Source organism: Myotis myotis, unplaced genomic scaffold (genome assembly GCF_014108235.1).
Source record: "Myotis myotis isolate mMyoMyo1 unplaced genomic scaffold, mMyoMyo1.p scaffold_m19_p_1, whole genome shotgun sequence".
Taxonomy (NCBI): Eukaryota; Metazoa; Chordata; class Mammalia; order Chiroptera; family Vespertilionidae; genus Myotis; species Myotis myotis.
This window is the reverse complement of record NW_023416313.1, coordinates 190,086,004-190,230,182: the sequence shown is the minus strand read 5'-3', so window position 1 is coordinate 190,230,182 and position 144,179 is coordinate 190,086,004. Positions and strand designations below refer to the sequence as shown.

General features: G+C 39.8%; 3 protein-coding genes and 1 pseudogene across 14 annotated transcripts; 3 read left to right on the top strand and 1 right to left on the bottom strand.

Annotated features, from left to right (window-relative positions):
• The first annotated feature begins 8,394 nt into the window (after positions 1-8,394).
• Positions 8,395-8,809, top strand: LOC118678726 (annotated as a pseudogene).
• Positions 8,810-12,799: 3,990 nt separating this feature from the next.
• Positions 12,800-13,695, top strand: LOC118664706 (peptidyl-prolyl cis-trans isomerase E-like). The gene is given in 2 exon segments (XM_036325122.1): positions 12,800-13,202; positions 13,205-13,695. Coding segments are annotated over 2 exon segments (894 nt in total).
• A 31,947-nt stretch (positions 13,696-45,642) lies between these two features.
• Positions 45,643-71,218, bottom strand: AP5M1 (adaptor related protein complex 5 subunit mu 1). 9 transcript variants are annotated; one of them, XM_036308405.1, is made up of 10 exons: positions 71,079-71,218; positions 67,300-67,945; positions 60,305-60,532; positions 58,845-58,984; positions 57,842-57,927; positions 57,630-57,748; positions 54,647-54,743; positions 52,383-52,461; positions 50,469-50,519; positions 45,644-50,354 (listed from the first exon to the last, which is right to left on the bottom strand). In XM_036308405.1, exons 1-9 carry the CDS (start codon positions 71,150-71,152, stop codon positions 50,492-50,494), a joined length of 1,497 nt encoding a protein of 498 aa, XP_036164298.1. In that variant the 5' UTR covers positions 71,153-71,218; the 3' UTR covers positions 45,644-50,354; positions 50,469-50,491. The 9 variants fall into 9 exon arrangements, 8 of the variants coding, with proteins under 8 accessions (XP_036164288.1, XP_036164298.1, XP_036164281.1 ...); XM_036308395.1 differs by having other exon boundaries at positions 45,643-50,519; XM_036308388.1 differs by lacking the exon at positions 45,644-50,354 and having other exon boundaries at positions 50,488-50,553.
• Positions 71,219-71,703: 485 nt separating this feature from the next.
• EXOC5 (exocyst complex component 5) lies at positions 71,704-113,145 on the top strand. 4 transcript variants are annotated; one of them, XM_036308350.1, is made up of 18 exons: positions 71,704-71,842; positions 80,252-80,346; positions 80,950-81,097; positions 82,834-83,028; positions 83,824-83,888; positions 86,767-86,795; positions 88,618-88,727; positions 90,372-90,416; positions 90,525-90,665; positions 91,939-92,021; positions 93,502-93,711; positions 95,238-95,385; positions 100,821-100,929; positions 102,928-103,048; positions 104,711-104,797; positions 109,866-109,974; positions 110,172-110,387; positions 111,017-113,145. In XM_036308350.1, exons 1-18 carry the CDS (start codon positions 71,816-71,818, stop codon positions 111,203-111,205), a joined length of 2,127 nt encoding a protein of 708 aa, XP_036164243.1. In that variant the 5' UTR covers positions 71,704-71,815; the 3' UTR covers positions 111,206-113,145. The 4 variants fall into 4 exon arrangements, with proteins under 4 accessions (XP_036164243.1, XP_036164252.1, XP_036164261.1 ...); XM_036308359.1 differs by lacking the exon at positions 110,172-110,387; XM_036308368.1 differs by lacking the exon at positions 111,017-113,145 and having other exon boundaries at positions 110,159-110,314.
• The last annotated feature ends 31,034 nt before the right edge of the window (positions 113,146-144,179 follow it).

Below are 144,179 nucleotides of genomic sequence, written 5' to 3'. Positions count from 1 at the left end.
TGAGTTTCTCGTGATCCTACACAGACCCCCAGTCAGACCAAATATGTGACCCTTGTGATCCAGACTGGATAGGGAAGGAAGCAAAGTTGGGAGGAGGCTGGTACAATGCAGAAATGAGCAAGGGACTGCAGACTGGAGTCCTGGATGAAGGTGAAGATTAGATAAGTGTGTGTATGGGATTGAGAGTGGTGGAGATAAACGTGGGGTGAGAGAAGGCTGTGATGGGAGAATGGAGTTTCTGAGGTGGAGGAATTCCAGAAGGATACGTTTTCAGGATGTGTTCATGAGGATGAGTTCTTGTTCAGAAGATAATGGATGAAGGGGTGCTAAGGACATTTGTGGCTTTGCATAGCACTGTTACGTACTTTGGGACCTAATCCTTCCATGTAAATTATCCCAGTAGGGGCTGCCAATCAATGCAGACCACCCTCTTGGCCACAGAGTTGGGCATATCATCCAAGCCAATAAGAATTCTTCCACAGGATTTTTCAATACTTCGTTAGGCAAATGGGTGGCAGAGGGAAGAAGGGAGTTCCTCTCTTGGGCACAGAACAGTGAGTATGTGATCCTGGGACATTGCTTCTGTTCACTCCCAAATCTGTGTCTCTGCCTCTAATCTCTCTTTTAGCTTCTAGAATCCCTTTAGACAGCTCCATCTGAATGTCTCATTAACCCACAGCCCAGACAGAATTCTTTTTTCCCAACCCAAATTGATCTCCATCCTTTGGTGTTGTCTTTGGCATCAGCCATCTACACTAGAAGTCATACTTAACATCTCCCTCTTCCTCACCCTCAAACACAATCAATCACTAAAACCTGTTGATTCAACTTTATGAATATTTACAAATTTCTTCCCTTCTCTCTATTTCTACTGCTGTGGCCGTGGTACAGATCTTTACCACAAGCTCTTAACTGGTCTTACCACCAATCTTAAAAATCTTCAATCTGTTTCTTCCTGTTCCCACCCGCCCTCACCCTGAATAGAATGAGCTTACTCCTTCAGCACTTCAGGGCTTGCTCCTGCTCTCTCTGCAGTCTTTTCTCTGGACATGGCCCTGCTTTCCAGCCACGCTGAACAGCTTACGGTTGCCTGAACCGTCCATATGTTTTTCCCTGCTCTAGGCTTTAGCTCAAAAGCTGCTTACTTTGCCTCAAATACACATTTTTCTTCGAGAGCTAACTCCTGTTCATGCTTTCAGATGGGACTTGAGTGTTGCCCCTTCGGGCATCCTTTGGTGACATTTTCACCATTGCCCGCCTGGTTGAGATCATCCGAACATGCTCTCACAGATGTTAGATGAGGACTCGCTGCCCTGTGTTGCGAAAACCAATCTGTGTGTCTCTTCCCCACTACGCTGCAACTCTTTGAGGGGAAAGCTTGAGTTGTATTCAAGTCTGTATTCCATTTCTTGGCTGGGAGTCTGACACAAAGTAGACCTTTAATAAATACCTATGGACAAATAAATGAGTGAGTGCATCCAGGGAAAATACATTGCTAGCTTTAGTTCTCTGATTCAGTGAACCCATTCTCTTTTTGAGCCGTGATAGTTCTATGAAGCACTGCTAAATCACGTCTTGTCTGAACACTATATCTTCATTAAAATTTATTTATGTTGCCATCAAACTGGAAAAATAGTCCAATGTCTTCATTTGTACAGATGAAGAAAGTAAGGCCCAGAAAGGTGCAATGCACTCAAGGGCACACAGCTGGGCCCAGCGGAGAGGCGCCTGGCCCCTCTGTCCTGGACCCAGCACTTTCTTCTCAACAACTAACCTGCCTGCCTAGAGCAGCTGAAATGTCAAATACTTTTAATCTTGTTTTTTTGAGGAACGTGTTCAGTGCTTGTAGCCTCAGGAAAGGAACACTCGCACCTGCAGACGGTTCTCAGTAGATACTTTGCTCCTGTCTAAAAGAATTTTATTCCCTATTTCAGGCCAGAGAGTTACACCCAATACCTTACACTGTGGCTGCTCCCGGCCTCCTCCACACACGTTAGAGGAAGGAAACTCAGCTTCTCCTCTCCTCTGTCTGGGCGCCGAACGTGGGCTCTGAGAGAGGACTGACTTGGTTGGGTAATGCACCTCCCTGCTAGGTTTTTAGAGAAACCATTCACAAAGTAAGTCAGGAAACAAAAGCATTTGATGCTAGAGGTGGTAGGATGGGTGTTCAGAAAGTGAAGTGCAAAGCTGAGAGATGTTTCCATGATCATATTTCATGATAACTTAGGCTTCTTTTTCAAACCAAATCTGGTTTTAGTGCTTGCTTCAGTTCCCTTCTTTCTTCCATTCTCTGTCTCTGCCCTGTCTGCTAAAATGATCTCTCCTGATTTTTCTTCAGTTTAGTTCTCTGATCACTGTACTTATTGCTCGTGGAATTTTCACACATTTAGCAAGTCAGCTTGACTGAGGTTTTCTTCAGTTATATGACATAACAGTTAAGTATTTGAGTCATTTGAATTGCTGGATTCAAAATACCGTTGGGCTTTTTACATTCATTTTTAAATGAAGATGTTTTATAGATGGTTAGTCTGTCAAATTATTGCCTTTTATAATTTCTAGGATGTTTCTTCTTGCAAGTGATTGTTTTGGATGTTTGCCCTCCCCCAAAAAAGAAAATCGACAGAAAAAGCCATAAGCCTGAACACTAAGTGGCAAACTGATGATGAACTTTCCAATTAGCAAGGCTTTTAGAGGTTCTACTTAGAACCATAGATTGCATGCTGTGTGTGTGTGTGTGTGTGTGTGTGTGTGTGTATGCATACATATGTACTCATCCATATGTATTTGTATACAAATGTATAAGTATCGCCACCATGCATGCTTGTTGGGGTGTCATATCAAAGCACCCTCAGAAACATCCTCGACTAATGACAGGAACAACTTCAAGCTTGGAGGAAATTCCTAGGAAGCTTTTTTGTGTCAAGTATTTATCACAGAATTTTAGCTTTTTTGTAAAAGAGGGCACTCTAAATATTTCCTAATGAAACCTTTGAAACAATGTCCTGTCCACTTATAGTTGAGAAGTAATAAAAATTCTAGGTCATGAACCTGAGCTTTATGATTACACAATAGAGAAGAAATAATTCTGGAACCTGAATTCCATGGCGGCGTTGCCTGCCAGGGGGAGTCTGAGCATCCTCACAGATTCCTGTCCCCCTGCCCATCCTTCCCTGCAGCCTCCAAAAAAGCCTGCCAAGCAGCCACCAGCTTCCGGTAGGGGTTGCTGTTGTGTAATACAAGGCCCATTGTTCTCACTAGAATTTGGTTATCTTTTCAGATCATTTCCAACCTTTGTCCTTTCCCAGGATTTAATCTGTTTAAATTGATATTGGTTATTTGCTCTTGAGTTTACTGTGAATTTAATCTTATGTTACTGTTTAATACATTTAAGTACTATTTTGGTTGCTGCTGCTGCACTGATTAGCATTAATTTTCCCCAGAATGTGTTCAGAATATCAGTGAGTTTGTTTTGGAGAATGAAGGATAATTTCATTGTTTTAAAAACACAAAAGCATTTAATTACTTTATTAAAATGCATGAAGTGAATTTTGATGAGATCAGTTCTGAAATCAAACTAAGATTTTCAGAGAAACTACAACACTGGCTTTAATATACAAATTTTGCCTTTAAAATTTTATTTTTCTGCTGGTAGAGAGGCATTGTATTTGCATTTTTGAGCCTGAATAATTCTAATTCCATTTTTATTGTACAAACCCAAGAGGAACATTTACTTTGTTTTCACTGATTAGTTATACAATCATTCTTTTCAGATACTGCATGGACCATGAACCATAATATTATATTCCTTGCTAATACATTTTGGCAAAAGTATTTACATGAAAACACAATACATAAATGTAATGACTTTCTCAAATGAGTACATTGTTGCCATGAAGCAATCACCTTTATTTTAATACAAGTAAAATTCATTAAAATTTTCTCAATTAGCAAAGCGACTTTTCCAAATGAACTAGTGAAGGAAAAACATTGTCTGTTTTATCCTAACCCAGCTGATTTGCCTTTATTACCAGATGCCTATTTGTGGAAGAGAAAAAGAAAAGAAAAGTGTTTAATTTTAATAAACTTGATGCAATGCTGACTCCTAGGGGATTAGGTATGGTTCTGACATACTTAGTTTCTTTTTGGTTGGTTTCAAAGTAAAAGTTAGATTTGAAAGCAAAATCCTTTGAAACAAAGATACTACCTTCAAGACTCTCTCATGTTGAAAGGAGGAACTTGGAGACCCAAATGAATAAATCCTTTGAATTGCAAAACTTACTTTTAACAAAAAATATTTTATTTTTCCCTTTCACTAAAATGCTTAAATCCCATCATAAGTCTAATAACCAGATTCTGGCATTTGACACAGACAGTTGAGTTGAGCCGTGTATTTGTAAGTACAAATGTAGCTTTTAGGGGAAAAATACAATCACCTTTGAATTCACGTTTATGTAGTATAGATTTCAGATTAATTTATCTTAACTGTCCCTTTCTGAAGCAATTTTTAAAAATTTCTAATGTTGGTTATTCATTTTACGTGTAGAGTGAAAACATATTCTCCCCAGTCCCTTTTATATAGGTTTTAAAAATGACACTAACTATGCACACACTGGATGACTCAGAGTATGGGATTTAAAATCTGTTAGTTATTCCTAATAAAAATGCAAAGACTAAGTAAGAGTGCTAACTATCCTATATATTTGTGGAATTCCTGTTCTTAAAATACTTACTAGCACTGAATCTCCTTCTTGGAAGGAATACCCATTTAGCATTCTTCAGATGGATTATAAAATGTTAAATAACATTGATAAGGGGGAAAGGTTAAGACAGAAAATTCTAATTTCTAGTCCTGTTTTTCTAGGACAAGGGACAACTAATATAGTCTCTGGCTAGTAGTAAGGTGTTAAAATAGTTTACATTAACCCTGAGATAATATCTTTCTCTTTCCCTGGTATTAAATAACTTGTAAGTTAGGGGAGGAGGGTAAAGTCTTAAAATAATCACAACGATAAATTAGGGGTATGTGACATTGTCTAATACAAGGACAAATACTGGTTACAGGGCTGAGGCAGGGACGAATTAAGGCTCCTTGGAAAAATGGCTGGTTATAGGGCTGAGGAGGCAGGGACGAATTAAGATGAGCCTGGAACATCTGATCATGCCTGAGAGTAAGGAAGTGCTCAAAAAACAAAAACACAAAATGTTAGGCATGTTAAAGAGAAATAGGAGTCAACCTAAAAGAACTACCAATTGACAAACCTGGGACAATTTGGGTAACAAAATAAATAAAATAGTTATAGATTATAATCCAAAGTATAAAATAAATAGCCAGGAATCCACAATTGAACAAACAAGTAATAAATAGGGCAGAAGAGGTAAATCTTTTCTAAGGAAAAATTCACAATAATTTATGTAGCTATTCAGCATTTGAAGGTTTAAAATCTGTTAGTTATCCTATCTAATAATAGACAAGATTGAAATTAACCATACCTCCGCTACGCTTCTCATTGGCTAATCAGCGAGATATGCAAATTAACCACCAACAAAGATGATGGCCAGCAGCCACGCAGCTGAAGCGAGCAGGAGGCTTGCTTGCCCCAGTGATGGAGGAAGCCAAGCTTCCTCCCTGCTGCGGCCAGGCTCTGACCTCCACTCTAAGCAACAAAGTTGCAATTATAGAAGCTAAACAAACCCCAGATACCTGCTTTCAGCAGGCCGTGGCCTCGGAGCTGGAGCGGCAACAAAGTTTCAATTATAGTGTTGGGGTCCAGCCCCAGCAGGTCAAGGGGTTCCCAAAGGTGTGGATGGAGTTGGCGAAGAATGAAGGAATGATATGGAGACAGTGTTCAGTTCTTCAGCAGCCTAGCCAGGATCTCTAGCCCGGATCTCCAGCCAAGTTCTGTCTAGGAACTCCAGCCAGGTTCTCCAGATTCACCAGCCAGATTCGGTCGTCAGGTTCTGTCCTCTATTGTCTTGTTACATCTGTATTTATACCAGTGTGTGCCCGTGGTATCAACGTTGAACAGGTGTCTGTTGTCATCAACTTTGACCTTCCTGTGGACAAGGATGGGAACCCAGACAACGAGACTTACCTGCACCGGATTGGGCGCACTGGCCGCTTTGGCAAGAGGGGCCTGGCAGTGACCATGGTCGACAGCAAGCACAGCATGAACAGCCTCAACAGAATCCAGGAGCATTTTAATAAGAAAATAGAAAGACTGGACACGGATGATTTGGATGAGATTGAGAAAATAGCCCACTGAGAAGCTCCTGCAGGCCCTGCGCAGGAAGCCTGCGCTTTCACAGCACAGGCCTGGACGTCACCGAAGGACAAAGGCACAAGTGGACAGGAACCACCTGCCTTATTTTAAACTGCGTTTGGAGCTGAAGCCAGTATGGCTCAGTGGACAGAGCGTCGGCCTGCGGACTGAAAGGTCCCCTGGGTTCGATTCCGTTCAAGGGCGTGTACCTTGGTTGCGGGCGCATCCCGGGTGGGAGACGTGCAGGAGGCAGCTGATGGATGTTTCTCTCTCATCGATGGTTCTAACTATCTCTCTCCCTTCCTCTCTGTAAAAAGTCAATAAAATGTATTTAAAATAAATAAATAAATAAATAAATAAATAAATAAATAAATAAATAAAATAAACTACGTTTGGCCTTGACAAAAATTATGCAAATGATTGAGAAAGGTAGAGGAAAATTTTGCACTTGAGAAATGTAGTCCTTTGCCCCCATTTTCTTAAGCCAAGGTTTCCCCCATCTTTATTATAGTCATCTGGTTGCTATTGGTATTCACTGGCTCCAGGATTTCATTCCTGTTATCTGGCTAGGGATGTTGGGACCTGCATCCAGCCCCTGCAGAAGTGGGAGAGGTAGAGTGTGGGAGAGGCCCACCACGTGGATGGAGTGACGGGTGAGGCAGCAGAGGCCTGTGAGCTGTCCTTGACTGAGACCAGTCACAAATGTCTCCTGTCTTTGGAGCCATCTTCTCCTAAAATCCAGAGACGTTCCGGTTAATCTATTTAACCTCTTCTCTCTGTGCCAGAGGATATCCCTGTTTCTCCCTGGGTGAGCATCTTGGATACTTTGTGAACCTGATTGGGAAGAAACATGGATGTCAGTGAATTTTCAGAAGGATTTGTCTGGCAGGGGCTATGACTCCTTTGAGAAACCAGGCCTGACTTCTCTTGCATTTTCTCTGTCTGCTTGTGCACCCAGTAATCATTCATGGCAGCCAGGAGACACCGGGCAATTGTCTGACACATGCCCTGCCAGGTGAGATGGCTCTGATCCGTGGGGGGTCCACACTATGCCTGGAGGTGAGCAGCACAGTTTGGAAAGGAAGTTATGACCAAGTGAAAACTTGGGATTATTCTGTTCATCTGTAATAGTGGATCTATTGGTCACTTTACTTCATACACAGTGTGAATGTGGACGGATAAACTAGAGCTGTGCCCATCATTCATTATGTTAAGAAATTTTAAAATAATTATGAAACATTTTACTTATCTTGATTTGTCTTTATTTGTATTTTTCTGGTTATTAGACTGATATGTGCACATTAAAAAATATATTTGGGTGTGTAACTATGAAGTGCAAGTACTCTCTAGCCTCACCTCTCTGGGGTCACCATGGCTAGCAGCTTGGTGAACACTCAATATATTGCCTTCTGTTTGCATATATTCACCGACTTTGCTTTTAAAAAAATGTGAACATTCTACTCCCACTCTTGGGCAATTCGCCATTTCATGTACCAGCATATTTTGTTGATTTTATTTTTTTTTTGTCTTTGTGACTCTCTTACAGGCATATTGTGGACCTGTGACATGTCTAGCACACGTAGATCAGTCTCGCTGGTGAAAGTGGCATCATTCCAGCATGTATTTGCCTAGCATTTATTTCATGGCTCCTCTAGTGAAAGCATACGGGGGTTCCTCCGCAGGATAGCGGGCCCCCAGGGCAGAAATCTCCTATGTCCGTCTGTCCCAGACACTGTGAGTCCCCTTTTCCCCTTGTCCTTCTGGCATGGACAAGGATTTCAGGGATCACGATGCCCTAACTTATGCCCTGAGAGAAACATCTGGTTGGCGGACCATACCTGCAGGTTTCAGAATGAGTCAACACAAACAGTGGCCAATATTGGAAATTGGTGGAGGCGGGTAGGGGGTGTGTTTTTGTACAACTATACTTTTCTAAGGTTGAGAATTCAAGTCTCCATCAATTTCCTGAGCGCTGTCACAAGTTATTCAAGGACGGGGATTAGCAAGGAGGCGGTTATGGTTCAGAGTAGTCAATTGGTGCCACTTCTTGGGATCCATGTCACGGTGGCATCAATAGGACACATGTGTTTCCCACTCAGCATCTGCCCAGCTGGCCCACTCACTGGGCAGGGGCATGGGCTCTGGCATGGGCTCTGAGTTGGTCAGGGAGCAGAACGGGACCGTCTGCCTACAGCACGCCTACAAGGAGCGCGAAAAGACCTACAAGCTGGCCGAGAACATCGACGCACAGCGGAAGCGCATGGCCCAGGACCTCAAGGACATCATCGAGCGCCCGGGGGCCCCGCCCACACCAGCGACCCGCTACAGCAGATCTGCAAGATCCTCAACGCACACATGGACTCCCTGCAGTGAACTGACCAGAACTCAGCCAGCTGCAGAGGAAGGCGGAGGAGGTGACCAAGGTGTGCGAGGGGCGGCACAAGGAGCAGGAGCGCAGCTTCCGGATCACATTCCTCTGGGCCCGTGGCCGGCCTCAGGGCCGCGGGATCCCAGTGTGTTCAGTGGGGGAGTGTGCCGTTACTGTCTAGCTTTTGAGCTGTGTTAGGCTCAGTGTAAGGGGGGCTGGCTGAGCTGACAGTGCCGGAATAGGACCTAAACTTCCGTGCTGGAAAGTCACCTGGAGACGTATGGGGATATCTGGGCTGTAAAAACATAGACGTGGTCCATGAAATCGCTACCGAGACCCAAGTTACTTTGACGTGCTACATACTAGCCACCCAAGTGAAGCAGCAATTCTCAATAGCCAGCTGCTGCTTTAAGTCATCTATGCACATGCGACTCATAGAACTGAGGTAGACTTGGTCTTATCAGTCATTGTCTGTGTTATTTGCTCAGTTCTGGATTAGCCCAGTGCTGTCTGGTGACCCAGTCCTTGTTCATAGCTCCCAGGCCAAGTGGGGAGCCCTAGGGGCCTAGTGCTGGAGACTGACCGCCCAGGAAGCGGTTTTATCATTCGAGGGAAGTTGGGTCACTTGGAGGGGTGGGGAGGTAAAGGCTGGGGACCTATAATGGAAGAGCTGGGGTGAGCACAGGCCCAGCTGGGTTTGAAGCGGCCCATCGCCATGCATGAAGCCACTTGTCTGTACCCTCAGTCTGAGCAGACATCAGGGTCCGACAGGCTTCTTTCCCGGGCTCAGAAGAGGCTTGGGGTGGGGCGGGGAAGCCGGGACCCCACACCGCCGGTGTGTGTGGCCCTGAGGGGAGCCGAGCTGCTCACTGCCCTGGCCCCTGTCTCCTGGTGCCCTTGGCTGGCCTCCTCTTGCTGGGGCCAGCAAGAGGGAAAACTCAGATGTGCTAAGATGCCTGAGGGCACAGGAGGGAAGCAGAGAGCGACCTGCCATGTGGCCCAGTGTGCAGAGCCTCCAGAGGTTGACCCCACTGAGACTTGGTGACCTCTGAGCATGGAATTTACCCAGAGAAACCCGCCCAACAACGCAGTGCTGGCTGCCTCCCAGAGCCTTCTCAGTGAGCCTGAGCCTGAGGGCAGATCGGAGCTTGAGGCTCCACCCTGGAGCATCAGCTTCCCTGGCCCCTCTTCGTAGGCGATTTAGTTCAACAAGGCTGCTCCTCTGTAGTATCTCCTTCACCAGCCAGGACAGGGGCGCCCCAGCTACGATGGAGGTACGTGAAGTGCGCCCCTTACATCATGAGCAGCCACAGTCTGCCTCCTCGTGCTGCCCCTGTGGGGCCACACTGCCTCCTTCTCACAACTCAACTTCAGTTCCCTGCGAATGGGGGGAGGTCTGCGCACCTTTCCTGGAAGGATCCGTTCAGCTGTGGAGATTAAGGTCTTATGGTCAGGTTGCCAAGATCTCCAGGGTGGGGTCAGGACCCAAATGTTCAACTTCCACAGTCTGCTGCTGTGATGCCCCATGGCCACCAGGTGGTGCCAGAGGGCACCCCAAATACACATATTCTGCACCAACTGAGGGACAGAGAGGGTGGTGCTGCAGGGCTCAACCACAGTGTTGAACACTTTGGGTGAAGACAACTGTTGGGAGCCATCGGAGAAACTGGCCTAGACAAAGCCATCTTAAGAACAATAAGTTTCTGGTAGTAACCACGTCAAGGCCATTAAGTTCTGGAAACTCCTAGTTACCAGAAACCACGTATGTCCTGAGGTTTGGTCAGCAGCTAAAGATAATTATCTCATACCCTGAAGCAACAACCGCCACATTCCAGAACCTGCTACCACCCTGCTGATAGGCTAATATCCATAGGCTTCTCCCCCCCACCCCCCCCCCCCCCCCCCCGTCCCCAAAACAGTATATATCCTGCCGCTGTAAAAATAAAATTTGAGGCTTGATCAGAATCCTGTCTTGCCTCCATTTCTTCGAGTCTCCTATCCTCTCATTCCCTTACAGGAATCATCACGGTACGCACGTTGCATGCCCCGTGGGCCCGGGCAGACAACCACATTGTGGGTGGTCCTGATGCGGTCGGGAGACTCTTCATAGATCATGCTGATGAGCAAGGTGCCCATCCCAGAGCCCATGCCCCTGCCCAGTGAGTGGGCCAGCTGGGAAGATGCTGAGTGGGAAACACATGTGTCCTATTGATGCCACTGTGACATGGATCCCAAGAAGTGGCACCAATTGACTACTCTGAACCATAACCACCTCCTTGCTAATAGCCGTCCTTGAATAACTTGTGACAACACTCAGGAAATTGATGGAGACTTGAATTCTCAACCTTAGAAAAGTATAGTTAGTTGTACAAAAACACTCCCCTCTGCTCCCCCCCTGCCCAGTTTCCAATATTGGCCACTGTTTGTGTTGACTCATTCTGAAACCTGCAGGTATGGTCCGCCAACCAGATGTTTCTCTCAGGGCATAAGTTAGGGCATCGTGATCCCTGAAATTCTAGTCCACGCCCGAAAGACAAGGGGAAAGGGGACTCACAGTGTTTGGAACAGCCGGACATGGGAGATTTCTGCCCTGGGGGCCAGCTAGCCTTCGGAGGTGAATCGGATGTCACCCTCATCTTCTTGATGAGTTTCACCTGCTCACGCAGGACGTGGCTCTCCAGGAAGTCACAGAGACAGGGCTACTGCCAGTGTAATCAGTTAAAAAGAGGTCGTGCTGGAGTATGGTGGGCTTATTCCAACATGGCTGGTGTTGTTTTATAAAAGGGGGGCGGGGAGTTTGGTTCACAGATCCACTCAGGGAGAACATCATGTGAACATGGACCGAGATCAGGGTGATGCCCCAGGAGCTCAGGACACGGAGCCCACTCTTCCTCGCAGCCTGCAGAAGGCGCCAACATGGCTGAGGCCTTGACCCGATGGCCAGCAACAGGCCAGAGCCCTCCTAGGCCAAAACACCTCGCCTTGCATCTTCTGCTCTTGCGGCAATGGCCCTCGTTCACCTTTTTTAAAGTCATTTCTTTTTTTCCTTTTCTTTTTTGATGCGTCACCTTAATCTTTATTCACAACTGCAGAAATGTGAGACTCTAAAGATAGATATTGCTTAAATGATTCACAGACAGAAGTAGTTTAATTTTCATTATTTTTCATTCTTAACACTTCCTTTCCATGACTGATATTAGCTGGATAGGTCTTTTCAGTGAAACAAAGCGAAGAAATACAGTACCTGCAGTGTACAATCAAGAGGATACCTTTGTGAAAAACATCTGACAGTTTCCTTCTCTACTTAATATAAGCATGCAAAATGCATACAAAATGGAGCTGTTGTGTTTAAACTTTATCCTTTATCCCTGCCGACACTGACTTTATAATTCTTATTTCAGCAGACAAAAAAAAAATGACAGCTTTAAGTTACTGACTGAAAAGAAAAGATCTTCTGCCGGAAGCCGGACCACCCTTGCTGCTTGACACAGTCGCTGCGGGGAAAAAACATCTGCACAGCTTAGGATTCAAGGGACCTCGAGTCTATGGCATACTGTTCTTAGTATGTTTGCTCCCCTTCTTGGTGCTATGTGTGTTAACCAAGATTACCTCTCCAAGAGAAAGGTTGTTTCCCAGGGTGGGGATTTTTATCAGTAAAACCCCTTAAGTGCCAGGTGGGTAGTTAATCACTTTAACTATGAACAATCACGTTTAAGCTACATAATCTTTACTCCCTGGAATGGAAATAGCGAACGCCCTAACATTTGGAAAAGAATGGATAGGATTAAGATCAACTGGTATAAATACAGATGTAGCAGGAGAAACAAACACAGAACGTGGCTGGAGATCCTGGCTAGACTGCTGATCAACTGAACACTGTCTCTGTGTCATTCCTTCTTCGCCGACTCCGTCCACACCTTTGGGAACCCCGGGACCTGCTGGAGTTGAACCCCAGTAATTGGTGCCCAACGTGGGGCAAAAACCCAAGACCCTGAGATTAAGAGTCTCATGCTCTACGGTTGAATGCTGTTTACTACTTGGAATCAGGGAAGTGCCGTGGGGCTGTGTGGGCTTTGCTGTATTTAAGAAAAATTTTTTAAAAAAAATAAGCTTAGGCCTGGAAAGGGGGCGGGCCGGGTGCTGGCTTCCAGAGGGAGAGCGGGGAAGCAAGATGGCCGCTACCCAGCATGTGCTGTACGTGGGTGGACTTGCAGAGGAGGTGGATGACAAAGTTCTTCATGCAGCTTTTATTCCTTTTGGAGATATCACAGATATTCAGGTTCCTCTGGATTATGAAACAGGAAAGCACCGAGGATTTGCTTTTGTTGAATTTGAGTTGGCAGAGGATGCTGCAGCAGCCATCGACAACATGAATGAATCTGAACTCTTTGGACAGACGATTCGCGTCAATTTGGCCAAACCAATGAGGATTAAGGAAGGCTCTTCCAGACCAGTTTGGTCAGATGATGACTGGTTGAAGAAGTTCTCTGGGAAGACTCTGGAAGAGAATAAAGAGGAAGAGGGGTCGGAGCCCCCCAAAGCAGAAGCACAGGAGGGAGAGCCCACTGCCAAAAAGGCCCTCAGGTGTACATGGACAGCAAGATTGGGAACAAGCCAGCCGGCCGCATCCAGATACTCCTGCGCTCAGACGTCGTTCCCATGACGGCAGAGAATTTCCGTTGCCTGTGCACCCACGAGAAGGGCTTTGGCTTCAAGGGGAGCAGCTTCCACCGCATCATCCCCCAGTTCATGTGCCAGGGCGGCGATTTCACCAACCACAATGGCACCGGGGGCAAGTCCACCTACGGGAGGAAGTTCGATGATGAGAACTTCATCCTCAAGCACACGGGACCAGGCCTGCTCTCCATGGCCAACTCCGGCCCGAACACCAACGGCTCCCAGTTCTTCCTGACGTGTGACAAGACGGACTGGCTGGACAGCAAGCATGTGGTGTTTGGGGAGGTCACGGAAGGCCTGGATGTCTTGCGGCAGATCGAGGCGCAGGGCAGCAAGGACGGGAAGCCGAAGGAGAAGGTGATCATCTCCGACTGTGGGGAGTACATGTGAAAGGCGCCTCCTCTGCACCGCCCCGTGCATCCAGGTCTGGCAGCCCCGGGGACCAGCACCTGTTAACGCCAGAAGACCTACAAGCTGGCCAAGAACATCGACGCACAGCGGAAGCGCATGGCCCAGGACCTCAAGGACATCATCGAGCACCTGAACAGGTCCAGGGGCCCCGCCGACACCAGCGACCTGCTACAGCAGATCTGCAAATCCTCAACGCACACATGGACTCCCCGCAGTGAATCGACCAGAGCTCGCCCTGCTGCAGAGGAAGGCAGAGGAGGTGACCAAGGTGTGCGAGGGGCGGCACAAGGAGCAGGAGCGCAGCTTCTGGATCACATTCCACGGAGCCCGTGGCCGGCCGCAGGGCCGCGGGTTCCCAGTGTGTTCAGTGGGGGAGTGTGCCGTTACTGTCTAGCTTTGGTTTGCAATGAAATACTGTTTGATTCTCTGTTTCTTTCAAACAGTTTTTTTGTACAATAAAGTTTAATCACAATTATAAAAATGTGGCATTGCGTCTTTGCTATTAACATATGTACAATCCAGCCCAACAGGACCGGCCCGCTCCCCCCGCCATCCTGGCCTGACCCAGCCAGAGCTTACAGACACCAGGGTAGAAGGGTGACCCACAGGGTCTGGCAGGAACAGAAGATGAGGCAGGGTTCCAGGCACGGAGTCCCCAGGACTGGGAGGCACAGGGTCCCCGTCCCCAGGGGGAGAACATGGCCACTGCCCCTAGAGACTCCTAAACTGGGGAGGGGTGCACCAGGGCACAAAAGGGAAGTCCCCATAACACAAAGTAAGAGGGCTGTGCAGCCCCAGGAACAGGATCTATACAGGCTGGCACCCCAGGTTTCCACTTGAAACAGCTGCTGGCAGCTACAAAACATTTACAGCTTCTTCTCCACAAAGAAAAAAATTAGGGGGTGGGCAGCAGGGGTGACAGGGAAGGCAGACGCTGCCTTAAATGTGTCGGGAATATTTCATTTTTCTTACTCAGAATAGCAACACTTAAGGTGACTCGATCTCACACATTTACCTTAATATAATCCCTTTTTATCAGGACATACACTTTGCTAGATTCCCCATGAGTTTCAGGTACAAGAGAGGCTTGAAGGAGCTGCTTGCACTGCTATCCTGCCCAGGCCTACCATCCGATTGATGTCACTGTGAGTGATTGTGGCTGAAGTGATTTCTCCTCAACCACCTGGCTCACCTGAACGGTGTGAACCAGGTCACAAACCCTGCGTGCTCTCTTGTGCTTAAATAAATTCTGAATATTCTGAACTCTTGGCAGGATCTTCTTCCTTTCTCTCTGACTATGGCATGGGACTGGCCCAGGGTTTGTCCAGAACACCCATCCTCAGGAAGGAAGTGGTACCTGTTTCAGGCAGTGTGTGGTTTCCACATTATGCTGTGATGATTGGCTTAGGTTCTATTTCACCAATCAGAACACTGCTGGCTCTGGATTATGGCATTTTGGTAAAAATGCTTTTTTCCTATTGTACCATTGATTGTGTTGGTTCTATTCACTGCCTGCCATGATTTGAAAGCACTGTTATGATCTGTCAGCATGTAAGTGCCAGATCAAGGTGGAAACCCATTGCTTCTGTCTCCTGGCTGGCTTGCAAAATGCGCATATTTGTAGACCCGGGGGAAGGTCCCAGGGCTGAAATCCTACCTCTGTAGGTGGAGGGCAGAGAAAGACCCGAGGGAGCGGCAGGCCCTCCAGTCCGGTCATGGGCAGTTCATGACAGGAAACGTGCAAGGTGCTTCCTGTGACTGCAAGATGAGAGGGACCCCCCCGCACACTTCCAGACACCAAAGAATGCCACAGGGTGGAGGGGGGAGACTCCCGGGACGAGTCCCTGAAGGCCACCCTAGGGGGAATCACACGTGCTGTGCTGAGCAGATGGGGAACCGGTGCTTACTGGGAGGCTGGGAGGCGGTACTGACTGGTCAGGATGAAAGTTGCTGAGGATCGGTCCCTCCGAGGGCTCACGGGAAGTGATCTCTGCTCTGGCCCGGACCCAGCTGCCGTCACATTATGGAGCAGTCTCTCAGCACCCTGTGTCTTGCGTTGTCCCCATGCGATGCAAACATCAGCATTTAGAATGCACAGGTGGCTCCCTAACCCTCTCCACCTGGGCAGAAAGAACTGCCTTGAACCCTAGTTAAAGCTGAAGAGGACTTGGAGTCCCCAGGTGACTTCCCTAAAGCTCTGCCTGCGACGGGGTTCAACCAGATCCCTCTGTGACTAGCTGGTTAACTCCTGAATGAGCTGTGTTAGGCTTAGTGTAAGGGGGGCTGGCTGAGCTGACAGTGCCGGGATAGGACCTAAACTTCCGTGCTGGAAAGTCACCTGGAGACGTATGGGGATATCTGGGCTGTAAAAACATAGATGTAGTCCATGAAATCGCTACCGAGACCCAAGTTACTTTGACGTGCTACATACTAGCCACCCAAGTGAAGCAGCAATTCTCCATAGACAGCTGCTGCTTTAAATCATCCCTGCACATGCGACTCATGGACCTGAGGTCGGCTTGGTCTGATCAGTTGTTGTCTGTGTTTATTTGCTCAGTTCCTGATTAGCCCAGCGCTGTCCGGTGACCCAGTCCTTGTTCATACCTCCCAGGCCAAGTGGGGAGCCCTAGGGGCCTAGTGCTTGAGACTGACCGCCCAGGAAGCGGTTTTATCATTCGAGGGAAGTTGGGTCACTTGGAGGGGTGGGGAGGTAAAGGCCGGGGACCTATAATGGAAGAGCTGGGGTGAGCACAGGCCCAGCTGGGTTTGAAGCGGCCCATCGCCATGCATGAAGCCACTTGTCTATACCCTCAGTCTGAGCAGACATCAGGATCCGGCAGGCTTCTTTCCCGGGCTCAGAAGAGGCTCGGGGTGGGGCGGGGAAGCCGGGACCCCACACCGGGGGTGTGTGTGGCCCAGAGGGGAGCCCAGCTGCTCACTGCCCTGGGCCCCGTCTCCTGGTGCCCTTGGCTGGCCTCCTCTTGCTGGGGCCATGCTCAGTGGGAAAACTCAGATGTGCTAAGATGCCTGAGGGCACAGGAGGGGAGCAGAGAGGGACCTGCCATGTGGCCCAGTGTGCAGAGCCTCCAGAGGTTGACCCCACTGAGACTTGGTGACCTCTGAGCATGGAATTTACCCAGAGAAACCCGCCCAACAACGCAGTGCTGGCTGCCTCCCAGAGCCTTCTCAGTGGGCCAGAGCCCGAGGGCAAATCGGAGCTTGAGGCTCCACCCTGGAGCATCAGCTTCCCCGGCCCCTCATCGTAGGTGATTTAGTTCAACAAGGCTGCTCCTCTGTAGTATCTCCTTCACCAACCAGGACAGAGGCGCCCCAGCTACGATGGGGGTACGTGAAGTGCGCCCCTTACATCTTGAGCAGCCGAGCCTGCCTCCTTGTGCTGCCCCTGTGTGGCCACACTGCCTCCTTCTCACAACTCAACTTCAGTTCCCTGCGAATGGGGGGAGGTCTGCGCGCCTTTCCTGGAAGAATCTGTTCAGCTGTGGAGATTAAGGTCTGATGGTCAGGGTGCCAGGATCTCCAGGGTGGGGTCAGGACCCCAATGTTCAACTTCCACAGTCTGCTGCTGTGATGCCCCATGGCCACCAGGTGGTACCAGAGGGCACCCCAAATACACATATTCTGCACCAACTGATGGACAGAGAGGGTGGTGCTGTAGGGCTCAACCACAGTGTTGAACACTTTGGGTGAAGACAACCACATTGTGGGTAGTCCTGATGCGGTCGGGAGACTCTTCATAGATCATGCTGATGAGCAAGGTGCCCATGCCTGAGCCCATGCCCCTGCCCACTGAGTGGGCCAGCTCGGCAGATGCTGAGTGGGAAACATGTGTGTCCTATTGATGCCATTGTGACATGGATCCCAAGTAGTGGCACCAATTGACTACTCTGAACCATAACCACCTCCTTGCTAATAGCCGTCCTTGAATAACTTGTGACAACACTCAGGAAATTGATGGAGACTTGAATTCTCAACCTTAGAAAAGTATAATTAGTTGTACAAAAACACTCCCCTCCGCTCCCCCCAGTTTCCAATATTGGCCACTGTTTGTGTTGACTCATTCTGAAACCTGCAGGTATGGTCCGCCAACCAGATGTTTCTCTCAGGGCATAAGTTAGGGCATCGTGATCCCTGAAATCCTAGTCCACGCCCGAAGGACAAGGGGAAAAGGGGACCCACAGTGTTTGGGACAGCCGGACATGGGAGATTTCTGCCCTGGGGGCCAGCTAGCCTGCGGAGGTGAATCGGATGTCACCCTCATCTTCTTGATGAGTTTCACCTGCTCATGCAGGAAGTGGCTCTCCAGGAAGTCACAGAGACAGGGCTACTGCCAGTGTAATCAGTTAAAAAGAGGTCGTGCTGGAGTATGGTGGGCTTATTCCAACATGGCTGGTGTTGTTTTATAAAAGGGCGGGAGGGGTTTGGTTCACAGATCCACTCAGGGAGAACATCATGTGAACATGGACCGAGATCGGGGTGATGCCCCAGGAGCTGGGGACACGGAGCCCACTCTTCCTCGCAGCCTGCAGAAGGCGCCAACATGGCTGAGGCCTTGACCCGATGGCCAGCAACAGGCCAGAGCCCTCCTAAGCCAAAACACCTTGCCTCGCATCTTCTGCTCTTGCGGCAATGGCCCTCGTTCACCTTTTTTAAAGTCATTTCTTTTTTTCCTTTTCTTTTTTGATGCGTCACCTTAATCTTTATTCACAACTGCAGAAATGTGAGACTCTAAAGATAGATATTGCTTAAATGATTCACAGACAGAAGTAGTTTAATTTTCATTATTTTTCATTCTTAACACTTCCTTTCCATGACTGATATTAGCTGGATAGGTCTTTTCAGTGAATCAAAGCAAAGAAATACAGTACCTGCAGTGTACAATCAAGAGGATACCTTTGTGAAAAATATCTGACAGTTTCCTTCTCTACTTAGTATGAGCATGCAAAATGCATACAAAATGGAGCTGTTGTGTTTAAACTTTATCCTTTATCCCTGCAGACACTGACTTTATAATTCTTATTTCAGCAGACAAAAAAATGACAGCTTTAAGTTACTGACTGAAAAGAAAAGATCTTCTGCTGGAAGCCGGACCACCCTTCCTGCTTGGCACAGTCGCTGCGGGGAAGAAACATCTGATTTGTCAAACTCTGAAACTGAAAACAGCTCAAGTGCCATTTGAGGATGAAAGTGTTTTTTCTTTCCTGAAATAGATATTTCTTCTGGAAGCAAACAACAATTCACAAGAATTAGGCAGGAAATAACCGGCTCTTCCCGATTAGGAGAAGTTGGAAAGGAAGTTCTCCTCGCCTTTCGAGCAGAATACATCTGAGGACATGTAAAGAAACATGCGACGTGGCCTCCTATAACCTCACCCAGCAGGTGCAGTGAATCTGTTAAGCAAGCCCGGTTAGCAGGCGAATGGCCTAAGAAAGGTTACTGGAAATACGCCGAATTCTCTGAAGTCTGACTTGAATTTGCAGGAAAGGGGCTCCAATTTGAGCCAGACTTAAGTGATATTGTCACAGATAAAGCCATAATTGAGAACCGCAACAAATGGACCTTTGAGTACAATGCAGAAGCGTATTTTAATAAATATTACCAAAGACTTCATCATAAAGACAGGTCCTGATTGATTCTTGCTCTCTTAAGTGGAGAATAAGATGATATCAAGAAAAGAGTAGAGCCTTTCTTAATAAGGACATTGTGTGCACATGACCTCATTACTGTACTGGTGCCAAAGGAGAAAGAGTTAAAGGTTAAAGGAAGATATTTCTCGAAACAGTCCTGCAGTATTAGATTTCTTTAAGTTCAATTCTGCAAGAGCTTTGGGGGCACCGGAAGCACCAGCGCGTGGCCTTGAGGGGCTGGGGAAGTCTTTCTGTGTCTGTGTCGCTGGCACTCCTAAGCCATTAGCTTTGGGCCCTGTGGGCACCCTGTGTTTGCAGAAGCTGCGAGATGCCCGCTGGGGGTTTTGCAAACATAGTCCTTTCTTTCTTTCTCTTTTCTTTTCTTTCTTTTTTTCTTTTAATGCAAATTTTAAAAATCAGGGAAATATTATAAAGAAAACAAAAATAAGAACAAATTTACATAGTTTGATATTTCATAAGACATAATTAGATTTCCTACAAGTTTAGCTAAACAACTATACAATAATATTTACAGAAATCCTTTGTTGTATATAAAAGAAATACCTTAACACAGTAGAGTCTCATAATGCCTTGGCGAACGCCAATTTGATGCGTTAGTATTTTACTATGTTCACAAATTTTCAAACTCAAGCAAGTTTAGAAATGTCTTCATATTGAATTCCTTCAACTCTGCGTCCTTTTAAAGGGCCAGTTTCAATGACTATAGTAACTGAAAATGTCTTCTCATTGGTGGATTCTAACTTGCCAAGTTGTGGGCTTGATCCCCAGTACAGGATGTGCAGGAGGCAGCTGATCAATGAATCCCTCTTATCATTGATGTTTGTATCTCTTTCTTCCTCTCCCTTCCTTCTGAAATCAATAAAAATATCTATATTAATAATAGCCTAGGTCAGTGTTCGGCAAGCTCATTAGTCAACAGAGCCAAATATCAACTGTACAACGATTGAAATTTCTTTTGAGAGCCAAATTTTTTAAACTTAAACTATATAGGTAGGTGCATTGTTATTAACCTACCTATATAGTTTTACTGTTGATATTTGGCACCTCCCCCGCACTGCATATCCTGCGGCCCACCTGTGCCGCATCTCCGCTTGCCCGACTGACACCCCCCACTTCTTCTAATGCCACTTCTTCAAAATAGACTCGCCCAGGCCGAAAACCAACTTCTGTGCATGGGCCATGAAGTTTCAATCGCACTGTATGTGCGCTCCCGCACGTGGTATTTTGTGGAAGAGCCACACTCAAGGGGCCAAAGAGCTGCATGTGGCTCACGAGCCACAGTTTGCCAACCACTGGCCTAGGTGGTCATCTCGCCCTCACACATCACACCCTAATGTCATCACAAGATGGCCGTCACAACAGAGGCGGGGCCTAGTGGAGGAAGTGGGTCATGGCAGGGGAGGGCAGTGGTGGGCGATCAGGCCAGTAGGGGAGGGCAGTTGTGGGTGATCAGGCCGGCAGAGCAGCAGTTAGGCATCAATCAGGCCAGCAGGGGAGTGGTTAGGGGCCTATCAGGCTGGCAGGCAGGCAAGCAGTTAGGAGCCAGTGCTCCCGGATTGTGAGAGGGATGTTCCAGATTGGAGAGGATGCAGGCCAGGCTGAGGGACTCCCCCAACGCCACCCCCCTGCACAAATTTTGTGCACCGAGCCTCTAGTATAAAATAAAATGAAAAAGCTTACGTGATTTGTGAAAAATGCTCCCATCCCACACCCATATCCACACCCATTTCATCCATCTGTATCTTAGTGATTGTCAATTGGGATTGAAGAAGTTTATGTTTTATATTAAGCTAACTAGAGGCCCGGTACACAAAAATTTGTGCACTCAGGGGGGAGGGGGGTCCCTCAGCCTGGCCTGTGCTCTCTTGCAGTCTGGGCCCCCTCGGGAGATAACGCCCTGCTGGCTTAGGCCTGCTCCCTGGTGGCAGAGGGCAGGCCCAATCCCTAGGTGCAGCCCCTGGTAGGGCTCAGAGCAGGGCCAATTGGGGAGTTGGGGCACCGCCCCCTGTCATGCACAGAGCAGGGCGGATTGGGAGGTTGTGATGCCACCCTCAGTCACGCTCAGGGTAGGGCCGATTGGAGGGTTGGGGCACGGCCCCCTGTCACACTCAAGGCAGGATCGATGGGGAGGTTGTGGTGCCACCCCCTGTCACTCACAGAGCAGGGCCCATCAGGGGGGTTGGGGCTCTGTACCCTGTCACGCACAAAGCAGGGCCTGTGGCGGGGGGGCGGTTGGAGCACCGCCCTCTATCACCCACAGAGCAGGGCCGATCAGGTGGTTGGGGCGCCGCCACTGTCACACTCAGGGCAAGGCTGATGGGGACGTTATGGCTCTACGCCATCACACACAGAGCAGGGCCCGTGGGGGAGGGGAGGTTGGGGCGCCGCACCCTGTCACACACAGAGCAGGGCCAATCAGGGGGTTGGGGTGCAGCATCCTGTCACACACAGAGCCGCAGGGCGATCAGGGGGTTGGGGATCTCCCCCCATCAGGCACAGAGCAGGGCTGATCAGGGGGTTGGGGTGCCTTCCCCTCTCACAAACAGAGCAGGGCGGATAGGGAGGTTGTGGCCCTGCCCCCTGTCACACACAGAGCCGCAGGGCGATCAGGGGGTTTGGGCGCTGCCCCCTGTCATGCTGATCCCGGTGCCGGGAGGCCTTGTGGCTCCGCTGATCCCGGTGCTGGGAGGCATATTACCCTTTTACTATATAGGATAGAGGCCTGGTGCATGGGTGGGGGCCGGCTGGTTTGCCCTGAAGGGTATCCTGGATCAGGGTGGGGGTTCCCAATGGGGTGCCTGGCCAGTCTGGGTGAGGGGCTGAGGGCTGTTTTCAGGCTGGCGGGTGATTGAATCTCCCAACCGCTCCTTTTTTTCTTTTTCTTTTTTTTATTCTAGGCCAGCTTTAGCTCTGAGGCTTGGCTCCGGCTCTTAGGCCTCGGCTGCTGAAAGCAGATATCTGGTTTGTTTGGGTTCTATAATCGAAACACTGTTTCAACTCCAGCTCTGAGATCCCGGCTGGCTGAAAGTAGGTTTCTGGGGTTTTGTTTAGCTTCTATATTTGTAACAATGTTTCAAACTGCAAGCTCAGAGGCCGGCAAGGCAGGCGGGGAACGTTGGCATCCTCCATCACTGAAGCAAGCAAGCCTCATGTTCGCTTCAAGCTGCCTGGCTGCCGGCCGCCATCTTGGCTGGCACTTAATTTTCATATCTCCCTGATTAGCCAATGGGAAGGGTAGCGGAGGTAAGGCTAATTACAATGTTTCTCTTTTATTAGATAGGACTAGAGGCCCGGTGCACAAAATTTGTGCACTCGGGGGTGGGAGGGAAGGGTGCGTCCCTCAGCCCGGCCTGCGCCCATTTGCAGTCCAGGACCCCTTGGGGGATATCCATCTGTTGACTAAGACCCACTCCCCGGGGGATCAGGCTGAAGCTTGCAGTCAGACATCCTTCTGGCAGCCAGGGAGCCCTCAGGGGATGTCTGACTAAAGGCTTAGGCCCCCAAGGGTTGGGCCTAAACTGTTAGTTGGACATTCTTAGTGCTGCCACGGAGGTGGGAGAAGCTCCTGCCACCATCACTGCACTGGCTAGCCATGAGCCAGCTTCTGGCTGAGTGGCACTACTCCTCGGTCTGACCTAAACCCTAGAGATTAGTACTTCATTTTACAACTTTTTCTCAGAGTGTAGGCAGCAGCAAACTCAGACCACACAGTCGGTTGTGCAAGAAATGTTGCTTTCTTTATTGTTTAGTAACCAAACCTAACTTCAATTTCAGCCCCCATTCTGCCAAGTGAAAAAACAAAAACAAAATATTATTTAACTTAGGTTCCCCACCCCCTTCTCTGGAGTTGTACTTCCATGTCAGACAGTTTATATCTCAGGCAGAGGTGCCAAAGAACCGAGCAGGGTCAAGAACATCTGGACCTCAGTCTTCTGTCTGGGCTGGCCCCCACCCAGCTGCCCTTGACGCTCACCTCAGAGCTCAAGTCCATGCTGATCCCTGGTATATTCTCCTCATCTGGGCCTTGAGGCCTCTTGAGTCCAATTTGCTCTCTCCCTCCCTCCCTGCCACCTCCTCTCTCTCACACAAAGAGCTATTGGGCTTTCTGGGGTGAGGTCCTCTGACACCTCCTCAGCCCCGTTGCATGGACACCATCTTGGTGCCTTGGTCACGGCCACAAAGCTGTGTGGCTGCTCTCAGACCCTCCGTCTCCTGCTGCCTTAGGGAGTGACGCAGTGGGAGGGGAGGGTCACAGTCCTTTTTACATGGCCGCCAACAAACACTCAGAGTTCCTTCCCTCTAGTTCTCCTTCTCCTCCTCACCCCAGTCCAGGCACGTCTGTGTGCAGGGCAGGGGAGGGTGGGAGGCAGGCGTGTCTCTGACCCAGCACACAGGCTTCCGGATCCACTGCTCCCCCAGGAGGTCTTCCACGCTCTGGACCTCGACACCCAGAACCTGCCCCCTCTCAGCTGCAGGTCTTTGCCCGCAGTGGTCAAGTCTGTTTAGAACAGTGGTTCTCAACCTTGGCTGCACATTAGAATCACCTGGGAATCTTTTCAAAATCCTGATTTCTGGGCCTCATCCTCCGGAAATTCTGTTTCTTTGTTACTATTGTGGCTCTACCCCATAACAAAGAAACAGAATTTCCGGAGGATGAGGCCCAGAAATCAGGATTTTGAAAAGATTCCCAGGTGATTCTAATGTGCAGCCAAGGTTGAGAACCACTGGTTTAGAGGCTTGAAGTCAAGAAGTGCCTCTTTGTTCTCTGCTTTCTGGAGGCGGTCAGCGTGGAACATTCCTGCCTGGACTGGGGAGGGGTCTCTGGGTGTTAAGACTACCAGGAGGGGGAGCACAGACTCCTCCTAGAGCTCCGAGATGGGAAAGGCAGCACCCCCTCACCTCTAACCCCAGGACGTTTCTTTAGAAGCAGAAGTCTCATCCTGTGCAGGGGCCTGTGCTGGCTGCCTCAGTTTCTCAGAGACAAAGAATTTGATGAATGTCTTTTCCCCACTGCAGTAGCTGCTTCATTTGTTCGCTCTCACATTTTTCATTAGCTGCTAAATCACCCCTGTGGCTGCAAACCTGTTGTGCCTGACTCAGCCAGTGGGGAGCTATGGGAGCTGTGCAGGGACAGGGGAAGGCGGAGGGGGGCCCAGCCTGCAGAGAGGGTCAGTGGTGCCTGCCCGGCTGTCTCCGAGGATGTGTCTTAGGTTAGGTCCTGTCCTTTGGCGACTTTAGGAGGGGAGGCCGTGTCCTCCGCTCCCCACGTTGACTCAGGGGTGGAAGTTCTCCTTGCTCTCTGGCCTCATAACTCAGTGGATCATAGTGGGATGCTGCAGGCAGGCGGCTTCTGCGGCTGCACACAGGCACGGGCTGGTGGCTTCTGCAGCCACACATGGGTGCGGGCCTGCAACCCGGGACCGGATCTGGGAGAGTTTCTCAATTTCTCTTCTAATTCATATATTGAATTTCTAGTATTATACTTTTAATTTCCAATGATTCTTTTTTAAACTTTTCTGAATGTTCCTTTTTAATAGAACCTCCAGTTTCAGGGATACAATATTGTCTCATTTCTCTGAATATTTTAATGATAACTTTAAAAAAGTTTCCATCTCCTTCTATCGTCTTTGTTTCCTCTAAGGTGCAACTCATCATTTTTTTCCCTTTTGTTCATCTTGTCTTTTACGTTGGAGATTTTCCTCAGATATCTAAGGATTCTTATCTGCTTAGTAATAATTAAGTGGATCACTTGCCCAGCTAGTGTTGCTCAATGGTTGAGCATTGACCCATGAACCAGGAGACCGTGGTTCCATTCCCAGTCAGGGCATATGCCCAAGTTGCAGGCTCTATCCTCAGTGTGGGACATGCAGGAGGTAGCTGATCAATGATCCTCTCTCATCATTGTTGTTTCTATCCCTCTCTCTGAGATAAAATAAATAAATAAAAAGAAATAATGGATCCCTTAAAAGCTCAGTGCAGCTTCTTTGTTAGCCTGGGAGGCTTGATCATTATGGGTCTCACTGTGGAGTGGTTGGGTGTCTGTCGATGAGAATTTCCACCTCACATCAGTATTTCTAGGTCATTTATCTTGGTGGGGTCACATTTCAAAAGAAGAAACTTTTCCACTCTTGTGTGGGTGGTATGAACCTCACTATCTGCTTCCTTGGAGCCAAGTTGGGGAAGAGCACTGGCAGTGGTTTCAACATTTAGTATGTATACATATTTTACTTAATCCTCTTCTTTTCAATATAGTGCCCACACTATTAACTGTTCCTAGAGCCCCCAGGCCAGAGCCCCCTCCCCCTTTTTTTTTCAGCTTTCTAAGGGAATCAGGCCCCAGTTGTCTGCCAGGTAGAAGAAGTGAATGCTGGTTTTTTGCTTTCCCCACCAGAGTCTCTGGTTTATTAGGTAAGATACCTGTTGTCCTGCTTTCCAGCTTCCAACATTTTATTGCTCTCATTTCCTTTGAAACTTGCGCATCTTTAAAATAAAAAAGTACCTTTTTGTTTTTTGTGTTTTCTAAGGGTGTCAGAGGAAATGTGTAGGTTTAATCTGTCATCTTTAGGTGGAAGTTCAACATGCCTTTATTGAGCACCTGCCTGGACTAGATTGTGCTGGAACAGTGGGGAATACACAGATATTCTGTTGTGTAATGTAATTGAATCATTGTCAGGTCTCAGTTATGACCTGAAAATCTAGACCTAACCTTAGGAAGCACTGAGTAATTCAAGATGCTGATTTCCTCATGATTGAGGACCAAATTAAATGTGGGAAGTATGCTGATGGATGCAATAATTATGACAGAATGAGCAAGAAAACTTTTATATAAATACTTTATGTATTCAGATTTCTACATGCTGTTGTATTTTTTCGTTCTTCTTTTTTTTATTGTTAGACCAGAGGAAATTAATGAAGAAGATGGAAAAAAGAATGACTTCACCACCTCCACCCCTGAGCAATGTCCAAGACAGTTTTGGATAAATAATTCCCCAGAATTCAAATATATTAAAATGGAAGCCACACAATCAAATGTTCATAGGAGCCACACTGGTACTATGTTCAGTCACATTACAGAGAAATAATAGTACATAATAAGAATATATGGCAAGAAGCCTTTGGCCTCAGAGTGAGGTGACTGTAGAATGCGTAGGAACTGTAAAGAGAGTGCCCTATGGAAGTGAGTCCTTGTTGTAGAACTTCAGCCTGACGTTGCCTTGTGGAAATGAGTAACGCAAGTTTTCCATGGAAACCAGAAACCTATATATATTTTTTAAAATATATTTTATTGATTTTTTACAGAGAGGAAGGGAGAGAGACAGAGAGTTAGAAACATAGATCAGCTGCCTCCTGCACACCCCCTGCTGGGGATGTGCCTGCAACCAAGGTATATGCCCTTGACCGGAATCGAACCTGGGACCCTTCAGTCCGCAGGCTGACGCTCTATCCACCGAGCCAAACCAGCTAGGGCCAGAAACCTATATTTTAATATAACATATGAAAATGAGAAAGTAGAAGATGGAAATTAAAAAATATTAATATGAAATAATCCAATTTAAAGTTTTATTTATTATTATTATTTAGTCCTCATCCGAGGATATTTTTTCCATTGATTTTCAGAAAGAGTGGGAGAGGGAAAGACAAAAAGAAATATTGATATGAGAGAAGCACATTTATTGGTTGCATCCTGCCCGGGCCGGGGAAGATCCTACAACCAAGGTACAGGCTCTTGACCAGAATTGAACCCGGGACCCTTCCGTCCACAAGCTGATGCTCTACCCATGGAGAAAACCCAGGTAGGACCGCAATTTAAAGTTTTAAAACATTATCTAATAGTTTTAAAAATGTTTAAAAACTGTACAAAGAAAACATATTTGTAACCAAATTGAATTGCAGGTCTTTAATTTACAACCAATGCCATAGTCTTCATTTACCCTAGGTTCATTTTTCAAGATCATATAGGGTTATTCATAATTTTCATGGCAAATGTAATTCCGAAGTGTGACGTTAATCTCTGGGGAATTGTTAAAATGTAAAACAAACAAACAAACAAAAAAAAACAAAAGAGAGAGAGAGAGAGAGAGAGAGAGAGAGAGAGAGAGAGAGAGATTTACTAAAAAAAAATAATGGGTCTAGAAATTATATATGCTCTTTGCTGTGGAATGAAACTCTTTCCTCATGGAGTTAACCCAATTCCTCAAAACCAACCTGCATTTCCAAGGTCCTTCGGATTAAAATGGATCCTATTATACTATCTAGCTGCTTAAAGGAGTGAAGAAGCTTTCTACCCATTGATAGGAGAAGGTTGACAAAGTACAGTTAGATGGAAAAAGCAAGGTGGAAAACAATAGGTCTAATGTGATACACTTTGTGTTAAAATAGAGGAACGTAGAGATACCATTTTATAGTAGCTTGTATATGCATGAAGAAAATCTTTAAGGTTACATAAAAAAAAGAATGTTAATCTACAGGGTGGAAACTGGGCAGATGGGGACAATCTGGAGAGGAAGCTTTCACGATATCTCTTTTATTTCAGGCATGCTATCACTTTTGTGAAAAATAAAATTTAAAAATATTTTTATTTCAATCACAAATTCATATCCAATTAACTTACTCTAAAAGGATGGTTTGTTGGCTATGTACTGGGAGAGTCCAGTGGCAAGGTAGCTGGAAAAGCATGGCTGGATAAATCAGAACTTGTTTTTGTTCTCTGTCCCTAACTCTCAGCTCCTTGGCGTTGGCTGCAGTCTCTCTTGCAGCAGATGGCTGCCCTGCAAGGTTCAGGAAAAATGGCCATAAGATGCATGAGTCATAGGCTTATATTATTCTGATAGCTTGCCAGAGAGGAAGAGAAAGCATCTTTCCTTCTCTGGCAGTGAAGTCCCAAGAAGAACTCTGGACCAACTTGGGTCACATATCCTCCTTGATCCCTGAACCTCATTGTGGCCAGGAGGTAGAATACTCTTATTGGCCAGACCTAGGTCACATAGGGATGGTGAGGTTGCCCTCACTGAACTACACAGAAAGAGGAGGAATATTCCCCAAGCCGGAGGTGATAGGCAATGAACACATATCTACACTAATAAAAGAGAAACATGCAAATTGTGTCACTCCGCTACACCCACCAGCCAAACAGAGTGACTATGCAAATTAACCCAACAAAGATGGTGGTTAATTTGCATATGCAGGCACGGAACAAAGACTGAAGACTGAAGACTGAAGGGGCTTGGCTTCTCCACTGCGGCTGGACCAAAGGCCTGGGTCCCGGGTGCTGGAGGAAAACTGGTGGCGGCAGCCAGGGATGAAGGCCTATTGCATGAATCTCTTCGTGCAGCGTGCCTCTAGTCTACTAGAAAGTCAAATGTGTTTAAAACCAGAAGAAATCTAAATTGCTCTGGCTCAAACCATTATGTCTAGACTTGCTGAAGAACTCGCTGAACCACAAGATGCTAGAGACATTGAAAATGACTGTTAACTTTACAACAGTATATTCTCCATTTAAATGAATTGCAAAGTTGAAACTGGAATATGACCTCTTTCTCGAAGACCCTGCCTAACTAAAGTTTTTGTTACAAACTGGCAAACACATCAAGCTCCTTTCCTTCACAGACTTTTTATTCCCTTCTGGTATTAGTAGTTTTTGAGTCTAAACTTAAACGATGAGACAAAGGAAAATTTTGGCCAAAGAAGGAGTAATACAAGAAGCTCAGATATCAGAAATGCTGAATTAATCTCCACAAAGCTGCCACATTTTTAGAAAATTAAAACCTCAGCTAAGCTTATCAAAAACTCATCTAATCTGATGACTGAAGGCAAAAGGGTGTCCAGTTAGCCAGTTACCTAACTCATGCATCTTGCAGCTTTTTCAGAACCTTGGGAGAACACACCTGCTTCAAGAGAGAACGAATGTACACTCAAAAATAGCTATACACTATGCATTGCAAGAGGAACCAGGTGAGCTAAGCCACTTGATACCCTCGAAATATCAGTTTCCTCATCTATACATGGAGATGATAAATTTGTTTTGCAAAATTATTGGGAGGTGTATTAGTGCCCTCTTGCTGCTATAACAAATTACCATAAACTAATAGCTTAAAACAACACAAACTTATTTTCTACAGTTCTGGTGGTCAGAAGTTGAAAATGGGTTGGCAGAGCTGCATTCTTTTTGGTTTCCCTAGAGGGAGAAGCTATTTTCTTGCCTTTTCCAGCTTTTAGAGGTTGCCCAGATTCCTTGGCTTATGGCCTCATCACTCTGACTTCTGCTTCCTTTGTCTTATCTTCTTTTCTGACTCTAACCTTCCTACCTCCCTCTTATAATGACCCTTGTGATTACATTGGCCCACCTAGATCATTAATAATAACCAAAACCCACACCTGCAAGTTCCCCTTTGCTCTATAAATTAACATGCAGGTTTCAGGGACTAGGACATGGACATCTTTGGGAGGCCATTATTCTGCCTATTACTGTGGTATAAAAAGAAGTAATGTCTGTGAAGTTCTTAGCATTGTGCTTGCCACATAAAAGATATTTGACCAATGCCAATGTTCAGTTTGTAAGTTTTAACAATCCAGATACAGAACTATGCATTAAATTCTTAATGTTAAATATCCTAATGGGGGTGGAATACATAATGTAACATTTGCAATTTTTTTTTACATTTATGAGCTCCGTGTACTGAACTTAGAAGATGATTTCTGTCCAAAAATAAAGGACAGTCCTCAAATGGAACAATAACATTTTGAACAGTAAAATAGTCAACAGGCAAGTTCTCTCTAGTTACTCTTGAGTGAAGACCAAGTACAACACACAGGCTGTGGAGAGTGTTCAGAGCACACGCGAAGTCCTAAAGAGTGTTACATCTTGTAAAAGATGGGAAAGGGGTTATTTTACTGTTATGTGGTAGGAGGTCAATATCTGGCAATACAGGTGTTTGTGCTTCAACAGATCTCCTCATTGGTATTTCCCAGGTTCCCAGGACGACCCAGTATTCCTCTTTTGGGAAGGGTCCTACTGGCTCCAAACTGTCCTCAGCACAGCCTCCTGGCCCTGAATCAGAAAGGTGGGTGCTGAATTTCTATGTTTTTCTCCTGAACTCATTATACCCTGTGTGGTGGCCTTTGAGAGCATTTCCAAAAGATTCATGAAGCTCAGTTCATGTCTCAAGAAAGGTAAAGATTAACGCTCTGCTAATCTTAGTGAAAAAAATTAACACCGGTGATAGCCAGAGGGGTCAATCTTTGCAGGAATGAAGTTTATATTTGGTATGATGGGCCATCCCTGGTACATGTTCTTTGTGGTTAATAACAGTCTTTGTTTAGTTGTCACTCTCCTAGGAGGGAATGCTAATGTAATACTCACTGGGTTTTCTGCTGCTGACTGGGAATTATCAATAAGTCATAAATAAACTACCACCGCATAGGAAAGACAATAAGATTACAAATGCTCCTACTACCTCCAATTACAGTAAGAGCAACAATTATAAGTTTGTACTCCTAGAGCCACCCTGGGGGGAAAATGAGAGGAAAATGTTCCATTAGCTTAATGAAGAGAGCACAGCAGAGCTACAGTTGCATTTTCTCTCTATTAGTACCTATGGTGTGCCCCACACCCGAGATGCAGGGGAACAATTAAACTTTCTGACAATTAGCCCCTACAATATACGTTCCCTGAACCTGAAGGACATATTTCAAAGAATTACATTTATTTATTTTTTTTCCACCTCTTCCCTATGAAGTTTGAGTGAGTCCTCTGCTTGTGGGAACGGAGGGAGTCGGGACCAAAGGTTTATTTTACAGATGACGCTGAAGGATGGTTGGCAGGCTTGCTGGAGAGCAGCACACATGAACTGAACAGCACCATGTGGAAAAGGGGGGGTTAAGAAGATGCAAACAGAGGAAAGTTCACACCAGCCTGGGTAGGGAAAAGATGACTTGGATTAATGTGAGTAATCTAGCTTCAGTGTGCCCATGCTAGGAAGGAGATCACAAGAGGAAAAAAAAGAAATACTTGTGAGGGCTCTCCAGCTGCTGAAGAATGAGGTTTGCTTCCTGGAAGGCCTTGTGTTAGCAGTGGCTCTCAACCTTCCTAATGCCGTGACCCTTTAAATACAGTTCCTCATGTTGTGGTGACCCCCAACCATAAAATTATTTTCGTTGCTACTTCATCACTGTAATGTTGCTACTGTTATGAATCATAATGTAAATATCTGATATGCAGGATGTATTTTCATTGTTAAAAATTGAACATAATTAAAGCATAGTGATTAGTCACAAAAACAATGTGTAATTATATATGTGTTTTCCCATTGTCTTAGGTGACCCCTGTGAAAGGGTCGTTCGACCACCGAAGGGGTCGCGACCCACAGGTTGAAAACCGCTGTGTTAGAAGGGGATGTCCTGAGATTGGGGGCCTGGTGCTCACAGATTTTGACTCCACACTTAATCTTGTCACATGCCAATCCCTGTTCTACACAATGGAGGCTCCGAGCCTCCCTGGGTTACTGGGAGGATGGAAGAGAAAATGGCTAGGGATTAATTGATGAATGGAAAGTGCTTAACAGATGTTAGTTGTTATTATCTTAAGCTCAGAATTTTATGAAGTTGTATGGTGTAAGGAAATATGTGATCATTTTATATTCTCAAGATTTCCTTGTGAGGACTAGGATTTAAACACTATTTGGGTGGTAGACAGTGAAAAGTCACTTGGTTTCATTTCCATTTAACCAGTAGAGATATTTGTTCAATTTGAAGGTGCCTGAATTGTTCTTCAAATTACTGATAAATGTTTGGATAAATGTGGACAAATCAAGGGTCTCTCCTCCCTCTTCCCCCCCTTAATCAGAGCACAGGGGGTTTTGATCAACTCTCCACACACGCAGCCAGATACTACTGACCTTAATCAGGCCAGTTCCCTCTTGTGCGCCAGTCAGCCCAGTACCTCCGGACCGGGACTGGTTCAGCCAGGAACCCTCTCTCTCCATCCTTTGCTGGAGTTCACACCTCCAAGAATTGGGCAACTTCTCAGTATAAACCAGGGGTGGGCAAACTTTTTGACTCGAGGGCCACAATGGGTTCTTAAACTGGACCGGAGGGCCGGAACAAAAGCATGGATGGAGAGTTTGTGTGAACTAATATAAATTCAAAGTAAACATCATTACATAAAAGGGTACGGTCTTTTTTTTTTTTTAGTTTTATTCATTTCAAATGGGCAGGATCCGGCCCGCGGGCCGTAGTTTGCCCACAGCTGGTATAAATCCTCAAAGCACCCTCAGAGGGGTTTCCTGTATTGCAAACTTCCAACCTCTGACTTTCAATACATTACTGATAGAAAGCCAAAAAAGAAAAATGGCAAGTTCAATAGCAGACTGCATCTTACTGAGAAACAGTATTCTCTAGGATAGAGTGTTTCAAGTATTATTTATGCTTAGTGTCTTGATTTTGCTTGTGTGTCAAGAGGTTAGTTGGCAACTGCAATTAGGTTTTAGATGTTTTGTGAAATTACTGCAGCTGTTTTAAAATCACTTACGTTGAGCCTGGCAGCCGTGGCTCAGTTGGGTGGGTGTCATCCCATGCACCAAGAGGTCGCAGGTTCAATTCCCAGACAGGGCACATTCATGCCTGGGTTGTGGGCTCAATACCCAGTGTGGGGTGTGCAGGAGGCAGCCAATCAATATTCCTCTCTCAAAATTCAATAATAAGAACAATAACATAAAATCATTTCGTTTGTATCAAGATAAGGAGTTTGAGAAGTACAAGCATTTCTCAATTACACCTTCACCTGTTCCTGTGATACCTGCTATCCTTATGACAGAAAAGACCAGGTCACAGCACTTGTTGCTATTTTCCTGATTACCAGAAGGTTCACTCTTGCCTCTGCCACCCCCCTTTCTGTGACAGCTATGCATTATGTTATAAAAATTGTATTCACTTCCACCCTCCCAAACTCTTCATCCTCATTCTTCCATTTCTTCTTTTTTCAAACTCCAAAGACTGTATCCCTGCCTGAAAGACTTTAACTGTTATGACTTAGCTAAATTAGCATTTGTAAGTAGAGGCCCAGGATGTCAGATGGTAAGCTGAAGGTTCAACAAAAGACCAAAAGGGAAAGTGAAATAGAGAAATTTATTACTCACAGGTCTTGGAGGAGGTACACGAAATGCCTTGAGGGGCCACCGGGATGGTGGAGGAGGAGAGGAAGGCAGGGTGCAGGTAGAGCAAGCAGCAGAACCTGGAGCTCATCTTTATTAGGGTCCACAGGTGGAGCGTTTTGGGGCTTGTTCCCAGGCAAAGACATGATCAGCCCATTGAAACCAAAAAGAGTGGGGTTTGGGTAAGTGCCATGGGGTCACTGAGAAAGTCATATCAAGAATTTAGATTTACTTTGTGACTCTGGGCTGTTATCTAGGGCAAGCACTTAAGGGAGGGGCTAGTGTCAGTTCAAGTCCCCTGCAGGGTGGTTGGCCAGACAAGTAGATGCCGTGGCAGCAATACTATGGAGTAGCTTAACTAAACACTCAACACCTACTTATTATGTCTTTATTTGTTTTTATCCCCCTATACTTAGGATGATCTCCATGGGAACAGTTTTATTTTATTCATTGTTGAATTCCCAGTCCCTAATAATGCCAAACACAGCAGCTGCTTAATTGATAGGTTAAATTAAAGAAGAATCTATGGATAGAATTTATCAAAAACTTTGTGTGTGTGTGTGACCCAACCAAGAAAATCCTATAAGGGAAAGATTTTTATACTTCCACAACTTTCCTTCCTAACCATGAGCTTTGAAATCATTGTCACACCATAACTTTTTTCTATTATTAATAATTTGTATCCTCTCTTTCCCAAAATCACATGGCTACACATGATAAAATTTCATTTATGTAACATTTGGTATGCCTATCTATCATCTATCTATCTATCTATCTATCTATCTATCTATCTATCTATCTATCTATCATCTATCATCTATCTATCTATCAGAAGCAAAGAAGGTGAAAGTGACCTTAGAGATCATCCAAGCATCTTGCCTTGTTCCCACATGCTTCAGCTGAGGAAATTGACAATAAACAATGTAGTTGTGCCCAGCTACTGTGGCTCAGTGGCTGAGCATCGACCTATGAACCAGGAGGTCAAGGTTTGATGCCTGGGTTGCGGGCTTGATCCCCAGTGTGGGACATGCAGGAGGCAGCCAATAAATGATACCCTCTCATCATTGATGTTTCTCTCTCTCTCCCTCTCCCTTTTTCTCTGAAGTCAATAAAAATATATACTAAAAAAATAATATAGTTGTGATTGCCTAGCTACCAATGCTGCCTGAATCTTCGGGTTTTTGCTTTATTTTATGGTATAAAGGTCTTCTGACTTTATAAAAAAGATCTGAAAAGGTGTCCTCATCAGGATAGAAACTCCTATAAGCTCAGGAGCCCTAACTCCCCGTTTGTAACCATAAGGTAGTCGTTTGGGCTAAGTCACTTTATCAGGGTGGACCACACGAGTAAGGAGTCCTTGATGTAGTATAATGAGAGGTAGTATGGTGGCCCTAATATCCAAAATACAGAATACTCCCAAAGTCAGAAATTGCACCACTGGTCTTTGTGCTAAGCTTTACTCACTGCAATCTTACTTGAAAAGCAAATCCTCTGAGTAGTGAGACACACAGATTCCTACCACTTTAGTGGGGACACAAACTTCAAAGTGATCTCAGAAATCTAGGACTACAGGAGCACTGAGATTCTAGGTTGGGGAGGAACAGGGTGAAAACCTAGGCATATGCTCAAAGGTGAAACAAAAAGGCTGAGGGTCAACTGCCCATTTACAGCCAGCTCTGAATTTCCTTTCCAATCAAATGTTCTGTTTTTTCAAAAGGTCTTTATAGTGTAAATAGTGGGGGTATGGGGCAGAACTAATCATGGTGTGTAATAGCACTGGGATGCAGGGACAGGGTTATTTAACAATTGCTAATTTTATTAATGGATAGCACCCTCGGAGCTCCTCGCTAAGTGGACCTTGATGGACAGGTAAAGTGAGCTTTGTGATCGGTGAGGGACCACTCTGGATACCTGGCACAAAACAAAGCAGGTTTTGTGGGTAGAGATGAAATTAGAGTAGGAAGCCCTGTGTTGAAGGCAGGGTGGTCCTTCCTGACGTAGGCAATAAAGAGATGCACTGTCTGGAGAGAGGCTAAGCAAAAAATGAAACGGACCAAAAAATGAAACGGTCTGCTTTTCATTCTTGCCATGTGCCAAGAATTCTAAACAATGTTAGTTATGAAACAATCCTCTTCCAAATGATCTCTTATTAGTCTAAATTCTAATCGATTGCTGTGGCTATTGTTGAGTTGAAGTAAAATACATGAAAGTTTCATATTAGCACATTTTGATAACTTATCCTTTCATAAACTTTGCATCGTGCATGTACGTTAATTTGGAGAATTCCCAGTTACACCATTAGCCCCTGCATTGAACTTGGCTGCCCCCATTTCTTTTCATTGTAATAACGATGGCCGATTGTTGACGCTTGCTTGCTTTGAAGCCATTTCTATCTCCAAACTTTGTGGTACTACATAATTCTATGTTTAAAGGGTATATTTGAAATTAACAATTTAGCACAGTGATGTGAAAGATGAAGAAATAAAATTGAGTTACTTTGGTCATTCGGGCAGATTTTATTACAGTAGTGAAATAGCATGCTAACTTTGAGGTGTGATGTTTTCGTTTGAGAAGTGTAAATTTTATTTCAAAACTCAGATCTAAATTTGATGTTTTATTGTTAATTATTTGTTTTAAACTGACAAGTAATATTTTGTTTTAAACTACAGAGGATCTTCAGTCAGGGATATGATTTAATTGTCTAAATCAGTGATGGTGAATCTTTTGAGCTCGGCGTGTCAGCATTTTGAAAAACCCTAACTTAACTCTGGTGCCGTGTCACATATAGAAATTTTTTGATATTTGCAACCATAGTAAAACAAAGACTTATATTTTTGATATTTATTTTATATATTTAAATGCCATTTAACAAAGAAAAATCAACCAAAAAAATGAGTTCGCGTGTCACCTCTGACACACATGTCATAGGTTCGCCATCACTGGTCTAAATTGTAGCTTTTGCAGATGTTTTAGTTTTATTAAAGTTTACTTATCATTTACTGTAATGTTATTATGCATTACTGTGACAGACCAATATATAGGTATAAATTCATCCCCTTTTCAAAATATATTCATGTAATTTAAAAGTATTAGTATATTACTTATTTGAGTTATTTTGAAATTATTTTATTTTGCATTTTTTACTGGCATAATTATGATATATATGTATACATCATATGTATATATATTATACACACATATACACATATACATTTAATAAAACACAATTTTCACTATCTGCACGCCTTTCCTGGTTACCATTCTTATTCATTTCATGATTATTACTGAAAATATTATCATATGGAGGTGATGGGTGTTAAAAAATAATCCACTCTGGGTGTCAAATACTCTAGGTATGCTACAAATGTCCACTACACCGAGATCTTCTCCTAGGATCTATAGTAACTTGTTGCAGCATTGCAAACATATCTGCACTTTGGTTGATTTTTCTAGTGATTACTAAGCCAGCGATGGGCTATATAAAAACAATTTTAGTTCCATTTTTAACTACATCAGCAGATAAGAGTTCTTATTATTGTAATTATTTTGCCTTTATTGGTTAAATTAACATTCAGCTTTTGGGGTTGCTGTGCAATATACGATATTATTTTACCTACTGTGTGTTCAAAGCAGTCTTGTCACAGTAACAGCATGCTAGCATGAAAAGCCTTATACCAAATAGGTAAATACATGTCTCTTGTGGATTAAAAGGGGGTAATTATGTCAGCCTTACTGCATTTGTGAGTGAATGGCTAAAAATAATAAAAGTAAAAATGTCAGGAAATATTTAACATTGAATACAAATAATCACAAGACTGTCATAAGCATGAGAATGTCCTATTAAACACAATTTTTAGTTTCTTTTGATAGAGTATTCAAATTAGAATATAGAAACACATACACAAATAATCTTTTATTTTCCTTTCATTTTAAGCAGTCCCAACCCTGTATACTACAGGTACAATTGCTATAATTTTCTTGTCAAAGTAGATCTTTGCTACAAAGGACCCCCAAATTATTATTTTTATTTTAAAATTTATCTTTATGCTTTATATAAACAGAACCCAAATAAATCCTGATATTGAAAATATTTGGCTTCCTAGAAACATGTAGGATTATGCTGTATGAGGTGTGCTTATTATTGAGAATAATTTGAAAACAAACACACCAGACCTTGCAACTGAGCTTCAAAGTATTCCCTTTGTTAACCACACACTTATCCATGACTCGGTCATCGTGTTAAATCTCTTTGTGAATGACCTGCAAGCCACATGGCATATTCTTCCAAATATTTGATTTCTTAAAATTGAGCTCCATGAACATAAGATGGTTGATTAAGCTAGGTAAAGTAGTTTTTATTTAAAAAGAAGAGGCAATCATAAGGTTAATTTTCTTCTGTAGCTTCTAAGTTAGCTTGGAAGGCTTAGGCAAAGGAAAGTCCCCTAAATATTTTCTAGCTATGATGGCTTCACAAGTCATCTCTTGAAATTTGAAAGACAATCTATTTGACTACATGAACTGGTAGAATTGTTAATGATGTTAGTGTCATTTACAAAAAATAGTCAAATGGATTTGAATGGCTTTTGATATAAAGCAATGATTGGTAGAATAACGAAATTAGTTGTGTTTGAGGAAGAATAAAATGCTTAAAGTTAGAAGTCATCAGGAAACTGACAATCAGTTTCAGGATCATAGTAAATTTTCTCCAATCTTTGTCTCTTAAATTTTGCCTATCACATTTATCAGTGGTGGACTAATAACACTACTTTGCATATGGAATGATTTTTAACCTTATTCCAAAAATAATTTGAGAAAGCTAACAATAAAAGATATAATAGTATATAACATTAACAAAGATCAATACAACAGGATAGTATAGGATAATAGAATACAATAGGACAAGAAATTGAAGCAAAGGGAAAATAAAGAGAATAGTAAAATGAATACAATACAAAGATAATAACAAAACATGTATATAAAAATGTTCTGGAAAAGGTCAGATTTTCAGCTCTCAGCTTTTAGTTACCAAAAGAGAAGAAAATGACCCATTATAAGAATATACATGTGTGAGTGCATTTTCTCCGTGTGTGTGTGTGTGAGGGGGGGGGGGGGGGAAGCAGGGGGCTGATTAGTAAAACTAGATAAAAATCTAAATCCGACTTTGCCATTAACACAAACTTTTAGTTTCTCTGTGTTGTAGTAAATGTGGGGATTTAATACTTCTCTTTTCCTCATTTTGCTAGCACATTACAGAAAAATGGAGTGTAAATAATTGGGACCTACTTCCAGTTCCTAATCTTTTAAGGAAATAGAAACAGCTGATATTATATTCGAGGGAGAGTCGAAGGGAATGAAGAAGGATTACCTATGTCCCATTCACTTTATATGTGCGGTGTCAGTTAATTCATACATGTCTTATGGAGTCAGATTCCTATTTTACAAATGAGTACGCTGGGTCCAAGGCTTACTTAAACAGAAATAGCATTTGAACTGTATCTAACCCCAAGTCCAGGGTATATTTCCCACTAATGGCACTGCTTATTAACCCCTCCCAGGGCTTTACTGAAAAACTGTCTTAAGTAGCATAATAAAGTTATCTCTATTTCAGATGCTCTAGTCTAAGCATCAATCTTTGACTTTCAAAAAGCCCAGGATAACTTTTGTGCACTTATTTGAGTTTCAACCTTTCTGATAGCCATATAGCACCTGAACTATTTACTATTTTATTTTACATGTATTCATTTTTAAATGAGGAAACTTTATGTCACTATTAAAAATTTTAATCCAGTGTGTTTGCTAGAAATAAAATGAAGTATAAAGAGAAGTAACTATTAATAGATATGACTCCATGCAGCCCTTAGGAATCTCTCCGGCACCACCAACTGGGCATATACAGAACTGGGAAGTTAGTAAGCTCCTCCCCTCCTTGGGCATAGGGGCGTGGTCTTCAGCATGAGTGCGTAGGTTCAGAGGGGCTCTGGCTCTCTGGTAGGTGAATGAATATGCCCACTGCTGTTAGAAAACTGCAGTTACAACCTAGAGTACTTTATTCAATAAAGTTAATTTTGGCAAAAGGGCTGGTAGAATGAAAAACAAAATGTCCCTATCCTATGAGAAGAGAACAAATTATTTTCAGATCTTTTTAGCATTGCTAAGATTTAAGTGCCCTTGTTCTGAAACTTCAGATTTCTAGGAAGGTAAATTTGACAATTCAAATAACGTTTCATTAAATCAATAAATCAAGTAATCTGACATTTAAAAATACGTTGTCAACTAAATCAATATTTTCTATTATTCTTAGAAAAAGTATTTTAAGAAAACCCAAGGGATAAATGGCTGGGACTTAAGGCATTTCTACTATCTTTCAGATTATAAATTCTGGAAAAGCAAGCACCCAATCTTTACATTTTTTCCCCTAGAGCGTAATACAGTATATTACATAGTATATTACATAACAAATGTGTGTGTCAGAATATTCTGTATTCATTTCCTTACCAGACATCAAATTCAGGCTTAATCTGGTTTATTTTATGAAGAAATGACTTCCACTCATAGTAATTAGTTATGAATGGCACAGACCATATCTTGGACAATATAAAGAAAAGCTTTCCAGAAGTTAATTGAGCTCTATTAGTAGTTGGTGGGTTATTACTGCATTTGTTCTATGTTCCTGTGGATGAATTTCAGTTTTGTTCAATCCCATTTTTGACAGAATATGACTATTTTTTTTTCAAACTTTATTTGAATTTTGAGTAAATATCTTTCCATGGATAATGATGAATTGTTAAACTTGAGCAAACCTTTATAGAACACTCACACCCACTTAATTCTATGGATATTTTAACTTCAAGCAATAGAGTAGGCATTTTTGCAATATAATGCATAGCTGAACATTGAAAACAAAGGTCAGATGAACAAGTCATATAATTTTGATAATTTGAGGGCATAACTGCCGGGGTCCAACCCCAGCAGGTCCAGGGGTCCCCAAAGGCGTGGATGGAGTCGGCGAAGAAGGAATGACACGGAGACGGAGTTCAGTTGATCAGCAGCCTAGCCAGGATCTCCAGCCAGGATCTCCAGCCAAGTTCTGGTCTGGATCTCCAGCGAAGTTCTGCTTAGGATCTCCAGCTAGGTTCTGTGTCCATGTTCTCTTGCTAGGTTCTCCAAGTTCTCCAGCCAGGTTCTGTAGCCAAGTTCCCTCGCTAGGTTCTCCAGCCAGGTTCTGTCCAGGTTCTCTTGCCCATTTCTGTAGTCAGGTTCAGTCCAGGATCTTTTGCCATGTTCTCTCCAGCGAAGTTCTTCTGTCTCTAGTTCTGTGTAGGTTCTGTCTTCTTAGTTCTGTGTTCTAAGCTCTGTATTCTAAGTTCTGTGTTCTAAGTTCTGTGTTCTAAGTTCTGTATTCTAAGTTCTGTGTCTTGCTGTCTTATTACATCTGTATTTATACCAGTTGATTCAATCCTATCAATCTCTATTCCAAAGGTTAGGGCGTTTCTTATCTCCATTCCAGGGAGTAAATTATGTAGCTTAAGCATGATTGTTCATAGTTAAAGTGATTAATTACCCTCCTGGCACTTAGTTAAGAGGTTTTATTCCCTCCCTAACTTCAGGGGAATATCTCTACCTGGGGAAACAACCTTTCTCAGAGACCTTGGTTAAAACACATAGTGCCAAGAAGGTGAGCAAACATATTAAGAACAGTATGCCATATATGCCAGGTCCCTTGAAACAGCAAGCATGGACCGGCTCCTGGCAAATTCCCCCTTTTTTATTTTTTAAAAGCAGGCATTAAAAAGAAAAACCCGAAATGCTCTATTGTATCCACTTTAAGAGTAGGATTGGCGCTTTCCGCTATTACCTGAGTCCTGATCTATCACCCCAGGGAGAGCTATCCAATCCTGCACTTTCCCGGGGTGGGAAGGCTGCAGTGGGGTTAAGGATAAGGCTCCTTGGGCCTACCTCCTCCCATGCCTTTACATTTACCTTTCCTTCCTCAGAAAAGCATGGACATACTTCTTGTATAAAACGTTCTGTCTGACTGGGAGTAACCTTAATTCCTCTGCTAGCAAGCATATGTGTTAAAAGATCAATACAGTGTCTTATTTCTTTAGACTCAGCATGGCACATCTTCTTAATCTAAAGATCAATACAGAGTCTTCTTTCTTTGGACTCAGTATGGCACATCTTCTCAATCTAAGTTCTGTACTATCCACCTTCTTACCCTACTTATCCTCTATAGGGGGGTCTGCAGTACCCTGGTGGAGTCCTATCCGTCCCGAGTGTGGGGTTCTCAATGGGGGGAGGAGGGCTTACCTAGGGGAATCCTGTTCCAGGGCTTCCCAAAGGTGTGGACGGAGTCGGCAAAGACTATCCACCCTCTTCCTACGGTGGAGTCCTATCCATCCCGAGAGTGGGGCTTACCTAGGGGTCCCTGTTCGGGCGCCAGATGCCGGGGTCCAACCCCAGCAGGTCCAGGGGTCCCCAAAGGCGTGGATGGAGTCGGCGAAGAAGGAATGACACGGAGACGGAGTTCAGTTGATCAGCAGCCTAGCCAGGATCTCCAGCCAGGATCTCCAGCCAAGTTCTGGTCTGGATCTCCAGCGAAGTTCTGCTTAGGATCTCCAGCTAGGTTCTGTGTCCATGTTCTCTTGCTAGGTTCTCCAGGTTCTCCAGCCAGGTTCTGTAGCCAAGTTCCCTCGCTAGGTTCTCCAGCCAGGTTCTGTCCAGGTTCTCTTGCCCATTTCTGTAGTCAGGTTCAGTCCAGGATCTTTTGCCATGTTCTCTCCAGCGAAGTTCTTCTGTCTCTAGTTCTGTGTAGGTTCTGTCTTCTTAGTTCTGTGTTCTAAGCTCTGTATTCTAAGTTCTGTGTTCTAAGTTCTGTGTTCTAAGTTCTGTATTCTAAGTTCTGTGTCTTGCTGTCTTATTACATCTGTATTTATACCAGTTGATTCAATCCTATCAATCTCTATTCCAAAGGTTAGGGCGTTTCTTATCTCCATTCCAGGGAGTAAATTATGTAGCTTAAGCATGATTGTTCATAGTTAAAGTGATTAATTACCCTCCTGGCACTTAGTTAAGAGGTTTTATTCCCTCCCTAACTTCAGGGGAATATCTCTACCTGGGGAAACAACCTTTCTCAGAGACCTTGGTTAAAACACATAGTGCCAAGAAGGTGAGCAAACATATTAAGAACAGTATGCCATATATGCCAGGTCCCTTGAAACAGCAAGCATGGACCGGCTCCTGGCACATAACCATAATTATAGACAGAACAATTGCATGTAAAGGCCATCCTTAAAACTCTGATATAGAAGGGAATGAGTCTTGACTACCTATGCAGTTAGAACTTGCTACCATTTAATGCTCACAATAATCCTATGAAGCTAGGAGGAAAGTGAAGACCAAAGAGGGTAATTGACCAGGAACCACCCAGCTTGTAAATGGCAGAGCTGGGATTTGAAATCAGGCCTGTATGAGTTGGAAGATTGCATATTTCCTCTATACCATTCTGCCTTTATGGTTAATGAAAATGTACAAAATAATCACAATTCTTGGATACTGGCAATTCTATTCCATAGGTACACAGAAATCACTGAGAAGCAGTGGTGTTATGGGGTGAGGGGAGTCGTATCAGGTCATATTATGTTGAACAAAATCAGGATCCACTTGGGTGAACAGTGGAGAGCTCACAAAGCCATTGGAGAGTGAGTTCCAGGAGGGAATTTCTAAGATGGGAGGACCAAATGCTTCAAAGTTCACTGACGCAGAATTGCAAAGATGTGACTTATGATGGGCAGCCACTGCAGGTCTCAGTTGCTGCTGGTCTAACAGGTTGAGCCGAAGCTCTGCGGTGTCTGCAGAGCAGTGTCATAGCGCCACATTCTCTGAATAGTGCCAGAGATGGCAATCACTGGGCAGAAATCACCTGTGCTTCCTGTGGACTGAACTACTGTTTGCACAATGGACATTTTATACACGTGCAAAACAATCACTCAAACATCACTGATTTGCTTTAGGTGGAAAACAACCTACTTTGTTTCATATTTAATATTTTGCTACTTTACTGAATTAAGACTAAGCTTCTTTTGTGTTCTCAGGGCACTGAGAATACAGCCATGCAAAGATGAATGTCACCCTCAAGTCAAAATATTGGCATGTGAAGTGTTGGAAAGTTTAATATAGTGTTCTAGAGATTGCATTTGTCTTGTTATACACACACGTACGTGTGTGTGTGTGTATCTATCTATCTATCTATCTATCTATCTATCTATCTATCTACCTATCTATATTCAACTGATTCAAGGGTAAGAATGTGTTCCAAGGTAGAAATTCTACCATAGGTAAACTATCCTAAACAAAAATTTAGCTTATCAATTGATTAAGTATAATATATATTAAACAGATTATGTAACAGTTCATTTCTATAGTTTCCTCATAATCCTATTTATACATCATATTTTCTTCACTGGTAATACAGAGGTAAATCTCATACTAGCACATGTGAACATGCATCCATAATTAGGGACCAAGGGAGGTAGAAGGGGGAGACCAAGTGGGGAAGTACATTTTGTATGTAGGAGTGCCTTCATATTTCTGTGTATACTAAGCTGGAAATTAAATATGGTAACTGCTTTCCTTAGAAATTTATTTTTGTAAGTTCCCAAATCTCAAACTTTTGGAAGAAAAAATATTCTCCTGAATGCTTACTCTTACCATATAATATGTTCAGGTTCCTGGGATTCTGCTTGTCAGATAGATCTACAGAGATATGTTGCCCCTAGGATGCCCTTCTTTCCGTTGTCTGCCTGGAGAACCTCAACCACCACTTATTTGGACAATTTCTGTATTAGCAATATCTAGAAGTCTCTTGTATTACAGTGTTAATACATTCCAGGAGTTACACCATTCAAAATCAGGTAGAATTGTTTTATCTAGTTCTGGAGTAGCATATAATAGACGCACAATAAAAGTTTAACATTAATTACCTTTTATTGACCAAACTAGAGGCCCGATGCACAAAATTCATGCAAGAGTAGGCTTTAGCAGCAGCGGCAGTTACCTCAATCCCTCCCTCACAGCTGCAGCCGCTGCCTTGATCCCACGGCTGCAGCCCTGGCTTCGTCTGGAAAAACATCCAGAAGGTCCTTCGACTGATCTAATTAGCATATTACCCTTTTATTATTATAGAAGATTAGGGTTTCCCTTTCTTTTTTTAAAAAAAATGTATTTTGTTGATTTCAGAGAGGAAGGGAGATAGAAACATCAATGATGAGACTCATTGATTGGCTGCCTCCTATACAACCCCCTACTGGGGATTGAGCCTACAACCCAGGAATGTGCTCTTGACTAGAATTGAACCAGGGGCCCTGAGTCTGCAGGCTGACTCTCTATCCACTGAGCCAAGGAAGCCAGGGCAGGGTTTCCATTTCAACTAGATTACTCAGCAGTTTTTAATTCCAAGTCATGCCTTGTTTGTGTTTAGGCCTTTAAAATTAAATAAGATGGCATGTGCTATTTTAATATGTATAAGGGAAATACATATTATGGGCACGAAGCCACTGATATTCATATTAGTTAAAAAGTCCTCTTGCTACGATTAGTTAACAAGTGATAAGCATCACTAACCACTTCTGGTTACTTCCTTAGCAAAGCAGAATTAGTGGCTTGCCATTTGCTTTAGATTAAAAAATTTTTTTTTTACATTATGGACAAAGATTGAAGTTCCTTAGGAAAATATTACATAAGATATTTAAATATAAACTGATACACAGGTAATTCATAACTTTAAAAACAATTTTTATAAATTCTTCCAAATTTAATATGATCCTCTGTAAATATATTATTGTAATGGTTAATAATAAAGTATCTGGCTAAAAGGTTCTCAGGAGCCTATTGCATGGGCTAATCATCTTTGCTGTGATAAGATTTTTAGGCTGAAATATGTAAGATTGTGATTTTACTGTTGGTGAATCTCAAATTAGTTCTTCAAAAATTAGTCAGTCCAAAAGAGATTACAGAATACTGAATTGTTGTATTCAATAACACCTGCTAGGAGACCAGGTTAAAAAAAAAAAAAAAAAGGGACCAAGTAAAAAATGGTACTTTAATTCCTGTTAAATTCTATACTTCTATAACATGAGTTAATTTAAATTGTTCATTTTAGATATGTGAAAGCTTAAATTCTTTCTGAATTTTTAATTAACTTTCCCATTTTATAATACTTATTAAAGTGTTAGAAGTCCGATTGGCATGCATGGTTTCAACCGTTGTCTATTCGCAAGTTAGTTTTTATGAAGTAGCTTAAAATAATTGCTCACAAGCTGTTTCTCCAATGAACATATTATACATTCAATTACACACTCACTTCAGCAATTTCACAATTGTTTTCATATTTGCTTAATTTTCAGTTTATTATTTCTTATGCACTGTAGTTTCTAGGGGAAAAGTTACATAAAGCATTTGGAAATCCTTGGATTGCTTCTCGACCTTTTGGCTAAGAGCAGGTGTGGAGATAAACAGAAGGTATATTTAATGAGTTTTTTTTTTTTTAATGAGATACATTTGCTGGAGACAGAAATCTTTAAATAAGAAAGTATTAAGTTTGATATTTATGCATTTTGAAGACAATCGACAAACACTTAAGTTAAATGTTACTTATTCTTTTAAAATGTACAAATTATTTTTATCATCACTCATGCAATATTATAGCAGGGAGAACAGTAGGCTGAAGTTGCAACAAATATTCTTTCAACACTTCAATAAATACAATGTAAACATTCACTTTAATAATGTTTCCTTTGTTAACACCAAACTGCACTTTTCTTTGCCTCTGGCTGAGCCATGACTAGCTGAGTAGCAACAGCAGAGTGCTGAAAGAATTTTTCAATAGCAATTTGCTTGTTCTAATTTACTTTTCAAGGTTGATGATCAGGATCGCTATGTTCTTGCAAAAAGATCTATTTCTATTAATGTGACCCAATCATTCTTCTTGTTCTCATCATATTTAGTTCCCCTGGCAGCTTTAAGTGAATCAGATGTAAAGCTTTTTTAGTTTGAACACAATCATCACTCATTAACAAGATTAAGAAATAGAACTCATGTAATTTAAAAATTTTACACAATGCATATTGAAAAAGTAAAGCTTATTTCAAATGTATAAATAGTCTAATTATGTAATGGGAATTAAATCAAGTTATTCTCTACATCTTCAATAAATTTCAAAATAGCTAAATTTTCCCAATCTCCTTTCTGTGAGGGACTTTGTATTAGTTCCAATGTGTATAGTTCCAATATTCAAAGAGCCCTAGCTAGGTGATTTGTAAAATTCAATGATATTACTTCACACTAAATAAAACAGGCCAGGAAAAGAAACTCTTCCTTCAATCACTGGAAAATCAACAAAGTTAACAATATAAATAAAATGGGTCACATTTATGCAGGCTGTGCTTCTAAAAGGGAAAAAATCACTGGTTTAAAAATAAATATTGCCATTAATTATCTCTTTATAACCTGCAGAGGGCACTCAAGTCCCTTGAGAGAAAAAGTAAAAATTTTAAGAGGGAAAACAATATTCTTTTACAAAAGCTATCATTTAAAAAGACATTTAAAGGAAACATACACTTTGACTTTACATGTTGACGGATTATTAAAATATACAAATTTTCACATATCCTACTGGAGAAACAATTCATCAGGTGGTTTCCATCCCAGGGCATCTGTCAATCTGTAAATGCTAAATGCTGTGCATCATATATTAGCACTACACTGCCAACAATTGTGCAGATTAGCCAGGGTCTTAGAGAAATCAACCTTGACCTCAGAGCAGCCTGCTTACAAGACAATAAACTAGTCATAGAGATATGGCCTTGCACTGCTGCAGGCTGTATGTGGACAATATTATCATACCTCTAAAACAGTTGATGAAAAAAATTAGAAGCTAGCTGAAGCTCATAAGTTTTAATCATTTTGTAACAGTGATCTCATGAGTTCTTTGGAAATTTTTATGTTAATGAACCTCTTCATTACTATTAACTAACACTGTGTTTGGAGGAAAGATATTTGAATTATTTCCTCTGACATGACACTTAACATATGTACTATATATATTACATATACATACATGTACATATGATTTATACAGATTCTGATACATATTTCAAAATATATTGCAACATTTCATTAAAAATATTTACTGCATAGTGAATTATTAAAAATACTAGTTTTCTTAGCAACATAGCCAGGGGGTCCTGCCTTTCATCTTATATTTTTTCTGATCCTCAATTTCTGTGATTAAGTAACCGGCTATCAAAAGATATTTCGAAAGTTTGGTTACTAAATTGAAACAGAAGAGGCTGATACCCAGGGAAGTTAGAGGTACTTCTTTGAGTCATTGTTTCAATTTAGAAATTGGGTCACAGAGACTTTGAAACAAAATAATGTATAATTATGTAAATACATAACTTGTATTGCAAACTGCTACTAGGATAATGAACAATTATAAAGCACTTAGAATGCTCTGTCTATAATAACATTAATCACTAATAATAACTTACTATTTAAAAACAAATTTTTGTTAAAGATTGTTTCTTTTTTAAGGGTCTTAAACTATATGCAGAATAGATCCGCACATTTGATATCTTGCAAGATAAATTTTGACAATGGTAAGTTTTTAAAGATGAATTTTTTTGAGAAACCGTAGCAAAAATGTATCTTAAAATGTTATTCTTAAAATATTGTGCAAGATTCCAAAGAATATTTCAAAGTCTTAAAGTTATGGAAGAAGAGGTACACAGCTAAATGGAAAGGAAGGCAGAAAAATAGTAAACAATGCTGTGGAAAATGGTTAGTTTGATAATTTAAAATAATTACTTAGGAGTATTCTTGTAATGGCATCATTTACCTTTCTTTATGAACAAAAATCTTCATTCTGAAAGTGAACGCAATTATTCTTATGATGGGAACTAAGTTGTTTTCCTCAAGAAAGGACAAAGTTAACAAATAAAGCCTTGAAATCAGAAGTCTTAAGATGAATACTTGTGTATTACATGTTTCCGCAATTGGATTTACCACATAGCATGACCTTTTTAAATGGGAGGAGGGTGGGAAGAAACCATGCAATTTAATAAAACTGAAGCATTTTTTCAACCTAAATTGTAGTGACTGCTTTGATTTTTGGGCTATCTCAGGGTCAATGAGTATATTCTCTAGTACATGAAACAAAACTAGAAGATATACTTAGAATGTAGTCTTTCTTCTTTTTTCAAAGCCTATGTTTCCTAAAAATCATTGTTAGACAAAGCAAAAAAGAAATGTTTGTTCTATTACGTAAGAAATAAACTTCATTTGGTATTCAATTGACTTTCTAACTTAGCAGACAGGACTTTACATCTTCAAATACTGAAAATAAATTGCATTCTTGGCCCTTGCTTTAAAAGGTTAGAGAGAATAAACGCACACCCTGGTAGTGTTCTAGTGATCTCCCTAATCTCAGTTGCACTTTGTCAGAACGAGGTAACTGGTAGTTAAGTGAAATACCCTAGATCAAAGGGGGATTAATCACCAACTGAATCCTTGCTGAATAAACCTGTCATTCAAGAAAATTATTTCCACTGAACTTAGCAGAGGATTGAAGGTATTTGCATAACAGGGACCAACGTACTTCAGCCAGGTTAAAAGGTTCAGAATTTATCCTATGTTTAGCTTTTTGCCTCCTTTTCCTTTCAGCATCGTGGTACAATGGTTTCTAATCTGATAATACAGCCAACTATCTAAATGATGTCAGAACAGGAAAGTATTGCAAAGTTTGGATGAGGGATGGATCAATTTCACTTTCAGTAACTCCTAAATCTGATTTGTTGGAATTTAAGATGTAATCCTAAAAAAGTCCCTTAAACCTGAGGACTGTTTATTAACATCCCTTTCCTGACCTTTGTCTTAGAAACAACCGTTCTGCTGTGGCAGCAGTCCCTGCAGAGGCTCTGGATGCAAACTCGACCTCCCTCCCTCCCAGGGGTGGTGTAGGAGTCTATGAATGGCTATGAAGTGGTTTGAAATACTATAATAAAAAAAAGGAGAATATTAGCTGTTGTTATGTACAAAATTGTGTTCCGAGAGACCTTAAATTATACAATACATAAAATCACAATTTCAACTCAAATACTTGGTTGGTGTAAAACAGAATTTTATAAGGCAGACTAATGTTTAATCAAGAAAACATTTTTAAACAAATAATTCTCTTAAGAATTTCTGACAGGGCTATTTACTTCAAACCTGATATTTAAATCAATTATTTTAAGAAAGTTAAAAAATGCCCACCTCTGTAAGGGCTTAAAAAAGTTTAAAAAATATTGTTTAGAAAAGAAGGATTTCACCAAAATCATGAACCATTTTTTCTGGAGCACATTTTCAGAAATTTAACACTTTTTGTACCATTTGGATCTACTGAAGAATAATCACCTATATGATAGATAACAGAGTTCATAATCATATTTTGCACTAAAAAGGAATTTAGCAATTTTGCATCTAGAGTAGGTCTGATACCATCCAAATCTTTGGAAATAGGTGCTCATATTCACTGCAAACGCAAAGCATCTTTCAAGTTAAAAAATGCAAAGAATAGTTATCAAAGAAAATGAATAAAATCCATAGTGAGATAATTTTTTAGAAAATGATTGAAGTTTTAACCCAAGAAAGGACTCTTAAGAGTGTCTTATAGCTTAGAATAAGAACATGTCAATCACGATTAAGCTTCTGGATCGGAATCCCTTTGAAATGCAGCTGTTTCTTCTTTAATTGTGGCAGCGGAGTCTGAAGAAAAGAAAGGTCCAGCCTTAAAGATGAGTAAGGAATACAAAATAGCTCAGGATTAGTTGTGGAGTTCAAAGGTCGCTAATTACACTAAGGAGTTCCCAGACACAGAGAAAACATTAAACAGGTCACCTACCAAACGGGAAGCAGACTTTGTCTTCAGAAATTATCCCGAAGTGACAGGTTTCTAGACAAAATCAAAAGCATCACAATGTGTCCAGCTGATCTCCACGGGAAGAAAACAAGAGCTGGTTTTAGTTTTGTAGCATTACGTTAGAATGGAATGGCAACAGATGGCCTTGGGCTGCCCATGGCCCCACACTTTCCAGTCCGCCCTAGATTTTCCTCAAGTTTCTAGAAATGTCAAGCCAGATTCACTGGTTTTCTGATTGCTTACAGTTTTCCCGAGGGGATTATTATACTGAATCTCTGCCTATTCACTGGATAAACGCCTCATGCCTATTTTAGTATACTTTGCTGAACATTTATACAATCAAGATGTTCAAATGGCTCCATTAATAGTAACATAAATTAAATATAAGCTTTCCTTGAGTTAAAGAGGGATCAAATGACTAAAGGGGAGTCTTTTTTTTATTCTTTCAAAAGGAAGGTTTTTACTACTATGATTAAGCTAGACTAATAAGTTAAAGTTCTGATCAGGCAGTTATTCTATTTCCTGTGTTACTAGGATAATTTTGAACAGAGAACATTATGCCACAATAATGCCTTGCAAAAAATAAGAGTTTATAATGAGTAGGATTGACCTTAATTAAAAAAATCACATTTCAAATCCTAAATTTATATGCAATATCCCTTCAAACTATCACAATTCCCTTTTAAGGAGTTAGCAGCTTTTTCTAAGCTTTTCCTTAAGAGACTCATTAAAAAATAGAAACTAAGATATAATTTAATTGAATACTAATCTGTAATGTGTATTTTTTCATAACACTTCTAATTCTGTTCCATGAAAAGAAACTTGACATGGATTAAGATTTGAGGATCTTGAGATTTTATCTTTTCTTGAATGGTCACTTAAAATCCAACTTGACAATGAACGGCTTTGAAAACAGAATGAGACATAAAATTGTCAAGACAGGTAAAGAATAAAGAGTATGACTAGATGATTCCTGAGGAAACTAAGATAATGCTAATAAGAGAGTGATAATGACAAATTTAAAGAAAATATGCTATATGAATTTTTACCTGAATTTATTCATTAATGAATTTAATAATAATAAAATATGAAAAAGGCAATATAATACCTAAATTTATCTTTAAAAATTTGGCTGCACACATTAAGTGATCACAAAACACCATGCTCATCTTCTGAAGATATACCACCCCTCTTACTATTCTTATTGACACCCTAAAGCAAATTGTTATTGTGGCAGATAATAAGCTTACCTGAAAAGTAACTCCAGAACAGAGATAAACACCGTAACTAGAATTATGCACATTCTTTACAAGTCAATTGGGTAGTTCTGATGAAGAACAGTTTACCAGTTAAAGAATTTTGCTTTGTTTTCATTGGCTGTTTTTTTTTCCTCTCAAGAGATTTACAGTTGTTTCTAATGTGTTCTCTGGCATTCTGTAACAACACAATGTACTAGCTAGAAGCTTGGTACTCAGGTTCGGAACACCAATCCATCAAGAGTGGCTGCCTGCAGGTCTGAACTGAAGAGGAACCTGAGCCTGTATCCAGGAAGCTCAGTGGAGTAAAAGGGCTACAATCGATTAGCCATGTCTGCCGTAGGTACAGGAAGGAACACGTGGCAGGGTAACTCAGGACTAGAATTACTACTGGTTTATGCTCTGAATCATAGTTGAGAAAAATCAAAGAATAACAAAATTGGAGACATTAGTCTTGAAAGTGTGTTTTTTGCCAAACTATGTCAGACTAAAAACATCAAACAAGAGCATTTTTATAATTAAATCATTTAATGTTTTCTCATTCATGGGTTATATGCATACACATTAAAAATAAAAGACTATGATTTAATTTAGGCTATGTTACTATTGTATAAGCCTTATTTAAACATGAGATAATTACAGTAATAATGATCCATATGTTACTGGAGCAGGAGCTTTAGAATTCCAGATGTAATAGTCAGAAGAAATTAGTTTCCGGTCTGAAAAATAAAAGAAATAAATGATCAATGTTAATAAATTGTATTAACAAAAATTCAGTAAGAGACAGATATTTTAAAGTTGTGGAATACAATTATTTAAAGGAAGGCAATACTTTGAAATATCCATTTTAATTTGACTTTTTCAAGGCATTATTATAACTCTTACCATTTCAAAAATTTGGTTTCACTAAAACATTTAAATAATCCATGCTTAAGTTTATTTTTGTCAAATTTATGCCAAAATCCCTCATTTATGTCAAATCGGCCATTTCCCCTCCTCACATTTTCCCTAAATTTTGTTTCTATGGATCATTACTTCAACCACAAAAACAGTAAAAAAAATTTACATTGGTTTCCCTTTTGTAACCTCTTTACCAAGGTCCTGATTTTGACCTTGCAATTATTCTCTACCCATTGAAAGTTTCAGAGATAGAACTTTCTAAAAATGTTTTTAAAAGATTGCTTCAGTGGTTTCTTTTTTTTTTTTTTTAATTTTATTATTATTTTTTTTATTGCTTAAAGTATTACAAAGAGTATTACATATGTCTCCTCCCCCCCACCCCCCTGACATTCCCCCGGTCTCCCCTACCCCCCAGTGGCTTGTGTTCATTGGTTGTGCTTATATGCATGCATACAAGTCCTTCGGTTGATCTCTTACCCCACCTCTCGGCTTCAGTGGTTTCTCATAGTTCTGATCAAATCTAAGCTTTTTGCTTTAATAGCTTTATAACTTTGGACAAATGACAGCTCTTTTTGAAGTAACTTTTTTTGCTATGTAAAATTAAGATAATGTTCATTTGGAGCTAGACACCTGTAAATTCTTATCACACACATCACTAAATATCTAATTCTGCCTTTTCTACCTTTCTTCTTCATGCCCGTCTTCACAGTGAAAAGGATATAGTTAGCATATATTACCTTATCTTTCTATTTATTTATTTTTTCCCAGTTCGGGAACTTAGTGACACTGAGAGGCAACATAGCATATTGGGTAAGCGGCCAGGCTTCAGAGCTAGACTATGTGGGCTTGATTCCTAGATCTGCCATTTACTAGTTACGTGACTCTAATCTCTCTGTTCCGTCAACATCCCCCTCTGTAAAATGGAAATAACACATAATAGGATTATATAAAAATCAATGAGTTAACACATAAAATACTTAGAATTGTTCCTGGCATACGATAAGTAATACATGTTAGCCCTTATTATTATTATTATTTTTATATTTTATTGATTTTTTACAGAGAGGAAGGGAGAGGGACAGAGAGCTAGAAACATTGATGAGAGAGAAACATCAATCAGCTGCCTCCTGCACACTCCCCACTGGGGAATGTGCCCGCAACCAAGGTACATGCCCTTGACCGGAATCGAACCTGGGACCCTTGAGTCCGCAGGCCAACACTCTATCCATTGAGCCAAACCGGCCAGAGAAGCCCTTATTATTTAAGTTAACATTTTGCATTCTGTATTCCATAGATACATTCTAAAATATTGGTCTGTTTGAATTTAGACGAAACCACTGGTTTGTCCAAACTGACATAACTATATTATGCCTTCACACACACACACACACACACACACACACACACACACACACCATTATGAAGACCATTCTACATATAATCATCTCTTTGAAAAACCGCCCCCAAAAAATGGTGCAGGAGAAAATAGGAAAAACCTTAAGAAGGTAAAGAATATGACATTCTAATTACATTACACAGAACTTATTATTGTCCTTAACAAGTAATTGCTTAGAATCCTGAAGTAAATAATACTATTATTTCCATTTTACAGATGCGGAAACTAAAACTTTGAAAAGTTAACTTGCCTAAAATTACACAGATAACAAACTGTCTGAGCTAGACTTAAACCCTTGTCTGTCCAACATCAAAGCCCCTATGAATAACCCCTGAATAAAAGTGTATATTATAAACAGAGCAAAATAGATCCAATTTTAAAGTCCATCTCTACACCAATTCTTGCCCATCCAGATAATTTCATAAACAGAAGAAGGCAGAGGACAATATAAAGTACACAAATTCTTACACAGAATAGGATCAGGCCAGAATTTTATAAATTGGGATTATTCCCTGATCTTTTTCAGTTACATTTTACTTTTACCTTAGGTAATAACTGTATAACATCATTTTAATTCCCTCAAGTTAGTATGAATCTATACAACTTACGTGTGCTTATTTTTGGTTTTCCTGATGCAAAAACTTGAACTGAATGCTGATCCGCGTAACACCCAGTAAGTGTGTAATCTAAGATCCTAAAATGAAGCTAGACAAAGAAGAAAAATGTACCAAATTGAGGTGATTCTTTGGTAAAAATAAAAGATCACATTATTTTCCTTGACGCAATTTTGGGAATTCACAAAGTTCACAAATTTTAAATCACAAATATTGAAGCTGAATATTGTGTGTGTGTGTGTGTGTGTGTGTGTGCATATGTATACATATACACACACCATTTCCCCTTTGCATTAGGGTCATTTCCTTGTAAGGCTGGCATCATGAAGTCCTTCACATATACCGGGCACTTCACTAATATGAACTCTGATCCTTACTGCAAGGTATCCTTATTGTATAAATGAGAGAACTGAAGTTCAGAGATGAAAGCAATTAGAATCCCAGTATGTAAGTAGCGGAGCTGGCACTTGAACTCAGACCTGACTGATTACCAAGCTAATGCTCCTTCCCCTATGGTGTCTGGTGTTCTGGATATTCTCTTCTACCTCTAAGGCTATGTGGTTGTGATATATTTAGATCATAATTCTTCTACAGGCAGAAACATAGATGTTCTACCAAACCACAAAAATACAATTATGAAAAGAAAAACACCAGCTTATTCTGGGGTTCAGAAGAAATGAGATGCTCTACTTAATTTTCCAGAAAAATGAACTTTATCTGTTATATAACTAAGAAATCACCCCTTCTCTCACCTATAAAACCTTTCTAAAATGTAATCCATAGGTCTCGGATTTAATTGATAATATTGTGTCATCAGTATAAATGCCAATTATTATGTGGGATTCTAATAGCAAGGGCCATTAGTACCTTCTCTGAAAGCATAGCCCTGGGTGCCTGAGTCACAATGATATTCACATTAACCATGAAGGTTCTATATCTTACATAGCTCCAGTCCCCTCGGTTCTCTTCATCTTTGATGCTAAAGGTTCATGATTTTGCAATACCCTGATAACATTTTTTATACTTTTTCTTTCTTCTATCTCTCCCTTCTTTGCAAATTTCTCCCACTTCCTAACTTTCTCATTTTGATTACAAAACTAACTGATCACTTGCATAGAATGTAATTTCCAGATCTTTGCAATGTCTTTCCTGTTGCAACTCAAATTATCTCAACAATAAAGGGCTTTTAATTGCTTGTTTAGCATAATTCTGGATGCTGAAAGTTATGACACGGTTGATTTCCAAAAAGCTAGATATTATAAAAATAAGTCTATTTAGTGAACACAAATATGTAGTACATGCTTTCAATTAAACTACATCTGGTTAGGTGATGGAAATAAATAGAAAAGTCATTAATCCCTACCTTTGAAAGACATACAATGTAGTAACCAACATCCCACATTTTTTCTGAAAAATATCTGGAAGCAGAAATATTTATAATAATCCTTGAAACAAGGCTTGTGGACATAGTTGAAATTAAGACAGAAGAAATAAATGTCACAAGTGTACTTCTGACTTCAGAAGTACTAATGCTTTTATGTATGGATTTCAATCTCTCTTCTTTGATACTATTCTATTTAGATTTTGCTGTTACTTTTGATCACCTCTCCAATTTCCTTCATTGGTTCTTCCAAATCTTTCTCCTTATTTTCTCTCTCTCTTTTTAAAAAAATCTTATTTCCACTGACTCGACTATTTCTTTTCCATGGATAGCTCCTAAATCCTATATATAGTTGAGCTCCCTCCTGAGAATCCTGCTCCAAATTTTTAGCTACCTTCTGAACACTTACACTGGGATACATTGCTATCACCAGCAACATTCATGATATGAAGCCCGCTCCCTCTCAACTTTCTCCACATCAGTATTTTCTTCTAACTACTATATTGATCCATTTATCAAATATTTATTGTGGCAGGTATTGGACTAGATGTTGGTAGTAAAACAATGAATGAATGAGACTCACATGGACTCCACTCTCTTGGAGCCTCAAGTCTTGTTTAAATTACATACGTTTTTAATAATACCATCTTTGACTTTCAAGTATTTACTGTCTCTATATTTAATTAGTGACCAAGGCTTTATGTTTATTACAACTCCTACAGCAGTCTCTTCCTTTTATTCTCATCCTTTCTCTTTCTGTGACACTACAGGAGCTCAGCATCATTAACTTACACCTTTCATCTGGAATACTAACAGAGCTAAAAAATAGTTTGTCTATGGTTATTTTTTTCTCTCACCTTCTTCACATACATTCCAGCTTAATCTTTATAGAGTATCACTTTCTGAAAGACCACTCACTCCCCTACTCAAAAAAATTATAACATTTTCTAATAAAGGAATAAAAATTAGATTGAAACCCTCTACAATCCACACCTAAACCATGTATCCAGCCTTATGTGCTACTATTGTTCCTGGCACTGGTTCCTAAGCGTGCTTTGTTATCCTTCAATCTTCTATGTTATCTCTTTAATTCATACAAATGTTAGTCTTCATGGCTTCAAATTCATGCTTATCTGGGCCTCAGAGTTTTGCTTAAATTCCATTTCTACTGCAATGCTTTCCTTGACCATATTGGTCAGAAGTGCTCACTTTGTCTTTGAAATACCAAAAGCAGTTAGCACTGATCAATTGTTGACATGGATTATTGAAAATAACTCTAGGGGAAAAGGACTACATTTTATATTTTTGGTATACAAATTTCACATGTGATAATGATAGCTGGGCAGAAATAGATTAAGGTGAGGTGTTTAGGTCATACTCACCTGCTTCACCTTAAAAGTTTTACAGTATTAAGTGAAAAAGAAAGTTACTAACACTAAACAAAAATAATCTCACAAAAATAAAAAAGGAACAGCACAGATAAAAAAACCCAGAGTTTTAAAAAATTACTAGAAAACATTAAAAATCAATTAGGTATATGTAATTTAGAAACAAAGGAAAGGTTTCTAAGGGAGTGAGTTATTCAAATATATTTACCTTTAAATATGCTGTACCCCCAATGCAAATGTGGTCAAATGGCTGCTTCTCATGGCTCTTGGCTCCAAAAGTTACAGTTCCAGAAAGACTAATTTCCATTGATTTTGGGAACTTCTGTCCTAAAAACAAAAATTTACCAATCAAATAGCCTAAATTAAGTAGATTCTAAAGCAAATGAATGAAAAATAATCAATAAACAAAACCTGGCTCACCAATAATCCAGATCAATAAGCTTTTCTCTCGAAATACTTCGAGCTGGCCAAAACTAACTTTGTATTCCACATGTGTGATTGGACCTCTTTAAAAAAGGACACAATACAAAAAAAAAAAAGTCACAGATAGAACAATTTTAAGAAATCTAAGTCAAATCTTGCTACTGTAACTTAATACAAGGGAAGCATAAAAGCATTTCTATATTCAAGTTGGCAGAATAGAGTAGAACAAATAATATTATATCTCAAAAAATGCCAGAAGCACAATAAACATTTTGGTGATGACATATATTTCATTATTAATTCTAAAAATAAATATAAAATCATATGGAATATATTACTAGTCACATAGATTGACATAACATTAAAACTATAATTTTAATATACATTTAGATACACTTTGCAAAGAACTATGTTGCAGAACGAGTTTAAAAGTAGAATGATGAGGAAGTACAGTTGACCCTTAATTAACATAGGTCCCTACACAGTTCAAACCTGTGGTGTCCACAGGTCAACCTTTTCAATCTATAGTTGGGAATCCGCAGGTGTGGAGGGTCAAGTGTAGATAAGTTTTTGAGGAGCCAAAAGTTATACATGGGTTTTCCACTGCGCAGGGTTGGTGGCCCAACCCTCAACTGTGTATGAGTCAACTGTAATCTTATGATATGATTGATTTAATTCACCAGATAGTTGATAGCAAGGCATGACTTATATAGAGTAGAGAGAAATTGCTAGAAATAAAGCCAGGAGTGAAACAATCTCTGAGAAAGCTATGCTGGCTTATGTTTATATTTATTAGCATGTTTAACCAGAAAAATAAAGATACATTTAAAGGTAGAGATTATTTCTATCACTATGTTTTGGTTCAGAATCAGCATTCATTTGAATAGTATTAAAAAAATCTTATAAGTAAGGTTAAAAACAAAGACAGGTAATTCCCTGTAGGGCAGTGGAAATGTACTAGGAAGGCAGAAATCATGGCATCATGTTATTTTATTCCTACCTATTGTAAAATGGTATATGAGCTTCACAGAATTTAAAATTATTTTTCACACTTTCATGAAGTTTTAAATTCACTGTTATTTTTAGTTGTACTTCTTCCTCTTTCATTTGATAAAAGCCTAAAATTGGTGGGACAGGAACCTGGAAATAAACATATACAAACTTTTATATAATTGTCAGGTTAATGGGTCTAAAATATCAATGGCAATTGAGAAAAAAGTCTTGCAGTAATATACTCATTATTTAAAGATACATCTTTAATGACTAATGGGTTACTCCAAGTTGCTTGGATAATAATAGATGATGAAGCTACATTCATTGTAAAGGCAAAGATTCTTCCATCTCTTTTTGTTTCCAGAGATGAGAAAGGTGCCTGACAAAGGCGTGCAATTCATTTTTACATTCTTTTTCCTACTCTTGCTCACCCAGGTTCCCCTCTTTCGGGTTCTCTATGACCTGCCATTTAGGACAGGCAGTGACACTCTGCCCACAGTTCCTGTTGCCCCATTTGTATACTGTGACACCCCACCCCACATCCAGCTCAGCAGTAGCTTACTAAATTGGTTATCAATAATTGATTGAAAGTGAGACAATCTGTAAGCTGGGGTGAGCCCATCAATATTTCTAGTACATCTGAAGAAATAGGAAGGACCTACTTTTACAGTACACATTCTAGTATTGGAGGACATATGCAAGCTGAGAAAGCTAGGTGGAAGAGGAGAGTGAGAAACAGAGATGCACAGTGTAGACCTTGAGTATAGAGTGCTTTTAATTTTAATTTCTGATTCTAGTTTCAGTAAAGCCTGGGTCTACTTCCTATCCTTGAATGACAATGAGATTGCCTCTTGTCTTCTCAAAGTAAATTCAGTTTACTTAAGCTAGCTTGAGTAGGCTTTTCTAAACCACTGATTCACAATTACAAGAAACAAATGGTAAAGTAGGTTTTGGAGTCTGGAAAATTTGGGTTCAAATCTAAGCTCTGCTACTTATCAGTTACATGACCTTGTACAAGCCATTGAACTTCTCTGAGACTCTCCTCTTCTGTAAAGTGGCGATAAAAATACAAGGGTTTTGAAAGTGTTAGAGAACATACATGTAAAGTGCCTAGGACAATGTCTGACACAGCAGTTTTTCAATAAGCAATAAACAGCTACTAATAATATTATATATTTGTAACCACAGCTGCCTAGGATTAAAGGCATTTTTACATGTTCATGGTTCAAACCATAATTATACCAAGGTCTTCCCTATGACCATAAACTCCTTATTTGGGAACATTAAAAAAAATTCCATGACTTTGAAAACATTAAGTGCTGTTACAGACACCAGAAATAAGAAACATTTTATTCAAAGAACTGAATCTTCATTTTCATTGATCTGGTAAATAACTCATGAAAAGTTCTCCTTTGGACCAAATGTATGAATGATCTGCAAAGTCTCAACTTTTTCAAGGTTGTTTACCTGGGAAGTGTAGTAGCACAAGTTGAATGATTCTAAAGGTGGAGTGAATGGAAATTTGTAAGGTCCACTAAATGCAGAATCATCCATTGCATCAATGCTACTAGAAGTCAGAATGGCAGAGTCAAGAGAAGTCACACAAGGATGGACTAGAATATCCTGAAGTGGAGATCCATTGGTGGGGAGACTCAAGCTGATGGTAACATTTGGCATGATTCCTTCTAAATCACACTGTAATACAAAAGGAAAATTATTACCAAGATCTTAGAAGCAAACATCTTCTGGGCAAGACTTTTCAGAATTTATCTGAGTCATTTTCCACAACTTACTTACTTTTCTCTTAAGACATTGTTCTCTTTGCTGTCTGTTCTCCTCAATAGTGTTATCATGCTCTCAGACACCCAAGCCAGAGACTAGGAGAACCTTCCTGGAATCCTCTGCTTACATTTTCAACCCTTAAAAAGCTATATTAAACCCAGTGACTTCTCTCCATTCTTGTTGCAAACACATTGGTATAGGACCTTGCAATTTTGGTCATAGTCTTCTAAATGTATTTAGATTTATTTTCCTCTAATCAATCCACCCTCCATTAGTGTCGTTATCTTAATGAAACATAATTTTAATTATACTGTATCCATGCTCAAAACCTTTCAGTAGTTGCCTCTCAGTTTTGTATTACTTTGAAAGCCTTTCATTGTTTGGCTCCCACCTACATCTCAATCATTTCCTACCCTGCAACTAATGCTGTAGACATGATGAATTCTTCAATTTCCTTGAATAAGTCATAATATCCTATACCTCCATGCTTTTTATGTGCTATTCCCTCCAGCTACAATCTTTTCTCTTTGTAACCTCAGTTCATGTGATGCTTTGTGTGAGGCCTTACATTCTGTATTGTCAGCTCCACAGCCTACCTCTGCAATATAGAGAAGCCCAAGATCTTTTTTTCTATGTGTTATTGGTTAGTTTGCCAATGAGAGGTAATGAGAGACTTGGAAGGTAGAGGGGAAAGGGAAGTCAGTATTCTAGGAAGGTCATGGAAGCTAGATTCGACAGCTTCACAGACCTCTGTTTTCTTCACATCCTTAGTGTCTAGCACATTGCTATGCACATGAGACACCAAAAAAAAAAAAAATGTTTGCTGAATGGATATAGTTTTCTAATTATGGAGCCTACATTTGTTTTCCATTTTAATCTGAAATATTTCACCTTTTTCGTTTTATCTATTGATTGACATATATATATATAAATTCAAGAATATATGTGCTATAAATGTAAGTACTTAGAGACTAGGCAGGCATATAAACAGCACCATGCATAACTACTGTCTTATAAAGGTCTTTCAGTGACAGTTACAATAATATCAATCACATTTGAAAATAAAAATGCCATATACTCTCACTATAAAACTGAAAAATATTTTAGTGTTTTAACTTCTACACCATGTCATTTCATCTCCATATATAAATTAGCAAGAAAAAAGGTTTTGTTTTTTGACAGATATTTATAAAAATAACAAAATATGCAAATATTAATAGCAAATACTATTATAATTTTAAAGCAGTCAATTTATATTTTTTTAATTAGCTTCTAACATTCTTACAGGGATCAAGAAAATGCAGCCATTATGGAAACCACCAACAAATTATCTGCTTCCTAATCATTTAAAATACCAGATCACCAGTCATTTACTATAGAAAGAGGACATCCATTTTAGAAGAAATTTATGTACTACCCTTTAAACCAATCTGGCATATGTAAATGTGGACTTTTAACTAGAAATTATAAAACAGAAGGGTTTAGGAACTTACTTGATTTAAAAAAAAAAAAAATTTAAGAATTAAGATTTTTCCAAAGACATGGAAAATTAGTGGTAAAGTGGGGGCTAGAACTTTAGTCCACTGGTTTTTGGTTATCTACTAGTACAGTGGGCTTTGACTTACGAGTGTCCCGACTAACAAGTTTTTTGAGATACAAGCCATCTCTCGGCCGATTTTCTGCTTTGAGTTGCGAGCTAAAATTCGGGTTATGAGCCAGCTTCGGATACCCAACTGCTAGTTGGCGCAGCAAATGTCACAGTGAACGCCACAACATCAGCCCAGCATCACGTGTCTCACTCGTTCACTTTATGATTTGACATACGAGTAATATGAGTTACGAGCTCCATCACGGAACGAATTAAACTCGTAAGTCAAGGCCCCACTGTACTAAGATAAAATGAGGATAATTATTTCCATTTACAACAGGCTTCACAATAAAACTTTCTATACTAAGCTTCTGAAGTACTTAAAAAATGTTTGGCTAACAGATATACTATTTACATACAAGTTTAAAGAAACATTTAATATGTGGGTTAAAGTACAGCCCTACTCTTTTCACTTTTAGGAGAAAGTTTTTTGAAGAAGAAAGTTTTCCATAACTTGTATCAGACAAAAAAAATAGAAATCGACCCAAAATTCCAATACACAATAAACTAGGGTCAGCTTATTAATGAGCTGAGACATTTAAACACCATAGTATTAATTAGTAGTAAATTATATATAACACTAGAGGCCCAATGCACAAAATTCATGCAAGGGGCTCTGCCCTCGCAGCCCGTTTCATCTGGAAGGTTATCCAGAAGGTCATCTGGACAGTTGTTCTGCTGTTTGGTCTAATTAGTATATTAGCTCTTTATTATATAGGACTAGAGGCCCGGTGCACGAAATTTGTGCACGGGGGGGGGGGGAGGGGGATCCCTCAGCCTGACCTGCACCCTCTCCAATCCGGGAGCTGCAGTCTGGCCTCCCTCTGTAGGAGGCGACCGGGCTGATCAGGGGAAGGCGCCGCCCCCACTGCTGCTGCCACTGCTGGCCGCCACAGCCGCCAAGGTGTTTTCATCAACATGGACTACAGTCCCTTCACCACAAAAAAATGACAACTTTCTTTAGGCATTTTCAAGATGTCTCTTACATAGGATATGACATTTCTTTCTTTCTTTTATCCTCACCTGAGGATATTTTTCCATTTATTTATCGAGAGCGTAGAAGAGGGAAAGACCTCACCACGCATGCAGTCCCCTCCCGCCCACCTGCTCGTGAAGCCTCCTCCTGAGCGGTCATGATGTTACAGTGTCCCGGACAATTTGCATATTACCTCTATGTATACACTAGAGGCCCAATGCACAAAATTCGTGCAAGAGTAGGCCTTCCTTCCCCCAGGTGCCGGCACTGGCTTCCCTTTATCACCCGGGACCCAGGCTTCCCTCGCAGCCCCGGCTTTGTCTGGAAGGTCGTCCAGTCTAATTAGCATTTATTATTATAAATAAATAGTTACTAGAGGCCCAGCGCACAATTGAAATCGCGCGAGGAGGCACCCCGCAGGGTGCTGGGACCTGTGCCTGACCCTCGTAGCACCGGCCACCATGCTGTGTCAGCTGGGGTGGGGGTGTGCTCCAAGCTGCGAGGCCACTCGGAGCAGGCCCCCGGTCACTGCATTGTATCTGCTGGGGTGGGGGCAGGCGCTTCTATGTGTTGTGTCTCCGCTCCGGCCCGCCCCCAGCCCCAGCCTCTTCGTGTGTTGTGTCTCCACTCTGGCCCGCCCCCAACCCCAGCCTCCCCATGGCCGCTGGGGTGGGGGCGGAACACAGTCCCCTCCCGCCCATCTGTGCACGCAGCTCCTCCTGAGCGGTCATGATGCTTGACTAATTAGCATATTCCCTATTTAATAGATAGACTCCCTATTTATTGTCACAGAAATATAAGAAAAAAGACTTCAACTGTGCTAAGACTTACAAATAACATAACCCACGAACACCTCAACATTGGAGCTATTTATACTTCTGATAAACTTAGTAACTGCTATGTATTTTTGATCATGATGGAAGTGAGTTTAAACACATGTATTCATAAATCATTTTAAGGTTAAAAGGAAAAAGGAAGACCCAATTTGTCCCAGGACCGTTCTACTTCTCTATTCTTAAAATCTACTTTTATCTATAGGATTTGTACATAACCATTCATTATTAAGTTTGATATATAAAAAAGTTTATATTCGTAAGTACAGTGAATAAAGGAAAATAGAAAAATAAAGGTATCTGAGAATATTAATATCCACTTGTAAAAATTGTACTTGGAGGTTTTTATTTTAGATCATTATTCAACATGGTACTGATCACTGCTATCTATTATTATTTCTGTTGACTTTTCCTACTTTCTAACCAGAGAACCCCCATATTAACTCATGGACTTGTTTAAATAAATCAAGAGCCTTTCAAAATAGCTTTAGATATTAAATTCAAGGTTTGTAAATTTCACCCCTTCCAGGGAAAATGGTAAACAGATATGGTGGTTTTAAAATATTTTCACAAATTATTTGACTCTTTTTAAAAGGTGAAGCCTAATTCCAGTCCCCTTGAATGCAGACCAGATTTAGTGACCTGTTACTAAATAACCGAAAATGGTGGAAGTGAAGCTATCTAACCTCTCAGCTTTGGTAATAAAAAATATAGCTTCTACTTGTGCCCTGTGTCTGTCTCTTGTCTAATCATTTGATCTACAGAAAACTAGTCACTAAGTTGTGAGGACATTCTTAAGCACCATGTTGAAAAGTCCACATGGACAGGAACTAAGACCTCCCACCATTAACCAGTCATGTGAGTGAGCTACCTTGCAAGTAGGTCTTCCAGCCCCAATCAAACCTTCAGGTGACTACTGTTCCAGCTGAAATCTAGAAGTAATCTCATGAGAGACTCCACACCAGAAGTTCCAACTAAGTTGCTCCTGAAATCCTGATCCACAGAAATGATAATAAATGTTCTTTGTTGGGACAATGGGGCAATTCATTACTGTAGCAAGATATAACTAAGTAAGGAATGCAAAAAGATAATTTTACCAAATATGATATGAATTTAACATCTAGTGACTGCTGTTTATGATAAAAAAATCAACAATCTATAATCATCCTATCTAATAAAAGAGAAACATGGTAATTAGCGTACGACCGCTACCCTTCCCATTGGCTAATCAGGGCAATATGCAAATCAACTGTCAGCCAAGATGGCGGCCGGCAACCAGGCAGCTTAAAGCGAACACGAGGCTTGCTTGCTTTAGTGACAGAGGACTCCAACGTTCCCCGCCTGCCGCTGCCGGCCTCTGAGCTGCAACTCTAAGCAACTATGTTACAAATATAGAAGCTAAACAAAACCCCAGAAACCTGCTTTAGTCCGCCGGGCTTCAGCCAGCAAGATCGCAACATTGTTTCAAGTACAGAAGGTAAACAAAGGCCAGAAACCTGCTTTCAGCAGCGGAGGCCTAAGAGCTGGAGCCAAACCTCAAAGCTAAACCTGGCCCAGAATAAAAAAAAAAAGAAAAAAAGGAGCGGTTGGGAGCTTCAGTTACCCACCAGCCTGAAAACAGCCCTCAGCCCCTCACCCAGACTGGCCAGGCACCCCAATGGGGACCCCCACCCTGAAGGGTGTGTGACCAGCTGCAAACAGCCATCATCCCCTCATCCAGGCTGGCCAGGCACCCCAGTGGGGACCCCCACCTTGATCCAGGACACCGTTCAGGGCAAACCAGCCGGCCCCACACGTGCACCAGGCCTCTATCCTATATAGTAAAAGGGTAATATGCCTCCCAGCACCGGGATCAGCGGAGCTGAGAGGCCTCCCGGCACCGGCATCAGCGTGACAGGGGGCAGCGCCCAAACCCCCTGATCGCCCTGCGGCTCTGTGTGTGACAGGGGGCGGGGCCACAACCTCCCTATCGGCCCTGCTCTGTTCCTGACAGGGGAAGGCGCCCCAACCCCCTGATCAGCCCTGCTCTGTGCCTGATAGGGGGAGCTCCCCAACCCCGATCACCTTGCGGCTCTGTGTGTGACAGGGTGCCGCGCCCCAACCCCCTGATCGACCCTGCTCTGTGTGTGACGGGGTAGAGCCATAACCTCCCCATCGGCCCTGCCCTGAGTGTGAGAGTGGCGGTGCCCCAAACCCCTGATCAGCCCTGCTCTGTGGGTGATAGAGGGTGGCACCCCAACCCCCACCCCACGGGCCCTGCTCTGTGTGTGATGGGGTAGAGCCATAATCTCCCCATTGGCCCTGCCCTGAGTGTGACAGTGGCAGCGCCCCAACCCCTGATCGGCCCTGCTCTGTGGGTGATAGAGGGCGGCGCCCCAACCCCCTGATCCGCCCTGCTGTGTGTGTGACAGGGGGCGGTGCCCCAACTCCCCTATCGGCCCTACTCTGTGCGTGACAGGGGGGAGCTCCCCAACCCCCTGATGGGCCCTGCTCTGTGCGTGACAGGGGGCAGCGCCCCAACCCCCTGATTGGCCCTGCTCTGTGCGTGACACGGTATGGAGCCCCAACCCCCCTGATGGGCCCTGCTCTGTGTGTGACAGGGGGCAGCGCCCCAACCCCGATTGGCCCTGCTCTGTGTGTGACAGAGCGTGGCGCCGCAACCTCCCCATCGACCCTGCCTTGAGTGTGACAGGGGGCGGTGCCCCAACCCCCCAATCGGCCCTACCCTGAGAGTGACTGAGGGTGGCATCGCAACCTCCCAATCCGCCCTGCTCTGTGCATGACAGGGGGCGGTGCCCCAACTCCCCTATCGGCTCTGCTCTGAGCCCGACCAGGGGCTGCACCTAGGGATTGGGCCTGCCCTCTGCCACCAGGGAGCAGGCCTAAGCCAGCAGGGCGTTATCTCCAGAGGGGTCCCAGACTGCGAGAGGGCACAGGACGGGCTGAGGGACCTCCTGCCCCCCGAGTGCACCAATTTTTGTGCACTGGGCCTCTAGTCTATAATAATGGCATAATATGCTAATTAGACCGGACAGCCAAATGACTTTCCGGACGAAGCTGGGGCTGCAAGGGCCAAGGGAGCAGCTGCAAGGGCCGAGCCCCTTGCATGAATTTCGTGCATTGGGCCTCTAGTGTCATGTAACAATGTAAACTAAAATTAGTAAATTTTACTTTTCTCTATAGGTGTAAATGGTATAAAACAAGTTCCAGAGAAAAATCTCACCTTGCAAGTGACAGTTCCAACTACTTGCCATGTATCTGCTATATCCTGTTTATCATATTGCATAGATTTTACTTTTTCAGTGATAGCAATAGAAACTTGTGGTTTTCCTTTGTATGTTCCAGCTTTCCAGGCTGGCTGCTTTTGTGGATGAGTCACAGAAGCAAAACTGATACTATCCAATGAATTCTGTAAGTTGGCATCTAGTAAAGTTCCAAATGGGCAAGCCTGTAGAAGCAAGTCAGGCAATTGGCTCAGTTTTGTATTTAGCTCAGTATCAATTTTTTGACTTGAGTAAAGAAAATCCTGTATCCCAAAAAGAAGTTCAAAGCCTTGTGAAATTGCACTAATGCTAATTAGTGCTGGACGAGGGGATAAAGTTTGTTCAACTAGTGGAACACAAGCATATACTATGCCATTCTTCAGAAAAGCAACAACTGGCCAGAGTTCTTCACCTCCTACTTTAAGTCCGTACACAGATGTTTTATTGATGCGAGAACAGCTATCACGGCTCTCCATGAAGTCTCTATCTTCATCCAATAATCTAAGTTCGAAGAGTAATGATTTAAGAAAGGGACCATCTTCAGGGATAGGCACATAGCTTGTTCCATTGAAGACTTTGGCTCGTTTTTCAACAGTTGGATACCGTCTGCAGTATGGAAACAAAAACATTAAAAATTATTCTTCCAAGTAAAATAAAAATGGAAGAATCCAAAAACAAAACACAAACTAAAAACTGAAGGTAAATAGTAATAACAAAATACAAAGTAACACATACATACACACCCACGAAAACCATAACCAAAAATAATTTATATTGCTTGTTAAGTTCTGATTGTAGTAACTAACTGTTGCATAGTTGGTATATTATCTCAAATGATAAAGTATCATTATCTACTACTAAACATAATCTAATATATTTTTTTAAATAGGTAGAGAATATAGTTCTCATTTGAAATCCTAGTTTCTTGGCCATTGAGATTCCCACTCGGTAGGCAAGGAATGTATACCTGGACACATTTTAGGTGTCAATAAGAACTTTACTTTCTGATACTGTCATAGTAGAGTAGGATCAAAAGAAGTGGTTTGATTTAACCCTCTACAATTTTTAGTTCATTAGTTGAGATGATACAATTACAAGAGGATTGTTCTATTCTATTTAACCTATAGTGAATAACTGGTACCCCAAGTTTTCTTGCCAAGCCCTAGAAAAATATATGAGCATTTTAGTAATAATGGTTTACCTCTCTGGCCCTTGAAGATAGTATGAGGTAATAAAAAAAAATCTGAATAATCCTTTATGATTTGCATGCTTTAGGCTGAATGGTAAGTTACTAATTCTTCCCTTTTTTGGGGGAATCAGAATAGAAGGTGCTTTTGTTCATTTATAGAAATGTTAGATCATATTTTCTTAGTTCAAAAAATATGTGCTTTCCCTATTCCTTACCTTCCCACAATCCAAACAAAATCAACCTCTTGGTTATTAACTTTTGTGTAAATTACCTAACTTACCCAAGTTTTTTTCTTATTAGTAAAATAAAGAGGTGGCTAAAGAACATACCAGTAATTCTCATCAAGGATCAAGAACATACCTTGGCCAAAATAATTTTTTTTCACTAATTGTACTAATAAAACATTGATGTTTACTAATATTGTTTAAAAAGAAAAACAACGTATTCAAATTTATCAGTGTATTGGTGATCCTTATTCATTTACATTCTGATGCATTTTCTTGGTTGAGAAAGGGAAAGAATTAGTTAGCATTCCAGTAATGTAGTTGTAGGTGGATGCCATTTCTTTCTCCGAGTCTCTGGATAAGAATAGTTGAGAACTTTGGACTAAATTCTACTACTACACATAATTTAATAGTTAATTAAACTATTAGAACAGTGTCTTACAATCTAGTTACTTAAAGGATAATCAAAGTTCTTAAATGCAAGAATCTAATGACTGAATGTAAGCATTAAGTTCATTATCAATAAGTGAAGAGAAAATATCTGTAATAGCTAAAATAATGACATAAGACTATATTTCAAGAATACACAATTAACTCCTGCACATTAATAGAAAAAAAACAGCAAGTCTCAAAGAAAAAAATGAACAGAGGATATCTATAGGCAAGTCACAGAAGAGGAAACCGAAAGGGTTAACAATCATGCTACACAGAGAAAATCAAATGAAAATAAAATACTATCGTGGCAAAAACTGATTAGGAAAGAAAGGAGATACAGGAACCCTCACTCACTGCTAGTGAGAGGGTAGACTGGCGAAAGTATTATGAAGAGTCAATCATTTGGCAATATTTAGTCAAATCAGCATAGATACGCTCCATACACATTTTGAGACTATCTACTACAGCACTGTTCTAATGGCAGAGTTGGAGGCAACCTGGGATACATCACTCCTGAAGAGGATTGGTAAATATCAAAGGTGTAAACCATGGATTACTACAGAGCAAGTAGAAATAATGATTTAGACCTGCACTGTCCCATATAGTAGCCATTAGCCATATGTGATTAAACATAAAGTTAAACAATATTGAATTCCTCAGTTGCAATAACCACATTTCAAAAGCTGCATGTGGTTAGCACAGATTTAGAACATTTCCCATGTCCATCACTGCAGAAAATTCTATTGAACAGTGCTGCTCTAGATGAATACAAAATAATGCTGAGAAATCTGAATGGGAATGAAGTCGAAGGAACAATGATGTAATTTGAAAAATGAATACACAAACACACAAATACAAAGATAGCAACAAAGATATGTTACCTATGAGGCAAGAAGAATGGCAGAAATAAAGATACCCAAGAGAATATATAAATAAAACGAGGAGTACTTTGGATAGAACAATGAGGCTGATAAACCACACTAGCGAATATTATTATCACCCTTACCTGAGGTAAAACAACAAAAAGTCTGTATTGGGGGCAAATGGTAAACTCCAACTTGATGCCCTTAGTAACAAAAATTATTTAGGTTGCAAAGCGGGAATTTTTCATGTCCACATTGCCAACCACTTTTCATTTAAAATTACACTCATCTTTATTTGCTTCGATCTCACTCAGCTCTGCTACTTCACTACAGAGTTTTCCTCAGAGAAGAACGAATTTGTTGGCAATACATAAACTGTCAATAGCCACTGAGAATAAAAGGTGAAACAGATTATTCAATTGCCACCCACATTTTATGAATTTATTATATAGTACCCTTCACAGTTATTTTGATACACGTGGCAAATTCCAGAAATAAAACCAGATCAGCTTACACCATCTAAGAGAAAGTGAATACAATGTAATTTGGTCCTTCTTCAATTTCTTCAACCATTAGGAGTTAAACTATCTGAAATTTTCTAGGAATGAAACATGCTAAGATGAAAATAACAGTCTAATACTGCTCAGCAAGGATTTTCCAGAAGTATGAGTTAAAATCTCATTGACTGATTTTTAGTAGTGAAAGAAAAAAATTTAAACACGTGTAGTGCTCAGTAAGTTTCTTTCCTTTCATCTCTGTATCAATACTAAAGCAGGTGCAGTAATTTTAGACGTAGTACTACTAAATAACACTACTAGAAAACACACAATACTTAATATGTGCCAGGCAGCAACTCATTTAATTCTCACAACACGATGAGTTAGTTATTAAAGATTCATTTAACAGATGAAATAGAGGTTACGTAACTCGCACTAGGTTTCGGATCAGCGATACACTGCATCACAAAACTGTGCTCCATGACCCATTCCTCCGACGGATCATCCCGGAGGATTCAGCCTTGCATTTACCTGGAGAATCTGACCGTGCCACCAAGTGGAGTTCCGGGTTCGTGGCTGATGAGCCACACTGCTCGCTGAGCCATGCTAAGCCGCTAGTCTAGTGCATCAGTGCACCCCGAAGGCCGCCACGGAGGAAGAGCGCAGACCGCCTTTCTCGGATGGGTTCTCAACGGAAGCCCGAGGTTCATTCATCCGAGCTGCCTTCTGCCCCACCACGAACAGGTGCGGCTCAGCAGGGAAGCTAGCGCCTTCAGAAGTGACGAAAGCCTCGGAGTCCGTCCTGGCCAACACAGGCCACAAAAGACTTCTGCGAATCCGCACCTGGAATCTCGAGAACTTATGCTTCCCCAGCAACCCTAGCACTTGCTTCCTCTACAGTCCACTTCCGGGATGGTGGCCCACCAGGATCAAGATTCCTCACTCGCCCAGCGACGCGCCTCTCCGCGGTTCGCCGGCTGCGCGCCCCTCCCGACTGCCGAGCCGGCGCGCGCAGCTCCACTTCCGGCGTCGAGGCGGTGACAATGGGAGCGGCGCGGGCGGCGCCAGGAGGCAGCTGACAGGCGTCTGCGGCTTCGCTTCATGGCCGCTCTCCCGCCCTTCTTGGGCTCGGAGGGGAGCTGGGGAGCCCGTGGCGGCCGGGAGCCGGAGCTGGCGAGCGGAGCGGGAACCTGTGCGCGGCGCCGCTGAGGCGCAGCATGTGAGCGGAGACGGCGTCCAGCACGAGGCGAGCCTCCCAGCCGGCCGGGATGGCTACGACGGCCGAGCTCTTCGAGGTGGGTCCCGGCGGGTCTTCGGGGAGTGGCAGGCCCGGGGTTCAGGCAGCGAGGTGGGCGGACTGAGGAGCGGGTGTCCGTCCGCGGCCCGCGGCAGCCCTCGGAAGAAAGGTGCACAGCGGAGGGGTGGGGTGACGGCTCCGGTGTCCGCGCAGGCGGAGCATGAAATGGGGGCGGGTGGGGGTTCGGGTGGGGTGGCGGGCGGGGAGGGGAGCCTGGAGTCCTGATGCGGGAGAGAGGAAGCCTGGGAGGCCGGGGCGTGGGGAGACGAATGCGGGAGGGGTGAGCGGTGGGGAGGGCTGGCTCGGGCGCGGAGAGTGGAGTCCGGAGCCCCAGGCTGAGCCGGCCTGTCGCGTCGCTGGGCCCCTCGTGTGATTTTCTCGGGGCCGCCGGCGATCGGAACGCCTCGGGGCTGCCCCTGGTGTGTGATCACCCCGTTAGTGACCGGAAGCGGCGCTCCCCTGCCAGCCCGTTCACCCTTACACTGGACAAGGCCGGCCGACGTATTGTTTTAGGATAATAAAGGCCCGTTTGGTCCGCTGGACGGAAGGGGGGCAGAACTAAAAGGAACATTTGTGTGCCCGCCTTCCCGCGGAGACGGCGAGCTCTCCGAGGGGTTCCCTGGCAGTTTCCAGGCTCCAGGACGTAAAGTGTAATTTCGGGAAATCCAGTGTGAGAAGCTGCGCGGTGTGAGATCACAGGATGGGAAAGTTCTGATGGGACCACAAAACAATGACACGTGAAAAGAACGGATCTCCTTTTGTGAAAGAAATGAAAACAGAGATATGAAGAAAGAGGAAGGAAAGACCCCTGTTGTGTGTGCTGGAGTTTCATGTTGAGAAACAAAGGAAGTAATAAGTGAGAAGACTGCAGTCGGCAATAGAGAATTTCTGTCTGAGTGACAGTTGGATCCTTTTTCTGCTTACGATTCAGCAGGTTTTTTGGTGTATTTTTTGTGTTTGTTTTTGGCTTAAAGTGTAAATGCCGCAGTGTTTATAACTAGGAACTTTTCACATTTGTTACTGTCCCAGTATTTCGGGTTTCTGTCAGCTTTTGGATAGATAATGCTTTTGAGAGGAATAAGGTGCCATTGTTATAATAAATTGTAATGAAATAAGGTGTGAGTGAAGGATTTATAGTTACAAGGAAGAATTTGGAAATGCTAATTGCATTCCTTCAGATTTAAGTGATGAGAGAGAGATCACATTAACTACTCCAATTTTATCTGTTTATCGATTGACACGGGCAGGGAGATATTCTTTTTACTACAAGCTTTTACTGTATGTTGTTGGGAAAGGTACTAAAGGAGTTCTGTAGTTCCTTGTTTTATTTCTTTACATCTTATAAAGGTAGAAAACTATGTATGAAGTTGAGATCTTTAATTTACTTAATAAAATACTGGACTCGCTAGCTTTTAATAGAAAAGTTATTTTGTCATACAGTTCATAAGGCATTAGTCTTTGAGTGAATGAATATTGCTTAACGTTCCTAATTATGTCTCTTTTTTCTTTAAACGTTTGACCATGAGTTCATATAACTTACTTGAAGTGTATTTGATTTCTACTCCCATTGGTGGGAAGGGGAGGAAGTAGAAAAATACATATTTTGCTTTCTAGGGTCCACCATTTAGTAAAGTAGTTAAACCAAATTAGGGTTTAACTTCACTCAGTGACTCCAGTTATGTGACAGCTGGTAATATTTACTTACTGATAGAGCAGCGATTTTCAACCAGCGTGCCTCTGGCTGCAGTAACTTAAAAAAATATATTTTTATTGATTTCAGAGAGAAAGGGAGAGGGAGAGAGAGATAGAATCATCAGTGATTGGCTGCCTCCTGCACGCCCCCCACTGGTTATCTAGCCCACAACCCTGCCATGTGGGAATCCTGGTTCATAGGTTGATATGCTCAACCACTGAGCCACAACAGTCAGGCTGCTGCAAGAATTTTTAAAATAAGCAATACTTGACTAGTCAGGGGCACTGACCTCTTTTCCCAGGCTTAGATTGTCAAATAAAAAAATGACAACAACCAACACAATAGCTATCCACTGTGAATGAATCAAAATTATACCTGTTTTTCTGTTAGATCAGTAAAAAATATAACAATTTTTTGTTTTCCACAGAATTTTAGTAATTACTTTATGTGTGCTGTGAGATGGAAAAGGTTGAAAACCACTGCTGATAGAGACAGACTAGTTCTGTGGCCAGAGGGTTCATAGAGCAATCTTAAACATGCTTATGGATCTTAACTCATGTGAATTTCTTTTTCCTGACCATATGTAGCTTGTTGTATCATCAATATGAAAAGCATTATTACATTAATAGTTACAATGAAATTTTAATAGTATGATTAAGAAAAATATTTACCTTTTCAGCCCTACAACGGGCTCTACTCTTGAATAAGTTCTCATCCCTAAGTGAAAATTGGTCTCTTAGCTTTAGAGGGAGGAGAGGGATTTAAAAAAAAACCATACAAACCTTAGTCATTGCTGTTATTTCCTGTTCCTACTTCCATAGGCTCTAGGTTGTAGGACAAGTCAGGGAATGTTTTTTTCTCTTCCCTTTCTTAGTCACAGCCGGGGAACTGTGAGAAGCAGAGGTCAGGACATAGTCAAGGATATTTTGTTTTTATGCATCCTGGTTTTAGGATGTAGTCAAGGATATTTTGTTTTTATGCATCCTGGTTTTAATGCACTATTAAGTTGAATTTTGCATTCATTTTTCCATGTTGAAAGAGGTCAAATCAATGCAAAATTATGCTTTGAATTCATGAAATTCCATGTGTTAATTATACTTCTTTTAAAATATTATTGATCCCATGAGACTGCTTTTTTTTAATTATTTATTTATTTTTTTTACAAAAACACCTTCACACAACAAAATCAACTATAGAATATTTCCTTGGTTGACAGAAATGATTAGTAATAGATTATTCAGTTATTTTAATAGTGAGTATCCTGGAAATACTATTTCCTTCTTAGTTTCAGCCCTTGTTGACAACTCTTTCTAAAAGGATCTATGTGTTTGTTTCTAAATGATCACCTCAGGATGGACATTCTGACTAGGAATTCCTATGTGGTTTGGAGTAATTATTCCTCCACATATAAAGAAGTAGCTGGGGTAGTAAGTTCTGTTGTTGCAAATATTCTTCCCTTACTTACTACTGAGGATATTATACTCCCTTCTCACTTGCTATTTTTTTCTCTTGTTATTCTGGAGTCTTCTCTTTGGGCAAGTTATCTTAATGGGAGAGTTTTTTGTTAACGAGGGTCAATTACCCATTTATTTAACAAATATTTACTGAGGATCTATTAAGTTCAAGATAAGGTGCCAAGAGTAATGAAGCTGCATGCCATAGAAATATTAATCTTACTCAATGCACTGTAAAAAAACCACACAAAAAACCCCACCCAAATGGTTCACAGGCCAAATAGGGTTTGGAAATGGGCATACTTTGTTTTGTTAGAGATGTACAATATACCTTAGTATGTTAGAAATTCTGAGATGTTCATTTTTAAGCTTTTTTGACCATGAAACATTTATTTTGTAGTGTTTATTAATTTTGTGAATTCCATGTACATACTTTGGAAAATGTTGAATTCTATATAGAACCTGCCCTTATTGTTAAGTAGAGGGAGGGGAAAAATAGATACATAACTACACTAGAGGCCTGATGCATGAAATTCCTGCAAGGGCCTTGGCCCCTGCTGCAGTGGCGGCCGCCCACTACAGCTTTGTCTCGAAGGACAGACATCCAGAAGGACGTGTGGTCTAATCAGCATATTACACTTTTATTATTATAGATACTCTTGAAATAAAGTTATAAATGGTGTCAGGCCTAGATAAAGTGATATAGGAGTTGAGAGGGTGGGAAAATGACCTCTAGAATGTGAAAGGATTAGGAGGTGTCATTTGAATGATATATAGAGGATAAGTTTTGAATTTGTGGAACTGGGTGGAGGAATTTTCTAATAAAGTAGACAGTAAAATCCAAGCCATAAAGGGAGGTAAGTGTAGACCCTGGGGACAGGGGAAGAGTTCATTTTGGCTGGAGTGTAACATGCATGAAGAAGAGGAACGACATGCAAGGAAAATTGGGGGTTAATTGCATGATTAAGGAATTAGTTGTTGTTTTTTCTTTATTGTAAATGTTGATGCCTTGGTAATAGTATTTGAGATCATGTAATTTGACTGTGGTGACAATGGCTCTTTGACTTCCGGGTTGGAATTTGAATAGCCAAGAACACAATTTTTACGCACAAATTTATGTCTCTTAGATTTTCAAACTAAGTAACTTAAACATATTTATGGAAAGATCTCTTGTTAATGTGATAAATATATATTGATGAATGTGAGATATACAAGTAAGGACCACTCCTTTACCTTTAAGGTGCTGAAATGCTGCTTGTTTCAGCCATATTAGCTGTTAAATAAATGTTTAAAGGTTTTAAGAGGTGTTGCCAGGAGCTGAGTACAGAGACAAAAATATGTATTTCTTATATCACATCATCACAAGGAGATATTCGTTAAGAAACAATACAGTGCAGTGGGAGTACAGAATCTTTTCCTTGGATAATTAGGAGAGGTTTCATATAGTAATCACATAAATTGCATATTGATAGATGAGTGGAAACTTTTTGGAAATGGGCATTCCAAGGCAGAGGTGGAAGATGACTACAACTTGTAAGGTGAGGTGTATTCAGAGTACTGAGGAGAGATAGAATCTGTATTTGCATGTTTTAGGTGTGGAAGTGGTGGCTCACAACAAGGCATTGAGATCTCAGGGGCCATTGGGGGGAACTTTGAGAAGGCTTTATAAAGTCCATGCTTAAGGGAGTTGACATGCCTTTTTTGGGAGAGAGGGGGAGTGGAGAGACAGATATGGGTGGTTGTAACACATTGTACTGGGTCTGTTTTGGTAAAGATGTTCTGAGAAAATATAAAAGTTTAGTTGGGTATCTCAGAAACAATGTTAAAGATTCATGTTCCTGTTCAAGGGCTTGATGTCTTAATTTTTAACAGGAATTACTACAAATCCCATGTTTTTCTTAAATTTGGTAGCATATGTAAGGAGTATGAAATCAGTTTAATAGAGCAATCAATAACCAATTACTTAAAGTTGAATTTAATATGATAGTATCTTAGCCTGTGGTTGTATACTTCAGTTTTTGTTTTGGCAATTTTTGCTTTTAATTGCTACTATAGTAAAATAGAAGGTGAAGATATACCTTCATTTGGTTTATGAAATTCTAAGAGATTTTTCTTTTACCAATCCTCTTGGGAAGACTTGGTCATTTGGAGGTCTTAGAATTTGTTAATTTGTCGTTTTCTCATTGTAAATGCCTTTGTAGCAAGGTTGAGTATAAGAAAGCAAGTTATTGAGATTCATTTAGTTTTATAAGCAGGAAGATTTATTTTTGTTTCGTTTTTTGCTTTTTTGTAACTTCAATTACATTAAGCTCAGTAGCTGATTTATCTTAAACTTTTGTGGTAATGTGATTGCCTCTGAAGATAAAACCTGTGCGTTGTTCCCAGGACACTGTTCTCTCCTAATTTTTCCTCTTCCTGCACTGTTCCCTCCTTTGTTTTTTGTTTGTTGATCTTTTCCCTCTTTCTCCAAATGTTATCATGTTTCTCTTCATTCTGATCTCATCCAATTCAGAGGTTTTAAATAATACCTTTAAAATTATATCTAGCTTCAGTTTCGTCCCTGTAACACAAACTTATTTTTCTGACTTGTATATCTAACTAGAGGCCTGGTGCACAAAATTCGTGCACTCACGGGCGTTCCGGGGTCCCTCAGCTGGGCCTGCGCCCTCTCACAGTTTGGGAGCCCTTGGGGGATGTCCAACTGACGGCTTAGGCCCGCTCCCCACTGATGCCTAAGCCATCAGTCAGACATCCTTTTAGCACTGCCGCAGAGGCAGGAGAGGCTCCTGCCACCACTGCTGTGCTCACCAGCCATGAGCCCGGCTTCTGGATGAGTTGGTGCTCCCTCTGTGAGAGCGCACTGACCACCAGGTGGAAGCTCCTGCATTGAGCGTCTGCCCCCTGGTGGTCAGTGCATGTCATAGTGACCGGTTGTTCCACTATTTGGTCGATTTGCATATTAGCCTTTATTATATAGGTTTGTCTCTGTACTGGTGCTCCAGCTTTGTCTTCAGTAGGCTGTTCCAGTGTTTTGTAAGACTGGCAGCTACTTGGTTGTGTGGTTTATAATGTGATCAGTGGATCCTATAGTCACCTCCTTTGCTGTAAAATGGATCCCTTGGTCTGATGTGATATGCAGGATCTCATGCCAGGGGAACAAACACTCCCTCTGTGAGAGACAAACCCAACTAGGAATGTTTTCAATTTTGGCAGAATGAATTACTTTTCCATAATGGAAAGGGTACAATGTAGTCAACTTGCCACCATGTGGCTGATTAGTCTACTTGTAGGATGGGGCTGTTTTAGGGCTTAGAGTTGGTCTCTGTCACTGTTAGGTTAGCTCTCTGGCTTTGATAGTAGCTGAATCAGCCTTGGTGAGTAGGACCTCATGCTGTTGGGGTCATGTTGTATCTATATTATGTTTGCTCTGTTCAGTGTGCTAATGCTGGGCAGAAGCTGGCTGATGTGAACTGGTAGAGGCATTTTGTCTTCATTGATTAATTCTTTTTCCATGGTGGATGTCTGTCTTTTAGGGGTGTTAACATGTGTCACCAAGATTTTATTTCTTCATGCCCACTCCCAAATATCCATCCACATGACTCTGCACAAGACTTCTTATCTTCATGTACTAATCTTTGTCCTCTGATAGCCAGGCTTTTTGCTGTTGTCTCTGAGTCCCTGTATATTCTAATCTTAGGTCAGTTCTCTTGTCCACCGAAGAGAACAATCAGGTATGTTTCCCTAACCTTTGCCTATTGGGAAGATATTTTTCTTGCCACTGAATTTCATGGCTTTCCCTGAATGAGGCTGTAATTGCAGCTGCTGTTCATTTTTAGTAGACATATCTGCCTAGCCAATTCTCCATGAACCAAACTCAGTGACTTAATGAATATCCTATTTCCATCTCCCAACTACTTACTGAGTTATAACAACTCACTCAGCAATTTTAACACTGAAGTTTGTGCATGCATTTTTATTTACTTACCACATACTACTGTTGCTTTTTCCTATTGTTAGACTATGAGTTTCTCAGTTTGTATTTATACATCTTTATAATCCAAAGCCTAACAGAGTGCTTGACTGGAAATGGTATTGTTCAGTTAATGTTTATCAAAGAAAATGTTTTTTTAACTATGATTAAAAAATGGAAAATTTTATAGATAAAACAATTTAAACTGGAATCACTAGCAAGTGCTACCAGCTTAAATTATATGCTAAGTGGGAGACAATATATGATATTTATTTGCAAGAGGGTAGTGTGGAAAATATGTAAATAATTGTGTACTAGTCTAAAAAATGCATTATCAGCTGATGGTGAACATTTGAATATTTATTTATTTTAAATATATTTTTATTGATTTCAGAGATAAAGGGAGAGAGAGAGAGAGATAAATCAATGATGAGAGAGAATCATATCGGCTGCCTCCTTCACACCCCCTACTGGGTATCGAGCCCACAACCTGACAGATGCCTTTGACAGGAATCGAACCTGGGACCCTTCCGTATGCAGGCTGGCACTCTATCCACTGAGCCGGCTAGGGATGAATATTTATTTATTTTTGGATTGGTCCTTCTATTCTAATATTTTTTTGTTTTCTAACTAATGTTTTTTCCATGAGAAAATTTAGAAAATACTTTTATCTTGTTTTTTCCATCAGATATTGTGAGCATTTTCTTCATTTTATTTAAATTTTTTATAACATGATTTTAATAGGAACATAGTTTTTCATCTTACAAGTTTACCATAACTTTTCAATGATGATTTTGTTGAATATTTATGTAGACAATTTTACCCAGCAAACATTCTGTAAAAAGTTTTTATTTGCTTTTCCCTTAAAATTTTAAAAGTAGAATTACTGGGTTAAAGGGTAAGAACATTTGTAATATTGTTGATATTACCAAACTATTACCTATTGCCTCCAAAAATATTGTACCTGTTAACATTTCTAATAGTAATGAGAGTATGAATGTCAGTTTACCCTCCCCTGCATTACATATTATAATTTTTAAAAACTTTGTCACTTTGTGAGATAAAAAAAGTGAAAATTTGACTATTTGTGCAATTGCATGTTTTTTATGTTTCTTGACCATTTGTATTTCTTCAATAAATTGTTCACTTTTCTATTGGGATGTTTTAACTGGTATTGGTAATTTAATTTCATTTGAAGTTCTCACATAGTAGAACCTGTTTCATTTTTGTAGGTGTTTTTAAGTTATCTTCTATGAAAAATTTTAAAAGAACATTTATTTTATAAACTAGGAACCTTTTGTGGCAGATGAGTATATTGAACGTCTTGTATGGAGAACCCCAGGAGGAGGCTCTAGAGGAGGATCTGAAGCTTTTGATCCTAAAAGGTGAAGTGAAAATTTTTTTTTCATAGACCCAACCTAGTACAAATTTGTGTTTGAAATAGATGTGACTATTGGAATTTCTTTTAACATTCATGTAAAGGGATTTTAGTTAATAATTGGTCATTAAAAGACACAAGCATTAGAAGTTTGGTTGATTTTTCACCCCTTTACATTCCTTTTATTTTAGAGAAGGACTTTAACTAGTATGAGGGAAGGGGTTTTGTTACATTATAAGAACTTAATATTTTCTCCAATTACTAATAAATTAGAAAGAGTTGGCAATAAAAACATGTTAAATGTGTTGTTTTAAGTATAGTTGTAAATTGGGGAACAGAAAGTCACTGACCTCTAGAATACACAATATGATTTTTATGTAGTATATTTACCTATTGACTGTTTCTTTGAAATTGGTTTCTATTTTGGAGGTTAATGGAGATTTTAGGTGAGGTTTTCTTTCATGTCAGAGATAATTCCTAACAAGATACTATAGAGAAGATTAATATGATCATCCTTAGTTCAATTCAAGTTTATTAAACCTTACAGTTCTAAATGAAGTTCCTAAAATTAATCATAGGATTGATACATATTCTTATTTTCCTTTATTAGGTTATTAGAAGAATTTGTAAATCATATTCAAGAACTCCAGATAATGGATGAAAGGATTCAAAGGAAAGTGGAGAAACTAGAGCAACAGTGTCAGAAAGAAGCTAAGGAATTTGCCAAGAAGGTACAAGAGCTTCAGAAAAGCAATCAGGTAAATATTTAGCTAATCAATGAATAATTTATATAGACTATATCTTTATTTCCTTTCAGCTTTTAGTTCTTAATAAAAATCTAGTCAAATGATATTAACTGTTGAGGCTTCTCTCTAGTTCTCCCATATCATGGGATAAAATGTTAATGAATTGTTATCAAACACTCCTGTCAGTGGCTTACATTTGGGATCACAGTGTTCCCTTCTTAGGATGGGGTGCTGTCCAGTATAGTGTGGTCTTTGCTTCTCCTCTAACAATCCAACTTTTCTAGAATGATGCTTCAGCAGACCTATATCTTTAAGGGCTTATTGTTAGCTTGGATATTTAGGTAGTCACTTGCATTTTCATTTAATCATAAAACAAAGTAATATCAGAAAATTATTGCCTGGATAAGGTTTTTCCCCAGAGGAAACCTGGTCTGGGAAGTTTCACAAAAATCATGAGTTATGTGCCCTAATAAGAATTACATTGTAATTGGAAAAATGGGTGCAGAATTCTCCCTCAATTCATTTTGGAGTAAAAAAAAAAAAATAAACTGGCCTTGGGGCTAAGTAGGTCAAGCTTCTTAGCCATTCTTTAGCTCCAGACTGAATCTGGAACCTCCAAACCCCTTGCACAGCCTGATCTAGACTTGATTGCCCTTTGTGAGTGTGTAAGTGTATAAGTTTAAGGAACAATGTTTAGCTCTGCTGCTTCCCAGGGACTATTTGTTTTTTTTAGCATTAGGGATTAGCAAACTGATCTCTGCTCAGATTTCATTTATTTAGATTCCGTTATTTAAGCATCTATGGCTGTGAGAAAATATTTAATGAAGTCAATAATTTATATAAGATAGAAAATATATTTTTAAGTAGTTAAATTAATAGATTTCAGGTACTTCTAATGCAATTTTCCCTTGATAATAATAATTAAATATTAATAGTTTAACAAGTTCTGAAGCCAACTTTCTCTACCAAGTATTAGCTGTGTCACTTCAAGCAACTCAAGCTTTTCTGTGCCTCAGTTTTTTCATCTGCATATAAAATAGATTGTTGTAAAGATTACATAAATAAATACATTAATATGCTTAGAATAGTGTCTAGCATAGAGGATATCCTTAGTATATCTAAATTATCAGCAATTTTATTATTGGCAATTTTAAGGCATTCATAGTGTATAATTTTTATCTACCAGAAGATAATCAGTATACTGTGGGAAAGGGATATTCTAGGAAGTAATATACATTTGCCTCAGTAGAATAATTGAAATCTTTTCTGTTTTCAAAGCTGAGCAAAAAAAAAAAAAAAAAAATTTTACCTTACTTAAAATATTATCATTGCTCTTTAAATATTTAAATGTTTTTTAAATATTTTTTTAAATCAGTGTCTTTTACTTCTAACATGTTTTTAACTCTTTTTAGTGTAGTAACAAGTGAGTTGTTCAGATGACTGGTCTTTTTGATACTTAGTTCATTGTTATCAGAGCCATTATTTATGAGTAAGTGGTACTGGGAAACTTTGTTAAACAGAATGAATAGTAACTAGTCTTGCTGTTTTATTGATTAGTAAGTGTATTCATGATAAAATATAATTTTAATAGTTAAAAATATAAAATTGTTAACTCAGTTTGAGAGTAGTGATGAGTTAGTAGTTTAGTTTTGATACGAATTATAAGTTAATCTGGGTGCTGTCATTCTATTATAAGTAAAAACTGCATTCTGTCATTGTATTTTATGCTTATGCATATTTTTTTTCAGGTTGCCTTCCAACATTTCCAAGAACTGGATGAGCACATTAGCTATGTAGCAACCAAGGTCTGTCACCTTGGAGACCAGTTGGAAGGGGTAAACACACCCAGACAACGGGCAGTAGAGGCTCAGAAATTGATGAAATACTTTAATGAGTTTCTAGATGGAGAATTGAAATCTGATGTTTTTACAAATTCTGAAAAGGTGAGCACGATTGAAGGATAAAAGCAAATTATAGCATTAATAACAATGTCCTAATTATTAACTACAGTTATTACTTTCCAGAGAAGAACTTCAAATCACTGAGTAGCTGACTTATTGTTCTGATGTGTAAATTAGTACACTAGCTTACAGATTGCTGATGAAGTCTTCTGATTTTTAAATGGATTGGTTGGCTTTTTTTTCTTCATGAAATTATGTGTGGTTTAGAAATGCCAAAGAGACTATATTAATGAGTGTTTCTTTTTTGTAATTGACTTTTAATATTAGCAGAATTTCTGTAGGTTTGGAATAGTTACATTTCTTTGGATGAGGGTGGTCTGATCTAATCATTGAAAAGTTGAGGTGGCATTTTCGTTGTTATATTCACTTAAAGTGGGATATATGCAGCAGAATAATCTGAATTATTTTCATATATCTTGTTTACCCTTTTTGGATTCATAAACTCAGAAGAAACTTACACTTCTGCTTTCCGTAAGTAATTAGTTGAATTTTTTCAGAGTAAATGAACTATAGGTTTCATTGGGAAGGTGATTGTGGCATTATGAAATGGTAAGATTTCAGTGCCAGAAAGACAAATGTGTATGTTTTATTGACTTATTGGTGATACCCCAAATGTATTCCTGTTGCTCAAAAAGTTTTATTTGTTGAGAATTTTAAAAGAAAATTGGGTGAGGGTCTGTGGGCATACATAGGGGAATATTACTATTTTCAAATAGAAACATTTTTGACATATATATAAGGGTTTTAAAAAAATTATTGCTTTTATTTTTTTAATAGATAAAGGAAGCAGCAGACATCATTCAGAAGTTGCACCTAATCGCCCAAGAGTTACCTTTTGATAGGCAAGTTTATTTCTCAAGAGCTAATTTAGATATATGGTGTAATTTATAGAATAAACTTGTATTTTTTCCGGTATGATTTTGCTCATTAATTCAACAAGAATGAATTGAGTACCTGCTTTGTATAAGGTACAAAATGTAATAGTTGAATGAAAAAATATGGTCTCAGTCTCTAAATTTAATAATATACCTTGAAATAATTTCAGTTCTTTGTTTTCCCCTGGGGAAAAAGTGATGAAGAAGAATTTTGAAATTTACTGAAGTGAGATTTTAAATTTTCATTTTTTGGACTTTCATAATCTAGATGGGAGGAGGCTGAGAGTGTTTAAACATGGAACCACCCAGCTGTTTTTTCCTATCTCTAGATGAGAGTTCTTAAGTTTTTAAAGATCTGAGACAATGAAAAGCTGATGAAAGCTATAAAGTTTCTTCCAAAATGTCAGTTTCACACAGATTGTTATATACAATTTTATGTAGTTTTTATACTCATTAGCTTATCCGCAGTCTCTGGATAATTCAGGTTAAGAACCCTTGCTTTAGTTGAAAGGCTTAAGGCCATCTAAATCAAGTATTAATGGTTTTATCCCAAAATTAACTTTACTGAGATGGAAATTTTTGCATGATTTCCTTTGTCCTTGGAATATCAGACACTTTAATAAAATATTGGTAGTAGTAGTTCCTGCATGTGAATATCTGAAAGAAATATGTCTTCCCATATAATAGACAATATATCTTTATTCTTTTGGTAATACTTGGAAGATCCTCTGGTACAGGTAGAATATAAATGTATTGCTATACTTAAAGCTTGACCATATATCGCAAACATAGAGTTCCCTACCCACAAAATACCTTATTTTATTCTCAACTATGTCCTCATAAAGGATTAGCAGTAATGGTCATCTGTCACTTAGATATTATTAATAATCTCATTCTTGCCCAGCATGAGAGTAATGAATTTTAAAGTGACCCACAGAAATCTCTCTTTTAACTTTATCTCATTTCATTCTTGTGCCATTTACTTAAATGGGTAAAATGTGAAGCTCACGATAGGTGCATAATAATTGTTGGCTACCTCTCCCATCCCCTCTCTATCCTCTCTATTATATGTTTCTATAAAACATGGCATATACTCATCTCTTCCATTTCTCAATTTATACAATTGCATACTTCTCTTACAGTATTGTTTTAGCCTCTCTGCCAGTTCTTGGAGTTGAATATATATCCTAATCAGATATAATTTTTTTTCACAAAGATTTACAACACCTTACGTGCACTGTGTGATCTGCCATGACTTTGATACAGTCATGCATCACATAACGTCGTTTTGGCCTTCCACAGACTGCATATATGATCCCATAAGATAATAATGGAGCTGAAAAATTCCTATCATCTAGAGCAGCCATGGGCAAACTATGGCCCGTGGGCGAGATCCGGCCCGTTTGAAATGAATAAAACTAAAAAAAAAAAAGACCGTACCCTTTTATGTAATGGTGTTTACTTTGAATTTATATTAGTTCACACAAACACTCCATCCATGCTTTTGTTCCGGCCCTCCGGTCCAGTTTAAGAACCCATTGTGGCCCTCGAGTCAAAAAGTTTGCCCACCCCTGATAGAGATATTGGCCATTGTGATGTTGTAGTGCTATGCATTACTCATGTGTTTGTGGTGATGCTGATGTAAACAAACCTATTTTGCTGCCAGTCATATAAAAGTGTAGCACATACAATTATGCAAAATACATAATACTTGATAATTATAATAAACAACTTTGTTTCTGGCTTATGTATTTATTGTACTTTTTATCATTATTGCAGAATGTACTCTTTCTGCTTATAAAAACATTTTTCTGTAAAACAGTATGCCTGGTTACACTAGAATGGCCTCTTGTGTCTCAGGTTTATTGGGTCTCTTGATGGCATCATTTTCTCCTGTGGTTGATTTAATCTTGTGTTTTGTATGGTAACATGCTGTATAGGCTTGTAGTTTAGGAGTAATCGGCTTTATACAATATAGCATTGGTGTGTAGTAGGCCATGCCATCTTCGTTTGTCTAAGTGTACTGTATGATGTTCACACAACAGTGAAATTGCCTAATGTTTGCCCATTTTTCAGAACGTATTCCTATTATTGAGTGGCATAGGCTGTATATCAATTTTGTATAACTTTAAATTTTTTTACTTTCTTCATCTGTCTTTGGCATCTCTTTTGCCAGTCACTTTTCTCTGTCTTCACACTGATTGTGTAGGAACTTTCGGCATCCATTTTCCATGATGTGTATTTCCCCTGATCTTTAAGATTTGAGAAAAATTCTAGTGTATGGTATGTGTGATATTTTAGTTTCTGAATTTGCAAAGATTGATTACTAGGCACAATGCTTGGTCCTTTTTCTGACTTCTACACTAGTTTTAAAATAACTCATTTGTATGTACTTTTTATTTTTATTTTAAATAACGATAATTGAACTTTTGAAAAAAAATCCCAACAGAGGGAGGAATATACAAATATCAAGTGAATTTAAAATGCCAGAGAATATGACTGGGGGCAGTAGCTCAGTGATGGGGCTGGCTGGATTGTTAATGCCTCATACAATTCTTCGTTGTTTGACAATTGGTTTTTCAATGTGGGTTTCTTAAATGAGAACCAGCCACTCCATCGGAATATCCCAAATTTAGTTTTGTCACCTGGCATGCTTCCTGTCAGTACTGTCTCCTTTTGACTTTATCTTTTTCTCTCTTCCTTATTTTATGATGATCTTTAGTACAGAGGACTCACATATATCCCCAAACACAGTTTCCCCTTTTATTAATATTTTATAATAGTACCATTGCTATGGAATATTTGTCACAACTAATGAACTTCATCATTGGTTTTTATCTTTCAGATTTTCAGATGTAAAATCCAAAATTGCAAGTAAGTGGGGTTCTGTTTATTTAACTGTTTTGAACAAGCAATGAATTACTTGGGTAAAAGAAAAAAAAATAGTAAGAGAGGTAGTGGATCATGTCATCCTTCCATCCTATCCTTGGCTTTGATTGCTTTTCCTTGAAACAAACATTAGCAATTCCTTGGGTATTCCTCCAGAGTATTCTATAGATAAATAAGCCTAGGATATAAATCATGTATATTTGTGTAAAATTTAGTTCTATCATCCTCATTTATTTTTTTAAAAAATATATTTTATTGATTTTTTACAGAGAGGAAGGGAGAGAGATAGAGAGTTAGAAACATCGATGAGAGAGAAACATCGATCAGCCACCTCCTGCACATCTCCTATTGGGGATGAGCCCGCAACCCAGGTACATGCCCTTGACCGGAATCAAACCTGGGACCTTTCAGTCTGCAGGCCGATGCTCTATCCACTAAGCCAAACCGGTTTCGGCATCCTCATTTATTTTAAAATAATTAGTAGCATTCTCTATAAATAGTTTTTGCCTTCTGTTTTTAATTTAACAATGTATCTTCGAGATTATTCATACAGATATCTCTAGAGTAGGTCCTTTTTTAAAAAAAACTAAGTTTATAATTTCTTACATAACTAGTTTGATTTTTGCCAATCTTTGGATTATATTTTAGGCAGCTTATTCTAGGTTTCTAGAAAAGCCACTGTATTTCAGGTTCCTGTGGTAGCCTGATCACTGTTTGCGAGGCCATTTTGTATAGAAGGTTCAAAGAAGTTCTATTTGGACTTCCTGCCCTGTTTTTGATCACTATAGATTAGTCAAAAGTTCAGTTACTCATTCAAAACTATAATAGCCTCAAGAATATAGTGAATCAAATATCACATATTATCTTAAGGTAGAATTTGGTGTTGAATCCACCGTTTTGTTCAAGGCAAAGGCATCTGAACTCAAAAATTTCTGTAGTCCTCACTCTTTCTGCACTTCCAAGTTTAAGATTTTTCGTTTCTCCTGATCTCAGAGATACCATCGGGAAGATTTCCCCTGTCAGTTGCTTTTAAAGTAATAGTGGTAAATAGCAGTCAGACTGTGGGAGTTCAACTGTTTTATTTGGGAAGATAGGAAAGATGTTTTTGTCTTGAAAATATAGATTTATATATCACAATATATTGTGGTGTCTAGATTCATTGTAATATCTTACTGTTTTGTAATTTTTCAAAAGAGGGCTAGATCCATAGTCATTATATTTATAAACTAGAGGCCCCGTGCATGAAAATTTATGCACTGGCGGGGGGGTGGTCCCTCAGCCCGGTCTGCCCCCTCTGTCTGGGAGCCCTCAGGAGTGGGAGGCGACCTGGCGATCAGGGGAAGGCGATGCCTCCATCACACCTCTGCTGCTGCCACTGCTGGCAGCACAAGCCTCGGCTGGCCCTGGTTACCCGAGCCTCAGGTGGCCCTGGGCAGCTGGGCAGCTGCCACCCGAGACTTGCCTGTGCCTCGGGCCAGCCCTTGGGTTGCTGGGGGGCTGAGGGGACGGGGGGGACTCTGGAGGCAGGCACATGGCAAGGTCCCAGTGAGACTGAGGGGACTGGGCACCGCCATCTTTGAGGGCGTGGTAGTCAGTTAGCATATTCCCTCCTTATTGGCTGTGGGTGCTGCCATCTTTGAGAGCAGGGCAGTCAGCATATTCCCTCCTGTTTGGTTGTGGGTACCGCCATCTTTGCAACAGCATTAGGGTCAATTAGCATATTCCCTCTTTATTAGATAGGATAGTTCATATACTAGCAAATAGCTTGCATACCTTGTTTGTCTCATTGACTTCTTTTTATTTTTAGGCAAATACCATGATTTAGAATGCCAGCTGATTCAGGAGTTTACTAGTGCTCAAAAAAAAGGTGAAATCTCCAGAATGAGAGAAGTAGCAGCAGTTTTACTTCATTTTAAGGTAAGTAGCAAAAATTATAAGTGAAAATTAGTCTTCAAGGCTGGAGATTATATAAATTCTGTATATTATAGTCTCTGATTTTCCCCTATTGTATGACTATCAGGATGATAATTTTTGTTTTGAATAATCTTATTGTACATTTTATCTTTCTCTATAAGACATGTTAAATTTTAGGTGTTTAATATTATTTAAATGGGGATTTTATATTCTATAACATTGATATTTTATCAAACACCAATATGTATATTTGATATCATATGTCAAGCTATATATGAATTTTTATATAGTTTGCCATAGAAAGTCATATTTTTTTGCCTTCTTTATAATGTATTGTTCTTTTCAGTCAAGCATGTTATGAAATAGGTCAAAAGCAAGAAGACTTGATCTTAAGTATCTAGTGGAATGTAGGAACCACAGAGTGGGTGGAATGTGACTCGTAAAAGACAAGTTAAATCCAGAGGATCTCAGGTGTAATACAAGGAATATTCTATTCTAGAACTGTCTTCTTGGAATTTGAACTACAAAGATAATCTTTGTATGGGAATGCATTTCTGTAAACATACTGCTTAAAGGAACAGTGTTTCCTTTAGTCTGTTTCTTTATATTTATATCAGACTAGAAGCCCAATGCACAAAAATTCATGCAAGAGTAGGCCTTCCTTCCTCTGCTGCCAGCACCAGCTTCCCTCCGGCACCCAGGACCCAGGCTTCCCTCCTTTGCCCATCGGCAGGCACCCAGGACCTGGGCTGCTTCCCCCCTCCGGCCACCGGCAAGCACCTGGGATTCGGGTTGGCTTCCCTCCAGCCCTGGCTTCGTCAGGAAGGACATCCGGAATGACATCCGGAAGACATCCAGTCTAATTAGCATATTACCCTTTTATTATTGTAGATTAGGGAAATATAAGCCATTTGTTGAACTTTTCATTTAAGTACCATATTTAAGTATTAAGAATGGCTCTTGAGCCCTAGCTGGTTTAGCTTAGTGGATAGAATGTTGGACTGTGGACTGGAAGTTCCCAGGTTGGATTCCGGTCAGAGGCACATGCTAGGGTTGTGGGCTCAATCCCCAGTAGGAGGCATGCAGGAGGCATCCGATCAATGATTCTCTCTCATCATTGATGCTTCTATCTCCCTCTCCCTTCCTTTCTGAAATCAATTAAAAAAAATTTGTATAAAAAAAAAAAAAAAGAATGGCTCTTGAGACATTATACTTCATATTGCTTACCTTTTTTAAATTAGCTTAATATGACAAATTATTTAAACACATTCTATTTAAATGGATTCAATTTTTAAAATAAATTTCCAGAATGTCAGTTAAATGCAGCTCTGTCCATATTCTTGCAAGGGAAAGCAAATGCTTTGAATCCAAAAGAGGAAAGAAGGAAATATATATTTCTATATATCTTGAATCTGTTTGTGTGCGTGCACATGTTTTAGAGTTGAAGGAGATGACTTGATGATGATTGGGTAAAATGACTATAAAGAACTCAGTTATACCTAATTTTTCTTTGAAGTCCAGCAACTATTGGCCATTCATGGGGACACAGACATAGCTTTATTACATTACATAGGTATACTTTTTTTAATTGAGATTATTATTACAATTTAAGAGAACAGTGATAATGTATTTCTTTCTTCTTCTTAGGGTTACTCCCATTGTGTTGATGTTTATATAAAGCAGTGCCAGGAGGTAACATAACAGTACACTTTTGTATTTCATTTCATTTTATGCTAATTTGTGTTTTAAAAACCATTTAAACATTATGTATTCACTATGTAAAATGCCTCTGCTATTTAGGGTGCTTACATGAGAAATGATATATTTGAAGATGCAGCAATACTCTGTCAACGGGTGAACAAACAAGTTGGAGATATCTTTAGTAATCCAGAAACAGTACTAGCTAAACTTATTCAAAACGTATTTGAAATCAAACTACAGGTAATTTTAAATAATGACTATGTAGTTTTTAAAGCAATATTTGATTTTTTTCTCTGTGTCTTAAAAGTTTTTTTAAATACTAGTTTACTGTTTAATGACCATAGGAATAGAAATCTACTTATTCACTGAAGGGGGAAAGGAGTGATAGTGTCATGCTTTTTAAAACATGTTTTGTTGCCCTATCTGGTTTGGCTCAGTGGATAGAGTGTCGGCCTGCAACTGAGGTTCACAGGTTCGATTCCTGTCGAGAGCATGTACCTCAGTTGCAGACTCCTGGCCCTGAGTTGGAGCGCACATGGGAGGCAACCAATTGATGTGTGTCTCTACATCAGTGTTTCTCTCTGTCTCTCCCCCTCCCTTTCACTCTCTAAAAAATCAATGGAAAAGATCCTCTGGTGAGGATTAACAACAACAAAAACAAAAAAGAAAAACATGTTATGTTGAAAAAGTATGCTAATCACTAAGTGTCATAAGAACACATGTTTGAATTCTGTTTACCAGTAGTAGTAGTAGTATCAATTGTAGTAACAGGTTATAGTATGGTAGCCTCAAATTTTTATTTTTATTGGGTCTTCACCTTGACCAATAGATGGCATTTGTGAAACTGAATAAGAATTACAAATGCAGTCTGTAGAATTTTTTATAATATGGTACTAACATGAAAAAGAAAAAACAGGAATTTAATTTATAGCCTATACTCTCATAGCATTATATTTTAAGGCAACATTTCCTAAACTATATCACTGGATTAAAATATATTAAATATGTTTGTTTTTAAAACACAACTTAGGGCTTTTAAATACCCTTTAAAAGTAGTAATATGTTGTATTTCTCTTGAAATGGGGGTGAAATATACAGCATTTCCCAGGTTTAGAGTAATGCCTATTAATGTTTCAAGGGACAATAATGTTACCAAGACCACAGTTTGGTAAATGCTGCTTTAAGAAAATGCTTATATTGGTGTAGACTGGGGTTTTGTTTGTTGTTGTTGTAAATGTACTTTATGAGTCAGGATAGGCCATTTTCAAGGAAAAAGATATTTTGAAATTCTTAATGCTTATTCCTATGACTGATGTAGATGGACTAGTAAATACAGAGGTAAAATTTTAAACCTGTTTTTGTTATTGGTATATTTTCTATACATTGCCTTTTCCATTGAATTGTAAGTCAGAAAAATTTAAGGATGTGGAATTAATTTCAGAAAAATACATCTTGAGTATGTAATTTAATATTTACTTAATTGACAAAATGTTGACTTTTTTTTTTTTTTTAGAGTTTTGTGAAAGACCAGTTAGAAGAATGTAGGAAGTCTGATGCAGAGCAGTACCTCAAAAATCTCTATGACTTATATACAAGGTATATTTTTAATTATTATAAAGTCATAACAGATCTTAGATTTTAATGTTTTTTTGGAAAATGGGGAAGTATTCAAGTATTTTTGAATAATAGTTTGCCAGATAACAGTCTGTCTTTTAGCATTAAATACTTGGCTTATAAACTAGTATTGTACAAGAGTAGCATTCTTAGTACATTAATTTAGGGGTATTATGCTTTATATTAATGTATCTAATGAAACATAAAGCTTTGTTTACATTGTTTAAAACTAAGACTTGAAAATTTTGTTTCCGATTTTAATTGTAAGCTAGTTCACTGTTCTTTAATTTTTCCTCCAAGAACTAGTATAATTATATTTATCTGCAGCTGCAATTTTAGAAATTGAGGAAGTGACAAATTCTTTTTTTTAATCTTTATTGTTGGAAATATTACATATGTCCCTTCTTTTTTCCCATTGACCCCCTTCAGCCCACTAGTGCCTGACAAATTCTTTTAAAAATGACAATTTCAGCCTTAAGTCTAATGTGAGAATCTGTTTTTGAGACAGTGTTAAACTTAGAAATATTATATCAGAAGTTTCATATGTAGTTTTTACCCAATCCTATGGCTATTGTTCAGTGTCATCATTTTGAGAGGAAAATTTTGAAAAATAACCATAATCTGAAAGTTCTTATCTACACTAATAAAAGGGTAATATGCTAATTAGACTGGGTTGACTGGACATCTTCTGGTTGTCCTGCCTTCCTTCCGGACAAAGCCACGGTTGGCGGGGCTGAGGCAGAGGCGGTTAGGGGCAATCAGGCTGGCAGAGGAGGGCAGTTAGGGGCAATCAGGCAGGCAGAGGGGTTAGTAGTGATCAGGCAGGCAAGCAGGTGAATGGTTAAGAGCCAGCGGTCCCAGATTGCGAGAGGGATGTCTGACTGCCGGTTTAGGCCCAATCCCGTAGACATCCTCTGAGGGGTCCCGGATTGGAGAGGGTGCAAGCTGAGCTGAGGGACTCCTCCCCCCTCTCCCCTGTGCATGAATTTTATGTACCGGTCCTCTAGTAAATAATAACATTATTATGAGCCTGTCTTCAACAATGGGAAACAGAAAATTAGAGAGAAGTCCACATGGACAAAGACCAAAGGGAATGAGCAGAGAGTAGACCCCTCAGTATTCTGACTTGTGTACCATGTCATGAATAGCATTAGACCATACTTGAAGAATTTCTGCCACTTTTTGCCATTTCTAGACTGGTTGGTTGCCTCCGTTTCCTCTCCTAAGCCATCCCTAGCCGTTTATGGCAGTTTCAAAACCATAATGTTCATAGTATTCATTCTACTTTAAATATAATCCTAAATAAGCTGCTCTCTGCATCCTAATAAGTACCTTCCCAAACTTTAAGAAATGGTGGTTTAACATAAGCTATTAAATTCACATTGTAAAAATATATATTCGTTAGTATTGTTACTATACCTAAAATATATATTAATCTTTTTTCCCCCTCTTCCATGAAAAGAACCACAAATCTTTCCAGCAAGTTGATGGAGTTTAACTTAGGTACTGATAAACAGACTTTCTTGTCTAAGCTTATCAAATCCATTTTCATTTCCTATTTGGAGAACTATATTGAGGTGGAGACTGGATATTTGAAAAGCAGAAGTGCTATGATCCTACAGCGCTATTATGATTCAAAAAACCATCAAAAGAGATCCATTGGCACAGGAGGGTGAGTGTTTATGATAAATTTTATATAATAAGACTAAAGATATAAAGAACTTTATTATATTTGGACAAAGTTGTCAAATATTGAGTCATTGGAATTTTCCATGAAGAACTCTTTTAATCCAATTTGTTTATAATATTGCTCAAATCCTGTCCCTTGAACCACATGTTAAACATGACCTAACATAATATAATTAAAATGTAAAGCAGAATACCAGTCCTATAAAGAGCTCTATAGATCCTTTTTTAGTTTCAAACTCATTAAAGTATTTCAGGTTATTAACTAGGAAGCACATTATTTTTTTGTTGATTATTACAGGTGTGAAAAAAAACCCAGCCAATAGACAGTTCACAGTTTAGATACCCTAAGCTTTTTACTGACTTATACATAAAATTATTTAATTAATACCTTAAAACTTGTGATTATTCACATACTAGAAGATAGTGATTTTTCTGAAAGAATTGGTGGCACCTCAGTAATCCAGATCTCAACTATCTAGAACCCAATTGATTCTAGGATGAAGCAGAATGACTTCTGTGGAGCCATATAACCAGGGTCCAGAGTCCACATACATACATTCAAGTCAGTATTTTATTTTCCAGTTTGTTGAATATTAAATAATGATCAGGGGGAGGTTACAATTAGGAATAAAAATTGACAGCTGAGAGGCAGTAGCAAGTAAAGAAAAAGAAAAACTAAAGAATAATCAAACATTTTTAAGTAAATTAGTTCACAGTAGTCTGGAGCTACATATTCTAAGATAAAAAAAAGATCTAACCTAATGATACCATGTTCTAACCTAATAATAAACGTTCAGAGTGACCCTTTAGTCATTAAGGAAAGCTAAATTATGTTGCACATATCTTGTTTAATAATAATGAAGAAATGTTTATTGGGATTATTATAACCATTATATTTAAATTGTTTAATATATTTTAAAAACATTACATTTTAAAGATTATTTTAAGCAGGACCGTTTAGTTATCTGGAATACTAACTTATTTGGAGTAGCCCACTTCCTAAAAAATAGAACAAGGACTTCTTGGCTATCAAGTTAGAATTGTAGAGCTGAAAGAGCCTTTGGAAATCATAACTCTGAATCTCCTAATTTTTCAGGTGAAAGTCGTCTGTTTAGAGCAGTGGTTCTCAACCTTCTGGCCCTTTAAATACAGTTCCTCATGTTGTGACCCAACCATAAAATTATTTTCGTTGCTACTTCAAAACTGTAATGTTGCTACTGTTATGAATCATAATGTAAATATCTGATATGCAGGATGGTCTTAGGCGACCCCTGTGAAAGGGTCGTTCGACCGCCAAAGGGGTCGAGACCCACAGATTGAGAACCTCTGGTTTAGAGATTTAAGGCTGACTTCTCTTTTCAGAAATAATTATTGCAATTAGAACTTTTAGAACTGGCTATTGGTCCATATTTTTATTGTTGTTGATGTATACTAACTTTGAGAGTACTTGAAATGAAATTCTATGTATAGTGAAGTGTTCTTTTTTAATTGGTTAATATGATGCTCTAGTATTCAAGATTTGAAAGAGAGAATTAGACAACGTACCAACTTACCTTTGGGGCCAAGTATCGATACTCATGGGGAAACCTTTCTATCCCAAGAAGTGGTGGTTAATCTTTTACAAGAAACCAAACAAGCCTTTGAAAGATGTCATAGGGTAAGAGTAATTGTAAATTTATTTTATTTATACATAGTTGTGTATTTTAAGTTTTGCCTCATTTATACTAAGATATAAATCTGCTGTCTGGTTAGGAACAACTATTTTTTTGTAATAAAAATATATAGGATTTTTGTTTTAGAGAACAAAATTACTTTAAAATTATTTAGAAGTACATTTGTAAAAATGTTACGGTATGACACACCTAGGTGGGTGATGGGTATATTTGGTACAGTAATATATTTAATTTTCTGAATACTGGAAATATGTTAAAATATTTCTAAATATAGTTCAACATGTATCTCAGATTGTCCAACATGTAGCTGTCAACATTATACAGGGTGGGGCAAAAGTAGGTTTACGGTTGTGAGTAAATGAAAGTTTATTCTTGTGTTAATATTTATTAATTATTGTATTATTTTCCATATAAACAACTATAAACCTATTTTCTCCATACCCCATATTTATTGTTTGAATCATAGCAACTCTAAATTATCACCTTCTGCCTGGAAAGTCACAAGATTAAAATTCAGTTCAATTCAGTGCAGCCCGATCCAACAAATTATGCGTTTACTTTGTGCCAGCTGCTGTGTTAGACATTGAGGATATAAATATTAGATGTATACACTACTTTTGAATAGTATGGAGAAAGAGAGTCAACATGTAAAGAATTGATGCAAAGTTTGTCTGCACTGTTGTGACCAAAGAGGAAGCAACCAGTTATGCCTGGTTAAGGAATTGAAAAAAAGTATATCAGGAAAGGTTTCAAAAAGGAGGCATTTGAGACCTAGATCTTCAAAGCTAAATAGATCATCTTTAGGAAGATGCTGCTAGCAGGCTGTTTCAGGTAGAGAGAATAATATATGTACAAAAACATATACAAAGATCAATTATGCAGCATGAAATGCTTGAAATAAAAATGTACATGAAGAGAGGAGGTGGAAAAGATAGAGAAGAACTCTCTGTATACCATGCTTACAAATTTGAACTTGACCTTGTAAGTGATGATGGCAGCTTTAAAGGATATAAAAAAGGGCAGTGTAATATAATAAGCAAGCAGGTTTGTTTTTATTTCCTTTTTAAAAAATAACTTTGAACCCTAGCCAGTTTGGCTCAGTGGATAGAGCATCGGCCTGTGGACCAAAGGGTCCCCGGTTCGATTCCAGTCAAGGGCACATACCTCAGTTGCAGGCTTCTCCCCAGCCTGGGCCCTGGTTGCAGGAGGCAGCCAATCGATGTGTTTCTTTCACATTGATGTATCTATCTGACTTTCCCTCTCTCTGAAAATCAATGGAAAAATACCCTCGGGTGAGGATTAAAAAACAAACAACTTTGACATTCAATAAATTGCATATATTAAAAAAATTAAGTAAATTTCATAAATTATGTGTACAGTTGGAAGCTATAACTAGTCAAAATAATGAAAAGATTCATTACATCAAAAAGTTCACTCTTGCCCTTTTCCACTTATGTATGCAGTGATTGCTTCTCATGTGCCCCGACTGGGGATCGAACCCACAACCTTGGCTCATCAGGACGATCTCTAACCAGTCGAGCCACTCAGCCAGGGATTCTTGCCCTTTTATCATCTCCTTTTTCCCTACCTCCACTTCTATCGTCAGGCAACCCCTGATCTATTATATGTCACTACAGATTAGTTTTTTAAAAGAGGGGACATTTGAGGACTAAGTCTTAAAAGCTAAAAAGGATGTCTTCAAGAAGATTAATTTTATAGAATTTTTTATAAACGGAATTATAGTATAGTATATAGATATGTTGCTGTCTCCTTTCACTCAGTATAATTATATTGAGACTCATCCATGTTTTGTGTATGTATTAGTATGTTCCTTTTCATTTCTGGGTAGTATTTTATTGCATGTATGTACCTAATTTGTTTATTAATTTACCTATTGATGGAAGTTAAGATTGGTTCCAGTGTTTGACTATGATGAATGAAGTTGCTATGAACATTCATGTAATATGCCTTTACGTGGTCAATGCTTCCATTGCTCTTGGGTATGTACTTAGCAACGATATGGTAGTAGTCATCAAAATACTGCCTGTTTTCCAAAGTTATTGTTTCATTTGACATTCCTGCCAGTAGTGTGTCAGTGTTCCATTTTTTCCATATGATGTGATCTTCAGTATTTTGTATGATGAGTCTTTTTAATTTTAGACAATTTAATAGGGCGTGTAGTCATACCTCATTATGGTTTTATTTTTGAATTTCCTAATAACTAATGATGTTGAGTATCTTTTCATGTGTCTGCATTCCATGTTGGGTGGGACAAAAAAAAGCTTTACAGTTGTTCATATGGAAAATAATAAATAATACAAGAATAAACTCTGTGCTCACAACTGTAAACCTACACTTGCCAAACCCTGTATATATATATTTTTTTTATTAAATCTTTATTGTTCAGATTATTACATTTGTTCCTCTTTTTTCCCCCCATAACTCCCCTCCACCCAGTTCCCACCCTACCCTCCTCCCTCACTCCCCACCCACTGTCCTCATCCATAGGTGCACGATTTTTGTCCAGTCTCTTCCCGCATCCCCCACACCTCTTTCCCCCGCAAGAATAGTCAGTCCACTCCCTTTCTATGCCCCTGATTCTATTATAATCACCAGTTCATTCTGTTCATCAGATTATTCACTTGATTTTCAGATTCACTTGTTGGTAGATGTGTATTTGTTGTTCAAAATTTGTATCTTTACCTTTCTTCTTCTTCCTCTTCTTAAAGGATACCTTTCAGCATTTCATATAATACTGGTTTGGTAGTGATGAACTCCTTTAACTTTTTCTTATCTGTGAAGCTCTTTATCTGGCCTTCAATTCTGAATGATAGCTTTGCTGGATAAAGTAATCTTGGTTGTAGGTTCTTGTAATTCATCACTTTGAATATTTCTTGCCACTCCCTTCTGGCCTGCAAAATTTCTGTTGAGAAATCAGCTGACAGTCGTATGGGTACTCCCTTGTAGGTAACTGACTGTCTTTCTCTTGCTGCTTTTAAGATTCTCTCTTTGTCTTTTGCTCTTGGCATTTTAATTATGATGTGTCTTGGTGTGGTCCTCTTTGGATTCCTTTTGTTGGGGTTTCTCTGCGCTTCCGGGACTTGTAAGCCTATTTCTTTCACCAGGTAGAGGAAGTTTTCTGTCATTATTTCTTCAAATAGGTTTTCAATATCTTGCCCTCTCTCTTCTTCTGGCACCCCTATAATTCAGATGTTGGTGCGCTTGAAGCTGTCCCAGAGGCTCCTTACGCTATCTTCGTATTTTTGGATTCTTTTTTCATTTTGCTTTTCTGGTTGGGTGTTTTTTGCTTCTTCGTATTTCAAGTCGTTGACTTGATTCTTGCAATCCTCTAGTCTGCTGTTGGGAGTCTGTATAATATTCTTTATTTCAGTCAGTGTATGCTTAATTTCTAGTTGGTTCCTTATCACAACATCAAGGGTCTCATTAGATTTCTTGTAGATCTCATTAAGTTTATCGGCAGTTTCTAGAAAATTATTGAAAGACCTTAAAAGTGTGGTTTTGAAATCTATATCCAGTAGTTTGCTTTCCTCCATTTCTGTCATTTGTGTCCTTTTTCTTTGTGTATGCATTTTTTATGCTTCCCTGTGTTGATACAGTGGTTTTCTGTGCTAAGTGTCCTCTAGGGCCCAGTGGTTCAGCCTCCCCAATTACATGAGGAGGACACTTTTGGTGCCCCCTCTTGTGGTCTTTGTGCACAGTCTTGTTGTAGTTAAGCCTTGATTGTTGTAGGTATCACTGAGAGGAATTGGCCTCCAGGCCAGTTGGCTGTGAGAATCAGCTGTGTCTACAGTGGGAGAACTTCTGTGCTGGAGACACCTTCTGGGGCAAGACTTGCTTCAATGGGGCTTTGGTGCTCACTGAGTCTGCCCCCTGAGTGTATCCTTTATGGTTCCACGGAGCTGCAAACTGGATGGTCCCACTCTGACCTCTGGGCTTCCTGGCTCCTGGATCTCTAGGGAGGTGCTAATCTAGCCTTTGCTTGAGGCTATCCTGCAAAAGCCTCCCTGCAGGGCTTGGGCGGGGCGGGTCCCACGGGATCAACAGGGCGGGGCTAGCAGTTATGGCTGCTCTCAGTCTTGCCCTGAGAGGCTTTGCTTCTCAATGTCCTGGTAATCGCTGCAAGCTCCTCAGAGAGAAAGCTGCCCTCGAGTTCCGACCGCTGCCAGACAGTCCCGCTTCTCCCCTATGAGTTTGGGTCCCTAGAGACTCACCCGGAACTGGAGCTCAGAGCCTGAGACTCCCTCCCGATTGAAAACGACAACCGCTCCCTCAGCCTCCAGCCCACTCCGCAGGCATCTCCGCACCTTAGTATTTTACTTCCGCACTGCGCCTCCTCTGAGTCTCGGTATGCTTTTCTCTTTCCTTCTAGTTGTAGAATTTCCACTCAGCCAGCCTTCCTGTGGTTCTGGGTGATGTCTATTCCATCTTTTAGTTGTATTTTTGAAGTGGTTGTGTGAGGCAGCAATCTCCGGTGTTTACCTATGCCGCCATCTTGGTTTCTCTGTATATATATTTTTGATGTATTTTTGTACATTTGTAAAATTAGGTTGTCTGAATTTAAGAGGTAATTTTCTAACTTTTTAAGAGATATTTTATTTTCTCAGCATAACTACTAATAATTCTTTTACTGAATAGTTAATCAGCACCGGCATCAATATCAAAATGAACATATATTATTGTGGGTTTACTATGTGCTAAATATTACGTTAAAAGTATTTTATGCTACATGCATTTTCATATTTTATTCTCACCTCAAGACTAGGGTGTAAGTATGATTGATATTATTCCCACCTTGCAAATGAAGAAGTTGAGGCTTTGTAGGGTTAAATAACAACTCAAGGGTTCACTCAACTAGGAAGTGATGAAGCTAGGATTTGAGCCTTTCATATTTCATAGTGCATCAGTTTATTGATTTCCCCATCCCATCCCCCAATAAAGAGTACTTTTTGTTTTGAGTATTGGTGGCTCAAACTTTTTTGACCATACCCCCCAATAAGAAATGCACTTTACATGGCAGCTCAGAATATGTACTATATGTGTGCGTGTGTGTGCATGTGTGTATTTCATGAAGCTATATTTGGTTTTACTGTGTACATCAAGAGGGATTTTATTATATTTTATTTTCTATTGGTTCTCTCTCCCTTCTCGTCTCTTTCTTATTGCAATCCAGGTCAGCAGAACATTATTGATCTAGTCTAAGCCAGGAGAGTTGTAGGCCAATATGGGGCATTGTATGTATGTGAGAGAGGCACTGGAAGTGGGAAAGAAGAGGTGTAAGTTATTATTTTGATACCTGAATACTGATTACATCTTATACAAAGTTGATTGCTGAAATAAAAATGTTGCCTTTTTTAAAGGTAGACTTGAGGAGTGATGTATTTGTTTTTTGTTTTTAAAGCTCTCTGATCCTTCTGATTTACCAAGGAATGCCTTTAGAATTTTTACCATTCTTGTGGAATTTTTATGTATTGAGCATATTGATTATGCTTTGGAAACAGGACTTGCTGGTAAGTATATTTGTGCTATAATTTGTATCAAATTCCTTTGATCCTGCTAGGTTAAATTATATGCATGTTTTACATATATTCAGCTCTATGTCGAATTTAGTTCACTGCAATGAATAATGATTTTTGAGCTATAATGCAAGGATTTGTCAGATGCTGAAAGCTATACAAAGACACAATTCTTTCATATTGCTCACATCAAACAGGACAGGGTAAAATTCCAGAAGTGAAATGACCAAAGTGTGTTACAAATTCTTAAGAATTCTATACATGTAAACTGTTTTCCTAAAGGCTTTTTATTTCACTAATTTACACTGCTCCTGGCATGTATGACTGTGCCAGTTTTTCTGCACATAATTAAATACTTTTATTGAAAACTTTAATAATTTAGTGGTTAAAATATGTATACATACCTTAATTTTCATGTCTTTCATGAATAGCAAGGATTAGTATTTCCTACTTGTGTATTGATTTTACTTTTTTCTCTTGTAAGTTTATGTTGGAGCCTTTAATTTTCTTATCAGTGGGTGATTTTGTCTTTTGTGGGAAAATAAAGCACCTTTGATTTTCATTTTTAAAACTTTCAAAAAATCATCATCATATAAAGAACTCTAGGTATTTTTATTTCCTCATTTCCTGTGAATATTTTTCCTTATCCTTTATGTCTTTTATTTATTTATTTTTCCATCAGATAATTTTTCCCCAAAGCTTTATTTGCTCTTAGATAATACAGTATATTTTGGGTTTGACTTTTTTTTTTTAATTGAATGTATTGGGATGACATTGGTTAGTAAAATTATATAGGTTTCAGGTATACAATTCCATAGTACATCATCTGTATATTGTATTGTGTGTTCACTACCCCAAGTCAGTCTCTGCCCATCACCATTTATCTCCCCTATAACCTCTTTTATCCATCTTCCCTCTCCTCCCGCCCCATTCCCCCCCCCCCCACCCCCCCGCCCCACTTCTTCCCCTCTGGTAATCACCATACTACTGTCTGTGTCTGTGAACTTCTTTTTTTTCTCTTTGCTTAATCCCTTCACCTTTTTCACCCAGCCCCCAATCCCCTTCCCCTCTGGCAGCTGTCAGTCTGTTCCCTAGAAACGTAAGTATCCAGGGTTAGAGAGGGACCTTAGAGTTTATCTATTATTATTACTCTTTTATAAAAAAGGGGGAATTGAAATTTGGAACAGTCAGCTGTCCCTTGGGGGGCCAGAATGTGGAGTAGCCTGAATACTGTTCTGAAAATTAATAATTTATTTTGGCCTTAGCTGGTTTGTCTCAGTGGATAGAGCGTCGGCCTGAAAGGTCCCAGGTTCGATTCCGGTCAAGGGCACATGCCCAGGTTGTGGGCCCGATCCCCAGTAAGGGGCTGTGCAGGAGGCAGCTGATCAGTGATTCTCATTATTGATGTTTCTGTCTCTGTTTCCCTCTCCCTTCCTCTCTGAAGTCAATAAAAATATATTTTAAATAAGAATTTATTCTGTAAACAGTGAGGAGAATATTTTTGAGGCAGTAGTGGAGAATATGCTGAGTGAAATGAGTAAGTTTAAATATGTTGCTATTGCATAAAAAATAAACAGATTTGAACCACGAAGCTAGTTTTAAAATTATTTTAACTGTTATCAGAGATAAAGAGACCTGGCTATAAGAAAAATGGTAGAAGTGTGTTCATGACTCAAGTGATTCATTGGGCACAAGAGAGTGGAAAAAGGAAGAAACATGTACAGTTTAAGATGATGCATTGATTGATTTATCTCAGCAAATAATGAAGACTGTAGATGGTGAAAAATTGGGCATAAAAACTTTGGATTAATTTTGTTATGGTTATTAAGTTTAATTTTACTTTTCTGTGAACAAAAATCATTGTTGATTTATTAAGACAGTAATTACTTTTATTCATATTGTATATACAAAAACCACATTCATTTTTCTTTTGCCAAGATGAACTTCTTAAAGTATGATTCTAACATATATGCACATGCCTTCCAACTTTAGGAATTCCTTCTTCAGATTCTCGGAACGCAAATCTCTATTTTTTGGATGTTGTGCATCAGGCCAATACGATTTTTCATCTTTTTGACAAGCAGTTTAATGACCACCTTATGCCACTAATAAGGTTAGTCAAATTTTCTTTGGTATTTCAGTAAATATAATATTCTACAAATTTTTTTAAATATTAAAATACATGTTCATAGTAACATCAAATGGAAAGGTGTGAAATTAAAAGTAAAGGTCTTTTGCCTTCTTCCTTGTCTCCTATTTTCTGTGGTATTCATTTTGATTTATTTGAAAAGACTGAATCTCATGTCATAAACCTATATCTGATGTGAAAGAAGATCTCTAGCTTGTACCCAATTGTAATATAAAGACATACAACAGAAATTTTATGAGAGTAATAGGATAGATTTTGATGAGGCATTAAGTAAAATTTGGTTTATATCTTCCTATCTATTTATGTGAATTTTTAAAGCACATGAGGATTAAATTAAACATTGTATATGTTAACATGCTTTATAAAATTATGTGTGTACTTGATTATTAAAGAGGAAAACTATTAATATAAAGGATAAAATTCCAGGCATTTTGCTGTAAACATTGATATGCCAAGACATTAGTAGAGAAACAATCCCAAAGATATAAATCACTTGTGATCTGTGAATTACACTTTGAAAGGAAATTTACTTATTCTCATAGCAGAGAATTCACATAACTACTAGGGAAGCATATTTCCTATTATTTTGGGTTATTTTGATATTTAGGTAGCATTCAGAAGGCAAATATTACTGTCAAGTTTTTTGTTTTGTTTTTAATATAAGAAAGCTAAATACAGCTGTTGGTCTCCAAATTTTAATTAGTATAATTTACTGTGTTCTTAAGACTCTGGTAATAGTCTGTAACTTTTCTTACAGTTGTAACAGATATTTAATAAACAAGAAAACCAAATAATTACAAAATTTCAAAATCACATTTTTATATTCTTAAGGGATGGCTTCTCAGAGCTGAAAGTAACAAATCTAAATATTGCTTTTCTCTATTAACTTACTATTATAATGAATACTAAATACAGTTGACCCTTGAACAATGTGTGGGTAGGGATGCCAACGCCCTAACTTCTCCCTCAGCAAAAAATCTGTGTATAACTATTGACTCCCCAAAAACTTAACTATACTAATAGTCTGTTGACTAGAAACCTTACTGATAAAATAAATAGTAGATTAACACACATTTTGTACATTATATGTATTATATGCTGTATTCTTACATTACAGTAAGCTAGAGAAAAGAAAATGTTATTAACAAATTATAAAGGCCTGGCTGGGCATGGCTCAGTGGTTGAGCATCGACCTATGAACCAAGAGGTCATGGTTCGATTACTGGTCAGGGCACATGCCAGGTTGCAGGTTTGATCACCAGTGGGGAGCATGTAGGAGGCAGCCAATCAATGATTGATGTTTCTATCTCTCCCTCTCCTTTCCGCTCTGAAATTAATAAAAATACATTGTGTGTGTGTGTGTGTGTGTGTTTTAAGAAAATCATAAGAGAAAATACATATACAGTATTTATTGAAAAAAAATCCATGTCTTAGTGCACCCACACAATTCAAACCCATGTTGTGCAAAATCAACTATAATTACTTTACTACTTATGCAACTTTTGGATTTGAGAGCATATTAAAACATGTATGTGTATAAATGTATATAACAATACACATATGAATATGAAAAACTTCGAATTGTAAGGCTACTAATGTGATCTTTTTTCTTTAAACATTCAATAGCTCTTCTCCCAAGTTATCTGAATGCCTTCAGAAGAAAAAAGAAATAATTGAACAGATGGAGATGAAATTGGATACCGGTATTGATAGGCAAGTTGTTAGTTTTACTTTTTCTCTTACATTTCTAAAAATTATAAAAACACCATTATCTATATTATAAAAGGCCAGTGGCCGGAACGACCAAACGACTGGTCACCAGGAGGTGCATGGAGCACCTCTTGGTCCCTCCCCATGGCCCATGAGCTGCTCGCGGCGGTGGGGCAGGGCTCACGGCTCATGTGGCATGGTGGGGCTTGCGGCTTGCGCGTAGCAGTGGCTTGTGGCAGCGAGCTACTCACGCGTTGTGGGCCTGGAGTCCCACCATCACTGCGGGTCTAAGTCTCGCGTGACTTCGCACGCTGCGTCTCTAGTAGTAGTATAAAAATGGTTTTCAGAAAAGAAAAAAGTCTTATCTTATTTTACCATCCTGCTATACAATTTGACTTTATTTTTACATGTTGCTTTTATCCTTCTTAGAATATTATTTTTATTAGTTCCTTAAGTTTATTATTTCTGGAAGCCAGTATATTTATATTTACTTTTAAACCAAATTCAGTTAAAAATCTTTTTGTAACACCCCCCGCCCCCGCCACACACACACATGATCTCTCTCACTCCTTCCTTCTTTCTCTAATATATAACAGGATTTTATTTTCACTTAGAATTTTCAGACTTATATATGAAATGCTTTAAGTAAATATACTACTAATTTTCTAAAGGTAACTTCCACTAAGTGAATGCAAACTCTACATTCAAAATATTTTTATAATGTTTATAGTAGTTAATTACCTATTCTTAGTATAGTGCAGTGGGTCTTTTTTTTTCTTTTGAGATCATGGTGGGCATATATTTACTGATGATTATGATAGCTACTATGTATCAAGCATTTACTATGTGCCAGGCACAGTGAAAGAATCTTTATATTATTTCATGTATTAGGTAGGAAATATTTTTCTATTTTACAGATGAGGAAATGGAGGCTTAAAGAAATTAAGTAATTTGCTCAAGATTACTCAGTTAATGTTGGTAGAGCTGGGACTCAAATTCTTAAGCCTGTTGTACTAGGTCTGGGCATATCTTTCTTTTTTACTGTAATTCTACTCCTCTCTCTCCTATTCAGGAAAGTATGTTTAATGCAAGTCTAGTTATTGTGCTGTTATGAAGAAAACCTGGAATCCACTTTATTTTATTATAAAGTAAATAATTTTTGCTTTATTAGTACTAATAAACTTGTGACTCACTTCCCAGTTTTCTTCTAAGATCAAGAACTACCATAGAATATGTGACAATAAGGGGAAAAAATAAAATTGAAGAATAAAACGAAAAACAGGATGTTACAGAATTAACTACTGAGACTGGTTTACTGAAGAATTAGAAGAATCCTAGACGCTGGTCTCTCCCTTTGTTTTTAGTCAGGAACACATGAGATTATACATACATAAAACTTCTTTTAATGAAATTATAATATATACATTATGTACATGATAATCATTACTTAAAGAACGTATGTGTTTTTATAATCTAAATCCCTCATGCTAACTTGTTTCTTGCTTTGCCTTAAGACTACCTGAAAATCATGTTTCAGAGGTGGGGAAGTTGAATATGTTAAGCCTTCAAAAGTATAGGAAGTACAAATTTCCTAGTTGTCTTCTTCATATATATTAGGTCATTTATTTTTATCTTACATGTAAGCCTCAGTTTCAGAGTATTTACATTAGTTGTCTAATTGAAGGCACAGTAGTCTGTGGTGGTCTTTTGAATGTGAACTTCAGTTCTCCTTTACCCATGTATGGTGAGGCCAAGAGGTGTGCTCATCATTTATCTGCATCCCTGCTGATATTTTCAGACCAATATCTATCTACTGTTAGGCTCTTTGCCTTTGAAGCTCACATCATCTCCCCCCTCACACACACACCTTTTTTGTTGTTGTTAATCCTCACTTGAGGATATTTTTTCCATTGAGTTTAGAGTGGGTTGGAGGGGGTGGGAGAGAAAGAGAGAGAAACATCGATGTGAGAGAGACATATCGATTGGTTGCCTCCCCTACCCTGACCAGGGCCGGGGATAGAACCTGCAACCCAGGTATGTGCCCTTGACTGGAAATCAAACCCCCTGCTCTTTGGCTGACACTCTAACCATTGAGCAACATCAGTCAGGGATTCCCCCCACCCGCCCTTTTTTTTTTTTTTTTTCTGTTTCATTTATATCAGTTTCCTAAATTTGTTGAGGCTTTGGGCAGCTGATTCACAATTTTTCTTTAAATCTTAAGTCTTAGGTTATTTCCACCTCCATGTGTGTGACACAGTCATTTTCTTAATAATCTCCACATTAGCTATCCATTTTCATTTCCTGTTCAACCTTTTTATCACTGGTAACAAAAACCTTGAATCTGAGTAATCCCACTCAGTGCTCACAACCTCCTCTTCTTCCAACCTGCTTTCTGACCTCAGAGGGAACTCTAGCCCTTAATATTGTCATCATTTGCTAGTCTCTCATTCTTTTCCTAGCTTTACTTGATTCATTATTATGCTTAGATTGCTTGATTCATCCTTGAATTACTCTCATAATTACCCTAAAATTCATTTTATTTAACCGTAACTATCTTAAATATTCTAAACTCTGGATCAGTGCAGTCTTTTTTTTATTCTCATAACTAGGTGACTAACTACTATTGGAGAATATCACATAACTCAAACATTATTGGGGTTCTTATAAACCCATGCTAGGTGTTCAGTGTTACTTGTCCCCAGCCTCCTGCTTGTCTTCAGACTATGAAACTCATGTTCTTCTCACCTGTTCTTCCAAATTCAGCCATTCTTCTTAAGCCCTCTATCTTTCCCCTTTTCTAAGCATTATTTATATATACTTGTTAAGGAAGTATGTATATACAGGCTTCTAAGATTTTAAAGATTTAAATGAAGTATTGGGTAAATGAATCTTTACCTCGTTTTGAGCAGGAAGCTAATAAAACCGAGAGTTCTTTGACATCAAGAGAAATCCAAAGTCTATCAATAGTAAAATAGTTACTTGTTTTTTTAAATATATTTTTATTGATTTCATAGAGCAAGGGAGAGAGACAGAAACATCAATGATGAAAGAGAATCACTGATGGGCTGCCTCCTGCATTCCCCCTACTGGGGACCGAGCCCCCAACCCAGGCATTTGCTCTGACCGGGAATCAGACTGACCTCTTGGTTCATAGGTCGATGCTCAACCACTGAGCCACGCTGGCCGGGCAGTAAAATAGTTTTCTGGTGATATTAAATTAAGTAACTTTAATTTAGCCCTGGCCAGGGTTTCTCAGTGGTCAGAGCATCAGCCTGCGCACAGAAGAGTATTGGGTTCAATTCCCAGTCAAAGGCTTGTATCTGGGTTGCAGGTTCATCCCCGCCCCAGTTAGGGCCAGTCCGAGTGGCAACCAATTGATGCTTCTGTCTCCCCCTCCCTCCATCCCTTCCATTCTCTCTAAAAAGCAATGGAGCCCGGCCAGTCAACATGGTGGGCTCGATCCCTGGTGGGGGACATGCAGGAGGCAGTTGATCAACGATTCTTTCTTATCATTGACTAGTGGCCCAGTGTACAAAATTTGTGCACATTAAAAGGGGATTCATTAGAGGAAATATTTTAATATTGCTATTTGCCTTTTCTCTATAATAGAAGTGTCAGAGATGAAAGAAAATTAGTAAAATGTATATGAAAATATTCCTCCTGTCAGAGTCTGGGGTGCACCATGGGACCCAGAGTCAAGTCCCCACCCACCCACATGTGCCTCAAAATTGTGTCAGACCCAAACCCAGATTCGGCTGACCCCTCCATCCCCATGGGGCTAGATCCAGACCTGGCTGGTCCCACCCTTGTCAAGCCCTACCGGATGAGGGGCAATAAATATTTTAATATTGCTATTTGCCATTTCTCTATAATAGAAGTGTCAGAGATGAAAGAACATTAGTAAAATGTATATGAAAATTTTCCTCCTGTCAGAGTCTGGGGTGCACCACGGGACCCAGAGTCAAGTCCCCACCCACCAACATGTACCTGAAAATCGCACAAGACCCAGACCCAGACCCGGACCTGGCTTGCCACCCTGCATTGGGCTAGATTCAGACCCGGCCGGTCCCATCCTTGTCAAGCCTCGTCGGGCGGGGGGCGCAGCCTCAGGTTTCCTGGCCTGGTGCCAGGATGGGGTTTGTGGCCTCAGGTCCCCTGTCAAGCCCTGCTGGGCGGGTGGGCGTGGCCTAGGTCCCCCATTAAGCCCTGCCGGCGGGGGCATGGCCTGAGGTCCCCCGTCAAGCCCTGCCAGGTGGGGGCGCAGCCTGAGATCCCCTGGCCTGGCGCCAGGATGTGAGGCGCGGCCACTGGTCCCCTGTCGAGCCCCACAGGGGCGGGGGAGAGGGGGTGGCGCAGCCTCAGGTCCCTGCTGATTGCTTGTTAAGGCTTGTTATGGGAACTCAGCCTCCACTGTGGGTGGAGCCATCTTGTGTTACGGAAACCCCACCCCTCCACCTCCGCTGTGGGTGCCGCCATCTTTGTGGTGGACTGATGATCAATTTGCATATTCCCTCTTTATTATATAGGATGTTTCTATCTCTCCTTCATTCCTCTCTGTAGTCAAAAAGATCTTTAATAATAAAAGCATAATGTGCTAATTAGACGAGACAGCCAAATGACCTTCCAGATGTCCTTCTGGACGAAGATGCTGCGGCGGGGGCCAGGGCAGAAGCAATTAGGGGCGATCAGGCAGGCAGAGTGCTTAGGGGTGATCAGGCAGACAGGTGAGCGGTTAGGAGCCAGTGGTCCCAGATTACGAGAGAGATGTCCGGCTGCCAGTTTAGGCCCGATCCCTGCAGGATCGGGCCTAAACCCACAGTTGGACATACCCCAAGGGGTCCCAGATTGCGAGAGGGTGCAGGCCGGGCTGAGGGACACCTCCCCCCCCCCCCCCCCGGCACAAATTTCGTGCACCAGGCCTCTAGTCTATATATAAAAGAAAAGCAATGGAAAGGCTATCCTCAAATTAGGATTAACCAACAAAAAAAAGGAAATTTTTTTTAATTTAACTTAGTATAAATAATATAAATAAGTTAAACAGATCAAATACATGCTGTTCTCAATTCTCTAGGACATTAAATTGTATGATTGGACAAATGAAGCATATTTTGGCTGCAGAACAAAAGAAAACAGATTTTAAGCCAGAAGATGAAAACAATGTTTTGATTCAGTATACTAATGTGAGTAAAATTATTTGATATGTTAGTAAGAATATCTGCTTTCTTAATACTTGTGTTAACATTTTCATTGGTGTATCCAACTATATTCTATAGTCTGTTTCTTTTTATACTTAGATTTTAATGAGAAACTATATGTATTTTCTCCTTTGCTAACATGATACACATTTCTGTGTAATAATTGTAGAAAAATTTTACAGGCCTGTGTTAAAGTCTGTGCTTATGTAAGGAAACAAGTAGAGAAGATTAAAAATTCCATGGATGGGAAGAATGTGGATACGGTTTTGATGGAATTTGGAGTACGTTTTCATCGACTTATTTATGAGCATCTTCAACAATATTCCTACAGTTGTATGGGTGGCATGTTAGCAATTTGTGATGTAGCTGAATATAGGAAGTGTGCCAAAGACTTTAAGGTATGTATTCATAAATATCAAACTTGTAAATTGGCTCATGAACATATGTCAGACCATTAAAAATCTGTACTGACTTACATTTGTGTAAAGTTTATAACTTTTGTTGATACTATAATGACATAAAACATTTCCTAACTGAAAAAAGTACTCTAATTATATTTCCAATATTAATACATTTTGCTTCATGCTTTATTTTAGACAAAGTCATATTTCTATTCCACAGTCCAAATGACCTTATTGACTCCCATTACTAATGCTGTGTATGTCACACATCAGCAAAATATATTCCCTCTTCATGTGCATCTCCCTGAAGTCACTTTTTCTTAAGGTTTAAATTAAGAAAAGTGCTAAATAATGATAATTAGTTCTAGTTCACAAAAGTATAAATGATTGTTACTATTGAAGAAAGTTGACAAGATATGTATCTTTTCAGAAAGATTATAGCTAAGTTTATGTGATGATTGAAACATTTGAGTTTTAACACTTCAGGAGCTTTTAAAAATTCTAATATATTAAACTGTCCCACATTAGTAAGTTCTGATTAACAGTTATACGTGAGAAGAATTTACAGAATAATTGTAAAACTGGAAATTATTTTAATGTTTTTTTCTTCTCTTATCTCAATTTAGATCCCACTGGTGTTACAGCTTTTTGATACTCTGCATGCACTTTGCAATCTCCTGGTAGTTGCCCCAGATAATTTGAAGCAAGTCTGTTCAGGTGAACAACTTGCTAATCTGGACAAGAACATTCTTCACTCCTTCGTACAACTTCGTGCTGACTATAGATCTGCCCGCCTTGCTCGACATTTCAGCTGAGGTTGAATTTATAAGGGAAACGTGTTGTACTTCAGCAGGCCTTGGTTGATAGAAAGAAAGCACAGGAAATTTCTTATGATATAGCCAACACTTTATGGAAAAATGACTGGAAAAACAGCAACCATACCCTGGAGATTTTTTTTTTTTTAATTTGGACTACTAGCCATATTTTATTTTTTCCCCTTAAGTTGATTTTTAGTACTGTCCTTGAACATACAAGTTTCATATTCTGTGAAACTACATGTCATGGTTTTCATCCTGGAAATCTTAGTGTCAGAAGGTAAATGAGATGTTACCAGTGATCCAATTCATATTCTTTAACATAGTCCACTGGAAAATTTCACCATCCTATTTTATCAATTTTAATGACCTTTTCCACACTGATGATTGTTAATCAAGTTATTTTAGGTATTCCTAGAGAACTTTTTGCCTCAAAAGGTTAGCAATTGAGCATAATTTCTGTAAATGATTGATTGGATTTTTCTGAGGTACAACTGTAATACTATTTCAAGGAAAAAGTTTTACACTAAACTAAAACGATGAGATGTTTTATGTAGATATTAGGTATGGATCAGTATATATCTGCCTCCTGGGTGAAAAACACCACAACTTAAAGTTTACTATTTATTTGGTAGACAGATTTTAAGTCATTGCTAGTAAATTAATAAAACTACCTTATTTTATATTTCACTTAAGATAAGGTAGAGGACCTTAACATAAGGACCATATTTATTAATTATTTTAATATTATAAGGGAAGTAAACAAGTGAGGTATAATCTAAATGGTGTATATGAGAAATATTGACACTATTTAGCAACAATGCAATTCTTTAATATTTCGATCTTAATGCTAAATTGGGATAAGATGGGATGGGTAAATATGCAGATAGTCTTCTATTTTAAGAGGAATTGGGAATTGATAGATAACATATACCCTAAGTCTGGAGGTGAGCTTTGCAAAAGTTAGTTGCTTTTCAAATCAATAACTTCTGTTATCTTTTTCAAGGCATTTCTGAACCAATTCCTAGTGAATGTAGTTAATTGAATTGGCTTAATATGGTGACTTAATAAATCACTTATAAAATTTTAAACATCCAGTGGAAATTTAGAAAGGCCATTACTCTATAAACTTGCTCTGTGAGAATGCATTCTTAACTACATGTAATTTCAGCTTCCATTGTATTCATAGCCTTATAGGAACAGATAAACTTTAATGTTCAATTCATTCTTGGTATTTTTTCTCTAAATAGGCTTTTTTGGCCTAATTTTGGAAAACTTCTTTTAAGAATGTTTCTGAATGGTCATCCACTTTACCTGAACTTTCAGGTCTAGAGCTAGCTACTGTTTAAGTTACTGTTGACTGAATTTCCTTCTTTTTTTGTTTAGCCCAGTGTTATCAAGGTAAACAAGAGAAATGAAGTATGCCATTTCTTATTAAAGCATTTAAGAAAATTGTGGCAGCTTTAGAAGGCTGTCTAGTTTTCTGTTCTTTAGCCAAGGGAGAGCCAGAACAGGTTTTGGATACTAGAGAAAGTTATATGCTTGTACTGTTGCCATTTTTAGAAAGCTCTGATGTGAATTCAAATTATACCTCTGTTACTTAAAGCCAACAATTTTAAAGCAGTAGTTTTACTGGCCATTTGAACTCTTTGTATACAGTGTCAATTTGTAAAAAATGGGGAGGAGGGACCTCAAATAAAACATGGGAGAACATTTTAAGACTTCCAAATCAGAGAAGTGCTTCAAATTATTTTGTTTGGATTAATTTTTTAAATGTACAGCATATACTTGTTGCATAGATATTTTGTTTATTATTTCCATGCTTGAGTTCTCTGCAGTATTTTCCATTATGTCCATTGACAGGGCAGTGACAAAACTCAAAAGTGAATACTTAATTTAGAAGTGTTAACATTAATGCTCAATAAACAAATTCCCTGCAATTGTTTTTTTTATTTCACTTCATATTTTACATTTAAGAACACCCATACTGAATTTCATAAATTATTTTTATTTAAATTTTTAAGATGTTCCTTAGTTTTCATAGCATAGGTCTTCTCACTTTCTTTTTCAATAGAGAAATACTTCACTATATAATCAAGATTAGAAATTTCACCTGAACAGATTAAGAAAAATTTTTTTTGTTGTGCAAAGCAACGTGCATTCTTCATATTCCAATTTTTAAAATATTTTTATATTCACAGCCACTATAAAATTTTGCCCAAAATTTATGCTCAAAAGAGATGATTATTGAGTAAAATGTACATAGTAAAATTTCAGATAGCAATAATGGAACTTTGTATATTAGTAACGTTAGCCAACGTTTGAATAAGGATAATCTTTGCAATTTTCTGCAGTTTCACATGAATTAACAGGCAATATTTAGGTAATATTTTGAAGTTGAAAATATACTCTAAAACATTGAAAATTAATTATTTTTCTAAAACTTGAGTATATTATGTTTGTATAAAATGGTACAGAAAGTGAAATACAGAACACAAGCTTAGGAAGGAAGTCTAGCCCAATCGGTGTGACTCAGTTGTTTGAGTGCTATATCAAGGGGTCAATGTTCTATTCCTGGTCAGGACACATGCCCAGATTGCGGGCTTGATCCCCAGTATGGGGTGTGCAGGAGGCAGTCGATTGATTTTTTTCTCTCTCTCTCTCTTCCCTCTCCTAAATCAGTAAAAACATATTTAAGCCCTAACTGGTTTGGCTCGGTGAATAGAGCATTGGCCTGTGGACTGAAGGGTCCTGGGTTTGATTCCCGTCAAGGGCACATGCCCAGGTTGCCGGCTCAATCCCCAGTAGGGGGTGTGCAGGAGGCAGCCGATCCGTGATTCTCATCACTGATGTTCCTATCTCTCCCCTCTCCCTTCCTCTCTGAAATCAATAAAAATATATTAAAATTATATATATATATATAAAATAAAAGATCAGACTTTCACCAAAAAGAAAAGCTGCTAAGTATCTTAACTTATGATATATTTTAAGCCATTTTCCTTTTAAATATTTTATTATCTGGCTCTTAGTGAAATAATTTAATTATCAGCCAGTAGATTGATTCAAAGTGGAGAATGTACTGCTCCCTTAAAGTGCCTTTTTCTTATCTGTGATGAATATTTACATGTATCCAGATAAAGAGATACATGTAATGTATTTGGTTCCTGAAATACCACAAAAGCCCTAAAGGTGGTCATGTTTATAAGGCAGTGCCTGAGGCATGCTTGAATTGTATGTGAGAGTAATTAATTAAGGTTCATTCAGTGCATAATTTGTTAGTGACTTAAAAAGTTCACATCTGGTAGTTATACTTTTTTTAATGCAAAAATATTCTGCATATTTCCCATAAACTGCCCATTCACTCACAAATGTGAGATGCTTTCTAGTAGCATACTGAGTTCTGATTTCTAATGGAGAATTTCATAGCAAACATTCTGTGCTTTCATCCACTTAGTTTAATTATATTCGGTTCCTGCAGTACTTTTTTTTTCTGCTTGAAAAACTCTGTCCTGAAATACAAGTGTGCTTAGTTTAGAGTAAAATACCAGCCCATATTGTTAGAGTAAATAATTCTACATTAAAAGCAGCAATTTTTAAATTAATAAAGATAACTACAGCTACATTTATTGATTTAAGTCCTATGCACTATGCTAAGCCCTTTGCATATATTATATTCTTTGATTTCAAAGCAGCCCTTGGGGTTGGGTACTTTTATATCCATTTGACAGATGCAACACCTAAGGCACAAAAAGGTGAAGTAGACCTGTTAAAGGTGTATAGCTAGAAATAAGCTGAAATTGGAACATCTTTCTTGCTCACTCTATGTTCTGTATACAATTCTGTTTAACATTAAATAGGTCCTTTTTTATAGGCTCAATAGTTTTGGTTAATCTGATTTTCTTTTCATCAAATGTTTATTTCTCATTGTAATGTTTAGATTATGAAGTGGACATACAGTATATCCAATTGAGTATTGGGTTTTCTAAATGCTAGGCAGATAACTGGGGGTTTAACAAGATTGGTCATAGTTTTTACATTTGTTTTTTAAAATTTTATAAGTGGTCATGAAATTTTAATTGAATATTAATTTTGTACCTAGTAGAAATAGTTCCATAAAAAACTCTCTTTAGTAGGTATTATTTTACATAATCACTACTGTTTCTGCTTCATAATTTTGTACTAGAAAGAGTCCAGGTATTTTGTATCATATCTTGTAACATGGGAGTAAATGACACCTGTTTGGAAGATATGACGAAATCAGGACTTCTGCCTTCAAAAACAAGACTCTTTTAGTGTCATAAGTTTGCCAGTTCTGTTAGTTAGTGCATTGGTAGTTTTTAAATGGCTAATGCTGGAATTAAAATGTAAAGGAAAATGTACTCAGTTTATTAAGACTAGGTAGTCATTTTTATGTATCAAAAATTGCATGTTTAATCTTTTTAAAAATTGCCTTAACTCTTAACTTTTACTTCTGCCACTAATCAGTTCTTTTTTTTTCCCCCCAAATTTAGGGGAGAAACAGCCCCTTAAGAGCATATGAGAGAGAAACCTGATATATTAGAGTAAGAATTTTAATTGGAGATTTGGAGCAGCTAGGCAGATAACCATGGGCTTAACAAGATTGGTATTTTTAAACTAGGTCCTGTATACTTTAACACTGTATGATTAATGTCACTTTTGGGGGGAGAGACAAGTAATTAACCACACTTGCTCATTTTCTAAGTGGTTTAGAAGGCTGCAGTCTGCCACATCATACAAAGCCAATTTAAATATGAATATATCACATCATACTCCAACAGCAAACAACCTCAGAGGAAAGTCATTTATTCAGAAGGCATAGATTTGTGCTAGACAGCAGTGATGCATTACAAATATATAATTATTTGCACTAATATTTGAGCAGGTGGAATGGATTAGAACATGGTCAACATTATGCTGCTGATAACATGTATTTTTCTATATTAATATGTACTGTGCAACATGTATTAAATTTGTCAATAATTCATTTTAGCCAAGATACTAATATTTATATTACCGTGTTGAAGAGACAGTATCCAACTGAGCCATTTTTAATTTAAAAGTCTGAAACGAATTAAGTTTACTTTCAAAAACCACTTAAGTTATAATCACTGGGAGGTCAGTACAACAGAATTATCAGTGTCTAGTAGTGACTAGTAGGAAGGTGCATAGAGGGTTAAGAATAGGAGTAAAAATCTGGAATAAGTTAAGTTTCACTTGTAGCTCAGATGAATGACTTACTCTTGTTTTCAGCATTGGCAATTTTAAGTGAAGGAAAATGTTTATCCCTTCCAGAGTATCTTCATGTTAATAAACTAAGTGTGAAGATTGGATGGAGCCAACACCAAGGAATTAATTTCCAATGGTGGGCTGTCAAATTTTTTAGATTAAACTTGGAGACTTAGGAAGCGTTCTTGATGCCCCTGTTATCTTAAATAGGCTGACACTTTTGAAAGACCATCCCTTTTTACCTGCCTATCATTTTAACCTTTATACTGTGGGTAAATTTGAACTCTGGTGTTTTGTTATGGCAGTTCTGTTAAATCTGTAGCCTTTTGTTATAGAGAATATTATCCAAATAGGATCTGGAAAATGCTGACCTAAAGAAAACTGTGAAACTACCTCTAAGTATATTGTTTGCAGATGCGGTGTACTATTTAGAGGATTCACATGGAGTTACCAGTATGTGAAAAACTTTATATGGAACAATACTAAGTGCCTCTATATTAGGATTCTCCAGTGGGATGTATTTTTAATTTTTGCCACATGGGGGAGATGTTATTTTTATAGTAATACCTATATTTTTGTTTGATTTTAAAAATAGAACTCACATAGCAGCTTCTCTCTACTGAACAGCACCTATGAACATGTCACTATCCTAACAGAATTTGTGTGTACGTATGTGCACTTGTGTGCACGTGCTGATGTTTAAATGAAATTCTGAAAGCTGTGAGAAAAATTTGGGGCAACTTAATGACAAAACTAAAACAGTTTTGAAGAACATATGTACACAGTGGACACAGGAGTTGGACAAAGTCCATTGTAATTAAAGTTATGTTTTTTTAGAGTTATATATCTCATGAATTCCTTTATCAACTCTAAGAATCTGTGGATTGGTTCTCTGCATTCTGCTTTTTAAAGAAAAAATTTGAAACAGTCTCAAACTTACAGAAAGGTGGTAAATACAATACAAATAAAAATGTTCCACTTTGAGAGTACATTGCTGTCATGGTGCCATAACACCCTTTGGTACTTCTGTATTCCCAGGAAAAGGGAATTCTATATAACCACAATACAACCATAAAAACCAGGAAGTTAACATTTCTCCCATGTAATCCTCAGACACCATTCAAATTTCACTAATTGCCCCAATAATGTTTTGTAATGATTCAGTTCAGAATCATCTGTCACCTTAGGTTGTAGGCTCTTTTGTTTCTTTCACTCTGGAACAGTTCCTTGTCTTTCCTTGACTTTAGTTACCCTGGCACTTTTGTAGGCCAGTTATTTTGTAAAATGTCTGTCCCTAAATTTGGATTTACTTCTGATTAGATTCCAGTTGTGCTTTTTTGGCAGGGATATTACAGAAGCAAATTTGTGCTCTCATTGCATTGTCAGGTAGTACACAATTTCAATTTTCCTCATTTCTGATGATGATCATCTTGACCAGTTGGTTAAGGTACTACCTATCAGGCTCCTTTACTGTAATGTAAATGTACTGTTTTTCCCTCTGTAATTTTTTTTGGGGGGGAGGGGTACTTTTAAGCCATCTGTATATATAAAAGCCTAAACAACCATTAGGACTGAATGACCGGTCAACCAGTCATTATGATGTGCACTGACCACCAGGGGGCAGACTCTCAATGCAGGAGCCGCTCCCTTGTGGTCAGTGAGCTCCCACAGCCAACCTCCCATGGTCCCTGCAGCCCCTCCCCCACACATCATCCGGCCAACCTCCTGCGGCCCTAATCAGGACCAGGCGAGATGCCCCAATTGACCCCAATCACCCACCAGGCTGAGGGACCCCACCCATGCACGAATTCGTGCACTGGGCCTCTAGTATATACTAGTATATACTATATAATAAAAGGCTAATATGCAAATAGACCAAACAGTGAAACAATCGAACAACCAGTTGCTATGACATGTGCTGACCACCAGAGGGTGTGTGTGGAACATGGCGGGCATTGGCTGCAGCGGGATGGTGGACCAGGTGAGCGGGGGTGCCAGACCAAGGCGGGGCACTGGTCACTGTCATTGGGGCAAGCCTCTGGTGGTTGCTGAAAATGTTTTGCTCCCACACACCATGGTCTTGCCCGGTGCTTGCACCTGCAGCCGGCACTGGAGTCTCCTCTTGCACCCGTTGCCGGTGCCTGGTGCCAGTCCCGATCATCGGCACCATCAGCGGGTGTGAGTGGCGGCTGCCGGTCCTGACCGCCCCTGTGGGCTTCTCTACCTCCCTCTTGCTCCTGAGGGGTGATCGGGGCAGCAGCCGCCACTCATACCCACTGATGGCACTGGCCCCGCTCGCACCCACTGCTGGCAGCTGCCCCAGTCACTCCATGCCGTCAGCAGGTGAAAGTGGGGCCAGTGCCGTCAATGCGTGGGAGCTGTGGCCACAAGAGTGAGGCTGCCAGCAGACAGAGGACTTGGGGCCATGGTGCGGAGGATGGGCCGAGACCCACCCCTGTGCCTACTGCAGCCTCACGGCCCACAGTTCCTTTCAAGGTGCACGAATTCGTGCACTGGGCCCCTAAAATCTTATCTAATAATAGACAAACATGGTAATTGACCATACCTTCGCTACGCCTCCCATTGGCTAATCAGCGTGATATGCAAATTATCCACCAACAGAGTTGGCGGTTAATTTGCATACATAGGCGTGTAGTGGCCGAACAAAGACTGAAGGCAGCTTCGGCTGGAGCATCAAAGACTGAAGGAGGCTCTGGCCGGAGCGGAGGCCTGGGTCCCAGGTGCTGGAGGAAAACCGGCGCGGGCAGCCAGGGGAAGGGAAGGCCTATTGCACGAATCTTTTCGTGCAACAGGCCTTTAGTATATATATAATTTGAAGATATATGCAGTGGGGCCTTGACTTACAAGTGTCCCGACTAACAAATTTTTCGAGATACAAGCCGTCTCTCGGCCGATTTTTTGCTTTGAGTTGCGAGCTAAAATTCGGGTTATGAGCCAGCTTCAGATACCCCACCGCTAGTTGGCACAGCGAACGTCACAGTGAATGCCACAACATCAGCCCAGCATCACGTGTCTCACTCGTTCACCTTATGATTTAATATACGAGTAATTTGAGTTACGAGCTCCGTCACGGAACAAATTAATCTCGTAAGTCAAGGCCCCACTGTATATATCTTGCTCCTAATCAAAATTTAATTTATTAACATTAGCAGAGATTTGTGGTTTTCTAGTCATTGGATTATCTGTTATTTCTTTTGACTCTTAAATTATCCCACATTTGGCCAGTGGGAGCTCCTTCAAGTTGGCTTCTGTGTCATTTTGACATGTTGTCAACATTTTCTTAAGCTCTTTCTTTTGTGCACACAGGATTTCTAAACTCGTCTTGTACTTGCCTTGTCCAGCTCTGGAATCAGCCATTTTTACACCTTTTAGTGAAAATTGCTATTTAGAAGCCACAATTTGTGCATGAGATGTGCTTATGATTGGGAAGTCACTGCCCTCACTCCTCCTCGGTGGACAGTGCTAGAGGGCTTTGTGTGTGTACAGCACACACATGTACATATTTTAAATGTGTACACACACACACACACACGTTCCTTTGTGTGGTACCTTTCTCACCCCACTTGAACTCCAACGGGTTTTTTTCCTCTCCACTCAAGGAGGGTTTGATCACCCTATTCAGCCCCCAAAGCTTTGGCTTTAGGATAAAGCTAGAATGAAAAGAGTCATTACAGAAAATGTAAAGATTTTTAAATTCTGAATAAAAATTACTCATAATTCCATTATTCAGAAACAACTATTTTTGGTGTACTGGTATTTTTCTTTTACTGTGGTGAGCAAATTAGTAAAGCTGAATTGAGAAGGTTAAAGTGTTCATGCCCAAAACATGGAATTTATATTTTGAAGGAATTAAATTTCAAAGGTATACAATATGTTGTTCAATAATGTATCTTCTTGCTACTATGAGTAGTTGCTAATTAATGATAGAGAACATCAGAGAAACTGATTGTGTGAATGGAAATCTGACCACTAAGGATTGAATACCAAGAGGGTATTTTTACTAATAAAGTTCAAAGAAAATATCATTATTCAATTGTTTTATAAGCCATAGATAAAAATACAATTAAGATCAACTTTATGTGAGAAAGGAGTCTATATCTGGATTGTATTAATGCATGTAAACTTTATGAACTAGACGTCTACATACATGGGCAAATTACTCAACTCTCAGTTTCCTTATTAGGTCTTAATGATCATTGTTAGGGCTAAAATTCTATAATTCTAAATGCAGGCTTTCTGTTACGAACTTATGAGATGTCAGAAATAGATTAAGTGAAGAAGTTATATCTGAACCAACTGAGACTATCTGAGAGTCAAATCCTCCCACAACACTACCAGCATGCAGTGACCATATACCATTGTGATTAAGAGCTAAGGTTCATGAATCAAACAAATGGCAGATGTATGCATCTTGGCTTTGTTACTTACTAATTATATGACTTTGTGCAACTGTTGTAAAGTGAGGAAAAAAGACCTTTGTGGTCATTTATCATCCTTACCACTTTTATTATTTTTTGAAGGTGCTTCTATTCCCATGTGGGATCACTTCATTCAGTCATTCTTCATCTGACAAACATTGAAATTCTTTTTTTAAAATTTATTTATTGATTAAGGTATTACATACGTGTCCTTATTCCCCCACTCATGAAATTCTTTTTTTTTTTCAGACACTGAATTCGAAGGTAGGGATATTAGGGTAAATAGAAAGATCCTGCCTTCGAGAGTCTAGCCTAGTGAGAGAGTTAATGCATGCAACAGATTATAATACTCTCTAATAAGTGCTATAGTCGCATGGATCCAGGTGCTCTAAGAGGCCAGAGAGTTATTAAATTTGTGGGCTAGTTAGAGTTGAGATAGGTAAAGCTGTTAAAGTTACCTCTTATTAAACAACTACTAAATGTCAGGCATCTTGCTAAGAACATATTATACTTAATTCTCACACTGGGACTTAGGTACTATTATCCCCATTTTGCAACTGAAGGAACTGAGGCACAGAGACATTAGATAACCATAGGTTTAGGGGGAATATCAGTGAGTGAGGGAAGAACATCTAGTTTCTTACTAGGAGAAGTTGGTTAAGGTCATGTAAAAATTTTTTAAACTATTTTGCCTGGCTGGTGTGGCTCTGGTTGAGTGTTGACCTGTGAACCAGGACATCACGGTTCCATTCCTAGTCAGGGCACATGCCTGGGTTGTGGGCTCAATCCCTAATAGGGGCCATGCAGGAAGCAGCAGCTGATCAATGATTCTCTCATTATTGATGTTCCTATCTCTCCCTGTCCCTTCCTCTCTGAAATCAATAAAGACATGTCTTAAAAAAGTTTAATCTGCCTTTTTCTCAAAAATACTAGAAATGTGGCAGAAGAAAAAAATGTATGTTCCAGTCCATGTCTTTGTAACATAGGGGAGTCGTTTTGAAATTTAAATAATACATTATTTGATAGATGTATAATAATTTTTTTTAAAAGCACAAAAGAAAAAACTTTCTAGCATTTTAGTGTATGGATATAATGTGTAGACTCAAAAGGAATGACAGCTGGAGTCAGTCCTTTAGAAAGTTTAAATCGGGAAGTATATAGGTGACTTCCTGTAGTCGGACTGTTTACAAGCTAGGAATGCTTTACATCTTGATTCCCACTTCGGAGCCAGAATATTCCACTTTAATTCTGAGGATGTCAGGTAGCTACTTCTTGGAAGACACCGTAGATCTTGAGATACTAAAGATCTATAACATAGTTCTTAGCTATTATACTTAACTGTAATCCCAAAGAAAACATGTTTATCTCAGCAAGGTTAACAAAAATGACTACTTGACAATAGTATGTGGAAAAGTGTAATTGCAAATTATGGATATACCACAACTAATTTTCTTAGATTTGATGGATCTCAGGTGTTTGAAAGCATTTTTGGGGGGTCTTTTAGAAGTTTGACATAACTAGGTTGTCTAAAGCAAGCTACCAGTTAACCAAAGGGTTAGCAAAATTCTCTAGAGGTAATTTATTTCTAAATCTGAAAGGAAAAATAAACCATATTGTCATTCTTATATTTCAGCTGCCTTTATTCTGCTTCAGCAATTTTATTAACAATGAAAATTATTTTTGATCAAAAGAACATTTTTACAATATTGAATATTAGAAATTTATGAATACAAATGTCATTAAAATTCTGGAAAATTTTAATTTTAATACAAGTTTTACTTTCATCAGTAAAGAGGTCTTTAAAATATATTTTAATAATTTGATTTTTCTATAAAGATTATATAACAGTAAATGGTAGTCACACATAACCCCAGGATGCATGTTTACTTAAAGTGCACATAGAAATTTACAAAGTTGATTATGTACTAGACTGTAATGTCTTAACAGTTATAAAAAATTTGAAATTATTCAGAGTATGTGCTGTGATTACAGTGGAAGTGTGCTAGAAATAAAAGTTTACTAAAACCTTTTCTTATGCTTGGAAATGAAATAATTTCTAAGTAACTCAGAAGTCAGAAAATTACTATAAAAGTTAGAAAAGATTTGAACTGTATGGTAAAAATGCAGCTTATCAGAACTTGGAGCCAGCTTAAGTAATGCATAGAGAAAAATTTAAAGCTTAAATGAATTTATTGGAAAAGAAACAAAGGTGAAAACAATTTAAATATCCATTTTAAAAGGTTAGAATAAAATATCAAAATAAACACATAGGAAAGAAGGAAAATAGAGTAAAATATAAAACATACAGGAGAAATGATTAGTAAAAACTTTTATATCCCACATATGAGTGAAGTTATAAGGTTCTTGACTTTTTCTGAGTTAGTTTGCTTAGCACCATATTCTCAAGATCCATCCCTGTGTTGCAAATGGCAGTTTTATCTTTTCAACAAATGAACAATCGACAAAACTCATAGACACAGACAACAGTATGGTGGTTACCAGTGGGAAGGGGGTGGAAGAGTAGTAAAGGGTAAAGAGGGTCAAATATATGCTGACCGAAGATTTTATTTTGGGTGGTAAGCACAATGTGGCATACAAATGATGTACCATACATAGAGTCGTACACTGGCAACCTATATAATTTTATTAAAAAAATGCCACCCCAATAAATTAATTAAAAAGTTGTTTTTCTGAAAAGACTAATGAAAACTGATAAACCTCTGCAAGAGCTGATCAGAAAAAAAGAGAAAGCACAACCAACCAATGTCAGAGAAGAGGGAAACCTATGTACATGTTCTTCAGACATTAAAAGGAAAGCAAACGGTTAATATGACCAGAACTATTTGCCAATAAACTTTAAAAATTAGATTAAGTGGTTATACTTCAAAAAAATTTTTTAAAAAAAACGGAATAACAATCATATAAAATAGAAAACATTAACAATTTTATGTATATTAAAATAGTGAATCCTTAAAGACTTTGCTGTGAAGAAAACAGGCTCAGATGACTTTCTTGATTCCTGTAAACATTAAAGGAAGAAGTAATACCAATTTTTCACAAACAATAGAAAAGGAGGAAGAAATTCCCAACACTTACGATGCCAACATAACCTTGATGCTAAAGCAAAGATATAAGGATGGAAAATTATAGAGTAATCTCTCATAAACCTAGATGCTAAAGTCCTAAATATTAAAAATCCAAACTCAGTGATATATATAAAAAGGGAACTATATCACAACCATATTAGGCTTATATTAAGAACGCAAAATTGATCAGATATTTGAAAATCAGTGCAATTTACCATATAAACAATTAAGGGAAAAATCTCAAGCAGAAAAATGTTAAATTCAATATCTATTGTTAATATCACTGCAAATTAGGAATCAAAAGGAATTTTCTTAATCTGACCATATAAAAAATTATACAGGTAGGCAAAAGTAGATTTACAGTTGTAATATAACTAATGAAATAAACTCATGTACTCACAACTGTAAACCTACTTTTGCCCTCCCCTCTATACAGCAAACTGGTGAAATTCTGAAAGTAATATTCCTGAGATCAACAATGAGGGAAAGATGCTTGCTATGACCACTTCTGTTTAATATTATAATGGAGATTCTAGTCAACACAATAATGCAAGAAAAAGAATTGTTAAGGCAAATAGGAAGAAATAAAACTCATTAGGAGATGATGTGATTATGTACTTAGAAAGTCTAAAGATTCTACAGATAAGTTATAAGTGACTTTAGCAAGATTGTTGGATTCAAAAATCAATATACTGCAAATTATACAAATTAGTCTTTATAGCAATAAATTTGAAAATATTTTAAATGATACCTATTACAAAAACATCAAATACCTAAGAATAAAGCTAGTGAAAGACATGCAAAACATGTATGAATAAGACTAAAACATTAAGAGAAAGGTATTGAAATGCTGTATTTATGGATCAGAAGACTCAATATCATAAATCAATTTTCCACAAAGTAATCTACAGATTTAATAAAACCCTAATAAAAATTTCAGCTGGCTTGTGGAAATTGACAGACTGATTCTAAAATTCATATTAAAATGCCAAGGTCCAATAACAGTCAGGATATTCTTAGAGAAGAAAAAGTTGGAGAACTTGCATCACTAGATACCAACACTTATTAAAAAGTTACCATACTTAAGACAGTGTGACATTGACAAAAGAATAGAGAAGTAGACCAATTGAGCAGAATAGATGGTTTAGAAATAGACTGACACATATATGGATACTTGATTTATGGTAATATTAGTGCTGAGGAGTATCCTATATAATAAAAGGGTAATATGCAACTTGACCGTAACGGTGAAATGACTGGTCACTTTTAGGGATAACCAAAAGACGCTCAACACAGGAGCTGCCCCTGGTAGTCAGTGTGCTCTCACAGGAGGAGCTCCACTCAGTCACAAGCCCAGCTAATGGCTGCAAGCACAGGGGTAGTGGTGAGAGCCGTCAGTTGGACATCCCCGGGGGGCTCCTGAGCTGCCAGGGGGATGTCTGACTGCCAGTGTAGGCCTGATCCTCTGGGGAGCAGGCCTAAGCTGGCAGGTGGACATCCTCCGAGGGGTCCCAGACTGCGGGAAGGTGTAAGCCGGGCTGAGGGGGGTCCCCTTCCCCCCCGAGTGAACGAATTTTCATGCACCAGGGCCTCTAGTATGTGTATATGAATCGTGATTCCTCCTACTTAATACCATACACAAAAATAAATTCTAAAAGGACTATGCAGCCAAATGTGAAAGATAAAGCTCTTAGAAAATAGTAGGTAAAAATCTTCATGATTGTATAGGCAAAAATATCTTTGCAAATAACAAAAAGAATTCTAAGTTGGATTACATTAAAATTAGAAACTTCCAATCATACTAAGACATGAAAATGATTAGACTTTGAAATTAGGAGTGAGAGAGTTAGAATAGAAATCCTCTGAATCTCTGGGGTCTAGAGGTTTGAGAACTAGATTTAAAGAGATGAAGATTCTTGAAGAAATTGTTGGTGGGAGTTGAAAAGGCAAAAGAGTAAGAAAAATATTTGCACAATGCAGAAATTTAAAATATTCATATTTAACATATATAAGAAATATCTACAACATTAAGAAAAAGACATTCCAGTAGGAAATGGGCAAGAGATTTGAAACACAGTTTACAAAAGAGGTTACCCAATGCTCAGTAGGGATATGAAAACGTCCTCAACCATATTGGTTATCAGGGAATTGCAAATTAAAACCACAATAAGACACCATTACACATTCCCAGAATGGCAAAAATTAAGCTTTGACAATTCCATGTGTCGGCAAAAGTGAGGCAGGTGGAATTCACATACACTTGTAGTGGGAACAGATATATTGCTCTTTGGATAATTATTTGCTATTTTATACTGCATATGCATACCCAGCGATTCCACTCTTCTCCTTTGAGAAGGACAGGAGGGTAGTGTCTCAAGAGCATAGCTTCTGGGGTGCTGTTTACTTTCCTGGCTACAGTTACATGAGTGTGTTCACTTTGTAATAATTTATAGAGAAGTGCATTTATAATTTGTGCACTTTTCTGAATTTAAGTTATATTTTAATAAAGAGGGTATTTGAAAGAAAGTAATTGAATGTAACAGAACTACTTCAGTCTTATATTCATAGCCTTTAATGGTGCTGTTAAAACATACTATAGAATTCAGAGGCACATTTTCTAGAACTTCCTGGAGTGTGCTGTTTGTTGAATAATTAACATCATCTGACCTCAAAGGATAAGACCCCACTATAGTAATTTTTGTGTAGATGGATTAAAACATGTGTATATATGATATTTTTTCTCTTTTGTCATTTTTAAAGTAATGTATTAGTATACAGGTTATAAATACTTCAAACATTACAGAACTAAGCAATGTGGTATAACTGAAATATGTAGTGTTGTGTACTCCTGCTTTAGTGGCTTGGTCTACAAAAAGTCAATTTTTAAAAATTATTAAAATGTTACATCTCCAGTCTAATATCTTGAATTCCCCCCAATTAAGGTCCTAGTGGTTAATAAAGCTTTACTGCATGCTTAGGGATAACCAAAAGACAGCTCCAAAAGTGATTTATTCTGCCATTGGCTGTGATTTTTCTCAGGTTCAAGAGCCTGAAATTCAATATCAGGGACCCTGTGGAGTTTCTATCAGGCTCCCAGATACTGAGGCCAATTTAACGCCCATCAACAAAACTCTCCAAGAACTTTCATGCTCCAAATCCAGACTCAAAGAGGCTCTTTCTGCCCCACCCCCATACTCTTGATTCCAAAGCCCATTTAGTTTTCTGCTTGAAAATGATTGAGAGAGGGAGTGGAAGGCTAGTTACAGTAGAGTGGATTTCTCAAAGCCCAAATTAGTTTATCTTAATAACACCACATGGGAACACTGAGAGTCCTATCTAAATCTACTTTTAGGAAAAGCATTTTTCCATTCCTTCTTGAGCTCAGCACAGTCAACACCATATCTAGTTACTAAGCAGAACTAGTGATGATAGTTAACACTCATGGAGCTTTTAATTTGTGCCGGATGTTATTTTAATAATACATTCAATCTACAAATGAGGTATAGTAACATTGTCATCACTTTTGATGGAGGAAAGAGTTGAGTCATGGAGAAACCCAATGTAAATCCACCCAGGTAGGGGCAAGTAGAGACAGGATTGAGCATGGGCAGTTAGACATTAGTACCTGTACTCTTAACCACCATGTTACATTTCTTGAAAAATCAGCTGCTGATATTGTAACATCTGGATTTGGACTTATGATGACTTCCCATGTTTCTCCAAGATCAACTGATGAACTCTTAATTTTGTCTAACAAAAGATCCTATTATTGAAAATTCTCCCCAAACAGAGTGTGCACCTCAGAATATAATGGATTTGTCTACTACCAGAAATCCAAACTACCCAGCAACACCTCCCACACCCAAGCCAGATCACTTCACAAGACAAACCAGAACAGTGAGAAAGTGAAAAATCCCAATACTGCTTAGAGCTCAACTCTGTTAAAAGTCATACCATGGATTTTGACTGGTGTAGCTTCTCAGACTTGTTCTTACATTTAAAGAAATCCATACTTTTCATACTTTAATATGCAGCAAGTTGATATTGTTGTGGCTCTTCATAGCATGAGCAGAGGTTGGGGGTACCTGAGCCAGCAGAAAGAATTGAGGGAGCGAGCCTTTCCTTTGTTATTTAGAGCCAGTGGGTAAGAATTAGTAGGCCAGTTGGTAATGTTGCTTAAATGTGGGGCAAGGCCACACCCAAAGCTTAGTTCAGATTCAAAGATGGGCAATATAACCAACTTGGGACCATTTTAAGGTTATTTTTACCCAATTAACCTGCAAATGAACAGCAATACAAGCATGTGAGTGAAGGGCCCCCTTGCTCTTCATTGACGTTCAGAAGTCAACGCAGCATATGTCCAGTGAGGAGTCACCACAAAACTCTACCTCAGCGCTTTTCAACCTTTTTCATCTCATGGCACATACAAACTAATGACTAAAATTCTGCTGCACACCAAAAAACATATTTTTTGTTGATCTGACAAAAAGTAGGTATAATTTTGATTCATTCATATCAGACCGCTATTGTGTTGAGTGTTGTCATTTTTAAAAATTTGACAATCTAAGGGAAAAGAGGAAAATAGGTATTGCATATTTTCAAAATTCTTGCCGCACACAGCTTGAAAATCACTGCTCTACCTCATAGAGTTTTATTAGTCTAGGATAGAGGCCCTCTTAGCACTTGAGGGTCCATTTTATCATTCAATTCAATAAATATTTACTGAACACCTACAATGTTACAGGCATGTTAGAGGCACATGGGATGATACATCAGTGAACAAAATCCCAGTTGGTGTTGAGCTTACATTCTAGCAGTAGAAGCCAATCAATGTACTTAACAAGTAAATTCTGCAGTACGTGAGAAAATAAGTGCTTTTGGGGAAAAAAGAGATCAGGATGTAGAGAAAAAGAAGAGATGGTACGGATCATTTTCATTTTAAATATGGAGATGGGGATGGCGGGGTTGGCTTTGTATGTGTGCAATCTCTGCAGTTGCACAAGGCCCATGCTCAGAAGGGACCACACTTGGTTTAATACTCCACTGATATCTTGGAATTCTTAATGATTTCATCTTTAAACTTATGTTTAAGTGAAGTGTGATGGGATAATGGAGTATGTGTATAAGCAGAAGAGGTATGCACAGTTTGCATATCTGCCATTTCTGTGGTGAGACTAATAGAAACTGCACTGCATTGGTATATTAATTTGGGGAGAATTGGAATTTTTAGAATATTAAGTTCTTTCCATCCAGGAAGATGGTATGCATCTCTATCTGTTTTCATGTCCTTCAGTGATGTTATATAAAGGGTGGGGCAAAAGTAGGTTTATAGTTGTTTGTATGGAAAATAATACAATAATCTCTATATATAAAAAGGCAGCGACCAGAACACCATAATGACCAGAATGACCGGTTGCTATGATGCCTAATGTGGCCAGCAAACCAGCCCAATTGGGGGGTGGGGCTGGCCTGCCAACCTCCTGTGGCCCCTCCCCCCAGCTGGCCCTACCCCCGATGGGTCCCCATCACCTCAACTGGCCCATGGCCCCTCCTCCCAGCCAGCTCTGCCCCCTATTCCCCCCCCCACACACACCAATCGGGAGAGGGCTGGCCGGCCAATCTCCCATGGCCCCTCCCCTAGCTGCTGACACCCAATTGGCCCCCCTCACCCCATTTGGGGGTGGGGTCAGCCAGCCCACCACCCACAGTCCCTCCCCATGGTTGGCCCCACCTCCAATCGCCCTCCCCCACTCAAATTGGGGGCAGGACCCACCAGCCAATCTCCCGCGGCCCCTCCCCACAGATGACCTGGCCCTGATCAGGCCCTGATCGTGGTGGGCTGGCCGGCCAACCTCCTGCCGTCTTCTCCTCCCAACAGGCCGGGCCCCGATCCGCCCTGATTGGGGCAGGGCGAGCTGGACCCCACCCATGCATGAATTCGTGCACTAGGCCTCTATTTAATAAATAATAATACAAGAATAAACTTGTGTACTCGCAACTGTAAGCCTACTTTTGCCTACCCTGTAGATATTTTCTATTTAGGGTCTGCACATTTCTTTCTTATTTATTTGAATTAAAATTATATTTGAATGTATTCTTAGGACTTTTCTGGAGGTACAGCAAGGCATATTTTTTTGGTATTACTTTTTGTCCTTTGACTTTTAATCAGAATAATTGGAAAAGTTTTGGAGAAACATACAACTACAAACAAAATAGTTTATTGTTTTCTGCCACACTGTATTTCTAGCTGTCTTTTGCTTGTGAGTGTATTCTTTTCGCTTAAACCCATTTAAATAGGATAAATAATCCCTTTCAGGGGAAAACAGAGAGATCAGTGAGTCTCAAAGTCAGTGTAGTAGTGGACAAGACAAGGCCTGCCCTGGCCATGAGAACAGGCTGCTCTGTGTGGTTACTTGTTGGGGTAGCCATGGTTGTCAACAAGACCAAAGAGAAGTAGCTCTAGAGGTCAATGACCCCATGACCTCTTAGGTGGGGTCTACATATTTACCTTTGTCACCGATGGTCAATGTGGACTGAATGCATAAGCAGGGACCACAGGGGCTGATGTGATGTGTGGTCCAGGCCTGATTTGTGCAGACCAGGGAAATGGAGCTCATCCCACATCAATAAGGCTATAAATCTTATAAATCACAACAGACACATTTAGTCAGCAGAAGCATTTTCCTCAGCTGTGTAGAATGTGCAAATGCAGAGATTTTTACCTACCAGCTAGGTAAAAATTAAGAGCAAAGTCTGAAAAACAGCAACAGCATCATGACAGAAATAGGAGGGCATTCTAGACTACAATTAAGGGGACACAGATATTTGGTATGCTGCTATAGCCTGGCAGCATATTACTGGAGACACTGTCAACCACAGAAGGCAAACAGCCCAGCAAGACAAGCATGGCTCCCAGAGGAGACAAGGCAGAGAGGAGGTATAAGACCAGGTCTGAGACTGCTTCTACCCTCTTTGGACTATAGGAAAATACCTAGCCTTGGAGAAAATACATGGAATATAGTGAATTAGTGGTGCCAAAACGAACCAGTTTAGTGGACCCACGTGCCATTTACTCATACAGATGTAGTTTCTTAGCAATTCATTCCTTTGTTTATAATGGCCAAGGAGATCTTCATTTAGGTATTAAAACACAATTGAAACAAATTTAGCACCCAGCTAAATTTCAAGCCATGATATTGGTTTCTACCAGAACATTTCATTGTCAGTCCCCTGTTTCGTGCACCCCTGCAATTTTGAGGTTACCGGAAAGTAGCATGGAAACTGTTGCTTGGACCAAGAATGGCAACACTATAATTCTCGAGCATTCATTTTTCCAGCTGAGCATTGTGTGAACCACAGGCAGGGAAAGAGTTAAGTATGTCAAACTATATATGCAATAAGAAAGAGGGAGAAAGAAATGTTACTAGCATATTTTAAAACAAAAGACATGGAAATGGCAGCTCTTCTGAGTAGGAAAAAAATTTCCTTTTCATGCATACTGACAGCCAGAGGGGGTTATTATTGAGAATATGAGTAAAGTTACTGCCAGCTTCTGCTGGTACTCATGTTTAAAAAGAAACTATGGAAACCAGGAGAAGGAATATTAATTAAGTTCAAATTTGGAATGTCTTTGCCAGGAGCGGATGAATGAATTCAATGAAGCAACCTGTTGGGTTGTAATTTAGTGTTTTGTTAGCAATTTAATAAAATGCTGAACTTTTCATAAATTAATACTTTGTTCTAATAATCTTATTAAAAGGTTATTTCTTGATGAGATTAGTGCGGGAATGTGATTTTGTTTTAAATTTAAAGAACTAGTATATATTTTTTACAATTTTAAATAACCACACGAGCGATCATTACTAAAAAATGTTTAATACATTTACATGTTAAAAATAAAAGGCACAAAATAATATAGATAAAGAAATGTCTCTCCCATTTTAGACTCTCAGTCTCCCCTCCCCCCCTACATGGAGAAACCTGTTATTAGTTTCTTGTGTAGATTTTAGAGATTATTATTTGGACATCTCTTTCATACAAATTCACAAAATCTGTTGCTTGTTAGACCTGTTATAATACTTCTTTAAAAGTTCCCTTTTATAAATTTATATACAAATATATATTTTTATTTTAAAAAATATTTTTATTGAATTCAAAGAGGAAGGGGGGGAGAGAGAGAGAGAGAGAGAGAGAGAGAGAGAGAGAGAGAGAGAGAGAGAAACATCAATGAGAGAATAACTGATTGGCTGCCTCCTGCACGCCCCACACTGGGGATCGAGGCTGCAAACCGGCCATATGCCCTGACCGGGAATAGAACTGTGACCTCCTGGTTCATAGGTCAATGCTCAACCACTTAGCCATGCTGGCCAGGCTATAAATATATTTTTAATTGAATATATATATATGTATATATATATATATATATATATATATATATGTACATATATATATATGTATATATATATATTCATGGCCCTTTGATGATTACATCTTTGGGCTATTATTCACTAAGAACGCATGCCTTAGAAAAGAATGTTTTCTAATAGTGACAGTAATATGGATGTCTAGAGAGGGTAATGCTAATGAGAGAATACAAATTGGGAAAATTATTCACCTGAGTGAAACTGGAGAGGTTACAAGTAAAGCTTCACTGGTTGCTGCAGGATTTAAAGGGAGTTTCCACTTTACAATGTGAATACGCTTTGGCCGTCTTAGTTCTGAGACTAATTTGCTTCTTTCTGGTGGGGAGGAAAGCAGTGTTGAGAAAACACTGACTAAACCGAAATCAGCTCCATTTAAATGTGAAGCTGCGTTCTAAACACATGCATCGTCTGCGAAGGGCTCTGAACCCTAAGCTGCATGCCTTGCTGAGTTTTATTCCAAACAGTCAACAGCAGATGGTAACAATGCACTTCTCATAGATGGTAGGAGGGAGGCAGTCTTGTTTCAAGTAATGCTATTTCTGGGCGATAATCCAAAATGCACAGTAGTCAGAAGTTAAAAGGAAGCTCTTGCTTTTAGGTTTTTAAAATATATCCCTTAATCCTGGGTGATGATTGACAATCATGATTTATGAGGGGCCTCTCTTTAATCTGGCAAGTTTGATGTTATTTGCGTGTCTAGTAGGGCTTTTATTCAACTAAAACTAAGTGGAAGTCTGTGCAATTGATGCTGCATTTCAGAATTGATTCCTGGACTGGTACTCTATTTACAGATTAGTAAGTGCTCAGGATCTGTCCTCCTCCTCTTCTTTTCAAAATTTAAAGGCTCTAAAAGGCACATTTACAATGAAAATGTTTCTTACTGTGTAAGACTATGACCAGGGGATGACTTTTTTCCTCTATAATTTAATTTATTGAGGAAAGGAGGAGTTTATAAAATTGTAATTGTCCTGATTTGATTCTTAAAATATAATGTTAGCTGTTGGTATTTGCAATGATCAAGATGTCAGTTCTGGCTTCATGTGGGTCATTATAATTTTAGTGAATCACCTCTAACCCACCTCCTCCTGTTACAAGTTTTCAAGTGAAGCTTTGGTAAGAAATAGATCAGTAATTCAGCTATTGTATGCCTGTTGTTTTACCAGCTGTGACAACAAATCGATTTAAAAGCACACATTATTAAAATAAAATTAATTAAATCATAAACTCTAAAACAAGATGCAACTGAGAAAAGAAAATGCACAGGAATGAAAGTTACCAGATGCATTTTACAATAGTCAGAGTCATGTTTTTCGAGGAGGCACTTAAGCACTGGCATAATGCCACTAGTACAGTTGCAATTAAACACAGCAAAATGGGCTTATGAGAGGTGACAAAGAACTATATGTGAAGAGCAAGTAATTTAGTGTTTGACCTATGTTCTCATTATTATGTATTTAACTAGAGGCCCAGTGCACGAATTCATGCATGGGTCGGTCCGGCCAGCCTAGCCCCAATTAGGGGGGATCAGGGCCAGGCCTGTTGGGAGGAGGAGACGATGGGAGGTTGGCCAGCTGGCCTGCCATGATTGGCCCCGATCAGGGCCAGGTCGGCTGGGGGAGGAGCCGCAGTGATTGGCCGGTGGGCCCCGCCCCTGACTGGGGTGGGAGGGGCAATTGGGGGTGGGGCTGGCCATGGGAAGGGGCTGTGGGTGGTGGGCTGGCTGGCCCTGCCCCCAAATGGAGTATGGGGAGCCAATGGGGGGTCAGTGGCTGGGGAGGGGCCCTGGGAGGTTGGTTGGCCAGCCACACCCCTGATTGGTGTGTGTGGGGCGATCAGGGCAGAGCTGGCTGGGGAAAGGGGCCACAGGCTGATCAGGGTGGTGGGGGCCCATCAGGGGTGGGGCCAGTCTGGGGGAGGGGCTGCAGGTGGTTGGCCAGCTGGCCCTGCCCCTGATAGAGGTGGGGGGGCCGGTCTGGGGTAGGGCAGGGCAGGGGGAGGGGCTACAGGAGGTTGGCTGGCCAGCCCCACTCCCTATTGGGGTGGGGAGAGAAATCAGGGGTGGGGCTGGCCAGAGGGAGGAGCTGCAGGAGGTTGGCTGGCTGGCCCTGCCCCCTATTGGGGTGCGGGGGTACGATGAGGGGCGGGGCTGGCTGGGGGAAGGGCCGTAGGGGGGGATTGACCGGACAGCCCCACACCCCAATTGGGCCTGTTCACTGGCTGCAGTGGGTGTCATAGTGACTAGTCATTCTGGTTGTTACAGCGTTCTGGTTGCTGGCATTATATATATATATAGATTATCTAACTTTGGGAAATATCTTAAGAAGTAAAACATTCATTTAAAAATCTTGGAAAATCCCAGTTTTTATAGATAATCACAATCAAGTACAGTTGTCAGTCCCCCTTCCACCCTTATCTTATTGGATTGCAAAGATCTGAGGGCTAAAATATACTTCCCAGAGACTTCATGGCTGCTGGGAGCACGAAGCACTGAGACTTTCTTGCAGCCTCTGCAGTGGGGGCGAGTGGCATAAAGTGCTACAGGTTAGGTCTGCGTTTTGTAGCTGCATCCACAGAGCTTTCTTCTTATAGAAACCCCAGTGGTGGAATCCTGTGTTTAGAATATAGTTTAACCCAGTGGTTGGCAAACTCATTAGTCAACAGCGCCAAGTATCAACAGTACAATGATTGAAATTTCTTTTGAGAGCCAAATTTTTTAAACTTAAACTATATAGGTAGGTACATTGTTATTAATTAGGGTACTCCTAAGGCTTAGGAAGAGCCACACTCAAGGGGCCAAAAAGCCGCATGTGGCTCGCGAGCTGCAGTTTGCCGACCACAGGTCTAACCTAATAAATGAATGTTGATAATACCTCTTTCTGTTAACATTTCAAAATCCCATTTTTGCTGCAGAATCATGTGTTTGATATTTAAAGGCTAATAAAAAGTAGTATGCAAATTCATATTGGAATATCCATTGCAAACAGCTATTAAACCCAAATTACCTTTTTGCCTTTGGACTTGCAGTTCCTTGCCAGTGAATGATTGAGTGATTGTGAAAATGGAAACACTACTTTCCTTCAGCTTTGCTGAATTTATAAGAATTGCATAGGTAACTCATCAAGTCTTAATGAGGATTTTCTGAAAAGGATAGTAGGTAAACCTACGTCTACAGGCTCAAAAATTAAATACCAACCCCTCAGAATGCCAAATCCAGGGAAAAGTCAAGGGCCTTGCTCTCCCGTCAGTGATGGCCATGGTCCCAGAAACCTATCCTGTCATGTGGCTTTCCGTCTGCCTGGCATGCCCGTGCCCTCCCTACCTCCCACCCTCATGTCACTGGCTGCACTCTTTCTTCGAGATGCTGCTTGAATGTCTCTTGTGCCATGAAACCCTTGCCTCCTGCCTTTAGCACAGTCCCGGGCCCCTCCCTCTGCACTGCCAGGGTGCTTCCCCCACACACGTTCACAGCAGCTCTCATCGCTAGTTATTTATTGTCTATCTTCCCTTACCTGTGAGCTCCCACCACTTAGCACAACGTTAAAAAATGATGTGTTGACAGATTGAATTACTAAATAGATGAATAAACAAACAATGATGGGTGAATTTGCTCATGAGATAAAGGTGTCCAGCACTCAGCCTACCAGCTTGCTAATACGCCTCATAGCAAAAAGTCTCTGATGTTCATTCCTCTTACTGGAAAGTTATTGTGTTCAGCACTTTAAATGAATTACTCATTTATGGTGATATGCTTTATCCATATTTTACAGAGGAGAAAAATCTGAGGCTTAAAAGGAATAAATCACTTGTTCAAAGGCAAACAACCAGTAGTTCGCAAGGTGGGGGCTCACATTGATGTTATCCTTCCAAAGCCTGTGTGCTTACCCTTATCAGTACTGCCTTTTCCTGCAATGGGCAGTCAATACTTGTTGAGTGAATAAATGCATGGATGAATGAATGAATGAATGAGTATCTCTGTATGAGAGGACTTTTGGTAAAAAGTAAAAAGTTATAATAAGACTTAGTGCCAGAAATAGAATTAAGTACTCAATAAATGGCAGTGCTATTGGCTTTGTTATTTATCATACAGAATACATGGAAACAACCAACCCAAATAGCATCAGTGGAATCTGACATGGAATGAGGGCTGGATTCACATATGTGAGCAATGTGGATGTTGAAAATACTTGTTCAACATGTGTGTAGTCAGGAGGGGTCAGCACTGGCAACAATGCTTTTCTTCCTTTTACTTTCTTCTGAAAGGTCACCTACTTCAGTAGAAATGGGGCTATGCTACATTTTGCCTTTAAATTAGGAGGTATGCACAGAGGCCTGAGTTCCCTGGCGGGACATTCTATGGTATTTTTATCACTTCCAATGTATTGATACCACAGGCATTTGTCTGGTTGGTTCACCCCATAATCTGGCTCTGTACAAAAATTGAAGTTATTATGACAAGCGCCAAAAGAGATCACAAATTCCAGGTGATCCACATGGCTCGGAAATTCTCAACCTTAGTTTTGAATTGGCTCATTTGTAGAGTTTTAAAGATCTTAGAATTTCTGATTAAGGAGACCTGGAGAGAGTTGTGGTTGGCATATATATTTTTAGGAAGTTCAGCTTATGTTCAGAACTAATGAGGCATATATGCAGTGTCTGGCATATAAATATAAATATAAGTATAAATATAAATCCTATATAATAAAAACCCAGTGACTGAATGGTGGAATGACAAGAATGACCAGAACAACTGGTCGACCAGTCGCTATGATGCGCACTGACCACTAGGGGGCAGACGCTCAATGCAGGAGGTGGGTGGTCAGTGTGCTCCCACAGGGGGAGCGCCACTCGGATGACTGGGATGAGCGGAGCTCCCACAGTGGGCCAATGTCCGAAGGCCATGCCCCCCACCCCGCAGTGCACGAATCCTGTGCACTGGGTCTCTAGTATAAATATAAAAATAAATATAAATATAAAAATAAATATAAATATACTTTCCTTACCCTGAACCCTCCTAAACAAGGTTGCAGACAGAAAAAGGGAGCTGGGGTTTATTTCCAGCCTTATCTGAGGGAGAAGGGAATCTGACTGTGGATATGCTAGCTGGTTACACAGATGGAGTTCCATAGTTCACACATTTGGCTTTTCTTTGGAATCACCCCAGGGGAATTTAAAAAAAATAACCTGAGTTCATTGGCAACACATTTCTGTAGTATTATTAGAACTCCTAATATGTTGATGCCGTGGGTTCCCATCCCTAGGGGCACTGATCTGATTGCTCTAGGGTGTGGCCTAGGTATCAGGATTTTTTAAAGGTCCCACATAATCTAATGTGCAGAAGACTTGAAAACCATTGGTCCAGCGGTTCTCAACCTGTGGGTCGCGACCCCTTTGGCGGTCGAACGACCCTTTCACTGGGGTCGCATAAGACTATCCTGCATATCAGATATTTACATTACAATTCATAACAGTAGCAACATTACAGTTTTGAAGTAGCAATGAAAATAATTTTATGGTTGGGTCACAACATGAGGAACTGTATTTAAAGGGCCAGAAGGTTGAGAACCACTGCACTGGTCTAATTGAAGAGACTACCGCAGATGCCTGACTCTCTGGTAATGTCCTATCAACAAAGGTATCCTCTTGGGCGGATTCTTGTGCCAATACCAAAGTCTAACTCTTAGAAAGCAGGTCTTTGTTTCAAAGGCAAAGAGACAAAGGGGCAGTGAGTATGGCTAAAATGTAGGAATCTAGTTTTCTAGAATTTCTAGGTAGGATCTCAGGGAGCATTTTGTGGAGGCCCTTCTTTGTTTTAGACTTCTGCTGCTCTCCCTTTATTCTCACTGAGAAAGTTCTTGCCCTGAATTTGATTTCCTAAGCTAAGGTGGGGGCTGGCCAGCAGGCGTAGTCCATTTGGCAATCAAAACTCTCAATAAAAATGGTTACATTGGGTTATGACTTGTGGGGTAGGTTAGTATATGAGCCACCTCATAAAGGTCCAATTATCCGCCAGTGCAATGATAAAACTGTGGTGCAGAGCCCACAAAGCTGAGAACCAGACCCTGCTTTCTCGATGATCCTACCAAACTGCCAGCCTATGAGTCCTGGCCAGAGTCAGCTAGCTTTAATCCATCTCTTTATAGGAAGACCCAGAGACCATCATCACAGCACTTACTTACCATGTTAACTAACAGGGGCCCCTTACTCCCTTAGCTGATGGAAATCCTGGGCAGATATTTGAATCAGGCCTGAGAGGAAAATAAGCTGACAGCCTGGAGAAAAATAGAAATAACTGAAGGATCCAAGTGTAGGAACATGAGCACCAGTCGAAAGTGTGTTGTATCTAAGAGGCAAACCATGAGATAGAATAATGCTAAGCCAAAGGCACGTCTGCAGGACTCTCCAGTTACTAGTCCCACAAAGCTGACAGTAGAGATGAAAACCATAGGCTATCCACCCAAATAGGGGCGATTTCAACACAGGGTTCCTCTCTTCTCCCTCCAGTTCTCCCTCTGCTCTGTGTCTCATAAAGCTTCATTATGGTATAAATTACAAATGTCCCCAGAAAGGGTACTATAATAAGCCTTCTCATGAATGCATAGGCCATGAGTCTCACCCTGGCTACATGTTAGAATCACATGATGAATTTTTTTAAACACTAAAGCCAGAGCTCCATTGTCAAAGATTCTGTTTCAATTGGTCTAGGAAAGGGCCCAGGCATTAGTATATATATGTTTAATAGCATAAAAGGTGATTTGAATGTGTAGCTAATGTTGAAAACCATTGGTCCAGAATGTGAGAATTTTGATCACATCCTTTCTGGAGGGCAGGTTTTGATTGGAAAGGAGAAAAACCTGAGTCTTTGAGTGAAGGGAGGTAGGAGAAGCACCAGGGGTTTTTATAGGATGATGGCGAGAGTGGGGATTAGGGTTGAGGAGGTGGTGCTGAAAATAAACTTCTATTTGTCAGTTTTGCCTAGGGCTGGCTCTGACCCAGGACATGAGCGAGATAAGAAGCGAGGAGGAGAATGAGCTTACGAGAAAAGTGCATCTTCATGAATACTTATTTAAAAACCGTCTCAACAAGCATTCTCAACATCACTGGGTTTCGGAAATTGACCACCTCTAACAAAGCACTTTTAGTTCCTGTAGTACCGATTCTTCCTGGAAAATCCTAAAATAAAAACTAGTGCAAAATTGAGTATTAAAATAGGCCTATGGGAGTAGTGGTGAGTGAGGTGTCTGCTTAAGGATCCTTTTAATAGTTTATGTAAGAACTTTGAAGTGTGCCCTCAGGGAAATGTCTTATTTTATTATTGTGAAACTGCTGTGTAAAAGTCTCAAAAAAAATTCCAAACTTGATCTTGCTTTTGTTTGCCTCACTATCATTTGCTGGCCAAACAGCTTGCCCCTTGTCTGTTCACTTGTCACTTTGCTTGGCATGAAGAATTTTAATTAGTTTTGTGGGTTGTCCTACTCATTTTTGTTTAGAACATTTTCCAGGGCTGCTGCTATATGTGTGTTCCATGGCCTCTGAGAGGCAGTGTGGTATCATGCATTGAGCTTGAGTGGCCTGGGTTTGAATCTCAGGTCTTTGACCTTGGGCAGACCTTATTGATTTCCACCTGTAAAATGGGATGAATGATAAGAACCAAATGACAATACATGTGAAAATTAATTTGTAAACGATAATCTGCTGTGGGAAAGATCTCCCCCCACTCCCCGTACCCCCTCCCTAGGCCCATTCCACAGGGAAGGCTTGTTAAATCTCTTCAGCATAGTGTAAACAGGCTGGGTTATTTGGGGCTATTTGAAAGTCATCTGCTCTTGGTCTATGGATTATTTAAGAGCAAAGGTGCTGAGTTCACCCTCTGGCCTGTCTGAAGCCTTGGCTCAAGAGTCATCGTCACCGCCTCTGGGTGCATCAATCATCGGGTGCTCTGCCCCAGAATCTGGCACCAGAGAGATGTTCAGGGACTGCTGGTTTGCGGATCTGACCTTGGGGAGGGCTCTAGATGAGGCCACTTCAGTTTGTGATAATCAGAGTGAGCCATGTGGCTCTGAGGATATTGGACTCGAATTTCCTCTCAAGATCACCATTTTAGCTTTGGGTCCATCAGTCTCTCAGTCCTGAAAGGCCCCTTTCTTGGTCCTAATTCGCTGGGCATGTGAGAGTCTCCTAAAACATCAATCCACGGCAATCTCTGAGTAGGACTTGTGTCTGTTCATTAATACTGTGTGATGGAATCTGCTATGCAAATACAACCAATAGGAAACATAGGGGTTTGTTTATCCTTTCCTGGCCTAAGACGGTCCTTGATTCTCCAAGTGTTATCCCCAGACCAGCAGCTGCAGCATCACCAAGGGGACCTGTGAAAAATGCAAACAAATCACCAGCTCCACCCCAGGCCTTCTGAATTAGAAACCTGGGGGTGGGCCCAGCAATCTGGGTCTTAACAAGCCCTCGGGTGATTCTGATGCTCATTAAAGTTTAAGAACCACTGATCTGAAAGAACGTGCTTGCGTATATGCATAACCCACGGTCACAGATAATAGTGTGGTGAAGGCCCGGGATGGGGGCTGGGGAGAGCGAAAAGGGTCAATGGGAGAAAAAGGGAACAAATGTGATGCTTTCAACAATAAAAATTAAAAAAAAAAAGAACCATTGATCTGGAAATCAGCTGCCTAAGAAGCTGTGACCACCTGTGTTCTCTCCTGGGTTTGTTACCGGTAGGAGTGGCGATCTTCAGGGGCTCTTTTTAGGAACCCTCATTGTAGTCACCCAATGAGGGAGCCATTATGAATGGCCCTCACAGGCTGCCGTTGGGTTCCCCGTCCAGCTGGCTGCACTCTCAGACCTTGGCTTCATCGACTTCCTGGGTTCAGGGGCTTTTACTTTCAGATCTAACAATTTTGGGAAGCGAGGCCTATATTTTTTCTTCCTGGGTAAGTGTGCATTTTGTTATCTGACCTCAAGAAATAGCATGAAATTAACTTATTTCCCCTACCCTTGGTTAAAAGAAATGTAATTTTGTTCTGTGGCTCTTCACACGTTTGGTAATATCTGACCATAAATAGTTTTAGGACTAGAGAGGGTCAAGCAAATAAAACCGCCTTGCCCATAGGCTGGGGGGAAAAATTCTGCCCAACAAATTTAAATTGCCTTTCCTTTGATCATAATGCATATTGGTGGCCTGAAGGAGGATAGTGCCAGTGTGCTGAAGGCTAAAATTTCCATTTCTATCACTTTTGCTCTACCCACTGGAGTGGCTATCTGAGGGACTGCTGGTCATACTCTCTCTCTAAGTAGGGTTCTATGTCAGTGTCTGCTTTCAAAATGTGCTGGAGATCTGCGTAAAAATGGCACTTTTTGCTAATAGCCAGTAATATATATTTTCTTGTTTTGCATATTAATATCTGAGTAGGTACATTAGGAAGACATGGGGAAAATACTTTCTTACTTTATTATTGGTCTTGGGCCCTAAAAGATTGATTCTAATTGATAAGGCAGAGAGACATTCAGACCCTACAAGTCCAAAGGCGGTTTCTGACTGTTATTTGTAAGATTCAATGAGAATGGTTCCATGCTAAGCAAGATCCCCTCTTCATTTGGTTACAACTCAAGATTCTGCTATGTGGCAATGAGCCCTTCACCAAAGCTTTGTCAGTAGGGCCAATGGGCTGGGTCTTTTTATTTCCTCACCACCAAGTACTTCAGCTGAACATCAGTGATATTTGGCTTTTCACCCCATTTTAAGCCAATTTTGTCAGCATTACTCATCTCATGGGACAAGTGGGGGCTGAAAAAATAAATAGGCTGAAATGCAAGTGACAGAATTGTAAGGAAATGGTCAGGGCGACCCTATACCTAGCTGCTGGGTCCTGGGTAAAAATGAACCACCCCCAGCCATTCCTTTCCCAACTTGGGTTGGCACAACCTGTAGTGACTTTTCACTCTGGCTTATATGTCAATGTGGGTAATTCTGAGTTTGGTGGCTGTCTGGTACTGACAAGACAATGACCATAATTCCAACAATCTCCCAGATAATTACCTCTGCTTGCATTGGCCCAATGGTGGGAGATTGGGCTGGGAGGATATGGGAACGTGGGGACCCCTCAGCTTCCCTGCTTCCCATGCTTTCCCCTAAAACATCGCCCCATCTCCATAGAAGTTAGAACCAGCACCATTGGAGAATGAGGGCTGGGGGAAGACAGGAGTCAATTGCTAACCTTGATAATCTGTACTAATTGGTGTTTTCTGTATTAATATGGTCAGCACACTTGAGGTAAGAAAATGTTCACTTTATGTCTGATGAATTGAATTGAAAACAAAGACCCCCTGGGAGAAAGTGCTAATTTTTATTAAAACTTTAACTTTTTAAGAATTAATCTTTATCTTCTACTGCATTTTAGTTCTGCAGCATGGCCTTTTGGTACTTTAGAGCCTCCTTTCATAGTCTACATTTTTCAGGTGAGGAACCTGAGGCCCAGAGGAGGCCTGAGATCACACAACCAGACAGAAGTAGAGACGAGACCCACATCCCTGCTTGTGATTTCCAGCCAAATCCTTTCTCTCTCTCCCTTGAAGCAATGAGTGTTCGGCAGTATGTTAGTTACGTGACTGAGACTGACTATATTCTCTACCCCCTCAACCAGACGGGTAAGCCAAACAGCAGGCTAGCATTCAGCAAGACAGAAACACCTTTTTAAAACAGAGTCAAATGAACAAAATGAGAATCAGACTCAAAAGAGATGAGATTTTGGTGCATGTACCCAAGGTTTTGGGAGATGGTTTCATGCACAGTCATGAGCCCAGTACACGCTTTAGAGTATCAGCCTCCCAATCTCTGCTTCCTCAACACCAGAGCAGTATGGGCTTGAGGAGCGCCCTTCAGCCTCTCATAAGTTCACAGGTAAATAAGTACATTTCATTTAGTTCATTGTGCATGTTTTGGAATTATTTTCTGTGCCTAGAAGAGCTTTTAGAAGGGCAGAAACCACCAACTTACATCCCCATCTCATTATTGCACACAATGATATTTAAATGAGTAATTATTTAACGTAGTTGAAAGCGGTGCTGTTGTTTTTTTCCCCTCTAAGGAAAAATAAATATTTATCACTATTTCTTTCCCCAACTCTTTTCACCTTCAAGGAATTGAAGACTTTATATTAACCCCATGAGCTGCTTCCCCCACCCCCTGTTATTCTTCATTATATAAATCAACCAGGCAACTATGTACTCTTGCTAGTCTGAGACTATGGGAATAAAGGATGATGATTTTGTTTTATAACTTGAGTATCCCCTGGAGAAAGTAACTGGCAAAATGTCTTGGTATTTTCAGTTCAAGTTTTAGTTTTCCATAACTGACTGTGAAGTGTATGGATTTAAAAATCAGATAGCTAATTGGAACAGTCTTTCCTGGTTTCTGGACCTCAGAGGTGGTATAGCCTTCAACTAGATCTACCAAGAGGCTTCTTTTTGGTGGTAAAATCTACTTTGTCGGCTGATATGCCCATATTATTCATCTAGGACAGATCAGCATACTTTTTCTGTAAAGGGCCAGATAGTAAATACGGTAGGTTTTGTGGGTGTGGTATAAGAAATATACTTGATCTTTGTCCTCAGTTCCTGTACCAAGCTCCTAAAACCCTTTAACTTCCTGAGTGATAGTTGGTGCTAGGAGCAACTTTTGTTCTCATATTTGCTCATTGATTCAGGTTCCCGACATAAGAACATCTAAGGCCCTAGGAGTCTCTGGAGTGTAACAGTGTCTTTTTGTATG

Excerpts from the sequence above, each read along its gene's own strand:
- AP5M1 (XM_036308388.1), bottom strand. The coding sequence starts at position 71,152 with ATGGCTCAGCGAGCAGTGTGGCTCATCAGCCACGAACCCGGAACTCCA. Across the intron at positions 57,928-58,844 it reads CATATACCATTTTACAATAG|AGGTCCAATCACACATGTGG; the intron begins GTAGGAATAAAA and ends CCTTTTTTAAAG. Across the intron at positions 54,744-57,629 it reads GGGGTACAGCATATTTAAAG|CTTCATTTTAGGATCTTAGA; the intron begins GTAAATATATTT and ends TTCTTTGTCTAG.
- EXOC5 (XM_036308350.1), top strand. The coding sequence starts at position 71,816 with ATGGCTACGACGGCCGAGCTCTTCGAG. Across the intron at positions 80,347-80,949 it reads GAAGCTTTTGATCCTAAAAG|GTTATTAGAAGAATTTGTAA; the intron begins GTGAAGTGAAAA and ends TTCCTTTATTAG. Across the intron at positions 103,049-104,710 it reads CACCTTATGCCACTAATAAG|CTCTTCTCCCAAGTTATCTG; the intron begins GTTAGTCAAATT and ends AACATTCAATAG.